The sequence below is a fragment of the Engystomops pustulosus genome, chromosome 6, assembly GCF_040894005.1.
Source record: "Engystomops pustulosus chromosome 6, aEngPut4.maternal, whole genome shotgun sequence".
NCBI lineage: Eukaryota > Metazoa > Chordata > Amphibia > Anura > Leptodactylidae > Engystomops > Engystomops pustulosus.
The window spans coordinates 14,127,079-14,257,027 of record NC_092416.1 but is presented as its reverse complement, the minus strand read 5'-3'; the positions used below and the strand labels follow the sequence as shown (position 1 = coordinate 14,257,027).

General features: G+C 43.0%; 4 protein-coding genes across 4 annotated transcripts; all 4 read right to left on the bottom strand.

Annotated features, from left to right (window-relative positions):
* Positions 1-12,067: 12,067 nt before the first annotated feature.
* Positions 12,068-25,144, bottom strand: LOC140134593 (uncharacterized). The gene is made up of 5 exons (XM_072155026.1): positions 25,038-25,144; positions 24,307-24,423; positions 16,839-16,985; positions 13,344-13,484; positions 12,068-13,138 (listed from the first exon to the last, which is right to left on the bottom strand). Exons 1-5 carry the CDS (start codon positions 25,087-25,089, stop codon positions 12,945-12,947), a joined length of 651 nt encoding a protein of 216 aa, XP_072011127.1. The 5' UTR covers positions 25,090-25,144; the 3' UTR covers positions 12,068-12,944.
* A 16,678-nt stretch (positions 25,145-41,822) lies between these two features.
* On the bottom strand, positions 41,823-59,002 carry LOC140065473 (phospholipase A2 inhibitor and Ly6/PLAUR domain-containing protein-like). Its single transcript, XM_072113071.1, has 5 exons — positions 58,915-59,002; positions 56,231-56,347; positions 47,373-47,525; positions 44,931-45,071; positions 41,823-43,577 (listed from the first exon to the last, which is right to left on the bottom strand). Exons 1-5 carry the CDS (start codon positions 58,979-58,981, stop codon positions 43,390-43,392), a joined length of 666 nt encoding a protein of 221 aa, XP_071969172.1. The 5' UTR covers positions 58,982-59,002; the 3' UTR covers positions 41,823-43,389.
* A 12,992-nt stretch (positions 59,003-71,994) lies between these two features.
* On the bottom strand, positions 71,995-84,191 carry LOC140065857 (uncharacterized). The gene is made up of 9 exons (XM_072113415.1): positions 84,065-84,191; positions 82,503-82,619; positions 82,402-82,454; positions 82,277-82,285; positions 81,856-81,989; positions 81,654-81,703; positions 77,691-77,837; positions 74,043-74,183; positions 71,995-72,403 (listed from the first exon to the last, which is right to left on the bottom strand). Exons 1-9 carry the CDS (start codon positions 84,105-84,107, stop codon positions 72,216-72,218), a joined length of 882 nt encoding a protein of 293 aa, XP_071969516.1. The 5' UTR covers positions 84,108-84,191; the 3' UTR covers positions 71,995-72,215.
* Positions 84,192-114,200: 30,009 nt separating this feature from the next.
* LOC140065472 (phospholipase A2 inhibitor and Ly6/PLAUR domain-containing protein-like) lies at positions 114,201-127,566 on the bottom strand. The gene is made up of 5 exons (XM_072113070.1): positions 127,177-127,566; positions 122,738-122,857; positions 119,255-119,401; positions 116,814-116,951; positions 114,201-114,521 (listed from the first exon to the last, which is right to left on the bottom strand). Exons 1-5 carry the CDS (start codon positions 127,388-127,390, stop codon positions 114,331-114,333), a joined length of 810 nt encoding a protein of 269 aa, XP_071969171.1. The 5' UTR covers positions 127,391-127,566; the 3' UTR covers positions 114,201-114,330.
* Positions 127,567-129,949: the final 2,383 nt, after the last annotated feature.

Here is a 129,949-nt window from a genome sequence, read left to right as displayed (position 1 = left end):
TGATATCACAATTTGAGGGTGGGAAATGCACTGGTCACAGCCTCCCAGTATATAACCTGCTAGCCCCTGTAGTATATAGTTATAGCCAGCCATCCCACAGTAGTATATAGCCAGCCAGCCCACAGAAGTATATAGCCAACCAGCCCCCAGTAGTGTATAGCCAGCCAGCCCACAGTAGTATATAGCCACCCAGCCCACAGTAGTTTATAGCCAGCCAGCCCCCTGTAGTATGTACCCTGCAATCCCCCCTGTAGTATATAGCCACCCAGCACTGTGTAGTATATATCCTTCCAGCCTCTGTAGTAAAAAAAAAACAAAAATTCACCGTACTCACCTTTCTGGGGTCCCCGATACGTCCTCTTCTGCTTCCGATGCTCCGGTGCCTCCTCGGGAACTTCGGATCCTCTTTGTTTTCTACCGCTCCTCTTCTGCTCCTCTTCGAGTTTTCGTACTCGGCCGGCACACAGAATGACGTCAGACGCTTTCTGACGTCATTGTTTGTGAGCCACCGACATCGCGAGGGGACCCGAAGAGGACCCGAACAACTTGAAGAGGATCCGAAGGACCCGAGGTGCCACTGAAGCATCGGAAGCAGAAGAGGACCTACATGGGATGTCGGAAAGGTGAGTACAGTGTTAATTTTTTATATAGACTTATATTTGTCACCAGTAAATAACACAGTTTATGGGTTGAAGGTTAGGTTAAACATGTATTTGCTTTTTACGTAGGCAGGGATCAAGAAAAGAATTTCCTGGTAGGGGTTACATTTCCACATGTACTGTTGTTTCCTGCTTAACGTTGAAGTCTATTGGTATAGAAAGTATGACTTGTTTTTGGAACCAGAACTAGTTGGAAGACTATAATCAGAGAGAATTCATATGAAGATTAGATAAACGACAACCCATGTTATAGACTTACGGGGGATTATCTATCATTGGTTTTCCTGGACTTTTTTTGGTGTAACAAAGTTTCAAAGTAGTCACATTGAGGGTTTCTAAGACTTTTTACTGCTAAAAAGTCTCATAGGACTACATACACATCTTCATTATCCTGGCCTAAACATAGAACTGCTAGTGCATCACCATGCAAAGCCAGATTCATGACTTGAGACTTTTGGAAAAAGTATCATAAAAAGTTTCAGACTCACTCCAGTCCACGCTCGTCTATGTTTCATAGTTTCATAGTTTCATAGTTTATACGGTTGAAAAAAGACACTTGTCCATCAAGTTCAACCAAGGAAGGGAAGGGATTGGATGAGGAAGGGATTTAGGGGAAACAATTCTATATAACATAACCATCAATGTTATTTAGGTGTAAAAAGGCATCTAGACCCTTCTTGGAGCTCTCTGCTGTCCCAGCTGTGACCAGCGCCTGAGGCAGGCTATTCCACAGATTGACAGTTCTCATAGTAAAAAAGCCCTGTCGCCTCCGGTGATTAAACCTTGATTTCTCCAAACGGAGACAGTGCCCCCTCGTCTTTTGACTTGATCTAATCTGAAACAACTTACCACTATATTTTTTGTATGGACCATTCATATATTTAAATAAATTAATCATGTCCCCTCGTAGTCGTCTCTTTTCCAGACTAAAGAAATCTAGTTATTTTAATCTTTCCTCATAACCAAGACCCTCCATACCCCTTATCATTTTTGAACCCTCTCCAGCTCCAGGGCCTCCTTTTTATGGACCGGTGCCCAGAACTGGACGGCATAATCCAGGTGAGGCCGAACCAGTGCCTTGTATAGTGGTAATATTACATCCCTATCCCGGGAGTCCAGATCACTGCTGATACATGACAAGATCCTACTAGCTTTAGAGGCAGCTGATTGACATTGCATGCTGTTATTCAATTTATGATCTACTAGTACCCCCAGGTCCTTCTCAACAAGGGACTCTCCCAGATTTACTCCCCCAAGGACATATTTTGCCTTTGGATTATTGGCCCCCAGGTGCATAACCTTACATTTATCCACATTAAACCTCATTTGCCAAGTGAATGACCAAACATTCAGTTTGTCCAAGTCACCCTGCAGCCTATGAACATCCTCCATAGACTGTATTACACTACACAGATTGGTGTCATCTGCAAAAATAGACACAGTGCTATTAATTCCTACCTCTATATCATTAATAAATATATTAAATAGTAGTGGGCCAAGCACAGAACCCTGAGGTACACCACTCATAACTGGTGACCATTCCGAGTAGGAATCATTGACCACAACTCTCTGGATACGATCCTTCAGCCAGTTTGTGATGAGACTTTTTATGCATTTTGAGTTTTTTTGGGGATTTAAAAAAAAAAAAATCCCAGACATAAAATAGACCATTGGCCTGCCATCCCCCTGTAGTATATAGCCTGCCAGCCCCCCTGTAGTATATAGCCACCCAGCCCCTGTAGTAAAAAAACCCCAAAAAACACTGAACTCATCTTTCTGACGTCCCCCATACGTCCTCTTCTGCTTCCGATGCTCCGGTGCCTCCTCGGGTCCTTCGGATCCTCTATGTGTTCTTATGCTCCTCTTTGGGATTTTCCACTCCTCTTTGGGTCTTCGCGCTCAACCGGCACACAGAATGACGTCAGACACTTGCCGACGTCATTGTTTGTGAGCCACCGAAATCTCGAGGGGACCCAAAGAGGAGTGGAACAACCTGAAGAGGATCCTAAGGGCCCGACGCGGCACTGGAGCATCGGAAGTAGAAGAGGACCTACAATTAATTAATTTTTCCCCTCTCTGGACTATGGGAGCATAGGCTACTCCATGATCCAGCAGCCTCTGCTGACCTCCTTCTGCGGTTCTTTCCCTGTCCATGCACAGTTTCTCCAGCTCAATGCCATTAGAGCGCATGCACATGTCATGGCAATCGTCAACACTGAAGGGGCTTTTGTGCATGTGAAGAACTTGCAGAAGCCGGCTGTGTGAACACAGCTTGTACGCAGGAGCACGCTATGAAGGCACAAGGAGATGGGGCAGCAGAGGCTACAGGTGCTTGAAGTGATCTTTGCTCCTGAAGCCCAGACAATCTACTCCACAATCCAGTAGACTCTGCCAAAAATATGCATGTTAGTAAAATACGGTTTATATCAAGTTAGGCGATATAAAAGGATTAGAGAAAGATAGTCTAGGGCAGGGGTGGCGAACCTATGGCACGGGTGCCAGAGGCGGCACTCTGACCCTTTCTGTGGGCACCCAGGCCATCACCCCAGAATGAAGTTCACCAGACAGAACTCAAAGAATCTGCCTGCAGAATCTTCCTACAATAATAGATGAATTTGCCCTCCTCCTTTCAACTGGGTTGGAGTCCTTGGGAGGCTGAAGGATTGAAAGTTGTCAATGAACAAAGAGAAATACATTACTGCTTAAATTGCTGCGCTGGCACCTTTGCAATAAATAAGTGGCTTTTGGTTGAAGTTTGGGCACTGAGGCTCTAAAAGGTTCGCCATCACTGGTCTAGGGCTTCGGACTAGAGATGAGCGAGTATACTCGTCCGAGCTTGATGCTCGTTCGAGTATTAGTGTACTCGAAACTGCTCGTTGCTCGGACGAGTATTTCCCCTGCTCGAGATCGAGCATTTAATTAAGAAAAGACCAGTGAAGAATAGAATAAAAACTACAATCACAAAAAACGGGAACAACAGAGGACGGCGCCTCGGGTAATATAGCCGGGTACTTGAATCTTATAGATAGTATAGAGGGTGCTCACCTTGTGAGAGTCTTGGTGTTATGCATAGATTCCCACTCCTGGGGAACAGTCCTTGGTATTACCAATCCGGAATTTTGGTTCTGTGTGTAAGGATCAGCAGCTCCCACAACTCAACATACCCGAAACCAAAAGGTTTCGGTAAAGCATATATATGAAAAAACAACAGTGTGAGAGTTTCCGTGAGGCGCTAAAGCAAAAACACTTACACTTGAGCCCTTGCATGTAGTAGACCTCCTGTGGGGTCAAATGAACCACGGTCCAGCCGATATAAATAAGAAATAGTTTATTTCGGATCACACTGAATTTGAATAAAATGGTACAAATGAATGATCCCTTTAACGCGTTTCGGGTCTTGGACCCTTTCTCAAAAAAGGTGTATATGCTTGTCCGTTTTTTTGAGAAAGGGTCCAAGACCCGAAACGCGTTAAAGGGACCATTCATTTGTACCATTTTATTCAAATTGATCAGTGTGATCCGAAATAAACTATTTCTTATTTATATCGGCTGGACCGTGGTTCATTTGACCCCACAGGAGGTCTACTACATCCAAGGGCTCAAGTGTAAGTGTTTTTGCTTTAGCGCCTCACGGAAACTCTCACACTGTTGTTTTTTCATATATAAGAATAGAATAAAAACAGTGAACACAGTGACCACAGGATCATTTAAGTGAAAAACACAGTGAAAGAACACAGTGAAGAACACATTGCAGATTTTCCGAACATCCGCTAACTTAGCCGAAGACACGAGCGCCAAACGTTGGAGGAACGAAGCGGGGGCTGGAGTGAAACGGAGTGGGAATCATGGAGCGGAGGCTGAATCAGGCATGCAGGAGCGGAGGCTGAAGTGGAGCGGAGCAAGGGCTGGAGTGGGCATGGAGGAGCGTAGCTGGAGCGGGCATGGAGGAGCGGAGCGGGGGCTGGAGCGGGCATGGAGGAGCAGAGCGGGGGCTGGATCGGGCATGGAGGAGCGGAGCGGGGGCTGGAGCGAAACGGAGCGGGCATGGAGGAGAGGAGTGGGGGCTGAAGTGGAGGCTGGAGCAAAGCGGGCTGGAGCAGGACCAATAGTCCGACTCTGATCACTTCCCAGCCCAGCCCAAGCACAGAAAGAACACATTGCAGGTGTTCCGAACATCTGCTAACTTATAGGAAGACACGCGCGCCGAACGGTGTTCTTCACAATAGTATGTGCAATGTGTTCTTCACACATATTGTTATTCATACACTATTGTGAAGAACACCGTATATACAGGATAGGAGTAGTAGTAGTCCTGTGCCCATATATACAGGATAGGAGTAGTAGTACTGTGCTGTGCTGTGCCATATATACAGGAAAGGTGTAGTAATACTGTGCTGTGCCTATAAATACAGGATAGGAGTAGTAGTACTGTGCTGTGCTCATATATACAGGATAGGAGTAGTAGTACTGTGCTGTGCCTATAAATACAGGATAGGAGTAGTAGTACTGTGCTGTGCTCATATATACAGGATAGGAGTAGTAGTACTGTGCTGTGCTCATATATACAGGATATGAGTAGTAGTACTGTTCTGTGCCCATATATACAGGATAGGAGTAGTAGTACTGTGCTGTGCCCATATATACAGGATAGGAGTAGTAGTACTGTGATGTGCCCATATATATAGGATAGGAGTAGTAGTACTGTGCACATATATACAGGATAGGAGTAGTAGTACTGTGCTGTGCCCATATATACAGGATAGGAGTAGTAGTAGTGAGCTGTGTCCATTTATACAGGATAGGAGTAGCAGTACTGTGCTGTGCCCATATATACAGGATAGGAGTAGTAGTGCAGTGCTGTGCCCATATATACAGGATAGGAGTAGTAGTACTGTGCTGTGCCCATATATACAGGATAGGAGTAGTAGTACTGTGCCCATATATACAGGATAGGAGTAGTAGTACTGTGCTGTGCCCATATATACAGGACAGGAGTAGTAGTACTGTGCTGTGCCCATATATACAGGATAGGAGTAGTAGTACTGTGCTGTGCCCATATATATAGGATAGGAGTAGTAGTACTGTGCACATATATACAGGATAGGAGTAGTAGTACTGTGCTGTGCCCATATATACAGGATAGGAGTAGTAGTACTGTGCTGTGCCCATATATACAGGATAGGAGTAGTAGTACTGTGCTGTGTCCATATATACAGGATAGGAGTAGTAGTACTGTGCTGTGCCCATATATACAGGATAGGAGTCGTAGTACTGTGCTGTGTCCATATATACAGGATAGGAGGAGTAGTACTGTGCTGTGCCAATATATACAGGATAGGAGTAGTAGTACTAAGCTGTGCCCATATATACAGGATAGGAGTAGCAGTACTGTGCTGTGCCCATATATACAGGATAGGAGTAGTAGTACTGTGCTGTGCCCATATATACAGGATATGAGTAGAAGTACTGTGCTGTGCCCAAATATACAGGATAGGAGTAGTAGTACTGTGCTGTGCCCGTATATACAGGATAGGAGTAGTAGTACTGTGCTGTGTCCATATATACAGGATAGGAGTAGTAGTACTGTGCTGTGTCCATATATACAGGATATGAGTAGTAGTACTGTGCTGTGCCCATATATACAGGATAGGAGTAGTAGTACTGTGCTGTGCCCATATATACAGGATAGGAGTAGTAGTACTGTGCTGTGTCCATATATACAGGATAGGAGTAGTAGTACTGTTCTGTGCCCATATATACAGGATAGGAGTAGTAGTACTGTGCTGTGTCCATATATACAGGATAGGAGTAGTAGTACTGTGCTGTGTCCATATATACAGGATAGAAATAGTAGTACTGTTCTGTGCCCATATATACAGGATAGGAGTAGTAGTACTGTGCTGTGCCCATATATACAGGATAGGAGTAGTAGTACTGTGCTGTGCCCATATATATAGGATAGGAGTAGTAGTACTGTGCACATATATACAGGATAGGAGTAGTAGTACTGTGCTGTGCCCATATATACAGGATAGGAGTAGTAGTAGTGAGCTGTGTCCATTTATACAGGATAGGAGTAGTAGTACTGTGCTGTGCCCATATATACAGGATAGGAGTAGAAGTACTGTGCTGTGTCCTTATATACAGGATAGGAGTAGTAGTACTGTGCTGTGCCTATATATACAGGATAGGAGTAGTAGTACTGTGCTGTGCCCATATATACAGGATAGGAGGAGTAGTACTGTGCTGTGCCAATATATACAGGATAGGAGTAGTAGTACTAAGCTGTGCCCATATATACAGGATAAGAGTAGTAGTACTGTGCTGTGCCCATATATACAGGATAGGAGTAGTAGTACTGTCCTGTGCCCATATATACAGGATAGGAGTAGTAGTACTGTGCTGTGTCCATATATACAGGATATGAGTAGTAGTACTGTTCTGTGCCCATATATACAGGATAGGAGTAGTAGTACTGTGCCCATATATACAGGATAGGAGTAGTAGTACTGTGCTGTGCCCATATATACAGGATATGAGTAGTAGTACTGTTCTGTGCCCATATATACAGGATAGGAGTAGTAGTACTGTGCCCATATAGACAGGATAGGAGTAGTAGTACAGTGCTGTGCCCATATATACAGGATAGGAGTAGTAGTACTGTGCTGTGCCCATATATACAGGATAGGAGTAGTAGTACTGGGCTGTGCCAATAAATACAGGACAGAAGTAGTAGTCTTGTTCTGTGCCCATATATACAGGATAGGAGTAGTAGTACTGTGCTGTGCCCATATATACAGGATAGGAGTAGAAGTACTGTGCTGTGTCCATATATACAGGATATGAGTAGTTGTACTGTGCTGTGCCCATATATACAGGATATGAGTAGTTGTACTGTGCTGTGCCCATATATACAGGATATGAGTAGTAGTACTGTTCTGTGCCCATATATACAGGATAGGAGTAGTAGTACTGTGCCCATATAGACAGGATAGGAGTAGTAGTACAGTGCTGTGCCCATATATACAGGATAGGAGTAGTAGTACTGTGCTGTGCCCATATATACAGGATAGGAGTAGTAGTACTGGGCTGTGCCAATAAATACAGGACAGAAGTAGTAGTCTTGTTCTGTGCCCATATATACAGGATAGGAGTAGTAGTACTGTGCTGTGCCCATATATACAGGATAGGAGTAGAAGTACTGTGCTGTGTCCATATATACAGGATATGAGTAGTTGTACTGTGCTGTGCCCATATATACAGGATATGAGTAGTTGTACTGTGCTGTGCCCATATATACAGGATAGGAGTAGTAGTACTGTGCTGTCCTGTACAGAAAGTCTAGCTGTTGTAGTCTGCATTGTATGGAAGGGAGCAGCACCATCTTCTGGTGGTTTAGTGTATTTCCTAGCCTTTGGTCTCCTGAGGCATTGTGGGTGTTTCTGGTTTCTCTCATCTGTATTAGCAGCAGTCATGTTTCCTCATGTCTGACAGTTGCAGACATTACCCCTGTATATGCTGACACACTCCTTATGCTTCAAGGACACCTGTCATCAGGTCTCTGCCACTAGTCCTGTCACCTCTTCCTGTTGGAGCAGCTCACAAGGATCCCATCCCAGCCTTTATCTAGTTATTTCATACATTATTCATTGTAAAATCATCTATTTTTTATCATGTAAATGAGGCTGGTCACATGGTCAGAGGCAGTGATGTCACCCCTGTTACCCCTCCCCTCTCCTCCCCTGCTCATGTCTGTGTGTAATGTATAGTAAAGCATTGCTGGTGTGTGTGCTGCATCTGCTGACATGCTGCATCCTCCTAATATACAGGTGAGAGACACAGACATCAGCTACACATGAATCTGACATGTTCTGCTGTAACATAGCTGCCTGGAGCTGCTGTATCTCTCCTATACACACACACACATGCACACACAGGCTGCAGGGGGCGTGGCCACCAGCACCAGGAAGCACATCATTATACAGCCATCACATCATTATACAGGCTGTCAGTCATGCACTGGGGGTGTGGCTGTGCCTCCCACTCATGAATAAGATGGACAGCACGAATATGCTAATGCTTCATTGGACATTTCACAGGTCATTTGCATACAGCTTTAGGACCTCATTGCTTAGGTTTACAGGCATGTAGAGGGACAATGAAGGGATAGAGGCAATGCTCTCTAATGGCAGTTTATGAAAATATATTTAGTTTAGGGGGGTTATTTTGCATGACGGGTTCTCTTTCAGTATGAGTGATGTATTACCTCATGTTGTTGTGAATGACAGATTTTGTGTTCCATGTTCCAAATAGATTGTGATCTATTCTGAATACAGCTGTAACTTACAGCTTCACCTTTTCCTGACCTATTCGATAAAACACAGACAACTTTACTAACAACTATTTAGCTCAGGGCACTCCCCATCCGCTCCTCCTGGAGGGCTGACATATGTCACAGACAGGGGTGTAACTTGAGGGGGTGCAGAAGGTGCGGTTGCAACCAGGCCCAAAAGTCTTAGGGGGCCCATTAGGTGTCACTTTTCCATATGAGAAGACTAGTACTAAAATCCATACATTATAGTCGGGGGCCTGGCACAGACTTTGCACTGGGGCCCATCAGATAACTCCAAGCACCTGTATCCACCTCCGGGTGGGCCGGCTACAAAAATAATCATCATCCATTTGCCTTTTAGGTTATGCACTCAGCACCAAACCTTGAAAGAACTTCCCTCCTAGAATCCCCCTCCAAGGCCTTATCCCACGGCTGTGTGACAAAGTTCTTCACCACTGAAGGGTGGGCAAGTGGGCATCTCTCTCTCCATCAGATGTCCAAAGAGGAAGCTGGAAGCGCTGTCTTTTATTTAAGTAAGCCCCACCCACCTTGTGACCTCTTCCTCCCTGCTCCAAACCTCACCACCCCCTCTAGCCACACCTAACTGTAACCCTATTCCGGCTTTTACCTCAGCTCAAGGCAGGTATACGGTTAACGGCTCCACCTGAGCTCCTGCCCTTTCCTGTCTACCATCAATAAAGAGAACATTTACAGTTTTTTCTTATGAGGACATGGAGGCTTAACTACATGTTAGATATCACATCATGAAAAAAGTGTAAGAGGACAGCAAAAGTACTGTGCCCTATAAATATATACAGGATTGCAGTAGTAGTACTGTGCCCTCTACATATTTACATGATAGGAGTATTACATACCTCCCAACCATCCCGTATTCGGCAGGACAGTCCCGGTTTTTGGGCTCTATCCTACCGTCACAGGCGGCTAGGAGAATGTCCCGCGTTCCCTCCATCTTCCCTTGCTTTGTCCTGTCTGCAGAGCATCAAAACAGGAGAAGGCGGGATTAGCCCTTGCTACCTCTTCTGCAAGTGACATGTGAGGTGGTAACTCCGCCCTTGGCTGGTCATGCCCCCTCTGCTAGTCAGTCGGAGCCCGGTAGAAGATGTCACTGCAGCAGGGAAAGAGGTAAGGTAAGATATAGGGTTTTGGAGGAGTAGGCTGATGGACAGGAGAATGAGGCTGGGGGACAGGAGGGGCTAGAGGAGAGGAGGAGGATAAAGGACAGGGGAGGCTGGAGGCTAAGGAGGAAGAGGCTTGAGGACAGGAGAAGGAAAGTGGATATGGGGGCTGGAGGACAGGTGGAGGAGGCCGGGGGACAAGAAGAGAATAGAGGACAGGGGGGCTTGAGGACAGGAGCTGGCTGCTGAAGTACAGGAGGAGGCTGGAGGATAGTAGTAGGATGTAGGACAGGAGGAGGGTAGGGGACAGAAGGAGGAGGCGGGACAGGAGGAATAGGCTGGAGGAGGCTGGGGGAAAGGAGCAGTATGGAGGACAGGAGGATGCTTGGGCAGGTTAGGGGACAGGAGGAGGATGCTGGAGGAGAAGGAGGCTGCAAGAAAGGAGGAGGCTGAGGGACAGGAGCAGGCTGGAGGACAGAAGGAGGCTGGTGGACAGGAGGAAGAGGCTGAAGGACAGGAGAAGGCTGGGGGACAGAACTAGGAGGCTGGAGGATGCTTGAGGTGGCTGGGGGACAGGAGGGTGCTGGAGGTGGATGCTGGGGGACAGGAGGAGAAGGCTGGGGGACAGGAGGAGGCTGGAGGACATGAGGATGCTGGGGGACAGGAAGTTGCTGGAGCAGGCTGGAGGACAGGTGGAGGATGCTGGAGGAGGAGCACAGAAGGAGGTTGGAGGACAGGAGGGGGATAGAGGACAGAGGGGATAGGAGGAGGAGACTGAAGGGCTTGAAGAGGCTGGGGTACAGGGGCCACAGGAGGATGCTGTGGGACAGGAGGCCACCTAATGAGGAGGCTTGAGGACAGGAGGAGGCTGGAGGACAGGGGGCCACAGAAAAAGGCTGGACAACAGGAGGCCACAGGAGGAGGCTTGGGGACAGGAGGGCAAAGGAGGAGGCTGGTGGACAGAAGGCCACAGGAGGAGACTGGTGGACAGGAGGCCACAGGAGGAGCCTGGTGGACAGGAGGCCACAGGAGGAAGCTAAAGGACAGGAGGCCACAAGAGGAGACTGGAGGACAGGAGCAACAGGAGGAGGGTGGAGGACAGGAGGCCACAATATGAGGAGGATAGAGAACAGGGACCACACCATGTGAGGAGAGGTGGGGGTAGGAGTACAGATAGAATTATGTGTAAGTTTGGGGAGATAAATAAAAGTGGAAAACCAAATGTAAAGGGAGGATAAAATTAAAGAAGGGGTCTTATATGTTGCAGAGTTGCATTAGGGGGTATTATACGGGTCCATGGTGGTGGTGGGGAGTTGGGCAAAGTAAGGGGCATTGTACCATGTGGGAACCATCACTGTTGATATTATACTTTGACTGTGGGTGGGACAGTGGGCATGGTTTAGAAAAAAGGAGGTGGGACTTTCATCCCTCTTTCTCTTACCCAAAAGTTGGGTGGTATGGTAGTACTGTGTCCTCTACATATTTACTGGATAGGAGTAGTAGTACTGTGCCCTCTACATATTTACATAATAGGAGTAGTTGTACTGTGCCCCTTACATATTTACAGGATGGGAGTAGTAGTACTGTGCCCTTTACATATTAACAGGATGGAAGTAGAAGTACTGTGCCCTCTACATGTGCAACATCCCCTACTGGTGCCTAGCCTTTTCTTGGGGCCCGGAGGCAGCCGGGGCACAGAAAAACGGAGCGGCTGGCGGTTGCGGCCTAGGCATGGTGGTGCTTGGTATTGGGACCGGAGGGCTGTCCTAAAGTCTGGCAGGTCTCCAGCAGGTGGTGTGTGCAAGAAATATGGAAGGAGAGGCTGATATACTGGTTCTCCCTGGGGCAACCCCTTAGGTGTCTGTAAGATATGTCCCTGGGTAATGGATGGGGAGCCCGCGGTGGTAACAGCCGTAGCCAGGGATCAGGCGGAGGCAACATTGTGCAAATCAACTAACAGTTCTTTATCGAACAGCAGACAATGGCCCAAAAATGGTTAAACAGCAGATTGTGTTTGCCGGAGTGATCCTGGAGAGTGGTCCACATCTGATTGTATGGGATGGTTCAGGTGCAGCTGTGTCCAAGTTGTGGAAGCTGCAGCTCTTGGCTTGAGTCTTCAGACTTACCCTAGGTGTCAGGCAGTAGGCCTTAGGCACTGGGAATCCTGGGATGGATATCTGTGGCAGCACTGGCATGGGCTGCTTACTCTGTCTCCTTGTGATTAGACCAAGCACTATGTGCTCTGAACCAGTAGGGGTTTTTAATACTCAGGCGGTAGCACCTCTCCAATCACACTCCAGCTAACATAACAGCCAAATAATTGGATAATTACTGATACCAATTAACTGTTGCTTTTCTAGGCAGTATCTACAGCTGCAATAACACTAGCATTACCTTCTGGATGAGTTGTGCAGGCTCACCAGATAGATTCTAAAAAGGAAAGGGAACTATTCGCAACTACCCTCCTGCCTATGCTTTGGCAGGGGTGTTGCAGATACCAGCACCGATCATGTTTGTTTCTGGTGGGAAGTCGGGAGCGGGTTTGATACCTAGACCTGCTCATCAGTGAATACATCATCTTGCAGGATTTTTTTCAAGATAAAATCATTATTTAAACTGAAAACCCTTTTTTAATCTCGATTGAATGCAGTAAAGCCTAGTATGTGAAATAAAGTAAAAAAATGCCCAGCTCAGGAGTATCTGCTTGTGCCTCCTTGATATAGTTTAACCAAGTGAACTATAGGACTTGTATATATGTAAGTTTTAGCTAAGAAATATTTCCCTGGCTATAATTATCCAAGATTTCCTGAAAAGATGTTAGAAGAAGACTTTCAGCAGTAGAAGACACACAACGGCCGGAGTCAGGAGGACGTTACGGACGCTTACTCCATCACTGGTGCAGGTGGCTTTGACACTGATTGTTGCGCCTTCAATAGTTTTAGACCGGCTGCCAAAGTCACAGAGAGATTTTGTTGCACATCCACGAACAGCTGATGACGATGACATGGATCCTGAAAAGATTAATATAATGTTATGTCTTATACTGGAAAAAACGTGTTTAGTAGTCACTAAAACTGTGAGCCCTCAATGCCAGGTATCAGTATAAAAAGGGCTCATAAAGTTAGTAATAAATGATTTAACTCCTTGATAAATCTTATGTAGGAGAACAATGGGGCCATTTGTAGTGAAGTCAAAAAGGAACAAAAGTTCTGTTACCTGTTATTTGTGTGGTCTGGAGAAGACACATGTTCTCATCCCCGGTGCATTGTACGGTATCTGATGTGTAACACCAGGTAGAGTCATCAGATGCACAAGATCGACAGGTCACTCCAGTAGGGGTGGAGCCTCGTGTTGGCACTGGGAGGAGTAAATGAGGAAGAAATCTCATGACAGGTACAACATATCGTTTTCAAAAAGTTTATCGATTAACTCTTCTCTTTGTTAAAGTAATGGACCGCCACTCGTATTATCTCCATATTTCCATCAGACCACATGGAAAGTGGAAATGTAACATTTATTACTAGAATAATTTACTAAAAGATCTAATACATATGGTTGTAGGCACCTTTAAAACTCTTTAATTGCAAGAAATGACGCCCAGCATCCCGAAAGTAAAATCTGTGTTGTGTAGGGCAATTTATAACCTTTCCAGCAGTAGGAAAGAAGCGGTTGCAGTTTCAATTGGACCCAAATGTTGGAGATGGGGAGGTCACAATCTGCTGCCTTACACAACCTCAGCCTTATTATGTGCAGTGAGATTTATGACTCAAGCTACCAGATGTGTCCACTTTACTTTTTTAAGATGATCATTGTAGAACAGCGGCTGGAAAGGTAATAGATGGCGTATATATTCCTATATACCTGTGGTAAAGGGTTAATGCACTGACCAGAGACTGCACAGCCCTAATTACCAAGTGCAGCTGGGAGAAGGGGTTTTATCCCAGAGCTGCATCCTGGGCTGGAGCTCTGTGTGAGAGACATTGCTCTGAAAGGCTAGCCAGCCGTGTATCACTAGCCGCTGTGAGTACGCTGCTTTGCTAGAGAGGGACTTACCGATGTACAGGTAGTGCTCAGACGAGCCCGTTTTTGTTTCCCGCTTTGTTTTATTTTTCTTTCCTGTAAAGCTGCATTGTTTTGGCTGCCAATAAAAGCCGCAAGGAAACCGCATTTCTGCCGTCAAGCCTGTCTGTGTCTCTGGACTTTGTCACATTAAAACTGACCCCGCTACATCATTAACTTTTTTTATGAAAAAAAAAAGTATGTCAGTATATGATCAGGTAATTGAGGCTATAGAGAAATATGCGGCTCCAAGGATTACAGAATTCTCCTTTTACTTCAATATCACTACATTCAAAGAAGGCATCACTGGTGTGCGCTTCCTTCTCATTAGGTACAGCTGATGCACATACAGCACTGTAGAGGTTTCCATATACAGAGCTTTGCGAAAGTATTTGCCCCCCTTGAACTTTTCTACCTTCAAACATAAAGATGAAGGATCAACAATAAGTGGGACACAATTATAAAGTGGAGTGAAATTCATTTGTAAAAAAATAAACTGAAAAGTGGGGGATGCAATATTATTTGGCCCCTTTACTTTCGGTGCAGCAAACTCCCTCAAGAAGTTCAGTCTCTGATCTCTGAATGATCCAATGTCGTCCTAAATGACTGATGATGATAAATATAAACCCCCTGTGTGTAATCAGGTCTCTGTATAAATCCCCCTGCTCTGTGATATTCCCGGGTTCTGCATCATGAAGGAATACACCAAAAAATTACAATTTTATGTCTTTATGTTTGAAGCCTAAAATGTGGTAAAAGGTTAAAAAGTTCTAGGGGGCCAAATACTTTCGCAAGTCACTCTATAAAATTAAGCCTCTTTATTGGAGCTTCTTTAAGTTGTTTGACTTAAAGGGGGTTTCCCATGAAAGAAAATTCTCAAATTTCAATTCCCCAGTGATGGTAACACAATAAAGATAGTTTTTAACCCTTTACTTCACAATTTGACCCAGTTTTATTGCTGTTTTAGCTCCTATCACTCCCTGGGCTGCTCAGTGTAAAATCCCATGGTGTGTGTGTGTGTGTGTGGGGGGCTCCCTATAATTCCCTAGGCTGCTCAGTGTAAAATCCCATGGTGTGTGTGTGTGTGTGGGGGGGGCTCCCTATAATTCCCTAGGCTGCTCAGTGTAAAATCCCATGGTGTGTGTGTGTGTGTGGGGGGGGGCTCCCTATAATTCCCTAGGCTGCTCAGTGTAAAATCCCATGGTGTGTGTGTGTGTGTGTGGGGGGGGCTCCCTATAATTCCCTAGGCTGCTCAGTGTAAAATCCCAGTTTGTTGGTGGGGCCTCTCTAAGCAAACACATTGGGGGTCAGTTACTAAGGGCCCGATTCGCGTTTTCCCGACGTGTTACCCGAATATTTCCGATTTGCGCCGATTGTACCTGAATTGCCCCGGGATTGTGGCGCACACGATCGGATTGTGCGGCATGGCCGAACGAAAACCCGGCGTATTCGGAAAAACCGCTGCATTTAAAAACCGAAAAAGTGTTGCTTGCGAAGCGCTTACATTCACCTGGTCCGAGGTGGTGCATTCCGGCGCGATGAGATGACTTTCAGCGCAGCAGCGCCACCTGGTGGACGGCGGAAGAACTACCTTCATAAATCGCGGCCGGACCCGAATCCAGAGCAGAGAACGCGCCGCTGGATCGCGAATGGACCGGGTAAGTAAATCTGCCCCATTATGATCCATCTAGTTCTGTGAGCTGAAAATGTGGTTAGATTATCAGGGTACAAGATTTATATGCACATTAATTTACCTTCTGAACATTGTACTAGTATCTGACACATGGAAAGAGAGATGAGACAGATCAGAGATGATGGGATCCATGAGATGCCTTTTACACACAATGGGGCACATTTACTAAGGGTCTGAATCATGTTTTTCCGACGGGTTTTCCAAATTTTAGCGTAATGGGCTGAATTGTCCCAGGTTTTTGGCGCACGCGATCGGATTGTGTCGCACTGGCGCCGGCTTGCATGCGAGGGAAATCGGGGGGGGGGGGGGTTCGTGGCAGTCGGAAAATCCGACGGATTCGGAAAAATTGTGCTATTTTTTTTAAAAAAGGGTCGCTTGACACACTTACACTAATTCTAACGGACCCCGGCAGACCTCGGCGCAGCAGCGATACCTGGTGTACATCAGGCCCACTACCTTAGTGAATCGCCGGAAGACCCGAATCCTCGTCGGAGAACGCGCCGCTGGATTGCGACAGGACTGGGTAAGTAAATGACCCCCAATGACACAGCTTTCCTACATCTCTGCTATTCCCCAACACACTGGTACATCTGCTGTGCCTTCCTCCCACTTATCTGTCTGTAGCTTTACACTCCTAACTCTGCTGAGGGCAGGATGTCAGTGTGTGTCAGTGTGAGCTCTGTCCTGGAATGGGAGGGACTAGAGTGCAGGAGGCAGGGCTAAAGTGCAGGGGGAGAGAGACAGACAGAAATCCCCGACCCTTAGCCAGAAGTTACGGGGTCATGTCTAGGGGCAACTGAAATTGTGTACAGCAGGAATAGGTTGGAATTATATCTGTGAGATGCTGAATTTTTGTTAATAACAGTGAATTAGATAATGTGTTATTTTATTAGTCTATAAATGATTTTTCCAACTAAACTAAACAGGACCTACCAAAAAAGCAGAAATTGATGACTTACTTGAAGGACGAGTAGGATTACAGTTGTCAGTAGAACAGCAGGACATGGCGCTCCTGGATTTCCCGTACTCATTGGATACGCTGCCTTTGAGGTTACATTCAGATGAAGGCGCGCACGACCTCATCACAGATTGAATCGTTTGCCCAGCTAGAAATAAATATAAAACACTTTTTTTTAGTTTTCTCGTTCCCTGACGAAAAGCCCCCTAAAATCTATATCATACTTTCGTTTTTCAACACAATTAAAATCAAAGATGGTGGCATGAATGGTGGCTGTGAATTAGCAAGAACACATTGGGGCAGATTTACTTACCCGGTCCATTCGCGATCCAGTGTCGCGTTCTCTGCGGTGGATTTGGGTCTTCTGGCGATTCACTAAGGCAGTTCCTCCGACGTCCACCAAGTGTCGCTGCTGCGCTGAATGCACTGGAGTTCACCAAGCCGGGCTGACTGAAGATTAGCGCGTGACGAGCGACACTTTTTTTTTTAAATGTGGCGGTTTCTCCGAATCCGTCGGGTTTTTCGTTCGGCCACGCCCCCCGATTTCCGTTGCGTGCACGCCAGCGCCGATGCGCCACAACCCGATCGCGTGCGCCAAAAACCAGGGGCAGTTCAGGGAAAATCGGCGCAATTCGTAAATATTCGGGTAACACGTCGGGGAAAACGCGAATTGGGCCCTTAGTAAATGACCCCCATTGGCCCACATTTACCAGTTTTCTATCGGGGACTTTGCTCTCCCTTCTTAGTGCAAACTCCTTACACAGGTATATCAGAAGTGTCCGCGCCCCATATGTGTCGAACACAACCCTTTGGTGTTGTGGCTGCACTATCCTTCCAGTGATGTAAATTTCGTGATTGAAACGGGAGTTCCGATGCTCAGTCGGACCGTGCACCAGATTTAACATGCAAAGTCCAACAGTATTGTGTCACACGCCCCTCGTTAAAAGTGCGCCAAATAAAAAAGTAGTTGCACTCTGTCGGGGAAGTGCAGGGGGCGTCAGATTCACGAAGAACATGCGCCACAATGTACAGACTGCACATAGTTTGCCATAGTAAATGTGCCCTATGGTACATGTTTTTCTCAGATTCTTTGCCTTCCTGACTTTCATTGTGCGGTACATTACCCCTAATTCTACGGACATGAGTTTTCTTATGTCTTTGAACCCTGAAAAAAAAAGAGTCTTTGCACTGCCATATTCTAATACCTGTAACCAGGGCCGATTCAAGCCTCTTTGCTGCCTGGGGCAGAGCATGAAAATGCTGCCCCCTCCCCACGCATGCGCGCCCCCGATGACTTACACACTGGTAGTCAGTCATTAGACACTGACATTAGTGACCTCTAGTACAGGTGACTCTCCATCTACCCCATCAGGAAGAGGACTTTTTTTTAACGTTTTCTCCTGGCCATGGTTTTTCTCTGCTGAATTTATAATCAAATGTCTTTAGCTCCATGCAGCACAACTCCACTCTGTGCCTCTGTATACACAGCCTCTCCTCCCCCCTTCCTGTATACACAGCCTCTCCTCCCCCCTTCCTGTATACACAGCCTCTCCTCCCCCCTTCCTGTATACACAGCCTCTCTCCCCCCCCTGTATACACAGCCTCTCTCCCCCCCTGTATACACAGCCTCTCCCCCCCCCCTGTATACACAGCCTCTCTCCCCCCCTGTATACACAGCCTTTCCTCTCCCCTGTATACAAAGCCTCTCCTTCCTCTGTTACACAGCCTCTCCTCCCCCCTTCCTGTATACACAGCCTCTCCTCCCCCCTTCCTGTATACACAGCCTCTCCTCCCCCCTTCCTGTATACACAGCCTCTCCTCCCCCCTTCCTGTATACACAGCCTCTCCTCCCCCCTTCCTGTATACACAGCCTCTCTCCCCCCCCCCTGTATACACAGCCTCTCTCCCCCCCTGTATACACAGCCTCTCCCCCCCCCCCTGTATACACAGCCTCTCTCCCCCCCTGTATACACAGCCTTTCCTCTCCCCTGTATACAGTATACAAAGCCTCTCCTTCCTCTGTTACACAGCCTCTCTCCCCCCTGTATACACAGCCTCTCCTCTCCCCTTGCTGTATACACAGCCTCTCCTCTCCCCTGTATACACAGCCTCTCTTCCCCCCTGCATACACAGCTTCTCCTCTCCCATGTATACACAGCCTGTCCTCTCCCCTGTATACACAGCCTGTCCTCTCCCCTGTATACACAGCCTCTCCTCTCCCATGTATACACAGCCTATCCTCTCCCCTGTATACACAGCCTCTCCTCTCCCATGTATACACAGCCTATCCTCTCCCCTGTATACACAGCCTCTCCTCTCCCCTTGCTGTATACACAGCCTCTCCTCTCCCCTGTATACACAGCCTCTCTTCCCCCCTGCATACACAGCCTCTCCTCTCCCATGTATACACAGCCTGGCCTCTCCCCCTTCCTGTATACACAGCCTCTCCTCTCCCCTGTATACACAGCCTCTCCTCTCCCATGTATACACAGCCTCTCCTCTCCCCCTTCCTGTATACACAGCCTCTGCTCTCCTCCCTCCCGTATACACAGCCTCAGTATACTCGAGTATAAGCCAAGTTTTTCAGCACAAAGAATGGGCTTATACTTGAGTCTACAAAAAAATGTGTACTCACCTTCCAACATCCCCAGGGCAGGTCCTCCTCTATCCATTGATGTTCTGGCTTCGGTTCCGTATCTCCATGCGGTGCCATCACTAGTTTCATGATGTCAGCTGCTTGCTGACATTTTGGTGTGTGCGCTCCCATGACAGGGGGTTGTGGGAAGGTGAGTACACATTGGGGCAGATTTACTTACCCGGCCCATTCGCGATCCAGCGGTGCGTTCTCTGCACAGGATTCGGGGCCGGACGGGATTTATGAAGGTAGTTCCTCCGCCGTCCACCAGGTGGCGCTGCTGCGCTGAAAATCATCTGAACGCGCCGGAATGCACGAGCTGGACCAGGTGAAGGTAAGCGCTACCCAAGCAACACTTTTTCGGTTTTTAAATGCGGCGGTTTTTCCGAATACGTCGGGTTTTCATTCGGCCATGCCCCCCCCCCTGATTTTTGTCGCACGCATGCCGGCGCCGATGCGCCACAATCCGATCGCGTGCGGCAACATCCCGGGGCAATTCAGGTACAATCGGCGCAAATCAAAAATATTCGGGTAACACGTCGGGAAAACGTGAATCGGGCCCTTAGTAAATGACCCCCATTGTGTTTTTTTCTTATAGGCTGGACATTCCTCAGGGGGGGTCTAAAGGCTATATACTGAGGGCAGGGGCTTCTGGCAATATGCTGGGGGGGAATGGTCTACAAGCTATATACTGAGGGCAGGGGCTACAGGCTATTTACTGTGGAGCAGGGACTACTGGCTATATACTGGGGGCAGGGGCTGCAGGTGATATACTGGGGGGCAAGGGGCTGCAGGCTAAATATGAGGAAGCCAGGGCTACAGGCTATATGCTGGGGGCAGGGGCTGTAGGCCATATATATATATATATATCTTATTGAGGAAACGCTTGATCCATCCCTCATTATGTAGCCCCTCATTTCCCCCTCTCTTATTGTGAGCCCCCTGGTATCTCCCACTCTTTTTCTCACCTGCTCTTATTGTTGGACCCCCTCATGTTCTTTGCCACCTCTCATCTCCCATCTCCCCCTCATTTTGTAGTCCCTCGCTCCCATCTTATTGTGGATCCCCCGGTATCCCCCCCTCATCTCTCCCTCTTTTTCCAACCCACTCTAATCTCCCCTTATCTTGTTGCCCACCCCCTCATCTTCTGTTCCCCCTCTCATTTGTGGTTTTATCACCTCCCTCCTCTTAATGTTGTATCTCCTTCTCTTATTATGGGCCCCCTTCCTTCTCCCTCTCATTTTTTAGCCCCCTCATCTGCCCCTCTTATTGTGTGCCCCTTGGTATCTACCCCTCTCATTGTGGGCCCCCCTGATCTTCTGTACCCCCTTTCTCACCCCCCTCATTTATGGCCCTTCTCACCTCCCTCCTCTTAATATTGTCCCCTTGTACCTCCCCTTCTTATTGTGGGTATCTCCTCTCTCACCTCCCCCTCTTTTTCTGACCCACTCACCTCCACCTCTCATTTTGTCCCCCCCCCCATCTTGTTGGCCCCCCATCTTCTGGGCCCCCTTTAATTTTCCCCTTTTTTGTGGCCCCTCTCATCTCCCTTTTATTAATGGGGCCCCCACTTATCTCCCCATATTTTGTGGGCCCCACTTATCTCCTCCTTCATAGTGTGGCCACCTCTCCTCTTTGTAACATAGTAAAAAAAAAAAAAAACACCACTCCCCAGCAGCTCCTCCTCTTTGTGCTGCTGTGTAAAGCAGGCCAGCAGGTGACGACATCATCATATTGCGCCTGTCGACCTGCTTTACACAACAACATAGAGGCAATATGATGATGCGGAGAGCTCACAGCTCATCATTGCTTTCGACTCCATCGGGCACAGTTGAAGTCACGAACCGAAAAAGGGGGCGGAGCCAGCACGGTGAGGGGGCAGAGTCAGTGAGGCAAGGGGGTGGAGCCATCAGGTGTCGGGGCCCACTGGGGCTTTCACTGGCACAACAGTGGGTCAGTCTGACTCTGCTGGTGTATACAATTTTGGTTGCCCTGGGATCCGACCATAAATCTTCTGAATTTTATGGTCGGGCAGGGCAGATGCTTCTCATGAATATCTTCTCCTCTCTGCCTTCTGCCCCTCCCCCAGTGCACAGACTTACTCTACAAGCTGCAGATAAGATAATGGGGCAGATTTATCAAGTGTCTGGAAGTCAGAATATTTCCAGTTGCCCATGGCAACCAATCACAGCTCAGCTTTCATTTAACCAGAGCTCATGAATATTTTAAAGCTGAGCTGTGATTGGTTGCCATGGGCAACTGGAAATATTCTGACTTTCAGACACTTGATAAATCTGCCCCATTGTCTTTATTCGGGTGAGGGGGTGTCTGCTTAGAGTCACCGCCCATACTCTGGAATCTTACACTGACCAATGAGTGATAGGAGCTAAAACCACAATAAAACTGAGTAAAATTGTAAAGTAAAGCATTAAAAATAATCTTTATTGTGTAAACATTAGTAGGGGATTGAAATTTGAGAATGTTCTTTTATGGGCAGACCCCTTTAACCCCAGCTTAGTACTGCCACATGGCAGTGACTGTATGTGGGCAGAGTGACCACAGACTTCTGGGGGTAGGGGTAAGAGCATGCAAGAGAATGACCCCTTAAGGAGCCTTCAAATCAGAGAATATGAAAAACTTCCTCCAGCCAGTGACTACAGGATAAGACAGCATGAGCAGGTAGGATTGGTCACATCCAATGGGGACCAAATTTGCATATAAAGAAATTACTTTATAACTGGGCCACATCTAGAGGGTAAATTACAGGTAGGATCGGAGAAGTAATTGTAAGATGCCTCTGCTGCAGGGCCAAGAGGAGTGCGCTGAAATAATAATAACCGGTTGTCCTCTATACTTAGTCTTTCAAGTATTAGTTCCCAGGGGGGTTGGTTGTTGCTGTGAGGAGGCTCTCGAAAACTGCTCTGAAACATATAATATCAAAGGACAACGCTCAACTCCTAAGAAATAAACAGTAGGTTTAGAGAATAATAATGGTGAGAAGGATTTCCAACTAAACTGCTCTTTATTTCTTAGGAGTTGAGCGTTGTCCTTTGATATTATAGGTTTTAGAGCAGTTTTCGAGAGCCTCCTCACAACAACAACAACCCCCCCCCCCCTCCTTCGGAACTAACACTTGAAAGACTAAGCATAGAGGACAACCAGTTATTATTTCAGCGCACTCATCTGCCCACACACAGTCACTGCCCTGCGGCAATAATAAGCTGGCGTTAAAGGGGTTTGCCCATAAAAGCTCTTACATTCCAATCCCGTAGAGATGTTTACACAAGAAAGATCATTTTTAACCCGTACTTTAAAATTTTACTGTTTTATTGCTGTTTTGGCTCCTATTGCTCGTTGGCCATTTTTAGATTCCAGAGTGTGAGCGGGGATTCTCTAAGCAACCACTTCATGATCACTCTGTGCTATGAGATGCTGTGTGCTGACAATGTGATTAGATTATCAGGGTACAGGTTTATCTACATTTTTATTTAGCTTCTGAACATTCAACTAGTATCTGATACACAGAAAAAGAGAGATGAGAAGGATCAGAGATGATGAGATCCATGAAATGGGTATAAGACACAATGGGGCACATTTACTTACCTGTCCGAGTCGCGATCCCTGAGGTACGTTCCCCAACGTTGATGCACTGTGCCGCAATCCACGTAGATTCTGCGCCCAATATCCTGCATGTGTCGCTCCCCGCTCAGGTCCGCCGGAGTTTACCTTCTTCTTCCCGGTGGATGTAAGTGATTGGCTTTTGACAATCAGTCCGAATCTGTTGGATCAGGCGATGACCCGCCCCCCCCCCCCAATTTGTGTCGCGTGAAAGCTGTCGCGATTGTGACACAATCCGCTCGCGTGCGTCACGATTCCCGGCACGATAAATGTGGTCGCGGAACCCTTAGTAAATAAGCCCCAATGACACACTTTAGCTCTGCTACATCTCTTCTACATCTGAACTATAACACACACAGAGTAACAACCCCCCCTTCCCCCTCACCTTGTAAGTCTATGCACAATGCCGGCAGAAAGTCCCTGTGTGTGAGCTTGTCTTATAATGGAGGTGGGAGGGGTAGGAGGCAGAGAGGGGAAACTGTTCATGCGAAGAATCTGCCCTTCCTGACCATAAAAATCTGAAGATTTATGGTTGGATCCTGGGGCAACCGATTGTATACATGGTTATTGTATAATTGTATACACTAGAATAATAGAGACCGGTTGGAATTATATTGGTGAAATTCTGTATTTTTTTTAATAAGAGTGAATTAGGGAATGTGTTATTTCATTATCCTTATTATATTTAAGAAACTTATCTTTGTGGGAGGAAAACCCCTTTTAGAGGAACAGACTCTCCCATGTGTGATAACGATCACAGTGGGATGAGTTTGTATTGTTGTTTGAGAGAATTATGACCAAAAAAAAAGCTTTCCTGTGCCAAAATTATGTAATAATGTGAACTAATCTGCGGTAGACATCACCTAACCCCCCCCCCCTCCCCCCCCGTCCTCATATCATTGCAGTAGAATATATTAGCCTGAAATCCAGACCGTTCACCACCCACGTGTTTGTCACGGCCACATACAATTATATAAACCCACAACTGTGTCTTTTATGAGGTCTCTTCGCTTTCATTCCAGTAGGGAGCAGCTCCAAAAAGTTGCACAACAACCCAAAAAGTTGAGAGCACGGGTGCACATCCATCATACACAGAATTAGATACAAAACACAATTGTTACATTTCATTTTACAGAAAATATTTACTATAATAAAGTTAATACAACAAGATAATTGCAACACATTATCAAACAATAACCTTTATCCTATAACTCACCAGCCTCAGTCTCCGCGTAATCGGATGCACACAAATATCCTGGAGGACAAGTCACGCTGCTGCCGGAGCAGGAGGAAGACGTTAGAGACATACACTCCGTACACGAGAGAGCGGAACCTAAGGAGATGTCACCCATCAGTCTCATCAGCACCTATCATACTGTTACTTATCATTGTCACTTATCATAATGGAACATATATACATACAGGACCTACCATATATACATACAGGACCTATCATATATACATACAGGACCTATCATATATATATATACAGGACCTATCATATATACATACAGGACCTACCATATATACATACAGGACCTACCATATATACATACAGGACCTATCATATATACATACAGGACCTACCATATATACATACAGGACCTACCATATATACATACAGGACCTATCATATATACATACAGGACCTATCATATATATATATACAGGACCTATCATATATACATACAGGACCTATCATATATATATATACAGGACCTATCATATATACATACAGGACCTATCATATATACATACAGGACCTACCATGGAGAGGAGATGTAAGATCTGCTCTACAGGGACTAATTCTTCAGATTATCATGTTTTTGTATTATATTTTAATATTACATTACTGTTATTATTATTATTATTTTGATCATCCTTGTTGTTAACATTATTTAAAAATCCATAAAAACCTGCAGCTAAAAAGAAAAATAAATCGCTTACCTGTGGCTGTCAGAGCTGAGAGGAGGCTCACGATTGCGAGGAGGGAAGTCATTGTTCTGCTCCGGGAGACTTAATTCTCGTGCAATGTGATCACACATGGGAAGTTCTTCATTTATTTTATTCGGGTGGGGCGTGGGAGGGTCTTCATTTCCAGGAAAGGTAACCCCCGTCACTGAGAAATGAAATCTAAATGACTGAATATTAACCCTACGCATGCTGCAGGGATATTACATTTAAAAAAAATAATGCTGTTGTGTACAAGAAAAAAATCAGCTGTTTCCCCCAAATCAAAAGGGAACCTGTCAGCAGTATGAATACTACTGGGCGTGGAGTAGCTGGACATGAGACTACACGTCACGGCTACTCCACGCCCCAGTAGCCTCTTTACTCCGCCTACCATTGCATCTTCGGAAGAGCTGCGCGCTCTCGTCCAAGTACCCAGCATCTGCGCATGCGCAGTAGCTCCGGCCTCAGAGCTGTGGCCGGGCTTCCACAGGCCTGTGTTCTGCGCATGCACAGAACGCCGGGTATTCGGACGAAGATGCAATGGTAGGCGGAGTAAAGAGGCTACTGGGGTGTGGAGTAGCCGCGACGTGTAGCCTCATGTCCAGCTACTCTACGCCCCAGTAGCCGCTTAAAAAAATTTACATATCCCCTGATTAAAGTTTTCTTAAAGATAGCCGGGGCGTGAGGATTAGCCCAAAAAAGGGCTATCCTCACGTCCCATTCATCCACCTACCACCCGATCTACCTTTAGAGGTAGAATCGTGGTGGTAGGTGCCCTTTAAGTAAACGCAGGACTGTAAGATATAGATTTATATCCCAGGATTGTAGCCTCCTAAAGTGCACTGGGGGCGTGTCCTCACACTGCTGTGCTATTAACTAATTGCACTGAATTGCTCAAAAGTCCCTCCCCTCCGTATGACTGCTGTAGGAATTTGCCACATGTAGTTTAATGCAGAGAACTAATAGCACATCAGTGTTAGGACACACCCTCAATGCACTTGAAAAATCCAGTCATCCATTCTTGCAATCCTGCAGGTCATTCCTGCTGGCAGATTGCTGTCAATAGAATAATATATTGTATGCCATAAATTTGATGGTGAGTAACATGTAATAGACAGTAGTGGAATTGTTATATAGGAGTTTTGGGCTGTAGTCTGGAACCAAAGCCCTCTAGGGAGCCCATTGCCACCCAAACCAAATTTTATACTGAGAAGAATCATCACCCATGAAATCCTCATCTATCTGTTCGTGCTACCAATAAACATGTACACAAGAGCCATTTCAGGAACTTTGAAGGTCCTTCGAGGGTCCTGAAATTGCAGATTGATACCAGGCAGAAGAGATGATCCTTCATTCCCCAAGAAGTTTGATTGTAGTACCATATGTGTAGGGGCTCTAATATTCCTATAGCCCAGGGCCCATGGTGGTCCTAATACACCAATATTATGTCATAATCCATACGAGCTGAGAAAACCTATAACATATACAGTCAAAACTCTTTTAAATAGAACACAAGGTGCAGGATGACAGGACAGGACATTGGGGCACATGTACTTACCCGGTCCCGCAGAGTTCACGAAAGTGCATTGTCCGTGTATAATGCCCTGTGCAGATTGTGCGCCTGATATCCTGCATGTGTCGCTTCCCCGCTCAGGTCCCCGGAGTTCACCTTCTTCTTCCTGGTGCATGTAAGTGCATTGTCCGTGTATAATGCGCTGTGCGGGGAGTCACTAAGCTCGTGCCCCCGATATCCTGCATGTGTCACTTCCCCGCTCAGGTCCCCGGAGTTCACCTTCTTCTTCCTGGTGCATGTAAGTGCATTGTCCGTGTATAATGCGCTGTGCGGGGAGTCACTAAGATCCTGCGCCTGATATCCTGCATGTGTCGCTCCCCTGCTCAGGTCCCCGGAGTTCACCTTCTTCTTCCTGGTGCATGTAAGTGCATTGTCACTGTATAATGTGCTGTGCGGGGAGTCACTAAGATTGTGCGCCCGATATCCTGCATGTGTCGCTTCCCCGCTCAGGTCCCCGGAGTTCACCTTCTTCTTCCTGGTGCATGTAAGTGCATTGTCCGTGTATAATGCGCTGTGCCGGGAGTCACTAAGATCCTGCGCCTGATATCCTGCATGTGACGCTTCCCCGCTCAGGTCCCCGGAGTTCACCTTCTTCTTCCTGGTGCATGTAAGTGCATTGTCCGTGTATAATGCGCTGTGCAGGGAGTCACTAAGATCGTGTGCCCGATATCCTGCATGTGTCGCTCCCCTGCTCAGGTCCCCGGAGTTCACCTTCTTCTTCCTGGTGCATGTAAGTGTATTGTCCGTGTATAATGCGCTGTGCGGGGAGTCACTAAGATCCTGCGCCTGATATCCTGCATGTGTCGCTCCCCTGCTCAGGTCCCCGGAGTTCACCTTCTTCTTCCTGGTGCATGTAAGTGCATTGTCACTGTATAATGTGCTGTGCGGGGAGTCACTAAGATCGTGCGCCCGATATCCTGCATGTGTCGCTTCCCCGCTCAGGTCCCCGGAGTTCACCTTCTTCTTCCTGGTGCATGTAAGTGCATTGTCCGTGTATAATGCGCTGTGCCGGGAGTCACTAAGATCCTGCTCCTGATATCCTGCATGTGTCGCTTCCCCGCTCAGGTCCCCGGAGTTCACCTTCTTCTTCCTGGTGCATGTAAGTGCATTGTCCGTGTATAATGCGCTGTGCGGGGAGTCACTAAGATCGTGTGCCCGATATCCTGCATGTGTCGCTCCCCTGCTCAGGTCCCCGGAGTTCACCTTCTTCTTCCTGGTGCATGTAAGTGCATTGTCCGTGTATAATGCGCTGTGCAGGGAGTCACTAAGATCGTGTGCCCGATATCCTGCATGTGTCGCTCCCCTGCTCAGGTCCCCGGAGTTCACCTTCTTCTTCCTGGTGCATGTAAGTGCATTGTCCGTGTATAATGCGCTGTGCGGGGAGTCACTAAGATCGTGCACCCGATATCCTGCATGTGTCGCTTCCCTGCTCAGGTCCCCGGAGTTCACCTTCTTCTTCCTGGTGCATGTAAGGGCATTGTCACTGTATAATGTGCTGTGCGGGGAGTCACTAAGATTGTGCGCCTGATATCCTGCATGTGTCGCTTCCCCGCTCAGGTCCCTGGAGTTCACCTTCTTCTTCCTGGTGCATGTAAGTGCATTGTCCGTGTATAATGCGCTGTGTGGGGAGTCACTAAGATCCCGCGCCTGATATCCTGCATGTGTCGCTTCCCCGCTCAGGTCCCCGGAGTTCACCTTCTTCTTCCTGGTGCATGAAAGTGCATTGTCCGTGTATAATGTGCTGTGCGGGGAGTCACTAAGATCGTGCAACCGATATCCTGCATGTGTCGCTTTCCCGCTCAGGTCCCCGGAGTTCACCTTCTTTTTCCTGGTGCATGTAAGTGCATTGTCCGTGTATAATGCGCTGTGCGGGGAGTCACTAAGATCGTGCGCCTGATATCCTGCATGTGTCGCTTCCACGCTCAGGTCTCCGGAGTTCCCCTTCTTCTTCCCGTTGCATGTAAGTGCATTGTCTTGCGACACAATTTGAATCTTAAATCCCGTGATCAGTCCGAACCAGTCACATCGTCTGAATTCACGCCCCCCCCCCCATTTCTGTCGCGTAAAAGCCGGCGCACAATCAGACCACATGCGACACAATCCCAGCGCAAACCCCTGTTAAATACCTGTCAAACCTGAGCAAATCCCCAAAACCGTGAACAGTCCGACAAAAATGCTATCCGCGACCTTTAGTAAATAAGCCCCACAGAGTCCTAAGCTGAACCCCCAAGCTGTCAACTACCCACTGAGTGGTCCCACTCTATGCGGTGGGCAGTTACTAGGAGCTGTTCCCTTTCGAGGTCACAGCGCAGACACTCAATAAGACTGACAAACACAGAAAGCGTGGTCACAGCGAGATAGCGGCTACAGTACAGAATAGAAGTCCAAGGGATCGTCCTTAGAACAAAACCCAGTTTAGAAAACCAGAGGAAGCAATAGGAAGCCCTAGCTGGGTATGGAGCTGAGATATGATAATATAATGTCTGATGGGACTGAGACTGAAAGTAGCCATCAGATGTTACAGGGTACATTGTGCTCATAAAGGGATGGACATGGTCAGCAACAATACTCAGGTAGGCTGTGGCGTTGTACCAAGGGGCCCAAAGAGTGCCAAGAAAATATTCCCCACACCATGACACCACCACCACCAGCCTGAACCGTTGATACAAGGCAGGATGGATCCATGCTTTCATGTTGTTGATGCCAAATTCTGACCCTACCATCCGAATGTCGCAGCAGAAATCGAGACTCATCCGACCAGGCAACGTTTTTCCAATCTTCTACTGTCCAATTTCGATGAGCTTGTGCAAATTGTAGCCTCAGTTTCCTGTTCTTACCTGAAAGGAGTGGCACCCGGTGTGGTCTTCTGCTGCTGTAGCCCATCTGCCTCAAAGTTCAACGTACTGTGCATTCAGAGATGCTCTTCTGCCTACCTTGGTTGTAACGGGTGGTGATTTGACTCACTGTTGCCTTTCTATCAGCTCGAACCAGTCTGCCCATTATCCTCTGACCTCTGGCATCAACAAGGCATTTCCGCCCACAGAACTGCCGCTCACTGGATGTTTTTTCTTTTTCGGACCATTCTCTGTAAACCCTAGAGATGGTTGTGCGTGAAAATCCCAGTAGATCAGCAGTTTCTGAAATACTCAGACCAGCCCTTCTGGCACCAACAACCATGCCACGTTCAAAGGCCTCAAATCACCTTTCTTCCCCATACTGATGCTCGGGAGAACTGCAGGAGATTGTCTTGACCATGTCTACATGCCTAAATGCTCTGAGTTACCGCCATGTGATTGGCTGATTAGAAATTAAGTGTTAACGAGCAGTTGGACAGGTGTACCTAATAAAGTGGCCGGTGAGTGTAGATTGGATTGTGATTTCCCCGTGACATAAATGGGAACAGCGATTCAATGCTATAACAGCTGGGAGACTTTTTCATAAACATAGTTTCATAGTTTATACGGTTGAAAAAAGAAACATGTCTATCAAATCCAACCAAGGAAGGGAAGGGATTGCATGAGGAAGGGAATTAGGGGAAACTATTCTATATGACATAACCATCAATGTTATTTAGGTGTAAAAAGGCATCTAGACCCTTCTTGAAGCTCTCTGCTGTCCCTGCTGTGACCAGCGCCTGAGGCAGGCTATTCCACAGATTGACAGCTGAATACATAATATCCTCCATTACTACTGTATGTGATATTGTATGAGCTCAAGTAATCTGAGTAGCTTAAAAAATATAAAGCTAAAAAATAAAGTTCAAATCCCTTCCCTTTCGTACTACAGAAATAAAAATAAATAAAATCATATGTCGGGTATCGCAAAAATTCCCTGTGCATCAAAATAGAAAAACAATTATTCCATGCAGTGATTTCCCTAATGGAAATTTATGCCCAAACCAACAATTTTATGCCAAACTTAAAAATGTCAACAAAAAGTGAAACAAAAAGTCTTACAGTCTCCAAAATGGCAGCAATAAAAAAGTCAGGTCACCGCCCAGAAATGACTACTTACACAGCTCTGTACAGCAAAGTATGAAAAAGTTATTGGAGGGGGATTTATAAACACAATTGCGCCACTTTAGAGCTTTTTTTGCCACTTTCTCAACTTCTCCGATTAAGGGGACGTGACCTTCACGAGATGGTTGTGGCTCCTCAAGAAAGGGGAGTGACCTTTGGGGAAATGGGCGTGGCTTCTCAAGAAAGGTGCATGGCTTGTGGGAAATGGTCCGTGTGCCCAAAATTCTTGTGCACAGTTAAGACCAAATAAAAGTTGGTGTAAAGTAGGAACCGACAGTCTTATCCTGCACCAGAATTCATTATCACAGGGATAAATTTGGTGCAACAAAAGACAAGTGTCTTCCAGCTAGAGACTGGCGGAACCTTAAACACATTGGGGCACATTTACTTACCCGGTCCTGTCGCGATCCCGCGGCGCGTTGTCCAACGAGGATCCGGGTCTGCCGTGATTCACAAAGGTCCATGCGTCTAATTTCCTGCAGGTGTCGCTGCTGCGTCGGAGTTCACTTTCTTCTTCCTGGTGCATGTGAGTGCTAATCTTGCGACACATTTGGTTTTTAAAATTCCACGGTTTTTCCAAATTCGTCAGATTGTCCGATGGCCACACCCCCGATTTCTGTTGCGTGCAAGCTGGCACCGATGCGCCACAATCTGATCGCATGCGCCAAGAACCTGAGGCAATTCGGCGCAAAACGGAAATATTCGGGAAAACCAGACGGAATCGCGGTCTGTGGACCCTTAGTAAATGTGCCCCATATTGTTAATTTACCCCCAATGTGTTATGATCAAGAGAGGGGTGTAAGCTCTAAACTTATCCACAACCCCAATTCCATTCTTAATACCCGAGTGGTAAGGGACTACTGGTCGACAATCCCTACTCTAAGCTCATAACAGAAATAGGATAAACAGAGAGACAAATAAGTATAAAGTGCAGAAGTGTAGATAATCAGCTCACCCAGTTCTGATGAAAGAATATATATACATCCTAAATTTGGAGATCACAGAGGAGAAGAGGAGGAAATTACCACATAGGCTTCGGTGCAAATGTAAACAATGGGAAAGGAAATAATGTCCTCCAGAACTTCAATATGAGATTACAAGCACATTCCTTTTAAACAGCGATGTCGATCTGATACATGTAAAAGGACCGACGCGTTTCCAGACCTTAGCATGTGAATTAAAAGACTCTCACATTTGTATCATTCACCCTCATTATATTACATCACTTCTGATCATTGAGGAGCACCTACAGAGTGACATATGTCATTTCCTCCCATATATTCGTCACTTTTTAACAATCACGTTAGAAACGGCGCATTTTAAGGATAATATAATTATAAACTAAGGTTTGTAAATGTACATTAAATCTGTTCTACTAGTCTCCCCTTTCAGGATATCTAGTATCTAATTCCAGTATCCAGAAATCCTCTCTACTCCTAAGATTTCGGACACAATCGCCACCTCTGACTGGAGGAATCAGCCGTTCCATGATAGTTGTGTCGATACATTACTCCTATGGTAATCATGACAATGTTAAGACAGAGTGGATACATTCCTTTTCACTTCAGTTCTGTTAAATGAATGGCTCAATAAAGTTTTTTTCTTTTTAGTAGCATCTGTAACATGCTCTCCCAAACGGACCTTGAATGGACGCTTGGTCCTACCAACCTACTGCAGACGGCAACTTTCCCGACAAATAAGATGCACCACAAACATATATTTGTATATTTATTTGTATGCTACTCTCTTGTCCATGGGACAAACTTTTCATTTCTTTTCACCCTTTTTATTGTATTTAGTCTTTTTCACTTGAGAAAGGGGTTCTTTTCACCGAAACGCGTTGTAATTTGAAGACCCATGATATTTTAATAATAAAAAAATTTTAGCCACCACTTCTGAGTGCGCCGTTCAATTAGACCACCCCCAAAAATAGCACCACAAACTTAGTATTACAGTTAAAGGGCACCTACCACCACGATTCTACCTATAAAGGTAGATCGGGTGGTAGGTGGATGTAATGGACGTGAGGATAGCTCTTTTTAAAGCTATATGTAAATATAGTTATGCGGCTACTGGGGCGTGGAGTAGCCGGGCACGAGGCTACACAGCGCGGCTACTCCACGCCCCAGTAGCCAGGTTACTCCTCCTTCCCTGTTCTGTGCGGCGCGCAGCTCCTCTGCGGCTGAGAAGCTACAGCTCCGAGGCCGGAGCTACTGCGCATGCGCAGAACTCCGGCTTGTCGGACGCTGCGCGCCACACACAAAAGGATCGGAGGAGTAATGTGGCTATTGGGGCGTGGAGTAGCCGCACCGTGTAGCCTCGTGCCAGGCTACTCCACGCCCCAGTAGTCGCATAACAAAATTTACATATTAGGGGAATAAAGTTTATTAAAAGTTAGTGGGGACGTGAGGATTAGCTCTAAAAAGAGCTATCCTCACGTCCCTTACATCCACCTACCACCCGATCTACCTTTATAGATCCCCCCAGATGGCTGCGTGAACGCACCCTAACATCCTTACTATTTTACCTGTTGCTACATTTCCAATATCAGTAGACCAAGCGACTGCTATGGAGCCCACCAACAGTATGTGGAAAGCCATTGTCACATCTGTACTGGCACAAAATAGAAATCAATGGTATCTGCGTCTTTAAAGGAAATATGTCACTAGATTTTACAGCATTAAACTTCTTGTCAATGAGTGTTGAAGAGTCATATTTTGCCATTATGAGTCATGTTTGGAGGCTGTATTGAGTGGGTAGTGGGTAGCCCCTATCTCCAGTTTTATAGAACCTAGAAATATGCATCTGGCGTAATATCAATTATTAGAATATTTCAGATCCCATTAGACTTGTGATTCTATGAGCTACAGAACCAGAGATACTGACAGTTAAAGGCAGGAATTGCAGTTCCATCTATGTCTTTTACTGCTTTTATCACCACATGACTACAATGGGTCTGAAAGATGAGATTATTGGGGCACATTTACTTATCTGTCCGAGTCGCGACCCCCGAGGTGAATGTAGATCCTGCGCCCAATATCCTGCAGGTGTCGCTTCCCTGCTGAGGTCCGCCGGAGTTCACCTTCTTCTTCCCGGTGCATGTCCGACGGCTCGACCCCCGATTTGTGTTGCATGAAACCCGACGCCGATGCAACAAAATATGATCGCATGCTCCAAAATCCTGGGTCAATTCAGCGCAAAACGGAAATATTTGGGAAACCCGACGGAAGTGTGACATTCGGACCCTTAGTAAATGAGCCCCAATGGGTCTGAAAGATGAGATTAGTATCTTTAATTCTTTATCAAAATCACGTTTCTAGGACGTACACAACTGAAGAGAGTCACTGTAGTGATCCTCCGCTGCAGCTTTTAAACATATCAGGATAATATGACTCTTCTCTGCACTTTATCATGTGATTTTTTTTATAGGTAACTGGGTGAGATTTCACATATAAGAGGATATTGTATAAAGGACGTTCCATACCCGACACCCAACCTGAGGGGACTGGTAGTTTAATAAAATCTGGTGTTGAGTTCTCTTTAAGGAGCGAGATAGATCCTCACTCAGGTGTTAGGAAACATAGAGGAACAATTGAGCAGTGAGTCACATTAGTTTGGCCTCTATACACAGGAGAGATGAGAACTGCTGGAACGTCATAGTTTATACGGTTGAAAACCAAATACTACAAGATACACAATGCCCCGAAACATTCCTCCCATACACGCCCTGGATTACCGACCCATGGAGGTTCATTGAATGACTTTACTAACTCTGCCACCTGCCAAGATGTCTTGACTATTTTCTCTGCCAAAAAAAAAAGCAATCAGTGCCGACTGTGTTTCATCCCGAGCCCAAAAAACTCTATGCCAGTTTGTGTGCAGGCTAGAGATGAGCGGACCCATTAAAATTCAGTTTCGGCTGAACTTGGAGGAGGGACCCCCTGTTACCACAACTCCTCCAGCAGCCAGGGGAGGAAGATGGGAAGATAAGGTGGAGGTGCGAGGGGGTATGATACCATCTCAGACTGGTTTTCATTCCTCGGAAGAGTTTATATATATGTATAACTATAACGGCTTGTTGGGTTGGGAGAAATGTTATGGCCAAGATCCCTATTCCAACTACTTAGGGGCGTAGACATTTGCGGGTGATACTAGGATCCGATCTAACTCAAGATTTCTCCACTCTTGAGTTCCACCAAAAACAAACCTGGTCAATGATACATGCGGAAGGTAATCGTCTACATTCTGTAATCCCCGACCCCCCATCAATGTCTTGTAAGAAATGATAGAGCAGTTTGGGGTTTTCTAGGCTGCCAAATAACATTTCTGTGTTGATTGCTAATTTGTTAGAAGAAGAACTTAGGAAGGGTAACATGAGGGTTCTCAAGAGGCAGAGGTATTTTCAGAGAAACAACATCATATAGGTAGCCATCATGTCACACCAGGACATCATGAATTAAGAGTAATCTTCATAACGAGAGGAGGAAAGGTAAATTTGCATAGGGAAGTGGTGAGTAAACCGAGGCGCACAGCCCGGGAGGATATATGATCTGTTTGCAAAGCTAGTTGATATTTGCTATGCAGAGTAGCAGGTGTTGATGAGGGATGATAGGCGGGAAGAATTTGTGATTAACCTTGTCGAGGTCACCCAAGAGCTTACAGAACTGCTCTGATGATGACAAAGGGTTAGTAATCAGAATGATAATGTCATCAGCACATTTATGGGAGATAGAACCTATTCCAGTTCCTCTTATATCAGAGCCGGCTCCGATGGCCTTGGTAAGGGGTTCAATAGAGAGGTTCCAGAATCTAGGGTATAGGGGGCAGCCCTGTCTCGTTCCATTAGACAGGATCAATGATGAGGAGATGGCACCATTAGTGAATATGTAGACATTATTGCTCAATTAGAGGGCAGGTACAACCAGTTGTCTCAATCAAAGTAGTAGTGGGATCGATAATGCCTCTGGCCTGATCAGGAGCCGGTCTTCCCCTAGTAAATTCCATTAGTTTGTCCTTAATCTAATTTGGTGTCACTTACATAAGTCTTGTAATTAGAGTTTTACATCTCTATTGAGGAGCCAGATTGGGTATAAATTGTAGGTTTCATTCAGGGCCGGAGTTAGGGGGCGGCAAACTGAGCATTTGCCTAGGGTCCCCTGCCCTAAAGGAGTCCGCTGCATGTGGATTTTTGTGGGCAGGTGATGTATTGCTCTTTTAATACCCCTTGGTTGATGCCCGGGTAAGATCTATCTATCTATCTATCTATCTATCTATCTCATATCTATCTATCTCCTATCTATCTATCTATCTATCTATCTCCTATCTATCTATCTATCTATCTATCTATCTATCTATCTATCTATCTATCTCATATCTATTTATCTACCTCATATCTATCTATCTATCTATCTATCTATCTATCTATCTATCTATCTATCTATCTATCTATCTCCTATCTATCTATCTATCTATCTATCTATCTATCTATCTATCTCCTAACTATCTATCTATCTGCAACATCCCCCACCGGGGCCTAGCCTTTTCTTGGGGCCTGGAGTCAGCCGGGGCCCGCAGTACCTGAGTGGCTGGCGGTTGCGGCCTAGGCACGCTAGTGTCACGGTGCTTGGTATGGGGACCGGAGGGCTGTCCTACAGCCTGGCAGGTCTCCAGCAGGGTGGTGTTGGCAAGAAATGATGAGGGAGAGGCTGCTATAGCGGTTCTCCTTGGGGCAACCCTTTGGTGTCTGGAGTATGAATCCCAGCGTAGTGTATAGGGTGCCCGTGATGGTGACAGCCGTAGTAGCAGGGACCAGACGGAGGCAGACGTTGAACAAAAACAACTTACAGTTCTTTATTGGAACCGACAGGAACCGTAGCAACGTGTCTTAACAGAATGGTGGATTGCTGAGATGCAGTTGGAGGGAGCCACAGGATGTAGATCACCAGCCTGGATGCAAGGGGCAGGCTGGGAGGTAGCTGTGTCCTAGAAGGATGCTTCAGCTTGTCCTGGGTGGCTTCAGATATCACCCTTAAAGGTAGGATGATACCCATTTCCTCACTACTAGCTATTAGCTCCACTCTTCAGGCAGGGAGCTGGCTCACCTGCTCTTGGTCTGGTGTGCTAGCTGCACAGACTCCTCTGAGTCCCTACTGGATTAACTCCAGTCTGCTTCTGAGCTACTGCTCAGCTAACTACTCTCTTCTGAGAGAGAACTGACTTCTTCTCCCCCTAGAAGTTTCCTGACCAGCATTTTTGTTACTCCCACTGGTCAGATGGTGGCTACTCCTCCAATTACATCTCAGCTCACAGAGACAGAGTGTAACACATGTGATTGGTTGACACATATGATATCACACAAAACACTTAACTCCTGCCTTACCAGGCAGGTCCTACCACTGCAGTGTTCATCTGTGTGATCTAGTATTATGTAGTGACATGCTGTGGGGCTAGTCAGACCCTACACAGGCTGCAAGCTACATGGTGGGACGTATTCGCAACCACAGCTCTGCCTTGCATCGGCGAGGGTGTTGCATATCTATCTATCTATCTATCTATCTATCTATCTATCTATCTCCTATCTATCTATCTATCTATCTTCTATCTATCTATCTATCTATCTATCTATCTATCTATCTATCTATATATCATCTATCTATATATCTGTTTGTTTGTCTATCTATCTCCTATCTATCTTAATTAATTAATTAATTCCAAGTCACAATAGTTTCGGTAGATATGTATCCACACTATCTGTCAAAATTATAGGTCTGTATCTATGTGACGTAGCTTGAAAAGGGGCAACCATTTTAATCATATTGGTGGGTGAGGTCAATTGGTGCAGGATTGTTATCATGGGTGTGTAGTTACACACCATAAATAAGAGCTAGCTTTGAGCGCGGCACAGCTATAACATAATGGGGCACATTTACTAAGAATGTAGGAAACAGAACTAAAGGGTGCAAAAGATTGATTAGGAACATGCGCCAGAAATCATGAATCTGTTGATTCCCTGCACTGTCCCGACAGAGCTCACCAACTTTTTTGTGGTGCCCCTTAAACAAAGGGTGTGCAACAGACTTTGCATGTTAAATCTGGCGCAGGGTCTGACTGAGTGCCGGAACGCCTCCTAATTTGTGACGCGTAATGACTAGTGCAGCCGCGATACAACACGGTTGCCTGCGACACATTTGTGGTATGGACACTTCTAAAATATCTGCACAAGCAGTTTACACCTAAAAGGACGTGCAAAGCTCATCAGAAAACTGGCGCAAAGCCCTTAGTAAATGTGCACCCTTGTGACATGCGGCCACCAATGTTTTTAATGTTTATTACATATCCTGATGGCTAAAACTTTAACCTCTGATGGCTGCAGCGAAATACGTACAGGATCATATTTAGGGTTATAGGGCTGTGTGAATGATCCTTAATTGGAAAAAACAGGAAACAAGAATGTGGGGAATAAAGACTTTAAGACTAAAGGAATTACCCTCCTAGAGAACCTGTTATGCAGGTTTAGCTCAGGCTTTACTTAAAAAGTCTCGAGATTTTCGAAACTGGAAAATATCTGAAGCAAGACTGTGTACACACCATGAATTTATGAGTGTTTGTTCTGTTGCACATTTATGCGAGTTCTTTTAACGATGATAATAAAACCTATGGTTTAGTTCAGATGATTGTACCTCTTCTTGCCCATAGGGTTGGAGAATTGATCCAGACCCTATGTAAAGGCTTGCAAGGCGATGGCAGGAGAGATGGGTCTGTTAATGCTGTGGTGGTATGGAGCTCTTGCCACATGTGGCCATCTTTCCACGCTGCCCCCAGACCTGAACTTCTAAAGAACCTGATATGCACCTGAACTTTGCTGTTCGGGTCTGTTTATCACGAAATGCATGTTTTTCAGTATTCCATCTGTAACATACAATACTAATGCTTTTAATAATGTCATTTCTTTCAGTTTCTTCTGTAATGGCCCGCTGGACTGGTCATTCCTAAAATTTGACTTTCGTTAGCTTCCAGGTTACCTGGAATCGTGAGGTAACCTGACGAAAATGTGGTCCACGGACCCTTAGTAAATCAGTCCCGATGTGTTGAGTGCACGCTGAAGGATATGGGGGTCGGTAGTGGCATGGTGGATGCCACTGATGACACAGTAGTTGTGGGTAGATCAGGAAGGGTTGTAGATGCAGTCGAGGAATATGTAAATTTTATGTATATGTAATTTTGTTGAGTGGCAAAGGGATTTGGCTCGTTTTAACAAAACAAGGGAAATGGTGGTCAGCAATAGAAATAGGCTCAGGCTATCCCCGATAGAGATCAGAGATTCATGTGTGGCACATGTAGCGCACTACAAATATTTGGGCGTCTATCTTAAAGAGAAACTTCACTGGAAGTTAAACACAGAGAAATTGTATGTTAAATATGAGTGGCGGTTATTTTTTCTGCGTAGACTTTGCTCTTTTAATCTTTTTAAAGTAGAAAACCTCTAAATATGTTTTATGATGCTACAGTGGCCGGGAGTCTGTGTTATGGAATAGCTTGCTTTGGGTCGGACATGTCAAAGAGGGACATTGGATCACGTTAGAAAGAAAGCTAGAGACGACTGAACAGAGAATTCTAGACAAATTCAGGTCATCACATTCGCTCTATGAATTAGTAACTGAAAGAAGAAATGTTTTCACTTGTCGGTTTTGACAGTTTAGAATAAAAAACAAATAAGTTTAGAAATTTGCTTCTCCCAACTGTGATTAATTTATTTAAAGGGGTATTCCAGGAATCAGCATAAATCATATACAAGTGGGCACTCAAAATATAAGCTAATGTGTAATTAGTTGTTATTTAAAATGTTGCTCCCCTTAGCAGAAAATGCTGATGACATTCACTGTAATGAAGAATTAATATGCTACTGACCCTTTAATCAGTCCGTTAATTTCCTCCGCGTGGTCCGTTGCAGGGCAGAAGATGGCCGCTGGTCACATGTCCACATCACATGTCCTGTACCTGCCTGGGCAGGTCATGTGACTACCACTATTTTGGCTGTAGTCGGTTGGTTGCAGTGCATCCAGTATGGTCAGTGTGGTGTGGTGATGGCAGTTACACATCATTACTATGGTAACAGAGCAAGAAAACCTGTTAGATCATCACTGGGAGCAGAGCATAAGAGGGAGGAGGAGTTACTGAGAACTAAAGGATCATGGAACTTGTAGTTTCCAGTGGCGGCCATCTTAGTGATAACTCCACCTACTTTAGAGAGGCCATAAATTTTGTAAATCATAAAATCAAATTATTTTAGCTCCGTTTTGTGACTAATGACATTGAGTATTGTTGTATTCATTTATTTATATCATCATGGGTTTTTGTGTCAGACGTTCATATTCCTGGAATACCCCTTTAATGCAGTCGAGAGTGGTAGGTAGTTCTTCCCTGTCCTCCTCTAAAAACATATTTATTGTTGATGTTTTAAGAGACTGTGATGCTTTTTTTTATCATTTGTTGTAATTTATTATATTATCAGTTCTATGTATGTATGTGGTATTTTTAATTTTTGGGGGGATTTTTAAAATGTTATCATATTGTATCGTAATGTACCGTATATACTGTAGTATAAGCCAAGTTTTACAGCATAAAAATTGTGCTGAAAAAACTCGGCTTACACTCGAGTCAATAAAAAAAATTAACACTGTACTCACCTATCCAACGGCCCCCGCTGGTCTTCTTCTTGCTTCCGATGCACCAATGCCTCTTCGGGTCCTCTACGGTCCTTCTGCTCCTCTTCAGGTCCCCTCACGATGTCGGCAGATCACAAACAATGACGTCACCAAGCAGCTGATGTCATTGTCTGTGCCAGCCAAACGACCGGAAGAGGACCCGAAGGACCCGAAGAGGCACCGGAACATCTGAAGCATGAAGTGGACCTGCACCAGGGCGTCGGAAAGGTGAGTACAGTGTTAATTTTTTTAATTAAAGGCTTGGCATACTTGGGGCAGGGGCTGGCTGGTTATATACTGGGGGGTATGGGCTTGTTATATGCTGGGTGGGGCTGGCAGCTATATACTATGGGGACTGGCAGGCTATATACTGGGGTGCAGGGGCTGGCAGGCTATATACTACAGGGGCTGGCAGGCTATATATATATATATATATATATATATCGGGGAGCAGAGGCTGGCAGGCTATATACTGCGGGGGGCAGGGGCTGGCAGGCTATATACTGGAGGACAGGGGCTGGCAGGCTATAAAATACAGGGGCTGGCAGGCTATATACTGCAGGGGGCAGAGACTGGAAGGCTATATACTAGGGGACAGTGGCTGGCTGGCTATATACTGTAGGGGCTGGCAGGCTATATACTGGCTGGGGAAGGGACTTTCAGGCTATATACTAGGGGGCAGAGGCTGGCAGTGTATATGCTGGGAGGTATGGGCTGGTCAGCTTTATACTGGCTGGAGGCTGTGCCCAATGCATTTCTCCCCCTAGGCTTATACTTGAGTCAGTAGGTTGTCCCAGTTTTTGTGTTAAAATTAGGTACCTTGGCTTATACTCAGGTCGGCTTATACTCGAGTATATGCGGGTATCTGTATCTAACACTGGGTTAAAACTGTTGACAGATTCCCTTTAACTAGATGCCGATCTTCCACTGACAAAAATGAATGCCAGCTGGTGCAGAACTGGAGTTTTTGGATGTTTAAGCAATTTCTCCTGCTGGCATGGTTTATTACCTCTTCTGCCTTTCCCTTTCTTGTAGTAGCGGTAATCAGGATCTATAGACCTGACGGCCATGTGCAGAGGTTAATCAAAGCTGCTGGATGTGATCAGACCCAGTACAGTTCCGATCGACATCAGTCGGTTGTTTCCCCCTGTATTTGGGTCTGTTAGAGATACCCCAGTTAAAGGGAGACTTTTAGGCTGTGTTCTTAAGTTGGAGACGACCTGTACTTTTCTATGAATTTATTATCAGGGTTCTCTGATACCTTTGATGAAACTGCAGTGTCTCCTGCTCCTACACTAATTCTGGGAGCAGGAAGGGGTCTCTAAGTGTCAGTCACAGCCAGAGACCCTAGGGAGAAGGCAGGAGTGGTTTATTACCGCTTTTGCCTTCTCCTTCCGTGAAGTAGCAGTAAGCAGGCTCTACAGACCTGGCAGACATATGCAGCTTCACAAATTATTAATACTCAACACTTTGATTTCTTCAATAATATTTATTTTTCCAGTTGTTCAAGATCATAAATATTGAAGTGCAATTAATCTTAAATGGTCCAAAACATAGATATTAATCATCCACGTATTGGATAAACCAGATGTCCCAGTATAATAATCAAGCAGAATCCAGGTTTTAAGGGATTTTTTTTCCATGTTCACGTGTTGACGCTCCTAGTAGTCTGTTGACGCCCCTGCCTGTGCTCCGAGTATTGACAGTCATGCAGCCAATCCATGTAAAGGTAACATACATGTCAATCCATTTTGGAATTGTTAAAGTGCTCTAGTAGGGTGCCAACCTATCAATATATATGTAAAGAATAACTAATGCAACGTTTCGTTCCTCAGGGGACCTTCATCAGACACTGTGAATTTCTAAATAGAAGAAATAATCCAAATAATGTACTACGAGTGCGAGTACAACTGTAGCACACAAAATAAATCAAGTGTGTCCGTTACTGGACCGTGAGAAGTAAAGTTTAGCAATTCACAGTGTCTGATGAAGGTCCCCTGAGGACCGAACTATTGCATCATTTCTGGATCTCAATTTTTTTATGAAAATAAAAAAGGAAGCTTCTTTGCAATGGTTATTCTTAACATGTCGCCAATCGATGACTCCTCCCAATGTGGAGTGGTGACATCACCAGGGTGCACTGAGCCCATTGAGAGGCTGCAGCATGCCTATGGCTACCAGTACTTCCGCCTGGCTAGGAGTGTCAACTTACCAACCAGAAACCACAATGTGGAGCCAGAATACAGTAAGTAAATGATATTTTTTATCAAGTAAAAAGAGAAAAAATTTTCAGCTCACCGACCGTTGCGTGGCAAATGTGCAGATTGCTGCTCCGGGGCCGTAGAGACTTTGGCTGAGGGAGTATAAAAAAAACTTGCACTCCGCACCAGATGTGGTTTAATACATACTTCATTTTTTTATTGATCATTCATGTTAAAAATTCAATTTCCGGCACATGTCAACCAACAGAGGTAAAAAAATATTGACAGCACTTGGCCAACGCGTTTCAGGCATATAAAGCGCATCCTGGGGTTAGTGGTGAGTCAATGGTATGTCCTTTGACTAATATTTCACTAGTTATGGCAGATTGTGCATCAACCTATAAGCTTTCATGATTACACATTTGTGGTGCTTTCAGCATATTATATAAAGTTTTAGCTTTTGCTTTTTAATAGAGACTGAAAAATTGTGATGTCAACCCCCCCCCCCCCAGTTACAGATAAGTGCGATGCGGGATGAAGTAGCAATATATTCTAATGTCCCAGTGACACATAAACCAGACATGAGTTAAGGGCGTTTTACACGCCTGAAACGCATTGGCCAAATGCGTTTTACCTAAGTTGGTCAACATGTGCCGGAATTAAATTTTTGGTCAATAATGGTCAAAAAAGACGAAGTATGTTTTACACCACATCTGGTGCGGGATGCAAGCTCTTTTTCTATATTTTGTTATCCCTGCACTTACTGACCCGAAAAAAAACCCTTTACATTTCTGTACCGCCAATACATTGTATGTGACCCTTCATGTTCTGCTGGAGAATAATAGAAAATTAATAGAAGAGGCTCAATAAAGCCAAAGCAAAAATTCCTGAAAAATAAGCTTTTTGCTTGGAGGAACCATCTGTACAGATAAACTCCACATTCGCCCGGACGCCTCCCGCTTCTATCCGATGGACGCCGTAGTCACAGAGGCTTCTTGTAGCGCATCCACGTAAAGCGGTTTGCAGAGATATGATACCTGAAGAACAGACACAGATTTCAGTTATATTTTCCAAAAAGGAACAGCTGGGTATACAAAATCCCCCAAAAATGAAGTCCTATTAATGCATCACCGGAAATACCTGGTTTTGGTCAAAAATGGACTAGACCCCGGACTTAATAGATTTGTTCGGAGTTGAAATGGGGGAAAAAAGGTGAGTCCACAGGGGCTTCCCAGAAAACAAATATTGGGGTCATCTATTATAGTGAGGTCACCTTGTTTCAGTTTCTTTTCTTTTGGGTTTTGTGCTGTGCTTATTTTTCATACAGGTTTTTTTTTTTGCTATAATAAATGTGTGCTCTCTCTTTTTTGGTTTTATTTTTCGGGTGTTGAAATTGTAACTTTTACACAAGACATCTGATCAAAAAGTCAGATTTGCATATATTTTGCACTTTTTTCCCCCTCTCATGAAAGAATCGTTCTAAGTACTTTGCTGTCATAGATTTGTGCATGTTTTTGGCACAATTTAACCACGTGCTGCTGCACCCTTCCGTTGTCAAACCACAGCTCATCATCTCTTTATCCCCCCACGGTTCTGTTTCACAAAGGCTGTCTGTGCCGAAACATAACACAAAAAACCTTCTACTTAAAGGAGCGCTTCCAATTTTGCTACTTCTCATATCGGGGTACAGTGTCGGACTGGCCCACCAGAGTACAAGAGGATCCTCCGGTGGGCCCTGGTTCAACACTACTGAATACTGAACCCCAGAGGTCCAACAGAAAGGAACCCAATTTGGAAGCAGCTAGAATCTATTTCCTGGCAGAAAATGAAGAGTGGGCCCCAGATTAATTTACTCTGGTGGGCCTAAGACAACCCAGTCCGACAAGTGTCGGGGTAGGATCCCTAGCGGTGAGCACCCACAACCGTTGTATAGCTTTGTGCCAAAAACAGTCACAAATCAAACAAGCACATCTGCCCTGATGACATAAAAAGAGCAAACATAGCGCAGGAAAAAAACTTCTTCAACTCTGTACAACCATTGGAATAGGCGCAGAAAAGGCAAAATCTCTTAATGGAAGAAAATGGAAAGAATAACAACAGATATGATAAATGAGCCCCAATGTTTGGTGGGTCCCAATGCCAACCATGCAACCCTTCAATTTTCATTAGCTGCTAGATAAAGAATGGAACAGAATGGAATAGCGCCCCTTCAGTGTAGTGGTCAGATAAAGTTACTGCTGATTCCATCATTGAATTGGGAGCTGCTCTAAGCCGATTTGTGGTACTTTGGACTCCCACCAATCTGATGTTGAGGATAGGTCATGAATATTTATAGCCTGGAAAGTTCCTTTAAGTGGAAAGGTAGAAAAGTTGATTGACAACACACTTGCCTGATATTTTAGTGGTTTGCAGCATACACATCGTCTCATTCCCGGAGCATTCGATAGTATCGCTAGTGTAACACCAGTCGGAATTTGCTGTTACACAGGAGCGGCAAACTTTTCCATTTTTTTGGGGATTTTTATCTGGAACTTCAATTGGAAAAAAATCAGTGCAGAGAACCTTGATAAGCTAAATACAATAGTGGATTATAATAAAAGCAGTTTGGGAGGTAGCCCAGGGCCCAAAGCCGCTCAAACCACACACACAAAGGACCTTCACCCAAGAAATCCTGGTACAGATCAGGACCCCAGGGCTGCCTGCCAGCAGTGCCTGTATGTTGGCGTCTGTGACGTCATCTTTAAGGCACAGTGTCAGCCTATGCATCAATATTGTAGAGTATTATCATGAACAAGCAATCAGAGGTCCCATGGTGGAAATGGTAAAAAAAAAAAACTTATTAAAAAAAAAATAAATTAATAAATCAATAAAAATGCCCATAAGCCCCAAAACATATAAAGAGACATATAATGAACAAAAAAGTCTAAATCATAGCAAAAACCCCACATATATAGTATCACCGCGTCCGTAACAACCTGTAGAATTAAATTAATTATTGAACCATCACGATGAACACCTCCAAAATTATGATTTTTTTACCTATTTAATCTGGCAAAAAATGCAATAAAAAGTGATAAAAAAACATATGTACTCCAGAATGGTACTGTTGCAAATTACAACATGTTCCGCAAAAAACAAGCCATCCACCCGCCACCCATCAACCAGCTCCGTAGCCAAAAAAATTTAAAAATGTTATGCCACTTGGAAGAGGCGAAGCAAAAATGATAGATTTTTCCCCTCATTAGGGTTTTATTTGGCAAATTTAGTAGAACATACGAAAAAAATATTCATATATTGTATCCCCATAATCGTATTGATCCATAGAATAAAGATAACATGATTATTCGGCTAAACGGTGAACACCAAAAAAAAAAAAGAAGTAAAAAATCCAGTACAAAATTGATGCTTTTCTACTCCTGACCTAAAAAAAAAGGTTCATAAATTTTTAACAATACTAGATACCAACCCCAAAATGGTAACACTGGAAAAAGCATCTCATCCCGCAAAATAAATGCCATCACATGGCCCCAATAATGAAAAAGCAAAAATTTTATAGCCCACAAAAGGGGCCAATGAGGAAACTAAATTCCTGGCAGCTGCAGGTCCCTCCTTCTCTCCTGCACCTCGCTGTGCGCCCATGAAACAAGTAACGGCCACATGTGGGGGGTCTCTGTACTCGGGAGAAATCTTTTTAGCTTTTGGAAATGTGTAAATTTTAGGGATAAATGAACGTATAACCGACACAATTTGCCCATTCAAAATTTCACCTCCATTTTGATTCAATTACTATGAAGATCTCAAGGGGTTAACAATCTTTCTAAAAGCTGTTTCTGATAGTTTGAGGGGTGCAGATTTAAAAATGGGTTGGTTAAATAGGGGGTTTGATGCTAAATATTTAAAATTTCATTCAAAACAGTATTTATCCCCAAAATAGTCAATTCTGAAAATCCGGAAAATCAATGTTCGATTTGTAAGCCGCGTGACATCAAAATAAATTATCCAGACATTTCCAAAATTATGTAAGTGTAAAGTAGACAAATGGGAAATGTTATTCAGCAACTTCAGCATCTGCCTGAAAACGCGATAATTTTGAATTTCAAAAATGGAAAATTTTTCAAAAAGTTCATCATCTTTTATTTTTTTTTTTGTAAATAAACTCCAAACTTATCCGCCAACATTTACCAGTAAAATGAAGTACAACATGTCTGGAAAAAAAATTCTCATTATCGCTTTGACAAGTAACAGTGTTCAAAAGTTATAAACATATAAAGCAACTAGAGATGAGTGAGCACTAAAATGCTCGGGTGCTCATTACTCGGGTAGAACTTTTCCCGATGCTCGAGTGCTTGTATCGAATAACGAGCCCCATTGAAGTCATTGGGAGACTCGAGCATTTTTCACTGAAAGAACACATTGAAAGAAGAACACTGAAGAACAACAAATTACAGATGTTTTCACTGAAAGAACACAGTGAAGAAGACATTGCAGATTTTTCCATACATCTGTAATTTGATTCTTCACACATATTGTTCTTCACATACTATTGTGAAGAACACCGTTCGGTGCTCGTGTCTTCGGATAAGTTAGCAGATATACGGAACATCTGCAATGTGTTCTTCACTGTGTTCTTCACTTAAATGATCCTGTGTTCACTGTTTTCATTGTATTCTTCACTGTTCTTCACTGTGTTTCGAGCTGTTTCGAATACGCTAATACTCGAACGAGCATCAAGCTCGGACTAGTATACTCGCTCATCTCTAAATCAATGCAAGTCCAAAAAATTTGGCTGAGCCTTAAGCTATAAAATGGCTGGAGTGACGTGAGATACTCACATGTGAGTGCAGGTGGATCACAGTTATCAGTGTTACAGCAGGAGACGGTGGTCTGCACGCTTGCGTCTGCTAGTGTGAGGCTCCCAGTTGTATTACACTGATCCTTCTCTATACACGATCTCCGGAAAACATCTGCTTGTTTGGTTGATAAGGCTGATAGGAGAAGACATTGACGTTAAAATACAGGATAAAAATATATTCTTTGTAAAAGCTGAATATCTTAATAGTAGGAGGAGCATTGTCTGTGAGCAGAGCTCCCTGGGATATGAATGGGAGCTGTGGCTTCAGGTCTGTTGTTCCGTTAGTTACACTATGGGCAAAGATTTCTGCTCCATCCCTAGTGTATTGGCTGGATGACACCACAGAGAGAATGATGTTTGACAGGGGCGCCATTTTTCACACCCCCAACCAATCAGCTACCCAATACTTATCATATGCATAGGTCATTTGTAGTGTTTGGGGGGTATTTATCAGGGTCTCTGCACCATTGCAGTGGCATAGAAGCCCTGAAATAATAATAATTGTAAATTACTTACCCCTTTCCCTGGGGTGGGGGGGATGCTGCACAGGCCCTGCCGGATACATCAAGAGGCCGGAGCCTGTGTAGCATAGGATAAATAACCCTCTTTGGGGCTTATTTACTAAGGGTCCGGGGATCGCACTTTCGTTGTTTTTTCCGACGTTTTCTGGATTTGTGCCACTAGGACAGGTATTTAACTGGTGATTGCGTCGCACGCGATTGGATTTTGTCGCAGCTGTGCTGCTTTCATGCAACAGAAATTGGGGGGCCGGCAGTCGGACGTTCCGCCTAATTCGGACTTACCGAGGGATTTAAGATTCAGACCTGAGCGGGGAAGCGGATATCGGGCACACGATCTTAGTGACTCCCCGCACAGCCCATTATACACGGACAATGCACTTACATGCACCAGGAAGAAGAAGGTGAACTCCGGGGACCTGAGCGGGGAAGCGACACATGCAGGATATCGGCGCACGATCTTAGTGAATCTAGGCACAGTGCATTATACACGGACAATGCACTTTTATGCGCCAGGAAGAAGAAGGTGAACTCCGGGGACCTGAGCGGGGAAGCGACACATGCAGGATATCGGGTGCACGATCTTAGTGACTCCCCGCACAGCGCATTATACACGGACAATGCACTTACATGCACCAGGAAGAAGAAGGTGAACTCCAGGGACCTGAGCGGGGAAGTGACACATGCAGGATATCGGGCGCACGATCTTAGTGACTCCCCGCACAGTGCATTATACACAGACAATGCACTTACATGCACCAGGAAGAAGAAGGTGAACTCCTGGGACCTGAGTGGGGAAGCGACACATGCAGGATATCGGGTGCACGATCTTAGTGACTCCCCGCACAGCGCATTATACATGGACAATGCACTTACATGCACCAGGAAGAACAAGGTGAACTCCGGGACCTGAGCAGGGAAGCGGCACATGCAGGATATCGGGAGCAGGATCTCAGTGACTCCCCGCACAGTGCATTATACACAGACAATGCACTTACATGCACCAGGAAGAACAAGGTGAACTCCGGGGACCTGAGCGGGGAAGCGACACATGCATATCGGGTGCACGATCTTAGTGAATCTAGGCACAGTGCATTATACACGGACATTGCACTTTTATGCGCCAGGAAGAAGAAGGTGAACTCCAGGACCTGAGCGGGGAAGCGACACATGCAGGATATCGGGCGCGTGATCTTAGTGACTCCCCGCACAGCGCATTATACACGGACAATGCACTTTTATGCGCCAGGAAGAAGAAGGTGAACTCCGGGGACCTTTGTGTCCATAAAACCCCTTGAAACACTTGAGTGAGTTGTTTCTCCTACCTTATATCAGTGTATATGATAGAAGTGCTTAGTGAAATACTCAATTCTGATTCCTCAGCAAAGCTTCACATGTGCATCTACACACAGTAGCCTCTTTGCTTGCTGTGAAGACCACATTTAATAAGAGCCGTGCGCCAGTTTTCTGTCGGACTTTGCACATTCTTTTCAGTGCAAACTGCTTGTCCAGATATTTAAAAAGTGTCTGAGACACATTTTTGGTGCACACAATACATTAGTGGCATACCCACTATATACTTTATGTGACACCAGTGACTAACATATGAAGAATATATAATTGAACAATTTTAGCGACAATTATAAAAACTAACAAAATGTAACGTGTTTCATGGTTCGTTGTCCGGATTGGCTGATGAATCAGTGACGCCAGTGTACATATAAATTATCGGGCACGATACAAGTATATAAAACCCCCCTGAGGAAGAGTCCATTACAGACATGAAATGCGTATCGCAGTCATTTGTTTTAAGATCAATATAGCCAGTTTCACAAATAAGAATACATTTGATGCGTCCGGTGCTGTTGTATAAGGATCCACAACCTGACGGGGAGCTCCGGAACACAGACTATTTCGCGGTCAAATTCCAATATTGGACTTAGACTCATCCATCCTAGACAGCAGGGGACCACCAATAAAGGATGCATGTGATTTTGGTGTTGTATCAAAAAACTGATAGCACATTCATGAACATACCAACAACAAAATACCCACAGCGAACACATCCACATTCCTCACCATTTCACCAGCGCCTAATTTGAAAGCCCCTAGGCCAGTGATGGCGAGCCTTTTACAGACTGAGTTCCCTAAATTACAACCCACTCTTTTGCACACATTGCTGACAGAGTAGTAACTACTTTCATTCATGCTGGCAACATGTGGACATCATTACCATTGAAAGAAGGAGGAGAAATTTGCATGATTAGCGTAGCATCTCTCCGGATTTCCCCTGTAAAGGAAGAATGGTAGAGCCCAGAGAAGAAGCTCCAATGAAGATCTGGTGCTCCCTACACTTACTTCTATTCCTGCACATCCTATCAAGCAAACCCTGAGCTGGGGCAATGGCCCTGGTGCCTACAGGTTCACCACCACTGCCCTAGGTGTATAGCCGTTGGGCTAATGAGTGCTCAAAGGTGCCACATCTGGCACCTGTGCCATAGGTTCGCCACCACTGCCCTAGGTGTATAGCCGTTGGGCTAATGAGTGCTCAAAGGTGCCACATCTGTAACCTGTGCCATAGGTTCGCCACCACTGCCCTAGGCGCATAGCCGTTGGGCTAATGAGTGCTCAAAGGTGGCTAGCAGTCAGAATACAGTAAAAGGTATATGGCCCCTTTAATTGGAGGTTGCTCTTCCCTCTCTCATCTTCATGCATGAGAGGGACATGTGCTGGGTGTGTGGCTAGTAACGTGGGCGGTACAGGAGGTGGGCACATGCTTAAATACTCTGAACACCCTCTTCTTCAATGGTTTTCCCTCCCCATTTTTTATATACTTTTTTAGTGTATTTTTGTCACAGCGAGAGGTAAAACTGCCATAAATGCCCTTAGATAAGGCGGTGTTATCTGGTGTTATGTAAGGTGGAATGGTTAAAAGTGTGTATATATTCACATAAAGAAACGGTTAAATTATTAATTGTTTCAATAAAGCTGTGGCCGACCCCGACTAAAACTAAACCCACATACTTCCACCCTAGTCTGCAGCTGCAGAAATAAAGATGTAAAGAACATTGAAGAGGCGACGCACTAAGAATTGTTCTGCGCTTGATGAGAGGAGAATGGCCCCCTCCATCGAGTGTACTGGACAGCACCCTAGAAACTTATAAACTGTTGTGGTTGGATAATATCTGCTGTGCTGTGACGGGGGAAACCATGATAGGCTTATGTTTATTATAAGACGCACTGAATAAAGGAACTATGCACTCTTCTGGTTATTGAGGCTCCAGGTGCACACAGACACGTAACATAATTTGAGCTCCCACACTGAGAGGATAGGTCATACTTCTGACCTGGTCACAGTCATTTTTTTATTCTTCACCCAGAAACAAGTAGTAATTAGAGATGAGCGAGTATACTCGTCCGAGCTCGATGCTCGTTCGAGTATTAGGGTACTCGAAACGGCTCGTTGCTCGGACGAGTATTTCGCCCGCTCGAGAACTGCTTGAGTCAATTTAAATTGTCATCTGATAAGTTAGCAGATGTATGGAAACATCTGCAATGTGTTCTTCACACATATTGTTCTTCACATACTATTGTGAAGAACACCGTTCTGCACTCGTGTTTTCTGATAAGTTAGCAGATATACGGAAACATCTGCAATGTGTTCTTCACACATATTGTTCTTCACATACTATTGTGAAGAGCACCGTTCTGCACTCGTGTTTTCTGATAAGTTAGCAGATGAACCCAAACATCTGCAATATGTTCTTCAGTGAAGAAGAGATTGCAGATGTTTCCATACATCTGCTAACTTATCAGAAGACATTGGGGCAGATTTATTTACCCAGTCCTGACGCAATCCAGCGGCGCCTTCTCTGCGGCGGATGGGTTCTGCCGGGATTCACTAAGACAGTTCGTCCGATGTCCACCAGGTGTCGCTGCTGCGCTGAATGCACTGAAGTTCACCGTCCTATCGTGGGTGCAGGTAAGCGCGTGTCAAGCGACACTTTTTTTTTTTTAAATGCAGCGTTTTTTCTGAATCCATCGGGTTTTCGTGCGGTCACGCCCCCGATTTCCGTTGCGTGCAACCCGGCGCTGATGCAACACAATCCGATCGCGTGCGCTAAAATCCCGGGGCAATTCAGGGAAAATCGGCGCAAATAGGAAATTTTCGGATAACCCGTTGGAAAAATTCGGGCCCTCAGTAAATGACCCCCATTATTTACTAAAAAAAACTATAGGAAAAATAATAAAGTAATCGAGGCATGAGAGGAGGTAAAAAGAGGAAAAATAACTTTCTACAGAAAGTACATAATGAAAAGGACATACTACAAGAGGGAAATAAGATAAATATATTTAACCTACAAACAAAATCCTTATTAATAAGCTTATTAGAAAAAGGCTTAGACTTCTGTCCAGATATCAAATTGGAACCCTTTGACCTATTTTTGGATCTTCATAAATTCACTATAAAAAATACTTGGAGTTAATTAAAACCAACATAGGGAATAAGGAGATTAGAGATAATAAGGGATCCTAGTGATCAGTATAATCATAAGGATGTAAAACCATCTTCTAGTTTCTATCCCACCAATATCCAAGGACACTTCATACAAACTTTCCACAAATTAGTAGCCAAATAAATAACAACTCGAAAAAAGAAAGATAAAAAGAAGAAAAAATATGAGCCACAAATTTATCCAAAAACAAAAGGAAAGCACTAACATCTTTAGCAAAAAACTAAAATATTCTTATAATAGCAGCGGATCAACGGATGCACCGTAATACAGGATGATACAGACTATGAGAAATCAACATATGAAATACAATCTGATATGGATTACTATGAAAGATCCATAAAGATATGAAGCAATAGAAACAGCTAATTCTATATGTAATCTACAAGAAATTTCCGACGAAAATACACATTAAACCCTAAATATACTACCGTATATACTCGAGTATAAGCCGACCCAAGTATAAGCCGAGGCCCCTAATTTTACCACAAAAACCTTGTAAAACCTATATATTTTTTACTCAAGTATAAGCCGAGTTTAGGTTTTCAGCACATTTTTTTGTGCTAAAAAACTAGGCTTATACTCGAGTATATAAGGTACTTACCCAAGATCCACAAACATCCCTTGAAACTCCCATTAATTTCAAAGTCAATTCCCTAACAAGTAATCTGTCACATTATTTAGACACATTCTTACAACTATACGTATTAAAATTACCACGTTACACAAAACATAAAACGGGAGGACACTATCTTATGGCCACCATGGATGTCACATCATAATATAGTAACATGGACCACCCAATAGGATTAGCACGGATAGAAACTGTACTTATTGGAGTAACTTCTTATTGGAGAGCCCCCGTTTCATATGACACAATAATTATTTTATATATGACAAATATACATTTCATCAAAAACGTGGCACAGTGATGGGGACCAAATTGACCCCCGCATACGCCAATCTGTTCATGGGACTTTTAATTATTACATATTACTGTACTGCCATATTCCTCATCATTACTGTGTGACGTGAGCCTGTCCTTATCTCATGACTCGACTGGGGAAAAGATCTCTGATAGAAAGAAGAAGTTTTCAGATAAAAAGAATAGGTAAATAATGTTTCTGTATGTACTCAAATATTACTCAACCCGAGTATAAGCCGGGGCCCCTAATTTTGCCAAAATTAACTGAGAAAACTTATTGACTTAAGTATAAGCCTAAGGTGGAAAATGCATTGGTCACAGCCTCCCCAGTAATGAAATGCCTGGCAACCCCCCCCCCCCCCCAATGATGAAATGCCCTTCAGCCAGTCCCCCCTGCTTATAATTTTCCTGCAGCCCCTCAACATATAAAAAAATAATCTTGCATAATCACCTTTCCGCGTTTCTGTATGCTCTTTGCGGCTCCTCTTCCTTCTTCACTTCACATGTGTCATGCCGGTGCACAGTATGAAGTCATCAGTCGCAGCACTGCCACATTTGAGTGTGAGCCGGTGGACAGAGCGCATGGATGCCTCTCTGCCCACTCTGTTACACACGAAGAGGAGAAGGAAGAGGAGCCCTGGGGAGCATCCAAAGGTAAATACAGGCGGTCCCCTACTTAAGGACACCCGACTTACAGACAACCCACAGTTACAGACAGACCCCTCTGTCCCTGTGACCTCTGGTGAAGCTCTCTGGATGTTACTATAGTCCCAGGCTGCAATGATCAGCTGTAAGGTGTCTGTAATGAAGTTTTATTGATAATCCTTGGTCCAATTTCAGCAACAATTTTGAAACTCCAATTGTCACTGGGACAAAATAAAAAAATTTGTCTAGAACTTGAATTATAAAATATACAGATTCGACTTACATACAAATTCAACTTAAGAAAAAAACCTCCGGACCCTATCTTGTATGTAACCCGGGGCTGCCTGTATTCAAGTTTATTTTTTTATACACTCGTGTATAAGCTGAGTTTGGCAGATTTTTTATGTTTAACAACTCAGCTTATACATGAATATATATATATATATATGGTATACTGATTTATTTGTACATTTTGAGAGCATAAGAACACTTTGATCTTGAGATATGTGCAAAGAAAGTCTACGGGGATAAGCTTATCCAAAATGAGCCAAAAATCATGGTAAAAAGATGTAAAGGACCCGGTCTGCCACACGGTCCCCGGTTCGGTTCTGTCTTGGGTGTCCCCGTGATTCATGTTGCGGATCGCGGGTGCACCCGTGCTCTGCTGCCGCTGCCCCACTCCCCCCGGGTCGGTACTTACCTGTCCCAGCTCCTGATGGCTCCATCGCGGTCCCGTCCAGGCTGCAGGCGCACACGCGCCTACTCTAAGAATTTAAAGGGCCAGCGTCCTCCTTATTGGTGCTGGCATTCCTGGCTCTGCTATATAGCCTGGCTACTCCCAGCATCCCCTGCAGGATCTTCACATCCTGTTACTGAAGAGAAAGCCCTCCGTGTGCCCGAGCGTTTCCAGACGCCTCCGGGGATTCTGTGATTCCCATGTTCTGTGTTGTTCTCGTGTTCTGTGGTATTCCGTGGTGTTCCCGTGTTCCTGTCTCCTGTGGCGGTCCCGGTGTCCTGTGGCATTCCCGGTGTCCTGTGGCGATCCTGTTATCCTGTGGCAGTCCTGGTGTCCTGTGGCGATCCTCTTATCCTGTGGCAGTCCTGGTGTCCTGTGGCGGTTCGGTAATCCAGTAGCCTTCCGAGGTCCTGCAAGCCATCCGAGGTCCTGCCAGCCATCCGAGGTCCTGCGAGCCATCTGTGGTTCTGCCAGCCATCCGTGGTCCTGCCAGCCATCCGTGGTCCTGCCTGCCATTCATGGTCCTGCCTTCCCGTGGTCCCCATGTCCCTACCTTGGCTGCCGCCGCGGGACTAGTCACACCCGCGGAGCGACCTGGTGACTCCCCACCGCAGCAAGACCATTCCGCTTTGCGGCGGGCTCTGGCGAAGACCAGGAGTTCACTTAGACTCCACTCCCATTTTGTATCTTTATCTCCCGCGGTGGTCCAGGGAGTCCACTTATTTAGTCCTAAGGGACTAATCCCCATAGACTGTGACATTGAGATTGGCATACACAACATATGTCCCCAAGAACAATATCATTCTCTGACATATTTGCCAACTTCATCCCTCCCTCAACTAATGCTGGTCTCAAAAATAAAAAAAATTGGATCCATATGAAATTAACAGCTAAAGTGGCTTTCCAGGAATTCTCTGGTTTCCTACCACACTCCAAAACATCCTGGAAGGTTGATTAGATTGTGAGCCCCATTGGGGACATGGACCGATCTGACAAGCTCTGTGCGCTATATAAATAAGGGAATTATTGTTATTATTATTATTTTAATATGTGTGCAATGCTTGGTAAATGTTTGCAGACTTTTAAAATGTCACCAAGTAAACACAAGGACATGGAGCCGGAGCGGGTTGGACCATTGCTGTAGGGACCGGCGCTGTCATCTCACACATGGCTCCTATAGAAGGTGAAGAGAACCCACCATTGCAGTTATGGCTAATCCCTCCCACTATGTGTCTGTGTTTACGTGGCACCGAGCAGATGATCAGTGTGGGATCCAAGTAATCTTCCGCCCCTCCCTGTGATGAACTATTGATTGACTATCCAGAGAAAATACCTTCATGATATCAATAATATTTAAAATATAAACATATGGTCCTAATATGAGCCTCAATTTTGGTAAATGGACTCATTAAGGAAAAAAAAACCTAGAATATATATCCAATATATCCATTCACCTTGAATGATTTCCTTATCATAACTTATCCCGAATCTCATACGTACCTTCAGTCGTCGTAGAGTGCACATAGCCACAAACACTTCCATCAGGACAGGTGACGGAGTGCCCAGAGCAATGTGTACCTACCAGGGCTACACATGTTACACATTGAAGGGAATGACCTGGAAAATAAAATATAACAAACATCAGGCGCACTGGGGCATCTGTACCTAAAATGAGAAAACATGTTCTTACTCTGTTTTGGACGGATCCTGGTTTGGCATCACTGTGGTCTCCTGTTCTTTGACAGGTCATAAGGGGTCAACCAGAGAAGTCACCAGAGAAGAGGAGACTGCCGTGATGCTGGAACCAGGAGCAGGGTAAGTACACTTTAATTTTTTAGTTACTTCTACCCCAGCCCCCAGGGCTGAATTCCTGAGAAACTCTTTCAATCCTTATTGTTACTATTACCATTATAGTTCATTAATCATTTATACTATTATCAATAAATTGTAAAAGATTATCATTTTACATTATAACCACCCAAGAGCTTATACTTCCCTTCGCCATGTCTCAGGGCACGCTGACCCGACCACTACTGCGCGCCGAAAGGAGCATTCGTTTCCAATGCTTTGGCCAGCGACCAAAAGTTGTCACATTGAAGCACTTGCTTCGGTAAACAAACTGAGACATGGCACTGACGGTAGACGGCACAGGACAAGAGGAGCGCCCCGGTGAAGGTAAGTGTAAGCTCTTTTTGTTTTCCTGAACAATTTTTTTTAATAAAGGGTATTTATTATACAAGGCACGAAAAAGTCACTATTCTTGGTGCACAGTCAAGGGAGTGACACTTTTTGAGTGTTCAACATCTCACAAACTTTTGGGTGTTGTGGGACACAGGACCATCCTGGGCACGCAGAATTTTTGTAAATCCAATGGGGAAGACTAAATTAAATTTCCCTCATTCTGCGTAAACTAAATCTTGCCTAAATCAGGGGGGGGGGGTGTTAATGTGTTTCAGGCTTTGACAGTGTAGAGCTCGAAGATGTTGAGTTCTACTTTTAGACCTGATTTTAGCACAATGTGGGGCACCCTCATAATTTTCTTGGTGCACAGACTATTTCCCACTAAGACATGCCCTCTTTTATCAGGGCCACAAACACTTTGTTAATAAGTCAGAAATGTAAAAGTCTAAAAAGAAAAGAAATGTCTAAAAGTCTTCATAAATGTAGCAAAAAGCAGTTTTTGGTGCAAATTACACAAGACGAAAGTTGCTTCATAAATTCTACCCAATATTTCCAATTCAGTTTGTGGTACTAATAGAAATTTTAGGCTGTTATCTTGAGGTTATATAAGACCTTTCCTTCATCTCTAATTGTCCAATCACCTTACCTTTAAAAAAAATTAACAATCCTTGCTGTGATTTGTTCTCTGTTACCTTGATTATTGCCACTATCTAGTATCTGGTGAGATATCACCTGTATAATATATCATGAATACAGCAGCAAGACTCCAGGTCATTCCATTCTACTGCTATGCTAATGGATCTGCTTCAATATATTGTAGGATAAATCTTTAACTTCTCATCCTTAACAACAAATATGTGCCCCCTATTTGTGCCCCATAACATTCTGCCATTGATCTAAGAACAGCATCCACAGTATTCCAAACTTTCCACTTCTCTCTTGAAGACTTTTTTTGAGCTGCACTAATTTGTTGGATTGGGCTACCGTGGATAAACAGCTAAATATCCAAATTCCAAGGTTTCATCACGTCATTACCACTTGTTATGTTATGCCTGATGAAGGCTCCGGTTCGGAGCAGAAACGCGTTGCATTTTTAATAAAGAAACCTTGTTTAAACACATTACGTTGTGTGAACTAAGACGTAGGAAGTGCCGGCTCAACAATCCATCATCCCTCGGGACTCATCTAGCGTTTAAGGTTTGAAATGTGCCATAAAAACACAACTTTTAGGCAACTTGGCCACCTACTTGTCCTTCTCCTTATATTCCTCAGAACTTTATTTCTTTATGCTTCAGTTACTTCTACATTTTGCTTCTTACATTCAGCAAACTGAAGCTTTTATTTTTTTTTTCTCTTTTGGGTGAAATGTATTAACTATTTCTTCCGTACTTTAACCTCTTCTGGTCTGCTGATAATATGAATAAGAGCTCAGTCCTCAGTCTGCATGGATGTACCTGTATAGGTAATGATGAGGCATCTGTTCTACAGACAATGTGGACCACGGAGCTGCCCCCGGAGACCGGGCAATGACATTTATAACATTGTGTATTCTTTTTACAATGTAACGTGCTAAAAGGGAGGGAAAGCAGTCTGATCTAACAATGCCAGCATGCCCCGACAGAATCAGAAATCCAAAGATCCTAGGGATTTAACCTGATACATTGCACAACAGTAGCAAACTCTAATGAAAACAAAATAATCTAAATGTGGTAATGATATCATAGTGTCATCCCAGAGAATAAAGTAATCATCTTAACTAAACTGGAAGATTAGTGTTGCCCATGAACCCTCTCTATACATCCTTAAACAGTTGCGGTTTGGGAAGAAGATAATATCAGAATATTCTAGAACTACAGGGAAGTAAAGACTGGCCAAGATTCCCTTTCTATTCCTAGTGCATAGAGAGGAAACACTCTAACTAAATTTGGAGATTTGGAAGAACACAATGTACACTGGATATAGCAAGTTATAGACTATACATTGGGACTACATGTATCACTTACCTATAGATAGCAAAGAAGAGACGACACTCAGAACTGTCACGAGGTCCATCTTCATCATCCTGTTCATGAAGCCAAGTGGTTGAGAAGCCTCCTAATTACTTCACAGTCTTTATATATATGATGTAACCTCTAAAATTGGGTGGAGATGCTGAAGGTCCAAGGTCCATCATGTAAGGAGTCAATGTATCAGTAACAGGGATACACAATTCTTCACAGTTAGAAACGGTGACTGATAATATTGTTTGGCCTCCATTGATTTTATGGTCAGAAGAATTTGGTACGGAAGCTTTGTGCGGATGCAGGTGGTTGTGTCATCTGATTTTTCCTATTAAATATTAATAAATGTTCTCATAGTAGAATTACCTGGTATTGTATGTATTCTGACCTCGTAGGGGGATGGGGAAGGAATTTTTAAAACACTGACTAATACCATACAGAACTATCTGTAGCTATCTGCAGAGTCTCAATCTCCTGAGCCCAAATTCACATTCAGTACTAGTGATGAATAGACCCATCAAAATTCAGATTTCTTCAATTTGACGTAACCCAGTATTTTAAAAATCAGTTTGAGTCCATGTACAGGAAACATAAGCAATCAGCGTGGTTGTCAATTCTTTAAATAGCACTAGAAAAGTTGGCAGCAGCATTTATAGAGTTAACGCCTGCGATCGGTGGAGTCAAACTGTATACAAACTTTTAATGAAAGTTTGAACCTTGACACTCAATACTAATCAATACCTCTATAAAGGTACCCCCATGGTAGAGGGAAAGGGTTTTAAATGATTTTGTCCTACTGCAGAGAATGGACGATCCTTCTACCTCTACTGTACTATGAGGAGTAGGAGAAATGACTGAGATCCTGAATCCTTTCCTTGCCATGGACACTCATAAGTCTTCACAGGGTGAAATCTCTATGGCCAAAGACATATGAGATACACCAGGATTTTAGGAGTCATAACTTTGAATCACTGACACCTAGGATCTCAGGGTTATACCTTTTTCATATGAATCTAAAATTGTGTCTCTAGGTTCCAGGGATCCGGAGATATCTCCCATGGGAATTTAACATTCCGTTTCCTGCATATTTTGTGTGTGGTATGTATGCATCTTAATTAGAGATGAGCGAGTATACTAGTCCGAGCTTGATGCTCGTTCGAGTATTAGCGTACTCGAAACGGCTCGTTGCTCAGACGAGTATCTCGCCGTGAAGAACACATTGCAGATGTATGGAAACATCTGCAATGTGTTCTTCACACATATTGTTCTTCAAAAACTATCGTGAAAAACACCGTTCGGCACGCGTGTCTTCGGATAAGTTAGCAGATGTACGAAATATCTGGAATGTGTTCTTCACTGTGTTCTTTCAGTGAAAACATCTGCAAACATCTGCAATGTGTTCTTCTTCAGTGTTCTTTCAATGTGTTTCAGTGAAAAATGCTCGAGTCTCCCATTGACTTCAATGGGCTTCGTTATTCGAGACGAGCACTTGAGCATCAGGAAAAGTTTGACCCGAGTAACGAGCACCCGAGCATTTTAGTGCTCGCTCATCTCTAATCTTAATGTTTTTAACTCGTGACCTCAGCAGGTGCAGATACAGGGCCTGTTTTCTTCTGCTCCCATGTTAGACCCCAGGGAGAAGGCAGGAGCGGTTTATTATCACTTCTGTTTTCTCACAGAATTGCACTGAAGTAGAACATAGAGGAACAAAGCCGGCTCTTATAGGTGCCCCAGTTACAGTGGAAAACTTGTAAAAGGAATTTTTTTTTTTTTTTTTAAAGTGAAAATTTCCCCAGGGATTTTTTATGACCTCATGGAGAACAAATAAAGTAAAAACATTAAAATATTAAATATTTATGTTTAAAATAAAATCCCTCACTACACTACAAAAAACTCCGCCATAGTCGGCCTGTTTGCCTGAAACAATACATATTATATATCAAACAATTGAAACAACATAGGAAATTCATTAATAATGTTCATTTTCATTTACTTTGAAAATAAAAAACTATACCATATATACTCGAGTATAAGCCTAGTTTTTCAGCACAAAAAAAATGTGCTGAAAACTGAAACTCAGCTTATACTCGAGTTAAAAAATATATAGCTTTTACCAGGTTTTTGTGGTAAAATTAGGGGCCTCGGCATATACTTGGGTCGGCTTATACTCGAGTATATAAATGACAAAAAAGCCTTTATTTCTACTTTTAACTCCAAATAAAACAAAAAACGAAAAAAAAAAGATCTTTAAACTTTTATTACGTTTTAATTAGCTCTATGTGTCCTGAAAAAAAATGCAGCAAAACATAATTTAACCCCTTATTACCGACACTTGCTCGTAGCTTAATGACCAGACTTGTTTTTTAGAATCTGACATGTGTCACAATAATTGGTTATAACTTCGGTGACTTTGAGACTGTTTTCTCGTGACACTTTGTACTTCATGTTCATTTTAAAATTTTAGTGATAAGTTTTGCTTTTCATTCTGAAAAAAAAAAAATTGAAAATATGGCAAAAGTTCAGAAAAATTCTTCATTTTCAAAGAGGATGAAGGCGGATAGTTAAACTACCCAAAAAGCTTGACAACTAACATTTGCGGAAGGTCTGCTTTATGTTGGGATAATATTTTATGCATCCTCTCATTTTTCTAGGATGTTATGAGGTGCAGAACTTTAGGTGCAAATTTTCTTATTTTCATGGAAATTGCCAAACCTCACGTTTTGAGAGACAACTCAGCTTCCAAGTGACTTTGAGAGGCCTAAATAATAGTAAAACCCCATAAATTACCCCACTATAGAAACTTCACCACTCTACATATGTATAATAACTTCTAAGTCTATTAACCCTTTGAGTGTTTCACATGGGTTAAAACAAAATGGACCTGCGATTTAGAAACTTTTGAAGTTTTTTGGAGTGCATTGTCTTGCGACACAATTTTAAAGTTAAATCCCCCGCTCAGTCCGAATCAGTCAGATGCCCCCGATTTCTGTCACATGTTGAAAGTGCAATCTGCAACCCTGAGTAAATAAGCCCCATAGTTTTTAGGGGTGCTCTTGCTTTTTAATCTGTGCAGTCTTAAAAGCAGGTTTTTGATTATTTCAGTTTCAGGGATTTTGAGGCAGATTTACTTACCCGGTCCATTCGCGATCAAGCGGCGCGTTCTCTGCAGTGGATTCGGGTCCGTCCGGGATTCATTAAGGCAGTTCCTCCGCCGTCCACCAGGTGGCGCTGCTGCGCTGAAGAGCATCGGAACGCACTGTAGTACACCGAGCCGGGCTGAGTAAAGGTAAGTGCAAGCTCCGCAACACTTTTTTTTTTTTAAAATGCAGCGTTTTTTTCAAATCCGTCGGGTTTTCGTTCGGCCACGCCCCCGATTTCCGCCGCGTGCATGCCGGCGCCGATGCGCCACAATCCGATCGCGTGCGCCAAAATCCCAGGACAATTCAGGGGAAATCGTCGCAAATCGGAAATATTCGGGTAACACGTCGGGAAAACGCCCTTTGTGACCCCCTTTGTGTTGATTTATACATGTGCACATAGGACTATGAGGTATCTGTGAACTATACAAATGTTTGTCTATTACATTTAGAGGTGTGAAGCAAATTATTTGCTCTTTGGGGCACAAATTTGCCATCTAAGTCAATTTTTATGTATTTTTATAGAATTTTACACTTTTAACACAAAGGGGAACCTGTCATCACAAAGGGTATTTTTCTGTGATTTCAGGTTTCATACATCGTGCTTAATATAAATCATGTTTTAGTTAGTCATTTAATTGTTTTACTTCTTTTTCGTTAATTGTTTTGCAATCCTTTCGTTTATCTTACCTGGCTCCCTGCCAGAGTCCTGAGTCCCGGGGTCGCGCATTTCAAAATTTTTAAATGGTTATCTGAAGGCGTGGGAGAGAGAGAAGGTGGGAGGGGCAGGTTTAAGAGGAGTAAGGAGAAACGTTGATGGGTGGAAGAATGCGATTGAGTTGATGACCGTTTAGATAGAAAATGCCTAAACCCCCACCCCCACCACCACCCCCGGGACTCAGCACTGGATTCTGTCAAGGAGATAAAATAAGTCAAAGAATCATAATGAAGTAAAACGATTTAAGGACTAACCAAAACATATGGTCTCATGGGGTTTAATATAATTCTTTATGCTGTAATTTCGGTTTTATTTGTATATGTCAAAACTGTAAAAATTGCTCTAGTCAATAAGGCAACAAAATTTCCAGAAACGCCTGATAAGGAAAGGGTTCAGCGCACAGGTGCAAAGGCTGGTAAAGGTAGAAATCAGATTTAATATTTTCCTTCTCACTGAAAAAATATGTAGCATTATGAACAAGAGGTTTAAGAAAATGTGTCTATTATGTATGGGGCTGCTACAGAAAAGGGGGGAAAAATCCGAGGACTACGCCGAGTGAGAATTATAAGTGGGGGCAAGAGAAAAGCTGCGTTTATACCGAACAGAAAAGGGACATTATACATATTGAGGGGATCAAGACTGCCATGGGGACTGGGCTGTAAGAATACAAATTTGGAATCACTTCCTACATGTGGCTCTAGAATCAGCTTCTTGGGGAACGGAGAAGGAAATTTCCTGCACTGTCTCTTGTGTACATGTGTATTAGAGAGCAGGAACAGATGTAGGAGGATGAAGGCCTATTTGAGCATAAAATTTGGTGGGTGGTTTGGTTGGCCACGGGCTCCTAGGATTTTGGGCCTGGGCTACCATCCAAACCACCTACTACCCTTACATTTCCACTATTACTCTTATATTTAAGTTGCATTCACCAAGCTCTACTGAGGGATAAATTCTAATAAAATACCATGATATATAGTTCTTTACTAGAGATGAGCGAGCACTAAAATGCTTGATTGCTCGTTACTCGAGTCAAACTTTTCCCGTTTCGAATAACGAACCCCATTGAAGTTTTTTTGGCACATGGCGCCGGCATGCACGCAACGGAAATTGGGGGGGGTGTGGCTGTCAGAAAACCTGACGGATTCGGAAAACCGCTGTATTTAAAAGGAAAAAAAAATGTGTCGCTCGACACGCACTTACCTGCACCCAGCATAGCTTGGTGAACTTCAGTGAACTCCGCCGCTGGATCGCGAATTAATCGGGTAAGTAAATTTGCCCCATTGGTCTTTACATACTATTGTGAAGAACACCGTTCTGCACTAATGTCTTCTGATAAGTTAGCAGATGTACGGAAACATCTGCAATGTGTTCTTCACTTAGTTTACTGTGTTTTTCACTGTGTTCTTCACTTAAATGATCCTGTGTTCACTGTATCCTTCACTGTATTTCACTGTGTTTCCTTAAGTGAAAGCTCGTTCTCGAGCTAGCGAAATACTCGTCCGAGCAACGAACCATTTCGAGTATGCTAATAATCGAACGAGCATCAAACTCAAACGAGTATACTCGCTCATCTCTATTCTTTACCCATCAGTGTCATCAATATCAGTTCCATTATACTTAACATTAAAGATTATGTATGATCCAGTAATGGAGAAAATAACTTACATCATGTAGCAGCAGAAATCACCATGAAACTTATCATATGTAAGGAATTGCCCCAGAACTACCCAAATGTTTCCATTGTGTGATCTCCAGGTCACATCTTTGATGTTCTCTTATTATCGATTATGATAAGAGAATAAAGAAACCTTCCCTTCTGCCGGACGGGACAAATCCTTGTTGTCTTCTCTTACAATGTTTGAGTTCAAAGGATCAATATAATTGATTCTAATGGCTTCCAGGGCTTCAGACTTCAAGGCCGTCTAATGTACAGGTGAGATGATATTGTATCACAGATTAAGTTTATGATCTCAGACCCTTTTGCATAACAGATTTTTATTTTCCTGGAAAACGTATTTGCATATTTCCCAGAATCCCCCAATGGAGCATCAATGGCTGTAAGCTTCCAACCTCCTGTAGAGGCGCCTTAAATGGCCTTGTGCTGCCCTCTCACTCAGTGTAACCAATTTCCTCCATGGTACTGATGAGATACAAAGACATTGAAACAGTGGCTGTGGTTTCTTTTCAAAATGAAATAAATGTTTCACCTTTTACTAAAGATTTAATAGGAGAGGAAAGAAACTGAATTTATAGTAATTTTGGCATGCTCCAGCTTGCTGGACCTTCCTTGTTTAGGTGGAAAAACAGAACCAACAAGCAAAAAACTGAGGCTGCTCCACCTTTCTCTGATCAAACAGTCTTGTCTACAGTTGGGAGTCTGTTCCTTCTGGAATAGATATACTGGTTTGGCTTTAATCCCACATCATGTCATGAGGCTTCCTAAAAGTCATGCTTGATGTTAAGGGGGCAGAGAGGCAAAGTTTACCTTGTCCCGTCTTGGGAAAACCTATTTGCATATTTCCCAGAATCCCTCAGTGGGGCTCCTGTTATCAGAAATTAGCCTAATAAACTATCACCAGTATGTTGTCAATCAGCTAAGCAGTTTCTAGATGATGTTTCTTTCATGGCCCAGCTTGGCAGTATTATCCAGAAAATCAACTTTGAAATGAGATGTAAAATGGTTGCATAAAGTCAGGGAGGCGGAGAGTTTAACACTGAAGTCAAGCTTTCCTTGCCTCTGAACATCTTCTCCCATGTGATTGACATCATGTGATGCAGGAACATCAATTACAGTGCTGGGGGCATTTTAAGGCAGGGAGATCTTGACTCCAGTGTTAAACTCTCCACCTCCTTGACTTCATTAAACCATTTACAAATTTACATCTCACTTCAAAGTTGATTTTCTGGATGATGCCCCCACTCCAGGTGATGAAAGGAACACAATCTAGAAGCTGCTCAACTGCTTGACAACACACTGGTAGTGGTTTATTAGGCAAATTTCTGATGACAGGTTCCCTTTAATGCTGTAAGCCTCTGCTGTTCCCCCTTCCAATTGCATAACTTCATTTTGGCACTGCTATAATACACACATCATTGAGTTCCCTTTCTGTATTTCATGGTATACTATCCCATAACACAACACTCTGGTTTCTCTTCAAAGCACATTAATTAATCAATATTTCCATGGAGAGGGACGAAACTGAGTTTTATTGCAATTTTTGTATGCTTCAGCTTTCAGCTTCAGAAAACAGAGCAATCCATGGGGTAAGAAGAAAAAGAGGATGCTCTATAGACATGCCTTACAGACACGGCAAGGCTCCTACCATCTACTCCCCATAGGACACGGCCATCAGGTAAGTTTTGGTTTACCACTATCCCTCCAGACTTCTTTAGCATATATTGGGGCTTATTTACTAAGGGTCTGTGGATCGCATTTCCGTTGGACTGTTCATAGTTTTCGGGTGTGCGCCGCTGGGACAGGGGTTTAGAAAGGGGATTGTGTTGCACGTGATCGGATTTTGCCGCAGTGGCAACAGAAATGGGGGGGGGGGGGCGTCGGTCAATCCGACTGATTCGGACTCAGCACAGGATTAAATATTCAAATTGTGTTACATCCAGTGCACTTACATACACCGGGAAGAAGGTGGCGAACTCCGGGGGACCTGAGTGGGGAAACAACAGATGTAGGGAATCGGGCGCACGATCTTTGTAAATGGTGGCAGAGTACATTCTGGTCGGACAATGCACTTCGGGTGAACTCCGTCGGCCGAGTAAGTAAATGTGCGCCATTATCTTTAAAGTTCTTTTATTGTTATTTAGACTTTTATAGACCACCCACTGACTATATGTACTGGTCTAATGGTGGTCTAATCCTACCTTTGCAAGGACATATGGTTGCATCCTGCAGAGTAAGAAGGGTTTGTGTCTTCTTGGAACTTTGTAGGCAAAGTAGTCCAAAGACAATGGGGTCCACAAAACTCGACCCAAGAGCATAGAATTTAGTATATAGGTGACTGGACTTGTATCTCAATAAAGCTTGTCACATTTTCCCTTTAGTCTTACTCCACCAAAGAGGGATGTATCCATTTGCTCTCTGTAGGCCTCTGCCAGAAAGTCAATAATCAGAGGATCCTTATCCCAAAGACTTACCTTGTTAGGTCAGGAGTGAATCAAGGATACAGCACTTCCTCCCCTCTTAGTGGCTACTTCATGACCTCCCTAGATAATGGCCCTCAGGCAGGTCAATGTTGTCTAATCTGAATAATATGAGGAAGAGGGAGAAAGGAAGGCAAAAGTCAAGGTCAGTAAGCCAAGTCAAACAAACCGAGGACATCAGAGGAAACAAAATAGTAGGTAAACTAATCTTTGGCATAGAAATCCAGCCCCAAGGAAACTTTGTGTCTGTGTTAGAACTCGCAAATTGATGGGATCAGGTTTCAGGCTTCTTGCTGGAAAACCACACCCACAGCTGCCTGTGATTGACAGCTCCATTTCTGATCCTTGGAAAGCTGGGTGTGTCTCTGTAATCGTTTTGCCTGCAGCTGCGGGTTGAGTGATGGACGGCTGAGCCAGTCAGTGCTGGGGGCGGTGTCCATTACTGCCTTATATTCTGCCTGGCCCTTCATCTGGTGCTGGTTATTGCAGTCTATATGTGTATCTAGTGCTCTTGTCATTTTGTTTCTTGCTATTCTGTGTACTGACTTCTGCTTTGCCTACTGACCATTCTATTTGCTTTACGAATCTGTACCTTTGCCGCCATCTTGATTTTTACTCGGTTTGTTTGACTCCGCTTGTCTGTCGGTATCTGTTGTTTGTCCCTCATTATCGTTTATCTCCTAGTGTGACCCCACCTTCCTGTCTGTCTTGTGTTGGTTTCTGTTACCAGTGTGAACACTGACCTATATCAGTATCCCGGTTACCTGTCCGCTCCACCATCCAGCAGCTGCCAGACAAAGTAGGTTTTCCTGTCACTTTGTAGGGTCTCTCAGGGACCGTCAGTTAGGCTCCTGATAGCAGGTTTGCCCTTGTCAGGGCAATTTATCTGTTTTAGGCAGGGCCTTAGCCCGCAGGGACATCACAGGGTGCATTCGCACCACCTACCGAGTCTGACAGCTAACGCCAAGCCTGGTTGTGGTTGCGCGGTTGCTGGACAGGTACTGACAGTCTCTTTACCAGTTGAGGCTTCAACCCGCACATAGCTCTCACCCTAGCACTACAAACAAGAATCTTGATTTCAGATACCTGTCCAGTAAGCAGCACAACCACAACTAGACTTGGCACAAGCTGTCAGACTGGGTAAGCAGTGGGGAACTCACCTTGCGATAGCCCTGGGGGCTATAAACCTGCCTGAAGCAGATAACCCACCCTGATAAAGGTGAACTCTCTATCGGGAACCTGGTAACAGACCTTAAGAGATGCTGCAAGTGGATATGAAGAATTTACTTCTTTTGGCAGCTGCTGTATGGTGGAACGGAGAAGGTAACAAGAAGTAAGAGACAGGTCAGTGTTCACACAAGAACACAGAAATGCATCAATAACCAAGCACAGTCTGAGATATGGAAAGCATGGTCACATCGGGAGAGATAAGACAAAGAAGAACAAACTACAGATAATAGTAAGGGAAATGAACAACTATCAGGAGACTAGTGGAACCAGCAAGGTGTAATGGAAGTGGAGTTCCTGGACACACTATTTGTAAGACTTGAGCCTGTATGGTTTCTGTAGACTATTAAAAAGTTATTAGCACCAGAATTGCACATTTTAAATGTTTTAAATGTACTGTATTAATACACAATAAAACCTTTATAAATTTGGTATCACCGTCATCATACTGAACCAATAGACTCAGAAAAATATCTGAAGAACACTTTTTCAAATATGGCAAAAATGTCCAAAAATAGTTTGGATATAGAGGGATAAAATATGCCACTCATGATATAATTAGGCTGTCCCTTCTGTTCTGTGGCACCGCATGGTGATGTGATGTGTGGCTCTGGATGATGATGTGACTTATGGAACTGGAAGGTAATGTGATTTGTGGCATTAGGTGGTGATGTGATTCGTGAAACTGGATGGTCATGTGATTTGTAGTACTAGATGGTGATGGTGGCAATAGGTGGTGATGTGATTTGTGGCACTGCATGATGAATTGATTTGTGGAAATGGATGGTGATGCTATTTGTGGCACTGCGTGATGATGTGATCTGTGGCATTAGGTGGTGATGTGATTCGTGAAAATGGATGGTCATGTGATTTGTAGCACTAGATGGTGATGGTGGCACTAGATGGTGATGGTGGCACTAGAGGGTGATGTGATTTGTGGCACTAGATGGTTATGGTGGCACTAGATGGTGATGGTGGCACTAGGAGGTGATGTGATTTGTGGCACTAGATGGTTATGGTGGCACTAGATGGTGATGGTGGCACTAGGGGGTGATGTGATTTGTGGCACTAGATGGTTATGGTGGCACTAGATGGTGATGGTGGCACTAGGAGGTGATGTGATTTGTGGCACTAGATGGTTATGGTGGCACTAGATGGTGATGGTGGCACTAGGGGGTGATGTGATTTGTGGCACTAGATGGTTATGGTGGCACTAGATGGTGATGGGTGCACTAGGGGGTGATGTGATTTATGGCACTAGATGGTTATGGTGGCACTAGGGGGTGATGTGATTTGTGGCACTGCATGATGAATTTATTTGTGGAATTGGATGGTCATGTTATTTGTGGCATTGTGTGATGATGTGATTTGTGGCACTAGGTGGTGATGGGATCCGTGGCACTCTGAAGGCAGTGGCTTAGTTTGTAGATGTCACAGAAGTCACATGATCAGCCTGAAGCGATAGCATCTGAATGAGCAGGGCTCGACTACTGAGTCTTTTACTCAGCTGTGATGTGCTCCTTAATGTCATTACTTATGGTCAGACTAGAAACCCGAGATCATAACTGCACCAGAGACGTGAGTAGGTGTCTTTTTTTTTTTTATTAAAAAAAAACAAAAGCAGGACCGGCACTGTCGATCTACCCTGGAGTAATTTAGTTGCTTCCATAGAGGGGTTTTATAAATATAAGAAACCCCCTTATAATGCTTAGATGTGGCTCAGCTCTTTAGTTTCTTATAAAACCAATTACAATATCATAACATGCTAACAATAGTATTGGCAGGCTGCAATTCACATCGTGACCACTGGGCGGCTGCACTCACAAAGGACGTCTTGTTTGGAAAAGCGCCAGTTACTCAAGATCTTACAGCAGTAGAAAAGTCCACACCGGTTTAAGGCAAACATGTTCTTGATAACAGGTTGTGCAGGGCAGTCATTTAAAATCAACATTCACAATACAGAACCACCTATAACACAAATAGGAGACACTCGGAGGAGATTTATCACATCTAGGTAGAGTAGAAAGTCTTCTGTGGCACCAGATTTATGACAGTCTGTGGTTTCAGGAATTCTGAAAAAGGTTCTTGTGTAAATGTGTATAGAGCGCAGGAACAGATGGATGTAGATTTCCTCGGTGAAGTTCCGTCTCAGTATTAAATTTGGGGGGTGTTTTGGGTGGCCATAAGACCCCTAGAAGGCTTGGCCACGGGCTACCACCGAAACAACCTACATTTTAATCCACTGCTGAGAGCCAAGTATAAGCTCTGTGGAGGCCACAGATACATTACTGGCCTCCATTGAGCTACGCTTAGGGGAGACCCTAGCAATACAGCCATACAGTCCGTATGGAAAGTATTAAGACTGATTTAAATTTCTCACTCCTTGTTTCGTTGCAGCCAATCGGTAAGCTTAAAAAATTCTTTTTTTGCTCATTAGTGTATACTCAACCCCCATCTTGACAGAAAAATACAGAAATGTTGAATTTTTTCAAATTTATTAACCCCTGTGTCTGTCTCGCCACAATTCTGTCTCTGAGCTCCATGGACAGTTCATTAGACCTCATGATTCTCATGTGCTCTGACATGTACTGTGAGCTGTGAGCTCTTATATAGACAGGTATGTGCCTTTCATAAACAAGTCCATTCAGTTGTACTCCAATGAAGGAGTAGAACCATCTCATGGAGGATCAGAAGGAAATGGACAGTATGTGAGTAAAATATCACAGCAAAGGGTGCTGAATACTTATGACCATGCAATTATTTCAGTTTTTCTTCTTTAATAAATTAGCAAACATCAACATTTCTGCTTTTCTTCTAGTTAGATTGAAGCAGATTGTGCATTAACGAGCAGCAAAAAAACCTTTTTTTAATCTTACCAAATGACTGCAATGAAACAAGGAGTGAAAAATGTAAAGGCTTCTGAATACTTTTCATACACACTGTAACTGTAACTATACGGAGGGCATCAGTGTGATCTTGTCTTTTGGGGCTCTCAAGATCCATTTTTTTTAATGCCTGGAACTGGAAGCTCAAGAAATGTATATTTTATTGTATTCTCTTCTTCAGCACAGACCTCAAGGGAATTAAAGGGATTGGTGTTTTTTGGTGTTTTCAATACATTTTTCATGCGCACAAAAAAATTGATCAAAGAATTGATCAGTTAAAAACACATTGCACTTACATGTGTCTCAAAGTACAATGCCTTTTTGATGTGTCTCCATATACTGAGAGTTTCACACACGTTAGATTATGTTTTATACAAGCCAATCCGGAATGTCCGACAAGGATTCGAAGCTGCCTCGATTCACTTAGATCGTGCGTCCAATTTCCTGCATGTGTCACTTCCCCGCTCGCTCATCTTCTTCCGGGTGCATGTAAGTGTGTGTCTTGCGGCACACTTTTGAAAGTTAAATTCCGTGGTTTGTCCGATTCAGTCAGATTGTCCGACGGCCATGCCCCCAATTTGTGTCGGGGCTGATGCGCCACAATCCGATTGCGTGCACCAAAAACCCCTGTGCAATTCAGGGCAAATAATTGGTAAACCCAACGGAAATGCGTGCACCATAGAGATCACATGACTCTCCGTTTGCGACCATTTTATGGTCAGTAATCTCTGGCTGATTTGGTAATGGACAGGAGGCTTCACCTTACATATCAAGAAAGCGGAGAAGAACTATTAATAGATGTATATCAGTAAATTACAGAATATCCCGCTTCCCACACAAAGCACATGAGGTAAAGTGGTCAACCCCTTTATCCCCTTTTAAGAACGAGCTTCTGTATGTTATTATTAGCTACACCAATAGTCACTGTTGTCTCTTGGAGTGGTCAGCCTGACAAAAATAATGTTGGTTAATAATTTATTAGATCCTTTTATTAACAATTGTGGATGTGGAGGAGGAGACAATTTATAATAAGAATTAGCAATTGAAGTAAATTAGAAATTAGAAAGTAAAATTCTTAATATCAAAAAGTGATAGAACCAAAAAAAAAATGAACATTACAAAAACGATTCCATCCTGTAAACATCTGTTTGGCTTCTCTCATCCAAATATTCTAAAGAACCATTAGAAGAGGAAGTTCAGCAGGAGAAGACACACAATGGCTGGAGCCAGGACAGCTGTATGAACACTTATACCACCATCGGTGCAGACAAACTTGACTTTGGTTGTTACTCCCTCAATAGTTTGGGTCTGGCTGCCGAGGTCACAGAGTGATTTTGTTGCACACCCTCGAAAGGATGTTGATACTGATCCTACAAAAAATACATAAGAATTTTCTGTTAATACAATTCATTATTGCATTATTCATCATGGCTACTGCTGAGCAATGTTCTATTGAAGTTGAGTTCCGGGCCGCAACCCCCCCCCCCCAACCTTCAATATTAGAGCATGCCCTTGTGCTAGTGGGGCCATGCGCTACCATTTTATAGGGGGTCGTCACTCCCCAATGAAATCATCGCTCTGTTTCCATAACTAGACCCAAACAGATTTGGGCTGAACTTGCCCAAAACCTGAATTTTAACCCTTTGCTGCACCAAGACATTGTTCAAGTCATGTTGTGGCAGTGGGTGCACGAAGAGGGCTCATGGGCTTAGCCCTTATCATCCATAATCCAGCAAACACTCACCCCTAACACCATTAACCTTTTGAACGCGACAGCAAAGCTACCGAGAGCTTCATTCAGATTGCCGCCCCTGTGATGTCATTGAGGGGCGTCGTTTATGGAAGTCTATGTGAGATTTCCTGGCATGTCACTGAGCATATTCTCATCTACTCCAATACAGTACTATTGCAGTATATGGCAGGATCCATCAGACACCCTAGGGTTGAATACCTTAAGGGGTCTAAAATAACACAAAAAAAAATTAAAAAGTAAAAAAAAAAAATTTAATGAATAAAAACTTAAAATTTTAAATCACCCCCTTTCTTTAGAACTGATATAAAATTAAATAAAACCAGAAACACGCATTGTCGAGTCTTAAAAATGGTCAATCTGTAAAAATGTAAATACGGTTATTCCCAGAAGTTAACCCTTTCAACAGAAAGAGCACCAAAATGTCTGGATCAAAACTTCTTTACTATTTTGCAACGCGTAAAAATTTTAATTAAAAAGTGATCAAAAGGTCATACAGTCTCCAAAATTCTAGCAATGAAAACATCTCATCCCACAAAAAATGACACCTCACGCAGGTCAGTATGGCAACATATGAAAAAGTTATTGGGCTCACAATTTGGCAAATTGAAGAATTTGTGCTAAAAAAAATTTGGATTTTAATTTGTAACCTCAAGGATCGTACTCACCCAAAGAATAAAGGTAAGTTGTCATTTGGAACACACAATGAAAGCCGTAAAAACAGGACCCAAAAAAAAAAACGGCACAATTTTTTTTTTCTGAATTTCACTGCATTTTGAATTTTTTTCCAAGTACAAGACATGGAATATTAAATACTGTCACTAGAAAGTAAAATGTGTTACCCAATTTGTTCTACAGCTCTATGTGCGGAAAAATTAAAAAGTTATGGAATTTTGAAAGGGTTGAGTGAAAAATGGAAACGCAAAAATGAAAACGGGCTGTGTCGTTAAGGGGTTAATACGCCTGCTCATTAATTGTGGCTGCAGTGTCAATGCAGTAGAATTTTTTTAAAAGGGGTTTTCCCTTTTCATACGGTTAACCCCTGAATAGATTATAAATGTCTGATTGCCGGTGGTCTGACTGCTCATGTGATCTGAGACATGATGGACTCTAAGTTCTGCCCCAAAAAATAGACAATCACCACCAGAACCAAGGATTCTGAATTGTGATTTTTTTCCTTTTATTTCTCCACATATGTAATCCCTTTGGAAATGTGTAAAAATCCCTTTAAAGAGTAATTAACAAATAATTTGGGGTACCTTTTATTTCTGTTGCCTGTAAGAGACACCGATCCTCGTTGCCGGTGCACTGTACAGTGTCTGATGTGTAACACCAATTACTGCTTAGAGACGAGCAGGATCGGCAGACCAGTCCATTCACCTTGGTGCTTACAGCTGGAACTGAAACCAAAACAGGATAAATTAGAGAAAAACTATTTTAGAATAAAAAAGACTTGTTTTCACTTAATTTTCAATGTTTATCGCGTACGAACCTGAAAATGAAGTATTAATCCCTCTTTTTTATTCTTAAAAATAAAAACTCCTTTTCTGCTAAATGACAGATATACACATCATGAGGAGGAATTACTATTTTTTTAAAGATTTTAATTACCGTATATACTCGAGTATAAGCTGACCCAAGTATAAGCCGAGGCCCCGAATTTTACCACAAAAACCTGGTAAAACCTTTTTTTTTTACTCGAGCATAAGCCGAGTTTGGGTTTTCAGCACATTTTTTTTGTGCTGAAAAATTAGGCTTATACTCCAGTATATATGGTACATCATATGGACCTCAAATTGCTTTTAAAAAATTCAACATGCCATATACAACTACAATGCTAAAAAAAAAGTTTTGGCATTCGGAAAATGAGAATAAATAATAAAAAATGCATCGTCCTTAAGATCATTACCCTGACATTTGTATCATCTCATCTCCATCTCATTGTTCTCAATTTATTAGTATTTTTTGGTGTGAATGCAATACGTTTGGCCTGGGCTTACGGGATCATTAGGCAGAAGAAAGGACCCACATCTACCAGGTATTAGTAACTTATCTTGTGGATATGTCATAAATAGTGATGGGAGGACATGAAGTTTGGGTTTGGCATTCGGGCCACACTCGCCGGTAAATCCGTGATTGCTGCCGGCACCAATTCCAGGTGTTAACTTTTCAAAGGCCATCGGCGCAATATAAATGTGATTTCAATATATGATCCACCCCTAAATGCTGTTGAATTTAAATGGTAGCACCCCCGATATGTTCTACTTGAGTGTTACTGTGATGGTGGGCGGTACCTGAATCTGAACCTTGACCAAACCTGAGCTGTAACGGGTCCATAGTTGTTCTGGGAAATTATCATTCTAGATTGTGAAAGTTTCTAAAGCATCTGTAAAAATGTGTTCCCATGTGCCCCTTTTATGTTTCTCCGATTATGTGTCCCCTTCTAAGGCTGCATTCACACTGCCTTATGGGGGGTGTATATACGGACGACATATATATGGCCTATATATGTCCCCCTTAGGCAGCAATGGGCGCACGGCACCCTACTGGAGTGGTGCAGTAGAGCACACGTGATGCACCGTTCTGTACCCCGTGAACAGATAGGACATGTCCTATCCTTTCTCGGCATACAGCGCCATACTGCGCCATACCGCGCCATATTCCTCTAAGGTGAAGGGTGGGGATGAGCAGTGCTCACCCCCTCCTCCTCTCCTCGGCACCGCCATGTGCCCGCCGTGCTACGGTACGGCAGGCAACGGCGGTGTGAATGTAGCCTAAGAGTCTCTAACTACATATTCCCTTCTATGTGTCTCCATCTATGTGCCCCCTTCTATGTGACTCTTATTACATATCCCCTTTCATGTGTCTCCTTCTATGTGCCCCCTTATTTGTGTCTCCTACTATGTTCCCCCTCCTATGTGCCCCCTCCTATCTGCCCCCTATGTGTCTCCTTCTTTGTGTCTCTTACTCCTAGTCACAAGTACTGTAGAATTTCACTCTTCTAATGAGAAATTATCATTCTAGTGTGTGATAGTTGCTGAAGGACCTGTAAAAGCCTGTGTTCCCCCAGCTATATGCTTCCTTTCATGTGCTCCCTTCTATTTGTCTCATATTATGTGCCCCTTTTATGTGTCTCTTACTATGGGCCCCTTCTATATGTCTCATTTTGTGCCCCTTTGTGTCCACTTCTATGTGTCTCTTACTATGGGCCCCTTCTATATGTCTCATTTTGTGCCCCTTTGTGTCCACTTCTATGTGTCTCTTACTATGGGCCCCTTCTATATGTCTCATTTTGTGCCCCTTTGTGTACACTTCTATGTGTCTCTTACTATGGGCCCCTTCTATATGTCTCATTTTGTGCCCCTTTGTGTACACTTCTATGTGTCTCTTACTATGGGCCCCTTCTATATGTCTCATTTTGTGCCCCTTTGTGTACACTTCTATGTGTCTCTTACTATGGGCCCCTTCTATATGTCTCATTTTGTGCCCCTTTGTGTACACTTCTATGTGTCTCTTACTATGGGCCCCTTCTATGAGTCTCATTTTGTGCCCCTTTGTGTACACTTCTTTATGTCCAATTCTATTTGTCTCTTTTGATGTGCCCCTGTCTATGTGCCCACTTCTATTTTCCCTTCTGTTTACTTTTATTTATTTTAATATCTTTTCAAAGCTTTTTTTATGTCATTTTTTATGCAATAAACACGTCTTAAATATGTATCCATACAAGTATTAGTTGTGATACATTCTTAATTGTACGGAAGACAAAGTATGTTAAAAAAGCTGTAGGTATAAAGCAGTAGCAATAATATTACAAACAAACAGTAATTACGGTAGAGATCGTATGAGATCCTGCAAGTAACTGGAGAACATCCTAATGAAGGGGAAAAAAACACGAAAAACACAAAAAAAGAAGCAATAAGGGAATGGGTGTGTATCTTGGTGGAGGTACTTATTGGTACGCAAATGATCAGGTTGGCTGCATTATCCTCACATTTGATTGTGTTGCTATCAAATAATTTTAACTGGGGACTAGAGATGAGCGAGCACTAAAATGCTCGTTACTCGAGTCAAACTTTTCCCGATGCTCGAGTGCTCGTATCGAATAATGAACCCCATTGAAGTCAATGGGAGACTCGAGCATTTTTCAAAGGGACCAATAAAATGTGTCATGTTATTGAGAAATAAGGAAGTCAGTCGTGTTTCTTCGTTTTTTTAATTCAATGGAATATTCGTGGAACTTCAAAAAGGAGAATGACCTGTGTTACACATCTGCAATGTGTTCTTCACATATATTGTTCTTCACATACTATTGTGAGGAACAACTTTCTGTACTCATGTCTTCTGATAAGTTAGCAGATGTACGGAAACATCTGCAATGTGTTCTTCACTGTGTTCTTCACTTAAATGATCCTTAAATGATCCTGTGTTCACTGTGTTCTTCACTGTTCTTCACTGTGTTTCCTTAAGTGAAAGCTCGTTCTCGAGCAGGGGAAATACTCGTCCGAGCAACGAGCCGTTTCGAGTACGCTAATACTCGAACGAGCATCAAGCTCGGAGGAGTATGCTCGCTCATCTCTACTGGGGACCCTTAGATTTTTCTATTATGTGTGGGCTCTTTTCTTAGTAACTCAGTTCCTCTAATTTGGCAATTTGAGCCACTTTCCTAACTCAATGTCCGATGGTGTGAAGAGACGTCTCCAATAAAATGGGATCAGGTTTTCCGCAGCAGCTCTGCTCAGTTAGCCTCAAAAAGGTATTGCCTGATTTCTTTACTCTTCTTCTGTTCTCCATGGTACAAATCTACACTACTAAATTGCGATGAATTTAGGACCCATTAACACGACAAGTCAATGACCAAGCTCTTCGCAGATTCTAGCTGTAGAAGACATCAGAATTGGAGGACTTACATTTAGGCTCATTAGGGATACATCTGTCTTTGTCGCAACATGAAGTCGCGAGCTGGATGTGTCCTTCCTTTAAGCGTAAGGTGCCAGTGAAGTTACATTCAGATGTCAGCACACATGTCCGGATCACGGACTTGATATTTGTTCCACCTATAAATAAACATAAACAATTTTATATATCAAAAATAATATTTAGATGGTTCTCTGCTATGACCTTACGTAAAGGCTACTTCATGTCACGATATAAAGTGACCATCTGGTAGAAGCCTCCTATGGTCCAAGGTAAAATCTGGTGAATGATGTCATATGCACCGATGTGTCCTCCCTTACCGGTCCATGTCTAAATAAACAGAGATCAATTGAAGATCGTCAGACAACCCAAGCACGACCTATACCTGGTACCAGTATCTCCAGTGATGATACCACCAGGAGGACTACTCTTAAAGTTGTTGGGGCAGGTTTACTTACCCGGTCCATTCGCGATCCAGCGGCGCGTTCTCTGCGGTGGATTCGGGTCCGGCCGGGATTCATTAAGGTAGTTCCTCCGACGTCCACCAGGTGGCGCTGTTGCGCTGAAGAGCATCGGAACGCACTGGAGTAAACCGAGCCGGACCAAGTGAAGGTAAGCGCGTGCTGAGCGACAATTCTTTTTAAAAAATGCGGCGGTTTTTCGGAATCCGTCGGGTTTTTGTTCGGCCACGCCACCCGATTTCCGTCGCACGCATGCCGGCGCCGATGCGCCACAATCCGATCGCGTGCGCCAAAATCCCTGGCAATTCAGGGGAAACCGTCGCAAATCGGAAATATTCGGGTAACACGTCGGGAAAACACGAATCGGGCCCTTAGTAAATGACCCCCAATGTGTATGTGTATGTATATGTATGGTGTATATGTACTATAAACTGAATGCACTGTATATTGTTTATTTGTATATGGATGTACTGAGTCTGGATGCATTGTGCATATTCCTAATGTGTATACAGTATGTAGAAATTTGATACGTATCTTGATGACTCTTACAGCTGTACTTTAGGGTTAAAGTACATTAAATGACCAACCAACATTGTCTATGTGTGTATTTTATGTATATATATATACTGTTCATGCATCAACAGTGTATGTATGTAATGTGTATTTGTACTGGATGTATTAATTTGCTATGTATTAACACTATATAATGTTTACCGTATTTTTAGGATTATAAGGCACACCGGATTATAAGGCACACCATCAATAAATGCCTGCTAAAACATCTAGGTTCATATATAAGGCGCACCGGATTATAAGGATGAATGACCAGCAGGTGGCAGACCTGTGCACAGTACAAGGCAGCTGTTGTCTGTAAGTACAGTTCATATATAAGGTGCACTGGACTATAAGGCGCACCTTTGATTTATGAGAAAATCAAAGGATTTTTTGTGTGCCTTATAGTCCAAAAAATACAGTATATGTATGTCATGTGTGTATAATCTGTATGTGTGTATGTAGTAAGTATACATCTATGTAACTATATTTACTGTTCAATGTGTGTATATATATATATGTACTATGAGTGTGTATGTGTATATATATGTACTATGAGTGTGTATGCGTATATATATGTACTATGAGTGTGTATGTGTATATATATACATATATATATATATATATATATATATATATATATATATATATATATGTGTGTGTACTATGAGTGTGTGTATATATATATATATATATATATATATATATATATATATATATGTACTATGAGTGTGTATGCGTATATATATGTACTATGAGTGTGTATGTGTATATATGTACATATATATATATATATGTGTGTGTGTACTATGAGTGTGTGTATATATATATATATATATATATATATATATATATATATATATATATATATATGTACTATGAGTGTGTATGTGTATATATATATGTACCATGAGTGTGTATGTGTATATATATATGTACCATGAGTGTGTATGTGTATATATATATATGTACTATGAGTTTGTATGTGTATATATATATATATATGTACTATGAGTTTGTATGTGTATATATATATGTACTATGAGTTTGTATGTATATATATATATATATATATATATATATATATATGTACTATGAGTTTGTATGTGTATATATATATATATATATATATATATATATATATATATATATATGTACTATGAGTTTGTATGTGTATATATATATGTACTATGAGTGTGTATATGTATATGTACTATGAGTGTGCATGAATGTAATGTGCATATGCACAGTGAATATGCACTGAATAATGTGTATAGGTATGTAGTGTGTATATGTACTGTGTGTAAGAATTATGTATGTATTTAGGTTGTATGTTTTTGTATTGTAGTGTCAGTGTGTTGTCAGCTCATCTGTAGTTCTGATATCTCAAGACGCTGTTCAAGATGGAATATGGTAATTTCTTCCACTTTATTCTAGTGATTTTATAGCCGTTGGTAATAAGTTAGATTACAGCGCTACAATATTTACTTCTGAGGTGTGTGACCTGATAATGTGCCCCACCCCCGGCAGAGATAAGGGACCACATAACATTACGTGTAGTGCATTAATACAGTGGAAAGGCGTCGGAAAACTCGAGATCTGGAGATTTGCCACATAAATAGGTAATCACAAAGGTCAGCGAGGGAACTCAGGAGCTGTTGTATTTAGCAATAAAAACTAACTACATGAGAAAATCCCTAGTGTGTTCCCCACAGGACCTTCAGCTTCACCATCACCATCCGCTCTTCTCACAGCCGCCTGCAGGACTTCTCCCGTGCTTCCCCCAAACTCTAGAACGCTCTACCAAAATGTATGAACCTGGCAACATAGTGGACATCAGAATGGGGTCCCTTTTACCCCATAGCTATCTGTACACTCACGATCATATACATTTATAACCCTATACATACTGTATGTACACACATATAGCAGATATACATATTGGGGCACATTTACTAAGGGATTTGCGCCAGTTTTCTGTTGGAATTTGCTTGCACAGGTATTTAAGAAGTGTACAATCCACTTTTTGTGACTTTTTCGTGGCGCGGCTGCACTAGTCATCGTGCAACACAAATTAGGGGGTGTTCCGGTGCTCAGTCGGACCGCGCACCATATTTATGATGCAAAGTCTGATAGAAGTGTGTTGCACACCCCATGTTAATGATAGACCAGAAAAAAAGTTGGTGCACTCTGTCGGGGCAGTTCAGGGAACACCAGATTCATGAAGAACGGCGCCAGGCATCATGAATCTGGCGCCCCCTGCATTATACACAGGCAAACTGCATTTAGTGCAGTTTGCACCAATTTTATTAAATGAGCCCCATTATATTAAACATATAGGGGGGTCATTAACTAAGGGCCCGATTCGCGTTTTCCCGGTGTGTTACCCGAATATTTCCGATTTGCACCGATTTCCCCAGAATTGCCCCGGGATTTCGGCGCACGCGATCTGATTGTGGCGCATCGGTGCCGGCATGCACGCAACGGAAATCGGGGGGGGGGGGGGTGGCCGAACGAAAACCTGACGGATTCGGAAAAACCGCCGCAGTTAAAAAAAAAAAGTGTCGTGGAGCTTGCACTTACCTTCAATCAGCCTGGCTCGGTGTATTCCAGTGCGTTCCGGGGAACTTCAGCGCAGCAGCGCCACCTGGTGGACGTCGGAGGAACTACCTTAATGAATCCCGGCCAGACCCGAATCCAGCGCAGAGAACGCGCCGCTGGATCGCGAATGGACCGGGTAAGTAAATGTGCCCCATAGTATAAGAATACATTATATACACATCTATACAGTAGTAACATACATACATTCAGCATATACACACATACATACAGTACCATATACACTGTATATAATGCTGCACCTCCTCTATTCTTTAGTGTGGCTGCTCGGGTGGACGGGCCCTCTAACACTGTGGGCCCCATATTAGCTGCAATGGCTGCTACCTCTGAAGTTACACTCCTGGTCCCCACCACCCAAAGACTTGAGACGTAACCTGTAAACCCAAGAGTTTAGCATTGCCTACAACACACAATAACTGCTCTGCTCCCGCACCTCGTCTTTCCGTCTACCCTCCCATATAGATTGTGAGCCCTCATGATCACTGTGGTTTTTGTGTCTCATCCTCATGTGCCGGCCTCATCTTACGTTTCTACTCCCAGTCCTTCTTCTATATCAGGATGTCCCAGCGTGATGACCTCATCATGTTGGTCCAGGCTGATGGGAGGAAGCTTTAAGGTTCTAGCCAGGAGTTTATACATCACAACCATGGAGCGGTTTCCCTTGTTGAGGAACACCTGAGTATTTTACTTTGTTTTTGTGGGGACTGGTGTTTATACAATATAAATATTGGATGACGCCAACCTACAGACAAAGGGTTATCCAGTTGAACTGCACAAATCAATCTGTGCCAAATCATTACTATGGGTGGATACTTTGGTAGAAGAGTTTGCCTATTACAAGCTTCCTCTTGGTTATACTAGTCCCTCCAGGACAGGCTGTAATTCCCGATTGTTGTGTAGATGGAGGGATTTCTCATAAAACGGTTGTCAAAGATCACTATCGTTACCGCTTTTACCTATAAGTAGATACAATCATGTATCAGTCTATGGCTTATACTATCCGCCCCGCTTCCGGTGACGTCCTTGTTGTGTGCAGTCATGTACTTGGTTGTTTTATCATTTATGATTGTACCTTGGGCTTAGTAAAGATACTTTCTTGTTCTTCATGTATTTCGGTTGAACTTGCTTTTTGTAGGGAATATAGAAAGCTCGTAAAAATATGGTATAACTCACCAAAATTGGAATCAGTGAAGGAGGATCCACAAGATTTATCAGAAGGACAAGTCACGTCACTGCCGGTGCAGGATACAGTGTTTGTAGAGGAGCACTGCGTACACGAGAGAGCCCAACCTAAGGGGACGGCACATTCATCACTTACTACTTACAACAATACTAGCAACATGAAAATATATTAAAAATAATAATGACAAATAATAATTCTAATTAATATTATTATTGTTTGTAAGATAAGAGACATTATTATTATATCTCTTTAGCATAGTCACTGCAGGGCAGGTCTCTTGTCGGAATAATGTTAAAATAATAATAATAATAATAATAATAATAATAATACTAATAATACTAATAATACTAATAATAATAATAATTATTATAATACATATAATAATTAATTATTATTATTATTTTATTATTGTATTATTATTATTAGTAGTAGTAGTAGTAGTAGTAGTAGATAATGTTTCTGCCCTATTGTTACTATAAGAAGAGGAGTAACAATATGTTTTAATTCATATAAATTAAAAAGAAGAATACTATTATTATTATTATTATTATTATTATTGTTATTATTAGTATTATTATTATTATTATTATTATTATTATTATTATTATTATTGTTATTATTATTATATACGTATTCTTCTTTTTAATTTATATTATTTAAGAAGTATTGTTATTCCTCCTCTTGTAGTGACTTTAGGAGAGGTCTCTTGGCAGGATGATGATGAAGATGATGATATTATTATTTTGTTATTATTATTATTATTATTATTATTATTATTATTACTATTATTATCTTAATATTCTTCTTTTTAATTTATATAAAACGTATTGTGACTCCTCTGCTTACAGAGACTTTATAGCAGGTTTCCTATCAAACAGATAATAAAAATAACAATAATAATAATTTAATCATTATGGCAAGGGAATCTGCCATCAAGTGACTATGCAAGCGAAATAACAATTAAAATGTAATTTGGTGATCAAAATAATCATTATTAAGTACAGGCGGTCCCCTACTCAAGAACACCTGACTTACATACGGCCCCTAGTTACAAACGGACCTCTGGATGTTGGTCATTTCCTGTACTTTAGCCTTAGGCTACAATAATCAGTTGTAACAGTTATCACAGGTGTCTGTAATGAAGCTTTAGTGTTACTCCTGGTTCTTATGACAATTCAACATTTTTAAAATCCAATTGTCACAAAGAACAAAAAAATTTGGCTGGGATTACAATGTGTGATAAATGTATTACTATCACTGTTATTATTATTACCTGTTTGATAAGAAACCTGCCCTAAAGTCACTATAAGAAGGGGAATAACAATAGTTTTTAAATCATATAAATTATAAATTAATAAATTATAATAATAATAAATTATATAAATTAAAAAGTATATGAATATGACTACTACTACTACTAATAATAATAATAATAATAATAATCTTTGTGATTATTCCTGTTCCCATCTTCTGTAATAAATCCATTAAAAATACATCAACACAAGAGAAAAAGAAAAATCAGTAATATGTGACGAATTTTAGGAAATCTTACTTCTTGCTACAAGAGCAGAGATGAGGCTTAGAATCAGGATCATTGTTCTGGTCTTCCAGACGGGTCGGGATGTGAGAAAGAAATCTCTGAGCCTGAGGTTCTTTATTTATACGTTTTTACATTGGGACAAGAGAGGGCGTCGTAAGAGGGCGTAATAATTTCAGGGAAATGAAATTCAGCCCCTGTTATCTCACAGCGATTCTATATCTACTCTGATAACGCCTCAATTTATGGAAGGGTGACAAAGCTGTTGAATTTTAACTCTGCATATGCTGTGGGCATTAGCCCTTACAGGAAAGATTAATACTAGGTGAGAAAAGGTGAGTAAATTTTTTCCCCATTGGGACATATTTGGGGGAGTACCTGCTGACTATCGGGGCACTCTGGCTACTGTGTGGGGTAATCTTGCTATTGAGGGAGCATGCCACTCCAAGCACTTCCATCTAATCTGAATTTTTGGCCAGGAAGGAGCAGCTGGAAAATAAAAATAAAGCTATGGATGACTTGTGTGGTGATATGTGTGTAGCATAGCATAGAGTACCCACCTCTGCACCACATCGCCAACACATGTTTGAAACTTCAGGGTAAATTCTGTGGATTTGAGAGGGGCAATTGTCCTACTTGGACAATATTCTATAGTTCTTTTCCTGGGCGTTACAAGGAAGTGGCATCTTGTGTGAAAATAGAAAGGCCTTATCTAGTTATGCATCAGTTAATTTGACGTAAATAGCTTCCCCCCATGCCCCAATAAAAGCAGGCCTACCTGGGGTGAAGGATCAGTTGGATGGGGGCCAAGAGGGCTCGGTGAGCACTGTTCAGCTCTATTGGAGATTCTGCAGGGGCCCGAGAATATTATTAAATATGGTTCTGAAAGTACCATCAATATGTTGGTTATCGATAGATTCCGGCAGCCCCTGGACTCTAATATTATTCCTAGGGCCCCTGTTCTCAGCATAGTCCATCTGTTCTGTAAAGGCCAATATTTGCTGTGAATAAAGCAAAATCTGGGCATCATAGACTGCAAGCCTTTCTGTAACCGTGCGATGGGAAGACTCAGTAGTAGAGACTCTTTGTTGAAGCTGATGTACAACTTCACGCAAAGTTGACAATTCCGCTCTGTATGATTGTTTGAGACGGGCCACATAGCTCTCCATGTCCTTTCTGCTTGGAATATCTCTGATATGACTACGAAGGGCACGTAGGTCTACCAGGACACCTTCTTCAATTGGGTTTCTTTGGAAATTCAGCCCCTGTTATCTCACAGCGATTCTATATCTACTCTGATAACGCCTCAATTTATGAAAGGGTGACAAAGCTGTTGAATTTTAACTCTGCACATGCTGTGGGCATTAGCCCTTACAGGAAAGATTAATACTATATATTTTACCATCTACCATTACATCAAAGATTTCATAAACAGAGTCCACAGGTGCCGGGGCTTCGTATTATCCAGCCCGCCCCCCTTCCCCTACGCTGCACTTGTCAGGAGAATAGGTCCAGGGTAGTCCCATACCCAAATTTCCCCACTCCCGTGAAGATACTGCAATCTTCTTTAGTTCTGTGTGCGGCAGCTGTGCGTGCCAGCGCTGATGCCGGAAGATGTGATGTAATCACATATTGTCTGCAGGATTCAGATCCGGCACAGCTTTTGGGAAGCAGAAAAGGTGAGTAAATTTTTTCCCCATTGGGACATATTTGGGGGAGTACCTGCTGACTATCGGGGCACTCTGGCTACTGTGTGGGGTAATCTTGCTATTGAGGGAGCATGCCACTCCAAGCACTTCCATCTAATCTGAATTTTTGGCCAGGAAGGAGCAGCTGGAAAATAAAAATAAAGCTATGGGTGACTTGTGTGGTGATATGTGTGTAGCATAGCAGTTAGTTTGTATATATAACGGATGCATATTAAATGTACACCAAATAAGTTGCCAATGACTTACACTGCACTTTCTCAGCAGCAATAAAGTGGGCAGAGTCAATTTTAGGCTGCAGTTCCCATCATGTCTTGTGTTTTCTCATCGAGTAAGTTACCAGTAAATCCAGTGAGATCTGGTATATCCAATAAACATTGCATAGTATACTTATAAATGTAATAAGTAGTAGATACCAGCAGTGGAACAGTTACATGTGTATAGTTTGTGCTTTGTGAGAACTAAGGTTTAATAGGTTCTATGGTTTTTAGAAACTTCTGGGTGAACAAAAACTTGGGGAAGGGGCTGCAGAGGAGCGTATAACACAGCTTGAGGTGCAGAGAGAGACAGAAAGTTTTGTGGAATCACAGACTGAGATGGTGGGACTGATACTAGGGAAGATGGCATTTCAATATTGACTTTGCAATTAATTGCTATTAAGCTGATCACTCTTTATAACATTCTGGAGTATATGCAAATTACAATAATAAAACCTGATGCAGTAGACTTTGTAAAAATTAACATTTGTATCATTCTCAAAACTTTGGGGCATGACTGTAATTAAGTAAATCTCTCCTCAACTGTTGCAATGTGTTAAACACCACATGCGACTGTACCCTGAGGGTTCCGTTTTTCAGATGCAGTTATTGTTGCCCGAACCTGGAATGGAGTAAAAGAAGGAGGAGGAGCAGCATCTTTCAATTATTTGTCTCATTATGATCCACATCTGCTTTTGGCTTCAAAAACTGCATCTGAAAAACTGAACGTGTGACAGCACCCTATGGGTAAAGCTAGAGAAATGAGGAATCTCCAGCTACAGGAAGATGATTGGGGAGGAGTTCAAGGTAGGTCACAGATACTAGGGATGAAGTAGCTTTATGGGAGGAAGACGTACATGGGAGATAATGGCCCATATAGTTTTGACCCCAACCAGCATGGCCAATCTAGCAAAGGAACATAACTACAGTTGTGTCAACAGAGCTTTCTGTTCAAGATTCACTCCGAGGCTAATAAGAATTCAACAGTGGCCACATAAATGCAATTGGCGCATTTAAACTGGTAAGTCACAGGGAGGACTCATGGGGAATTACTGCCCGGTAATACCGGGGATTGCTGAGGTCCCATAAGTTGGACCTGAATTCTATAGATGCTAGCACAATGGGGCACATTTACTAAGGGTCCGAATTGCTCTTTTTCGTCGGGATTACCGAAAATAGCCCCGGGTTTTTGGCGCACGCGATCGGATTGTGGCGCATCGGCGCCGGCATAAATGCAACGGAAAAAGGGGGGCGTGGCCGTCGGAAAACCCAATGGATTTGGAAAAAATGCGGTATTTAAAGGAAAAAATGTGTCACTTGACACGCGCTTACATGCACCAGGAATAGGCTGGTGAACTCCCGTGAACCTCGGCGGACCTCGGCGCAGCAGCGACACCTGGTGGACATTAGGTGCATGACCTTAGTGAATCCCCGGAAGACCCCAATCCTCGACGGAGAACGCGGCGCTGGATCGCGACAGGACCGGGTAAGTAAATGTGCCCCATTATGTTGGATGATGCACCTTTGTTGTGGATTGCGCTAACCCTCCTGTTACGACAGTATTGTTGAGCACTACATACGCCTCGGATGTGATTAATGACTCATTAGTAACGTTTTCTATTAATAATTGAGCAGTAACACTCCCTGAATCATTTTAATGATGGTTACCTAGAAGTAAAGTGAACAAAGTAAGTGCAAAGTCAATTTACCTATGACTCCAGATAGAGTCTGTGTGCAAGAAGGCAACCCAGCCCAGAAGTCACCCTGATTAACCCCCTTTTTTTTTTTACTCCCCTCCTTCCAAATGCCATAACTTTTTTATTTTTCAATTATTGTCTCTGACTTGTTATCTGCAAGGCAAATTGTTCTTCTATAGTAAGTATTATATTTTCAACATAAATCCACATTTATTGGGGTAAACACTAGGAGGAGAAGTACAAGTAGGTGATGTCAGTATGTGACTGATCACGCAGGATTAGGTACATCATAGATCACATGTTCAACGAATATTGAGGAGAGCATAAAACATTGATTAAGAAACCCCAAGATACCATCTCAAAAAGGGTCACTGTTGCAGCGTATGGGTAATTAACAAAGAAATAATCAAAACTACAAGAAAACGGAGAGGGGGGATAGGGAGGGAGACACATGAGGGGGATGGGGAGCACTTATGACTAAGGTATTTTAGACTGGAAGAGCAATGGGGACTTAGATATATGTCCCATGGGGCCCACATGGTGCTCATCTTACCCGGGTCTGCAGAAACATTGGCCACTAACTCCTCTATTCTGCACATAAAGCTGAGTTCCTGAAGCCACTCGACCACCGTAGGAGGTTGAGGACTCTTCCAATGTCTTGGGATTACCGTACAAGCTGCGGCCAAAAAGTGACAAAGAAGGCGTTTCTTAATAGAAGAGATAGAACCGGGTATGATTGACCACAGAGCTATGTGCAGAGATGCAGTGACCCTCTTGCCAGTAACCTGATGGTATGTATCAAAAACCTTAATCCTGAAGGGGTGGAGAAGCAAACAGCTCCACCAAATATGAAGTAGAGTACCCACCTCCGCACCACATCGCCAACACATATGTTTGAAACTTCCGGGGAAATTCTGTGGATTTGAGAGGGGCAATTGTCCTACTTGGACAATATTCTATAGTTCTTTTCCTGGGCATTACAAGGAAGCGGCATCTTATAGAAAGGCCTTATCTAGTTCTGCATCAGTTAATTTGACATAAATAGCTTCCCCCCATGCCCCAATAAAAGCATGCCTAACTGGGGTAGTATCTTCTAGCAATATACCATATATGATGGAGAGCGCGTGGGCTGGTGAGAAGGGCAGTCTAAACAAGGCCTCCATGGCCATCCTCGGATGTCAGCATGGGAGGCCTTCTAAGAGTCCAGCATGGGAATGGACTCGCCATCTACAATCTTGCCTAAGCGGATGTCAAAAGAGACCTCCCAACAAAAAAAATATCTGTCTACCCACACCAGGATTATGGAATAGTAGAGTCATAGGGCCCCAGGTGAGGTGTTCATTTCAGGTGGGGGAACCCTGTTAGGTGAGTTTCTTTTGGTTCTTCATCAAGGAAACCTCTGCAGTCTCGGTGGTTGATAAGGAACGTCGGTCAGCAGGAAAAAGGGCCAATCTGGGATGGTCACATCTGGCAGGATCACGCAGGATTAGGTACATCATAGATCACATGTTCAACGAATATTGAGGAGAGCATAAAACATTGATTAAGAAACCCCAAGATACCATCTCAAAAAGGGTCACTGTTGCAGCGTATGGGTAATTAACAAAGAAATAATCAAAACTACAAGAAAACGGAGAGGGGGGATAGGGAGGGAGACACATGAGGGGGATGGGGAGCACTTATGACTAAGGTATTTTAGACTGGAAGAGCAATGGGGACTTAGATATATGTCCCATGGGGCCCACATGGTGCTCATCTTACCCGGGTCTGCAGAAACATTGGCCACTAACTCCTCTATTCTGCACATAAAGCTGAGTTCCTGAAGCCACTCGACCACCGTAGGAGGTTGAGGACTCTTCCAATGTCTTGGGATTACCGTACAAGCTGCGGCCAAAAAGTGACAAAGAAGGCGTTTCTTAATAGAAGAGATAGAACCGGGTATGATTGACCACAGAGCTATGTGCAGAGATGCAGTGACCCTCTTGCCAGTAACCTGATGGTATGTATCAAAAACCTTAATCCTGAAGGGGTGGAGAAGCAAACAGCTCCACCAAATATGAAGTAGAGTACCCACCTCCGCACCACATCGCCAACACATATGTTTGAAACTTCCGGGGAAATTCTGTGGATTTGAGAGGGGCAATTGTCCTACTTGGACAATATTCTATAGTTCTTTTCCTGGGCATTACAAGGAAGCGGCATCTTATAGAAAGGCCTTATCTAGTTCTGCATCAGTTAATTTGACATAAATAGCTTCCCCCCATGCCCCAATAAAAGCATGCCTAACTGGGGTAGTATCTTCTAGCAATATACCATATATGATGGAGAGCGCGTGGGCTGGTGAGAAGGGCAGTCTAAACAAGGCCTCCATGGCCATCCTCGGATGTCAGCATGGGAGGCCTTCTAAGAGTCCAGCATGGGAATGGACTCGCCATCTACAATCTTGCCTAAGCGGATGTCAAAAGAGACCTCCCAACAAAAAAAATATCTGTCTACCCACACCAGGATTATGGAATAGTAGAGTCATAGGGCCCCAGGTGAGGTGTTCATTTCAGGTGGGGGAACCCTGTTAGGTGAGTTTCTTTTGGTTCTTCATCAAGGAAACCTCTGCAGTCTCGGTGGTTGATAAGGAACGTCGGTCAGCAGGAAAAAGGGCCAATCTGGGATGGTCACATCTGGCAGGATCACGCAGGATTAGGTACATCATAGATCACATGTTCAACGAATATTGAGGAGAGCATAAAACATTGATTAAGAAACCCCAAGATACCATCTCAAAAAGGGTCACTGTTGCAGCGTATGGGTAATTAACAAAGAAATAATCAAAACTACAAGAAAACGGAGAGGGGGGATAGGGAGGGAGACACATGAGGGGGATGGGGAGCACTTATGACTAAGGTATTTTAGACTGGAAGAGCAATGGGGACTTAGATATATGTCCCATGGGGCCCACATGGTGCTCATCTTACCCGGGTCTGCAGAAACATTGGCCACTAACTCCTCTATTCTGCACATAAAGCTGAGTTCCTGAAGCCACTCGACCACCGTAGGAGGTTGAGGACTCTTCCAATGTCTTGGGATTACCGTACAAGCTGCGGCCAAAAAGTGACAAAGAAGGCGTTTCTTAATAGAAGAGATAGAACCGGGTATGATTGACCACAGAGCTATGTGCAGAGATGCAGTGACCCTCTTGCCAGTAACCTGATGGTATGTATCAAAAACCTTAATCCTGAAGGGGTGGAGAAGCAAACAGCTCCACCAAATATGAAGTAGAGTACCCACCTCCGCACCACATCGCCAACACATATGTTTGAAACTTCCGGGGAAATTCTGTGGATTTGAGAGGGGCAATTGTCCTACTTGGACAATATTCTATAGTTCTTTTCCTGGGCATTACAAGGAAGCGGCATCTTATAGAAAGGCCTTATCTAGTTCTGCATCAGTTAATTTGACATAAATAGCTTCCCCCCATGCCCCAATAAAAGCATGCCTAACTGGGGTAGTATCTTCTAGCAATATACCATATATGATGGAGAGCGCGTGGGCTGGTGAGAAGGGCAGTCTAAACAAGGCCTCCATGGCCATCCTCGGATGTCAGCATGGGAGGCCTTCTAAGAGTCCAGCATGGGAATGGACTCGCCATCTACAATCTTGCCTAAGCGGATGTCAAAAGAGACCTCCCAACAAAAAAAATATCTGTCTACCCACACCAGGATTATGGAATAGTAGAGTCATAGGGCCCCAGGTGAGGTGTTCATTTCAGGTGGGGGAACCCTGTTAGGTGAGTTTCTTTTGGTTCTTCATCAAGGAAACCTCTGCAGTCTCGGTGGTTGATAAGGAACGTCGGTCAGGAGGAAAAAGGGCCAATCTGGGATGGTCACATCTGGCAGGTTGAGAGCAGCAAGGAACTCTGGGAGGTCCCCCGGATGACGGAGCAATGTCAAATGACCATCACTTGAAGGCAAAACGGAAAGCCCCAGGAGTAAAGTATATGTCTGTTCTGTGAAATACCCAAGAGGGGCTTGAGGGCCCTGTGTTTCTGTAGTGTCAAGCATCTGGACATCTGAATCTTGCAAGTGCCTTCTGCCAACGTCCCGTGCTTTGGTCATAATTTTCTCCTTGAGCTGGTATCTATGGACTCTGCAGATGATGTCTCTACGTCGTGAAGGATCAGTTGAATGGGGGCCGAGAGGGCTCAGTGAGCTCTGTCCAGCTCTATTGGAGATTCTGCAGGGACCCGAGAATATTATTAAATATGGTTCTGAAAGTACCATCAACATGTTGGTTATCGATAGATTCCGGCAGCCCCTGGACACTTATATTATTCCTGCGGCCATCGTCCATCTGTTCTGTAAGGGCCAATATTTGCTGTGAATGAAGCAAAATCTGGGCATCATAGACTGCAAGCCTTTCTGTAACCTGTGCGATGCGAAGACTCAGTAATAGAGACTCTTTGTTGAAGAAAAGTGGACAATTCCGTTCTGTACGATTGTTTGAGACGGGCCACATAGCTCTCCATGTCCTTTCTGGTTGGAATAGCTCTGATATGACTACGGAGGGCACGTAGGTTTACCAGGACACCTTCTTCAATTGGGTTTCTTTGGTAACTTGGAATATGCTGCAGAGAAACTTGAGTTTCCATCTCGGGTGACTAACCAAGGGACTGGCCAGTAGTACTACTCTGAGTGTCAAGATAGTATAAGTATAGGCTTTGCGACAGAGAGAGCTGAGATGGAGCAGGAGACTGCCATGCTGGTGTATCATGAGGCCAGGCATCAGGGGAATCATGAGGGGCTCCAAGGGAGCACTCGGCAGGGCCAGCATGCCGATGTTAGGGTGGGGAGGCCCATGGATTAAGCAACTGAGGCAGAGGGGCCTTCTGCCTGGCCACCACCGGGTATAGTACGGCTCGCTGGTAAGGGGCCGGTGAAGTTGCAATTCCTACCTCTTACACCCAGTTGGTGGGGAACGGCTAAAGCGGCACTTTTTCTACCTGCACCAGGATCCAGACACAAGTTATAGCAGAATTTTATCCCAGACAAAATCTGCCATACAAATGAGTCGAGCTGGAGCCTCTTAGTATCCCCTACTCTTAGTGTCCCCTACTTAAGGACACCTTAAGGACATTTACAGACGATCCCTAGTTAAAGACAGACCCCTCTGCCCCCTGTGACCTTTGGTGAAGCTCTCTGGTTGTTACTATAGTCCCAGACTGCAATGACCAGCTGTAAGGTGTCTGTAATGAAGCTTTATGATAATCCTTGGTCCCATTACAGCCAAAAATTTTGAAACTCCAATTGACACTGGGGCAAAAAACATTTTGTTTGGATCTACAATTATACAATATACAGTCATGAATTACATACAAATTCAACTTAAGAACAAACCTATGGAACCTATGTTAAATGTAACTCAGGTACTGTCTGTATACCGGGATACTGTGCTCCGGAGGAATATCGTGGCTGTTACATAATGTGCTCAATCATGACAAATCCCCCCCCCCCCAATTTATGTTTGGAGTTATAACACTAGCTGTATGTAATTTAGTCAGACACTAGTCTGCTTAAGAGTAGGACCCTAACATTCAGCTTGTCCAAATGGGGATTGTGTTACCAGAGGTCATGAGTGCAGCACACTAAGGGCAGAGATGGACTTTGCAAACAGGTCACTAATCTCAACTCATGCACACAACCGTTTTGGTGGCGGCAGTGAACTGACCACACCATTGGATAGCATCAGTGGCAGCGGCAGCACTGGGCATGACCAGGCATGTACCGGGGCCCAGGGCTGCTGGGGGGCCACATAATCTATGGGAGTGAGGGGGGGGGGTGTATCTAATGAATCCATAGGGGGTCAGGGGGGGCTTTATATAAACTCCACCACATCACCTGGGGTAAAGTAAAAAGACTTTCTCTTATATTACTTGTGATGTGTATGGTTTTAACGTTTAATATTTATATTTAAAATTTCATTCAAAACTGTAATTATCCCCAAAATAGTCAATTCCGAAAATACACCAAATCGATATTCGATTTGTAAGCCAGGAGACATCAAAATAAATTACCGTATCGGGCCATTAGGCGCACCGGAATATAAGGCGCAACAGTCCGATGCGCCTTATATATGTAATAATTCCATATATAAGGCGCATCGGACTATAAGGCGCAGGGTCCGGGAGCATGGCGGAGGTCCGGGGGCGGAGCGGAGACCCGACGGGACGCGACGCGACGCCGAGAAGAGACGCGGAACGCGGGGAAGGTGAGCGGGGAAGGTGAGGGGGAGGTAGAGAATAGAATACTTACATAGATCCCCGCAACCGAGACAGCAGATCTCCAGCGGGAACTGCAGACCACGCGGCAGAAGTTGTTCGTGCCGCGTGGTCTGCAGTTCCCGCTGGAGATCTGCTGTCTCCGGTAGCGGGGACCTATGTAAGTAGGGTCCGCCGCCTCATATAGGGCGCACCGGACTATAAGGCGCACTTTGGATTTCCAAGGAAATCCAAGGCTTTTAAGTGCGCCTTATAGTCCGGAAAATACGGTATCCAGAAATCTCAAAAATGATGAAAATGTAAAGTAGACAAATGGGAAATGTTATTCAGCAATGTATTTAGGTGGTAAAGCTATCTGACTGAAAATGCAATGATTTTGAATTTTGAAAATGGCAAATTTTGCCAAAAATTAATCAGTTTTTATTTTTAATAATAATAATTTTTTTTATTTCTATAGCCAATATTTACCACGAAAATCTCAGAATCACTTTGATAAGTAAAATTGTTCAAAAGTTATAACCATATAAAGTGCCACAAGTCAGAAACCAAAAAATGGGGCTGAGCCTTAAGCTACAAAATGGCGGCGTCCTGAAGGGGTTAAACAGTTTTTACGTAAACACAATGGGGCTCATTTACTAAGGGTCACGGATCGCACTTTGGCCGGACTTTCCGACGTTTTCGGGGCTGGCACGGCTGTGACAGGTATTTAACAGGTCTGCGCTGGCCTGCGGTTGAGAAAATTTCCCACCACAGAGTATAGCCCCGAATTCACACTACAATGGAATGCAGCACTATCTAGTTGTTCTACAAAACTTATGCAACTTATTATCAGAGAAGAGGAACAAGCTCTTGTTCAGACTCGTAATCAAATAAAAGAAACACAAGATGCAATACAACCTTTTGCTAATACGGAAGAATTTAAAACAATGGACTCTAAACTTAGAAGTAACATTACCAAAGTAGAGGATGGCATTACTAATACAAAACAAAAGAAATTCCAGCGTGATGCACAAGATTATGCCACTGACCAGGTGTATGTTCGAAAACGATATAATTATGGGAACATGTTTAAAACCAGGTCTATCTTAAAGAAAAGAAAATCGCACAAAAAACGCAGGAACGACAGCAAAGTCAGCTTTACTGATACTGACACTTCAATTGCAACTACTTCTGATGACCTGTCTGACTCCTCTGCGTCTTCCACAGCTGCCACAAGAGGTGCTTCGGCTGAAGTTTCCTCCAAACAACAAAAAGGCAACCAGGACAAAAATAAAAACAAAACATCAAAAAACGCCGAAGAGGAGGCAGGAAGCATCGATCCAGCCTCCAAAAAATACATACTGAGGAAACAAAAATGATACATAGTCCTGTTTACAATATGTCAAGCTATATCATTAGCCCTCAACAAATGTCTCTCTTATCCAAGGGTATGGGCTTTTCTCCTACAAATAATTTTGATATTTTTCGAACCATCTTGGATGTAAACAAATTTGTGCGGTGTGTTTTTAACTTACACCTGTTTTTCTACATTTGTCTTCAGCACATCAAGAGTTAAGTGTAAAATCATGTGATGTAGCAATGACGTATATAAGGCAACCATGCAGTAAATTGGGCATAAGCCATGAATAAGGTCATGTACCGAAACGCGTAGGCTTGTAGCCTTTATGTTTTCATCTTTCCATGTACTGTGCTGTACAATCTATTTTTTAACAAGGATCAAATAAATTTTGCTATTTTTTACCTATTCATCGACTCCTCGTGCTCAGCTGGATGTTTCCCAATTACTGCGCTGGAATTGTGTTGCACGCAATCGGATTTTGGCATAGCTGCACCAGCTTTTATGCGACAGAAATCGGGGGTGTGGACAATCCGACTGATTTGGACTGAGTGCGAGATGTAACTTTCAAATTGTGTCGCAAGAAAATGCACTTACATGCACCAGGATGAAAAAGGTGAACCCTGGCGGACCTGAGCAGGGAAGCGACACATGCAGGATATCGGGTATCGGGCGTACGATCTTAGTGACTCCCCGCACAGCGCATTATACACGGACAATGCACTTTCATGCACCAGGAAGAAGAAGGTGAACTCCGGGGACCTGAGCAGGGAAGCGACACATGCAGGATATCAGGTGCAGGATCTTAGTGACTCCCCGCACAGCGCATTATACACGGACAATGCACTTACATGCACCAGGAAGAAGAAGGTGAACTCCGGGGACCTGAGCGGGGAAGAGACACCTGCAGGAAATCGGGCGCACGATCTTAGTGAATTGTGGCACAGCACATTATACACGGACAATGCACTTACATGCACCAGGAAGAAGAAGGTGAACTCCGGGGACCTGAGCGGGGAAGAGACACCTGCAGGAAATCATGTGCACGATCTTAGTGACTCCCCGCACAGCGCATTATAGACGGACAATGCACTTACATGCACCAGGAAGAAGAAGGTGAACTCCGGGGACCTGAGCGGGGAAGAGACACCTGCAGGAAATCGGGCGCACGATCTTAGTGAATTGCGGCACAGCACATTATACACGGACAATGCATTATCGTGGAACTTCGTTGGACAGGTAAGTAAATGTGCCCCAATGTGAACACCAAGTTTATTCCACATGTCCGTAAACATCTGTATCCAAGGACACAATGGTGACATTTCTGAGAAATTATCTTCACACAGGGACATTTTTTAAATAAAATTTCATCAAAGAAATGTCTATATGTGGTCATGTGACTGAGGAGATAATGGGGGGGCGGTTGGATGAAAGAATTTTTTGATGTCCAAACCACGAGTAGAGTAAATCTAAGAGGAGGAGCAGCATCTCCATGACATGTTCTCACCCATTAGGATCCGCAGCGGATAAGAGGTCGGATCCTCGTATCCCCTGCGCTGGAAGTTCATGAGGCAATCGGCATTGCATCGCATGTATTGCGTAATCGTTGCCAACTCTCAACACTGACAGTGGCTGCTGCGTCCTTATTCACAGCGCCGGCTGTGCCGTACTGACATCGGCAGTGGTCGCGGTGTCCTTATTGACAGTGCTGGCTGAATATATATAACATTCGGCCGGCGCTGTCAATAAGCACGCCGCAGCCGCTATCAGTGAGGCACGGGCAGTTGGCGCTGTGAATAAGGACGCTGTCACAGTCCTTGCGGCGCAGCCGCAATCGAGGAGAGCTGGCAGCGATTACGCAATATATGTGATGCTGCCGGCTGCTTCTACAGGTTCCCGCTGACAGGGGCGTGGTGGGGGAGTGCCGGCCAGCCGCCTCATGAATAAAGACAACTTCCATCGCAGAGTATACAAGGATCCGACCTCTTATTTAATAAGAGGTCGGATCTGTTACAACCAACTTTCCCAACATAACTTTATTTTTTTTTTTAAATTGGCAGATATAGAAAGGGGCTGGGGAGAGGATTATGGGGGAATATTTGGTAGGGGTCTTTTTGGGGTGACAGGTCCTCTATAACTCCCTGTTTATTCTGGAGGTGTACTTTTAAAAAAGACTATGGCTTGTTTAGTTTATGATTTGAATAATCGGTTTTAGGCTACATTCACACTAACGTATGGAGGACGTATATACGGCCGACGTATATACGGCCGATATACGTCCTCCATAGACGGCAATGGGCGCACGGTACCCTACGGGAGCGGTACGGTGCCGCACACGTGTGACACCGTACCGCTCCGTACCCGGAAAAAGATAGGACCTGTCCTATCTTTACCCGTAGTACGGCGCCGTGCGCCATTAATTCCTATGGAGAGGGGCGGGGGTGAGCTGCGCTCACCTCCTCCTCCTCTCCCCGTACACTGCCGTTGCCCGCTACGGTACGGTACGGGCGGGCAACGGCAGTGTGAATGTAGCCTTATAGAAAGATAGACATTTTTTTATTTTTTACATTTTTTGTTTTGAATAACATGACATAGATGAGGAAGATTATTTTTTCTTTTTATAGGTTCTCAGTTTTCAGTTCTGTCCTATGAAGTCTATGGACATTTTTGTGTGTGTGATTTATTGTATTGATTATTTTTTTTCAGTCCAAAATTGTCTCATTAATTTCATTGAGTCCATTCCTTTTCAAAGACTGTGACCTGCATCCAATAGAGCTCTTTAAGGGCTTCAGACCTATTGCCTACAGGCAGTCCCCTACTTAAGGACACCCGACTTACTGACGACCCCTAGTTACAGACGGACCCCTCTTCCCAAGCTTTATTGATAATCCTTGGTCCCATTACAGCAAAAAATTTGGAAACTACAATTGTCACTGGGGCAAAAAAATTTTCTTGTCTCACTCTACAATTATAAAGTATACAGTTTCGACTTACATACAAATTCAACTTAAGAACAAGCCTTTGGAACCTATCTTGTATGTATCCCAGGGACTTACTATATATATTGTGTAATCTGTTGAAATGGTTTTTAACAAAGGCCGTAAAAGGGAGTTCAAGGTGCAATAAGCTGAGATACCTTGGCTGAGACAAACGTATCTTTTCAACCCAACGTCACCGGAGAAACGTTCCAAATCAAACACGACTTGACATAATATATTTGATAACATGTAGGTGTGGACTACACACGGTCCAAGCCCTTCATTGTAGATTAAACAGCCAAAGCTACAACATCCTACATAAAAATCTCACACAAGTTCTGTCCACACATGGCACACGGAAACACAGGGGCAACGTATATGTAACAATCACTCTAATCAATCACATTCCTCAAAATATATACAAAAGATTTAAAACCCTCAAGAGACAAGAGGTCTAATGTACAGGTAGTCCCCGGGGTAAATACAAGATAGATTCCATGGGTTTGCTCTTAAGTTGAATTTGTATGTAAGTCGAAACTGTATATTTTATAATGGTAGATCCAGTGACGATTGTAGTTTCAAAATATTTGCTGTAAATGGACTAAGGATTATCAATAAAGCTTCATTACAGACACCGTACAGCTGATCATTGCAATCTAAGACTATAGTAACATCCAGAGAGCTTCAATGAATGGCCTCAATTAAATTATTTTTTAGTACTCTACAAGCAGTTCTCTCCACTTTATGTACGTGACCTCTACAATCAGCTCTCTACTTCCAATGTCTCTAAGGTTCCACAGTCAGTTCTCTCCTCCTTATGTCTCTGAACTCCACAGTCAGTTCTCTCCTCCTTATGTCTCTGAACTCCACAGTCAGTTCTCTCCTCCTTATGTCTCTGAACTCCACAGTCAGTTCTCTCCTCCTTATGTCTCTGAACTCCACAGTCAGTTCTCTCCTCCTCATGTCTCTGAACTCCACAGTCAGTTCTCTCCTCCTTATGTCTCTGAACTCCACAGTCAGTTGTCTCCTCCTCATGTCTCTAAACTCCACATTTAGTTCTCTCCTCCTTATGTCTCTGAACTCCACAGTCAGTTCTCTCCTCCTTATGTCTCTGAACTCCACAGTCAGTTCTCTCCTCCTTAGGTCTCTGAACTCCACAGTCAGTTCTCTCCTCCTTAGGTCTCTGAACTCCACAGTCAATTCTCTCCTCCTTATGTCTCTGAACTCCACAGTCAGTTCTCTCCTCCTTATGTCTCTGAGCTCCACATTCAGTTCTCTCCTCCTTATGTCTCTGAACTCCACAGTCAGTTCTCTCCTCCTTATGTCTCTGAACTCCACAGTCAGTTCTCTCCTCCATATGTCTCTGAACTCCACATTCAGTTCTCTCCTCCTCATGTCTCTGAACTCCACAGTCAGTTCTCTCCTCCTTATGTCTCTGAACTCCACAGTCAGTTCTCTCCTCCATATGTCTCTGAACTCCACATTCAGTTCTCTCCTCCTTATGTCTCTAAACTCCACAGTCAGTTCTCTCCTCCTTATGTCTCTGAACTCCACATTCAGTTCTCTCCACCTTATGTCTCTGAACTCCACAGTCAGTTCTCTCCTCCATATGTCTCTGAACTCCACATTCAGTTCTCTCCTCCTCATGTCTCTGAACTCCACATTCAGTTCTCTCCTCCTTATGTCTCTAAACTCCACAGTCAGTTCTCTCCTCCTTATGTCTCTGAACTCCACATTCAGTTCTCTCCTCCTTATGTCTCTGAACTCCACAGTCAGTTCTCTCCTCCATATGTCTCTGAACTCCACATTCAGTTCTCTCCTCCTCATGTCTCTGAACTCCACAGTCAGTTCTCTCCTCCTTATGTCTCTGAACTCCACAGTCAGTTGTCTCCTCCTTATGTCTCTGAACTCCACAGTCAGTTGTCTCCTCCTTATGTCTCTGAACTCCACAGTCAGTTCTCTCCTCCTTATGTCTCTGAACTCCACAGTCAGTTCTCTCCTCCTCATGTCTCTGAACTCCACAGTCAGTTCTCTCCTCCTTATGTCTCTGAACTCCACAGTCAGTTGTCTCCTCCTTATGTCTCTGAACTCCACAGTCAGTTCTCTCCTCCTTATGTCTCTGAACTCCACAGTCAGTTCTCTCCTCCTCATGTCTCTGAACTCCACAGTCAGTTCTCTCCTCCTTATGTCTCTGAACTCCACAGTCAGTTCTCTCCTCCTTATGTCTCTGAACTCCACAGTCAGTTCTCTCCTCCTCATGTCTCTGAACTCCACAGTCAGTTCTCTCCTCCTTATGTCTCTGAACTCCACATTCAGTTCTCTCCTCCTTATGTCTCTGAACTCCACAGTCAGTTTTCTCCTCCTCATGTCTGTGAGCTTTACATTCAGTTGTTTCCTTGTTACCATAGACCAGTGATGGCTAACCTATGGCACTGGTGCCAGAGGTGGCACTCGGAGCCCTTTCTGTGGGCACTCAGGCCATCACCAGAGATGACTCCAGGTATCTTCCTGCAGTCCCAGACGGCCCAGGACTTGCTGTGCACGGAGCTATATTAAAGTGACAGCTCAACCTGGGACTATTTTCTGCTTTATTGGAGTCCTCAGGGGCTGGTATCAATGAAAACTGTGACAGAGAAGCGAGTATAAATCACAAATTAAATTTCTGTGTTGGCACTTTGCGATAAATAAGCGGGTCTTTGTTGTAGTTTGGGCACTCGGCCTCTAAAAGGTTCGCCATCACTGCCATAGACCCTTCATGCTGTAGCTTCACAGGCTGTTAGACTGTTACACCCTTCCCCTGATCCCCTTCTTATACATGATGTGAACTCTTACAGCGGGAGGGGTGTGTTCTTGAGCCATCCAGACTGTTTAGCACAATTTTAAAAGTTGATTTTAGAAGGAAGGAGGCCATGGATTAAAAAATCTAAGATTATTACCACCAGGGCCAGATCACCCCGGGCCCCCACAACTTTGTCCTTAAAGGGGCCGCCACCAAATGTGGACAATTCGTGCGGTCGCATGAAATACACAAAATTGCAATTGGCTCCAGGCTCCCCGGGCTGAATCGTGCTGATTTGCCTATCGTCTATGGCAGAGCAAGGGAACAATAAGTTCCCTGCTCTGCCATAGATTATTGCATGAACGCAAAGATGGCGGCACCCTGCCGCTGCAGCCCAGAGTGTGACATCGCATTGTGTGACGTCACGCCGCCCACCAACGGCGCCGCCTGTAGCAGGGCGCCGAAATCTTTGTTTGGCGCACATGGGGGCAACGACGGACGGTGAGTATAATTTTAGTATTTTATCTAGTACTGTATATAGTTGTTATAGGGGGTTTGTATATATTTATAATTGGGGGGTGTTTATAGTTATGATAGGGAGGCGTTATGTAGTTATTAAAGGGGGCTGTATATAGTCATCAAAGGAGGCTGTATATAGTTATTATAGGGGGGCTGTATATAATTATTATAGGGTGTATGTAGTTATTATAGGGGCTGTATATAGTTATTACAGGGGCACTGTATATAGTTATTATAGGAGGTTGTATGTATTTATTATAGGGGGACTACATATAGTTATTATAGGGGGTGCATATAGTTATTATAGGGGGACTGTATATAGTTATTATAGGAGGCTGTATGTAGTTATTTTAGGGGGCTGTATATAGTTATTAAAGGGGGACTGTGTAAAGTTATTATAGGGGGACTGTGTATAGTTATTATAGGAGTGGATATCATTTTTATAGGGAATGTATATAGCTTTTATAGGGGTTCTGTATATAGTTATTATACGGGGTGAATATAGTTATTATAGGGGACTGTATAATGTTATTATAGGGGGTGTAGATATTTATTATAGGGGGTGTAGATCGTTATTATAGGGGAGTGTATATAGTTATTATAGAAGGACTGTATTTAGTTATAATAATGGGACTATATATAGTTATTATATGGGGACTGTATATAGTTATTATAGGGGGACTGTATATAGATTTTATAGGGGGACTGGATATAGTTATTATAGGGGGACTGTATTTAGTTATAATAGGGGGCTGTATATAGTTATTTTATGGGGACTATATATAGTAATTATAGGGAGGCTGTATATAGTTATGATAGGGGGATGTATATAGTTATTATTGGGATCTGAATATAGTTATTATAGGAGGCTGTATATAGTTATTATAGGGGCTGTATGTAGTTATTATAGGGGGCTGTATGTAGTTATTATAGGGGGCTGTATATAGTTATTATAGGGGCTGTATGTAGTTATTATAGGGGGCTGTATATAGTTATTAAAGGGGAACTGTATATAGTTATTATAGAGGGACTGTATATAGTTATTATAGGGGGACTGTATGTAGTTATTATAGGGGGTGCATTTAGTTATTTTAGGAGGACTGTATATAATTTTTATAGGGAATGCATATAGCTATTATAGGGGTTCTGTATATATTTATTATTATAGGGGACTGTATGTAGTTATTATAGGGGGACTGTATAATGTTATTATAGGGGGTGTAGATAGTTATTATAGGGGGTGTAGATCTTTTTTATAGGGGGACTGTATATAGTTATTATAGGGGGCTATATTTAGTTCTAATATTGGGACTTTATATAGTTATTATATGGGGACTCTGTATAGTAATTATAGGGAGGCTGTTTAAAGTTATAATAGGGGGATGTATATAGTTATTATAGGATGCTGTATATACCGTATATACTCGAGTATAAGCCGACCTAAGTATAAGCCAAGGCCCCTAATTTTACCACAAAAACCTGGTAAAACCTATATTTTGTTTACTCGAGTATAAGCCGAGTTTGGGTTTTCAGCACATATTTTTGTGTTGAAAAACTAGGCTTATACTCGAGTATATAAGGTAGTTATTATAGGGGACTGTATATAGTTATCATAGGAGGCTGCATATAGTTATTATAGGGGATGTATATAGTTATTATAGGAGGCTGTATATAGTTATTATAGGGGGCTGTATATATGTATTATAGGTTGATGTATATAGTTATTATAGGGGGTGTATATCATTATTATAGGGGGCACTATATAGGCAATGCTGTGGGACTGTATATAGGTATTGTTGTGGGCTGTATGGGAGTTGTATGCAGTGATTGCTGGGGGAGCTTTATACAGTGATTACTGGGGGCTGTATATAGTGATTGCTGGGGGAGCTGTATATAGTGATTGCTGGGGGAGCTGTATATAGTGATTGCTGCGTGAGCTGTATAAAGTGATTTCTGAAGAGGCTTTATATAGTGATCACTAGGGGCTGTATATAGTGATTATTGGCGGAGCTGTATATAGTTATTGATTATTATAGGCAGCTGTATATATTTATTATAGGTTGATGTATATAGTTATGCTAGGGGGCTATATATCGTTAATGCTGTGGGACTGTATATAGGTAATGTTGTGGGCTGTATGGGAGTTGTATGCAGTGATTGCTGGGGGAGCTTTATACAGTGATTACTGGGGGGCTGTATATAGTGATTACTGGGGGGCTGTATATATTGATTACTTGGGGGCTGTATATAGTAATAACTGGGGGGGTTGTATATAATGATTACGGGGGGCTTTATATAGTGATTGCTGGGGAAGCTGTATATAGTGATTACTGGGAGCCGTATATAGTGAATACTGGGCTCTGTATATAGTGATTACTGGGGCTGTATATAGTTATTGCTGGGGAGGCTGTATATAGTTATTGCTGGGGAGTGGTATATAGTCATTGCTGTTCTCTGTCTGGACTACATTCAGTGGGGACCTCCAGCATATTTTGCACCAAGAAGCCCCCACAAACCTTAACCCCTTCCCGACGCGCGCCGTACTAGTACGGCGCGCGCCGGGTCCCGGTGCATGGGGAGGGCTCGCGGGCCGAGCCCTCTCCATAGCCGGTAAGTCTTTGCTGCATATTGCAGCAAAGGCTTACCGGTAACACCCGTGATCGGTGCTAGCACCGATCGCGGGTGTTTTATCCGCGATCACCGCCGGCAATGCCGCATGGGCGCCGCCATCTTGTCGTGGATCGCTGCTCCCCGATGACGTCACGGGGAGCGGCGATCCGTCGCCATGGTAACCTTGGGTGTTACGAACACCCGAGGCTACTTCGTTTTAACCCATGCATTACAATGTGCTAATTGCACATTGTAATGCATGGGGAGTAAAATCCACATATACTGCCATACTGTAGTATGGCAGTATATGATAGGATCGATCAGACTACCTAGGGTTAGAGTACCTTAGGGAGTCTGAAAAATAGTAAAAGTAAAAATAAAAAAAAGTTAAAAAAAAAAAATTATAATAAAAAAACCTAAAAATTCAAATCACCCCCCTTTCCCTAGAACTGATATAAAAATAAATAAACAGTAAAAATCAAAAACACATTAGGTATCGCCGCGTCTGAAAATGCCCGATCTATCAAAATATGATAATGTTTTTTCACTATGTTTAACCACGTAACGGAAAATAGCGTCCAAAGTCGAAAATGGCATTTTTTTGCTATTTTGAAAAATATAAAAAAAATAATAAAAAGTGATCAAAACGTCGCACAGTCCAAAAAATTATAGTAATGAAAACGGCATCAAAATTCGCAAAAAATGACACTATCCACAGCTCCGTACACCAAAGTATGAAAAAGTTATTGGCCCCAGAAGATGGCAAAATAAAAAAAAAATATTTTGTACAGGAGGTTTTAATTTTTTTAAATGTATGAAAACATTATAAAACCTATACAAATTTGGTATCCACGTGATCGTACCGACCCAAAGAATAAAGTAGACATGTCATTTGGGACGCAGAGTGAAAGCTGTAAAATCCAAGCCCACAAGAAAACGTCACAAATGTGGTTTTTCACCATTTTCACTGCATTTGGAATTTTTTTCCCGCTTCCCAGTACACACCATAGAATATTAAATACCGTCACTATGAAGTGCAATTTGTTATGCAGAAAATAAGCCATAACAGAGCTCTTTATGTGGAAAAATAAAAAAGTTATAGATTTTTGAAGTTGGTGAGTGAAAAATGGAAGTGAAAAAACTAAAAAAGGCCAAGTCGTGAAGGGGTTAATCCGGCACTGATTACGACAGTCACACTGTCTGGATCTACAATTAATTGCCCCTTTATCGTGATGGATTGTGATGATAGATTTCCTTTGACCATGCTCCTACCTGTTCGGCTCATTAGGAAGTGAGAAAAATCTTATCTTATATCAGGAGATTTTGAGAAAAGTAAATCTAAGTTTATCTGGTTTTTATGTAAAAAGATTCCTGGTTAAAATACAATTAATCAAAAGATCAATGAGAACCACAGAAGATAAATTCTATTGTTCACAGAGATCTTCAAAGACAAACACCGAGGGGAGCCGCCGCCTTCTCCTGCACTTTCACTTTTATCTCAGACGGTTTCATTGTTTGAGAAATAGAAACTTCTCTCGATCCGATTCCCCGCCTCCTCTCCCTTCCCTGTTACCCATGGCCTTTCTCCCAAAAGTTTTTGGGAAAACTCTTCAAATTACTTATCCCAGTGAGTAAGTTCATTGGGCTTGATAGATGTAGGGAGTCTAGGTTCTTCCTTGCATCTTCCATTTGAGAATTGTGGACGTCACTGTTTGGAACCTTAACTACAGCAGAAATTATTTGTGTACCTGTCTCCTGTTCTGTACCTCCACACAATCCTGTCTCCACATAATAAGATCTACATGCAGTTCTCTCCTCTTCATGTACCTGAGCTCTACAGTCAGTTCTTTCTTCCTCGTATCTCTATACTCTACATGCAGTTCTCTCCTCTTCATATACCTGAGCTCTACAGTCAGTTCTCTCCTCTTTATGTACCTGAGCTCTACAGTCAGTTCTTTCTTCCTTGTGTCTCTATACTCTACATGCAGTTCTCTCCTCTTCATATACCTGAGCTCTACAGTCAGTTCTCTCCTCTTTATGTACCTGAGCTCTACAGTCAGTTCTTTCTTCCTCATGTCTCTATACTCTACATGCAGTTCTCTCCTCTTCATACACCTGAACTGTACAGTCAATTCTCTCGTCTTTATGTACCTGAGCTCTACAGTCAGTGCTTTCTTCCTCATATCTCTGTACTCTACATGCAGTTCTCTCCCCTTCATATAACTGACCTCTGCAATCAGCTCTCTACTTCCAATGTCTCTAAGGTTCCACAGTCAGTTCTCTCCTCCTCATGTCTCTGAGCTTTACAGTCAGTTGTCTCCTTGTTACCAAAGACCCTCCATGCTGTAGCTTCATAGCCTGTTACCCTGAGTCAGTACATGGGAAATATACTATCAATACACATCCAGAGAAATGGAGATGACAGAAGTGGAGAGTACACTAATGTCTTCTCCCCAAGATTCCTATCTTAAAGGAAATCTAGCACGAGGATGAAAGATTGTAAACCAAGCACACGGACATACTGGTGTGCGCCCCCTCTGGCAGGATCTGCTCTACTTTTAGTGTCTTGTGCCCTTTTAGGCTTTTCAAATTATGCAAATGAGCCTATGGGGCTCTGGGCTCCATAGATGTTAATAGAACTCGGAGCCCCTCAGGATTATTTGCATAATTTTTAAAGCATTTTTTTGTAGAAACATTTACATTTGTTTCTGGAGAGTGTCTTGCTCACTGGGGCTATCATATGTTATCCAATGGGTCCAGCAGATATAGAAAAGAAGCGAGAACAAGAGAAACAGGAGGCCCTGACCTCGTGAAATATGTTCGGCACATGTAGAGAGTAAAAGTCGGCAGTATAGCCGCTCACCTTATTACATGGTGATAACGCATGTATGTATAGTCGCTGCAGCCGGTGGTCTCCTGGAGTCAACAAATCCCATCCAGAGTGTGGGATTGTAGAGATTCAAGCAGGAACAAGACCCAGAGGTAGGGAGCGGAGATCAACCAGGCGCTTGGCGTGTCTTCAAGGAACCAACGGGTAAAGTTCCACAGATAATACTTGAGACTGTTGTAGCTACACTGATGCAGGATCATATCTTGGTTAATCCCGGTGCTGAGTGGTTTTTCTGATAAAACAGATATAACATTATGATAATGAAGCTCTGTCGCTTCTATATCTTCTCTGCCGCTTGCTTTCCCGCTTCTCATAGCAGGAGAGTTTCTCCTTTCTCCAGGTTTATCCTGCTTTTGTAGAAACATGGCATTAGAAACTAAAAGAAGATCAGATCCTGACAGAGGGGACACACACCAGTATGCCAGTCTACTTGGTTTACAATCCTTCATCCTGGTGCTAGATGTCCTTTAAGCTTGTAGCAGTGGATCCAACATTCGGCTGCGTGAGTTGCCTGCTGTAGCACAGGTTTCAGCAATGCAGATCTCCAGCAGTAAATATTCAGCTTATTGTTAAGATCTAAAGAAAGTGAGACATCAAAGTTAACAGAAGGGGTTAGACCTCCTCCAGCTCTTAGTATTCCTTCTGGAAAAGGTTGAAAGGACATCTATCACAGGTTACTTTCGGTAGAGTGTACTCAATCTAACACGTTTTCTTGCATCTTAATGAAATAATAACTTTGTAAAACAGCTGGAGGCGCTCAGACAGACAGCGCCCCGGGGGCCTCTTGGCTTCCCCAGCTTTAAATTTATGCACGCCCCCTTTCCCCTCCCGCTGCAAGCCTCCTCCGGCTCCCGGGTGGGGAACCAGGAGAAAGCACACTCTCTGCTCTCTCCAAGCCCCCAGCTCTAACATCACCAACCGGATCGTAATTCCCTGGCCGGGAGTGAAAGGGGGTTTCAGAGTGGGGCGCTGCATAAATTAAAGGCCGGACAAGCCGAGAAGCGCTCAGAGACACGGTCCGCCTTAGCGCCTCTGACTGTGGTCACAAAGTTATTATTTCATTAATAAAGATGCAAGAAAACATGTTTAGAACAGCTCTCCCATCCCCCAGACGGAACGAGCAGCCTAATTAGGACACTCTACCACCAGTAAACTGGGAAGCAAAAGGGTGTCCAGTGTTTTAGGACGTAAAAGTTGTTGAACTTGGTCTGGAACATGTGGATAACAAAAGGCCAATGAAATTTTGGTTTAAAACTTTTTCAATTTTTCATTTGAATTGGATAAAGCATCAGAATAAAAGTGAAGGGTTTGGATAGACCAACGCTGACCCCTCTCTGAGGTTGAGTAGATATTACGCCTCTGGTTGTAAGATTTGGTCAGTTATATTTTTGGAGCAAGGGTAATAATAATAGTTCCTTTATTTATTTGGTGCACACAGATCTTGCCAGTCCCTGTCCCAATGGGGCTCACAATCTATTAAAACAACCAGCAGTGTGGGAGGAAACTGGAGGACCCGGAGGAAACTCACGCAGATAGAGAGAACATACAAACTCTGTTTGTTGACCTGGATGGGACCTGAACTCAGGAACCCAGCGCTGCAAGGCTAAAGTACCAACCACCAAGTCACCGTCGTGAAAACAGTGAAATCATTAAGTTTTTCGAGGAGATTAAAGGATTAAAGTTTTCTGGATTGGAACAGAATAACGGACGTGTCTACAAAATGTACAGAACACGTTAAGGTGTTAGAGAAAAGAGAACGTGGAGATGTGTGGAGATGGGTCTACATTGATCAGTGATTAGTCGCTCCTCAAGACCAGCACAGGAAGTGGTGGAAGTAGTTAACAGGAAGTGACTTCATTAAATTATATCCATCCACCTAATTTTTATTACAACAAATATTACAATGTATAATCACATGTAAGTTGTTATAAGGAGAGAACATTTCTTGATTGTAATGTCCCTATAAATAGAAAAAAAGCTTTATGAGGTCATGAATTCCTCAAATATTAACTAATCAACCGATCATTGAGAGTTTTTCTACAATTAAACAAAGGTTTTTCTAGGATAAACATCTGATAATTGTTTGCATTTGGAATTAAGTTCTTCCCGCCCTACAAACTAACATGGGATGTTATGCAAGAAGTCGAAGGGCATGGGACGTCATCGAAAAATCCTGCCGCTCCTATACAAGAGCATAGGAGGATTGGTAAATTATTTCACAATTTTTGATGAAATCATTGATGTAGATATCAATTGGGTCAATTTAACCACTTAGATGCTGCTATCAGTATGTTAAGTGCCATTCCCTCTGCATCTGAACCCCTCGTGCCATGAACAGAGAGTGATAATGCATTACCATGACAGCTGGGGGCCTGGCAAAGCCCCACAGGCCTGGGGTACGTTTACTTACCCGGACGACGGAGTTCCCCCTCGAAGTGCATTGTCCGACATCAACGCCCTGTGCCACGATTAACTAAGATTGTGCGCCCGATATCCTGCATGTGACGCTTCCCCGCTCAGGTCCCCGGAGTTCACCTTCTTCTTCCTGGTGCATGTAAGTGCATTGTCCGTGTATAATGCGCTGTGCGGGGAGTCACTAAGATCGTGCGCCCGATATCCTGCATGTGTCACTTCCCCGCTCAGGTCCCGGAGTTCACCTTCTTCTTCCTGGTACATGTAAGTGCATTGTCCGTGTATAATGTGCTGTGCGGGGAGTCACTAAGATCCTGCACCCGATATCCTGCATGTGTCGCTTCCCCGCTCAGGTCCCCGGAGTTTACCTTCTTCTTCCTGGTGCATGTAAGTGCATTGTCCGTGTATAATGCGCTGTGCAGGGAGTCACTAAGATCCTGCACCCGATATCCTGCATGTGTCGCTTCCCCACTCAGGTCCCCGGAGTTCACCTTCTTCTTCCTGGTGCATGTAAGTGCATTGTCCGTGTATAATGTGCTGTGCGGGGAGTCACTAAGATCCTGCACCTGATATCCTGCATGTGTCACTTCCCCGCTCAGGTCCCCGGAGTTCACCTTCTTCTTCCTGGTGCATGTAAGTGCATTGTCCGTGTATAATGCGCTGTGCAGGGAGTCACTAAGATCCTGCACCCGATATCCTGCATGTGTCGCTTCCCCACTCAGGTCCCCGGAGTTCACCTTCTTCTTCCTGGTGCATGTAAGTGCATTGGATGCAATTTGAATATGAAATCCTGCACTCAGTGCGAATCAGTTGGATCGTACGATGGCCCGCCCCCCAATTTCTGTTGCATTCTGCGCCAAAATCCAATTGCGTGCGACACAATCCCCAGTTAAATACCTGTCACAGTGGCACAAATCCCGAAAATTTCGTAAATCCGAAGAAAGTGCGACCCGCGGATCCTAAGAAAATAAGCCCTAGTGTATCCAAGATGGAGCCTATATTAGGTAATCTAGAGGTAGAATGTAATATACTGGCTGACAACTATAATGCACCCCAATACCACATTCCAGTGCACAATGTATCCCACCTTCCAAACCCCTGCTGGCCAAACAAAAAAAAAATTAAAAACCTTGTATATTTGTTATATATACTATAAACACAATTTATTATTTAGCCCAAATTCCCTTGGGGGGGATTTATCACCACATTGTCTAGTTTCTTCTACTACTTCACCGTTATCAAAAATTAGCAATTGCTTCTAAATGATACTAATGAAACTTACAGCTGATCACTGATGTTGACCGGATCCGCTCTGCAAAGTTTGTGCGTTCATAGGGTAACGTAATGATTAGAGATGAGCGAGTATACTCGTCCGAGCTTGATGCTCGTTGGAGTATTAGCGTACTTAAAACGGCTCATTGATCGGACGAGTATCTCGCCGGCTCGAGATTGAGCATTTACTTGAGAAAACACAGTGAAGAACAATGAAGAATACAATGAAAACAGTGAACACAGGATCATTTAAGTGAAGAACACAGTGAAGAACACATTGCAGATGTTTCCGTACATCTGCTAACTTATCCAAATACACACGTGGAAACATCTGCAATGTGTTCTTCACACATATTGTTCTTCACATACTATTGTGAAGTACACAGTTCGGCGCGCGTGTCTTTGGATAAGTTAGCAGATGTACGCTGCAATGTGTTCTTCACTGTGTTCTTTCAATGTGTTCTTTCAGTGAAAAATGCTCGAGTCTCCCATTGACTTCAATGGGGTTCGTTACTCGATACGGGAAAAGTTCGACTCGAGTAACGAGCACTTGAGCATTTTAGTGCTCGCTCATCTCTAGTAATGATTATATCCAAGACATAGATGATAGAAGATAGATAGAAGTGAGGGATAGATATAGATATACTAGAGATAGGTAGATAAAAGATATATAGATTAAAAGCTGGATAGATAACTGGTTAGATAGACAGATATATACCGTATATACTCGTGTATAAGCCGAGTTTTTCAGCACAAAAAATGTGCTGAAAAATGTCCCCTCGGCTTATACACGAGTCATACATTAGTCATACAGTCATAAAAAATATTATATACATATATATATACATATAATATAAATATAGTATACAGCGTTGCCTCCCAGTAGTATACAGCACTGCCCCCAGTAGTATACAGCACTGCCCCCAGTAGTATACAGCACTGCCCCCAGTAGTATACAGCACTGCCTCCCAGTAGTATACAGCACTGCCTCCCAGTAGTATACAGCACTGCCCCCAGTAGTATACAGCACTGCCTCCAGTAGTATACAGCACAGCCCCCAGTAGTATACAGCACTGCCCCCAGTAGTATACAGCACTGCCCCCAGTAGTATACAGCACAGCCCCCAGTAGTATACAGCACAGCCCCCAGTAGTATACAGCACTGCCCCCAGTAGTATACAGCACTGCCCCCAGTACAGCTTGCCTACAGTAATATACAGCCCAGCCCAGCATTAAAAGAAAATAATAAACTTATATACTCACCCTCCGGTGGCCCCGACCTGCAGCGCTGCTCCCCCGATCTCCGTGCGGGTCCTCTTCTGGCTTCCACGCCCGTCTTCTGTCTTCATCCAGGCGGCGCCTAGTATGACGTCAGCAGCGGCGCGTCATACTAGGCGCCATCCGGGGGAGAACAATGGTGGCGCCCAGCACGAAGTTAGAGAAGAAAGAAGACGGGCGTGGAAGCCAGAAGAGGACCCGCACGGACATCGGGGGAGCAGCGCTGCGCATCGGGGCCACCGGAGGGTGAGTATATAAGTTTATTATTTTCTTTTAATGCTGGGCTGGTTGTATATTACTGTAGGCAAGCTGTACTGGGGGCAGTGCTGTATACTACTGGGGGCAGTGCTGTATACTACTGGGAGGCAACGCTGTATACTACTGGGAGGCAGTGCTGTATACTACTGGGAGGCAGTGCTGTATACTACTGGGAGGCAGTGCTGTATACTACTGGGACTGGCTGTATACTACTGGGGGCAGGCTGTATACTACTGGGGACTGGCTCTATACTACTGGGGACTGGCTGTATACTGCTGGGGGCAAGCTGTATACTACTGGGGGCAGGCTGTATACATACTGGGGGGGTCTGTGACCAATGCATTTCCCACCCTCGGCTTATACTTGAGTCAATAGGTTTTCCCAGTTTTGATGGTAAAATTAGGGGTCTCGGCTTATACTCGGGTCGGCTTATACTCGAGTATATACGGTAGATAGGAAATAGAGAAATTATAGGCGATAGATAACTAGACAGATAGATGATAGATATATAGACAGGAGATAGATGATAAGCATCTTCACCCGGGCATCAACCAAGGGGTATTAAAAGAGTAATACATCCTCTGCCCACAAAAAACCACATGCAGGCGGCCCCTTTAGGACAGGGGGCCCTGGGCAAGGCCCAGTTTGCCCCCTAACGCAAGCCCTGGTCTCTGTGATGGTACCCCCATGGATCATGTGAACAAGGTACACCCATTGCACCCCAAAACAATAAATTGGCCAGTCTGACATGCACACCGCTGCTCCATCCAATGGAAGTACGTTGAGTATGGTGCTTGGCTATCTATATCAGTGAATAAAGCTGCATGCATGTGTGGTACAACGGACCCCTGTTCTCGTGACCCGTACAGGTTACATCACTGATATGCCAGTTGATCAGCAAGTTATCCTCTATCCTAAAGATTAGGGGCTATCTTATTGTTGCTGGACAACCTCTTTACTTGACTTATTATTACTTGGTTATGCTTTAGGATCATAGGTTGGACTTCATGGATCTGGGTGTGTTTTGAAACAAAAAGTATAGGATTGTGGATTCGATTTGATGTCTGTTTTTAAGACTGCAGGATAATAGTTTGGTATGATTGTAGATGAAACCTATAATTGATTTTAGAAAATCCTAGCCATCCTTTATGTGAGAGATATCATATTTCTCTCCAAGTCGCCATCTTGTTCACAGTCAGTTATCTTGACTCCTGTCATTCTATATTCTTGCTTCAGCATCTACTTTTATCTTATTTCGGCTTATGCAGAGCATTTTCACATGACATTTAGTGAAAACATTCTGTTTCTCTGACGGCAAGGTCTCTGGAAGAAACGGGGCATAGTTTGTCAACATTTTTGAAAAATAGCTTAAAGGGGAGGTTCTGGTATGTTCAAACTAACCTATAGAATTTCAGTATTTTATCACCTCTTCACCTTTTCTGCAAAACATTTGTTTTCTGTATACATCACATGGCTTGAAATAAAGAGTGTTTTTTGAGTGCAGCTAATGACCGTGTATGGGTCATTCTCTGTTCTACGTATCTCAGCACTGGGAACAAAGATCTATAAATTTGGCAATCACCTTACAATTGTAAAGGATCTGCTGGAGCCCTAGATAAATATCACTAACACTCCATAAACCTCCATCAAAGTAGTTTTCTGGACTGCAGACAAATTACTTTTGAAACAAAAGATGTTGAATAGGCAATGAATAGGCAAGAAGAATTAGGGATCCTAAATAGACCCTGTATTATCTTTATCTAAAGGATTCAGGAATCTCAGAAACCCCTTTTATGCTTCTACAGAAGGGTCAAATATTAAATAAAGCCCAAATCGTAAAAATGTAACAAAATTTATTACATATTGTAAGTTACATACAAAAACTCTACAAGATCATCAAGAAAATTTGACCTCAAAGTACTTTAAAAGGGTACAAAAAGTTGGACTTCCTGTTTCTGGTGATAACCAACATGGCTGCCATTGTGAGCTTCTCTCATAGATGTTGTTTTGTTAGAAATATCTTTAGCTCAGGAGAACCAACAGAACAAGTGCTGTAATGATAGAGAAACCCAATACTCGGGACGTGGTTATGGCTCCATTGCTACAGAAGTAGTCGGCTTCAATGTTCACGACTCCAGAGCTCTGATTGAGGAACCTTATGTCACAGATGCTCTTTGTGCTACATCCACGATAGGATTCTACATTCTGAGGACCTGAAAAGAAGCAAATATGTTATTAGCAAAAAAGCTTTGAGGTGAAATCCGGTCTTTGGCCCAATGTAGAGCCTCCTCCGGTGCAATGCAGAGCCCACACCGACCATGTGCATATATGCATGGAAATTGTTGTTTAAAAGAAACCTACCACTTCAAAATGGTCATTTTGACCTAAACATACCTTTACCTTGGGGTATGTAAGCTTATGCTGGAGGTGGTCTTGTGAAGGCAGATAAATGCACATTTTCACCAAAAAAGGACGCTCGGCGCTTGGTCACGATCATGATAATGCATGCGTCTTGCGTGTGTGAAACTGCTCCGCCCACCCTTCCTCCCAAGAGCCGGTGAGCTCACCGAGCTCTCGGAAAGCACTTGCGCATGCACACTGTATCTTAATTTCGCACGGACGTCCACTTTGTATTGCGGCCATGCGAAACAAAGATACAGGGGCACATTTACTTACCCGGTCCATTCGCGATCCAGCGGCGCCTTCTCTGCGGTGGATTCGGGTCCGGCCGGGATTCACTAAGGCAGTTCCTCCGCCGTCCACCAGATGGCGCTGCTGCGCTGAAGAGCATCGGAACGCACTGGAATACACCGAGGCCGGCTGAGTGAAGGTAAGTGCAAGCTCCGCGACAGATTTTTCGTTTTTAAATGCGGTGGTTTTTCCGAATCCGTCGGGTTTTCGCTCGGCCACGGCCCTCGATTTCCGTCACGTGCATGCCAGCGCCGATGCACCAAAATCCGATCGCGTGCGCCAAAAACCCGGGGCAATACAGGGAAAATCGGCGCAAATCGGAAATATTCGGGTGACACGTCGGGAAAACGCGAATCGGGCCCTTAGTAAATGACCCCCACAGTGTACATGCGCCTATACTTTCCGAGCGCTCGGTGACGTCACCAGCTCTCGAGAGGGAGGGTGGGTCGAGCAGTTTCACACAGGCGCATTATCATTATCACGATCGTGACCAAGCGCCGAGCGTCCTGATGCGCCAAATGGGGTCATTTGATTAGTGAAAAAACAGATTTTTTGGGCGAAAATGTGCATTTATCTGCCTTCACAAGACCACGTCCAGCATCAGCTTACATACCCCAAGGTAAAGGTATGTTTGGATCAAAATGACCATTTTGAAGTGGTAGGATTCCTTTAAGTATTTGCTGATTTTGGGGCTTTCATATCACTTTGTACATGGAGAAATAATTTGTAATATTTAGCAATGTTTTCCACTAGAGGGAACTTCAGCTGTGAGAACACCACACATAAGGAGCAAGAACCTCAGCCGATCTTATACTGTATACTTAAAGGGGTCGTCCACTTGCAGCAGATAATTGATATGGTGTGTGTAAGGAAAAGTTATACAATTTTCCAATATACTTTCTGTATCAATTCCTCACGGTTTTGTAGATCTCTGCTTGCTGTCATTCTATAGGAAGCTTTTATGCTTACTTCCAGTGGATAGAAATCTGACCATGGTCACACAGGTGCATCGGTGTAACCATGGGCAGATTTCTATCCACTGGAAGTAAACATAAAAGCTTCCTATAGAATGACAGCAAGCAGAGAACTGATACAGAAAGTATATTGGAAAACTGCATAACTTCTCCTTACATAAACCATATCAATTATTTGCTAAAAATGGACAACCCCTTTAAGCAGTGCGTATGACTCTTGAGGGATGAGCGGCTCTTGGGCTCCTCCCATCTGGAACATGCTCATACCGATGATGTGATAGGCGCACTGTGCTGCCAGAGTTTAGTGTTAACACCCTCAATCAGTACCAACGCCAGGGATCGGGTGTGTCAGCACCAATCACTTTTGTTTGAGGTTCCACTGAAATCGGTGAACTTAAACCTGAACAGGTCTGCTCATCATTTGTAATGTCATCATAAGAGGAGGCAAAGTCCTGTCCTGGCAGATGCAATGTCCCATACACAGCTCTGTCTGCGCAGTTTCAGGTATCTGTACAGAACCAAGTACAGTCTCCTCTGTTTTCAAAATTTGTTCTCTTGCCTTCAGGAGAACATAAGCAGGACATGTTGTCAATGTATTTTTCATTTAAATATTCAGAAATTTGGAAACAGTATATTATGGACATTTGCACATCAGGTGACTATATTGTACAGTTTGCCACTGTAATACACTGCCACCTTGTGGTTGGATGACCATGTGGCACACAAGCCCAAAAGAGGAGGTGTAAACATAATAATGCACCGGTGTATGGAAGAGCAGCACATGCTACACTAGGTTTCTAGGAACCTATGTACAACTAAAAGTTTTACGTTGTGACTTACCGTTCAGTCTTGTCACATGAAGAAGGCATTTGTCTTCATTTCCGACACAGTTTATGGTAGTGGTGGGAGTACAGTCTTCTTTGGGAGCACCGCACAATCCACAAACTAGGCCATTTTTTCGGGTGCTGGTAGGTGGCACTGCAGACAAGAGGGGTACATTGTAAAAGAGGGTTTTAAAATAATACATAATCACAAGTTATGTCCCAATGTCCTGACTCTGTGGCAACATCTACCGGGATCGCTGCAGCTTCTCCTGCTCCTGCACAGACTGAAGGAGAAAGTCAGGTCTCCAAAAATTGCGGTTTGGGTCTGGTGTTCGGGCTCACCCAGGAGAGCTTGTTGATGGGTTCTTAACACCCAACACCCACCAGAAGTGCTGGTTAGAGTGCACTGCTGGCATCTTTAATTCAAATTATCAGCATTTAAATTCACTAATCACCACTGATCATGGATGTTAGCATTGGGTTTGGGTTCGGAGACCGGCATTGAACTTTTGTTTAAGGTGTGGCCAAAAAATTCACTGAGGACTCATTACTAGTCTCCAGCTGTCTCTGACAGGGTAACAAGAAGGTAAAAGCAATATATTATGGTTATAAATATTTATATTATGATTAGACGTCACATGATCGGGGGGGGGGGGTATTAAAATGTTGAGCAAAGCTCCTGAGTCTTATCAGAGCCAGTACAACTCCGCTGTTGACTTCTGCCCCAAAGAGGAGTTACACTAGAAAACAACATGAAATATATTTTTAATGTTATTTTTGTGTCCATTTAAAATAAAAAAACAGGATTATTAGTGGAAAAGTAATAATAATGTTACTATAATATTAACACCTAAAAAAAAAACTGCGGAAAAACTATGCAATAAAAACCAAAAAGTGGTAAACCCCCACGTCCAAAAAATTGCTAAGAATTAGAGACGAGTGGACCTGTTCAGGTCCTGGTTCAAGCAATATATTTTCATTAGGATCATTGCCCCCGCCACGATCCTGGAGTAGGGCCCAGGCACTCTGGGGCACATTTATTAATGGTCCGCAGCCGCGAATCCGTCGGGTTTCTCCCGAATATTTCCTCTTTGCGCTGTATTTCACGGGATTGTGGCGCACGCGATCGATTTTTGGCACAATCGCGCCGACTTTCACGTGACAGAAATCGGGGGGCGTGGCCACCGGCCAACCCGAAGGATTTGGAAAAACCGCGGAATTTAAAAAGCCATTTGTGTCGCAAGATCAAGCACTCACATACACCAGAAAAAAGCAGGTGAACTTCGGCAGACCTCGGCGCAGCAGGGACACCTGGTGAATATCGGCGCACGGACCTTAGTGAATCCCGGCAGAACCCGAATCAGCGCCGGAGAACCCGCCGCTGGATTGCGACTGGCAGATTGTGAGCGCAAAGACCTGAACTGAACTTCTGGCTGAAGGAATGGTTCAGAGATCCATATGTTTCACTGGCCAAACATTGCGGTTTAGTTCCAACTACAGTATTTTTCGGACTATAAGACGCACCAGAGTATAAGGCGCACTATCAATAAATGCCTGCTAAAACGTCTAGATATATATAGGGCGCAGTGCACTATAAGGCGCAGCGGCTTATAAGGATGAATGACCAGCAGGTGGCAGACCTGTGCACAGTTCAAGGCAGCTGTTGTCTGTAAGTACGGTTCATATACAGGCAGTCCCCTGGTTACATACAAGATAGGGTCTGCAGATTTGTTCTTAAGTTGAATTTGTATGTAAGTCGGAACTGTATACTTTATAATTATAACCCCAGGCAAAATTTTTTTTGGTCTCTATGACAATTGGGTTTTGAAAATGTTGGATTGTCATAAGAACCAGGATTAACAATAAATCTTAATTACAGATACATTTGATAACTGTTACAGCTGTTTATTTTAACCTAGGACTAAAGTACAATAAATTACCAATATCCAGAGGTCCGTTTGTAACTAGGGGTCGTCTGTAAGTCAGGTGTTCTTAAGTAGGGGACCGCCTGTATAAGGTGCACCGGATTATAAGGCGCACCTGATTATAAGGATGAATGACCAGCAGGTGGCAGACCTGTGCACATTTCAAGGCAGCTGTTCATATATGAAGTACGGTTCATATATATGGCACACCGGACTATAAGGCGCACCTTTAATTTCTGAGAAAATCAAAGGATTTTTTGTGTGCCTTATATTCCGAAAAATACGACAAATGACTTTTTTATACCAGAAACCTTGGAGCGCAGAACCAGAATCCAGTGCTGGATTGTGGGTTGCGAGTGAATTTACTTAATTTTTTAGTTTTTTTTTTAATCTGTTGGTATGATCCATGTTGTTAGAATATTGCCACTAGGCGATGCTGGTCCCTAACCTGAATACACTGCAGATTTTCTACTAAATGATAAAATGTGTCCACAATATTTCCATCAGCAGATACCAGCAGGAAGATACTTACACTCAGGCACGGGGGAGAGGCAGTTGTCTGTAGAGCAGCAGCTGATGCCAATTTTCATGGTTCTTTGCACAACGGTGAAACTTCCCGTCTTATTGCAGTGAGTTGGCGGGCCGCATGACCGGTACATCGTCGCACTGGTCGCACCACCTACAAGTCAGAAACAAGAGCATAAATACAAGTATCTAGATACTGCTATATTCTATCCCTGTTAGACTGGCACAATAAAGCACGAGAGAATCCACTGGGGGCTTGGAATGTAACCCATCACTGCACCCCTGAGCTGCCATTTGGAGGCTACTGAAGTTTAGATCCCCAGAATAATTTTGCCAGTTGTCTATCCTATGAGCAGGTAACCAGTATAGAGCTATATACTACTGGGAACAATGGGTGACAATTAGAGATGAGCGAGTATACTCGTCCGAGCTTGATGCTCGTTCGAGTATTAAGGTACTCGAAACGGCTCGTTGCTCGGACGAGTATTTCCCCTGCTCGAGCTCGAGCATTTAATTAAAAAAACACAGTGAAGAACAATGAAGAATAGAATAAAAACAGTGAACACAGTGAACACAGGATCATTTAAGTGAAAAAGACAGTGAAGAACACAGTGAAGAATAGATTACAGATGTTCGGCACATCTGCTTACTTGTCGGAAGATACGCGCGGAACGGCAGCAGGGAGACATCGCGCACCAGGGAGACATCAAGCAGCACGGTGAGACATCGGGCAGCGGGGAGACATCGGGCAGCACGGGGAGACATCAGGCAGCACGGGGGAGACATCAGGCAGCACGGGGGAGACATCAAGCAGCAGGGAGACATCAAGCAGCACGGGGAGACATCGGGCAGCGGGGAGACATCAGGCAGCACGGGGGAGACATCGGGCAGCACGGGGAGACATCGGGCAGCACGGGGGAGACATCGGGCAGCACGGGGAGACATCGGGCAGCACGGGGGAGACATCGGGCAGCACGGGGAGACATCGGGCAGCACGGGGGAGACATCGGGCAGCACGGGGGAGACATCGGGCAGCACGGGGAGACATCGGGCAGCACGGGGGAGACATCGGGCAGCACGGGGAGACATCGGGCAGCACGGGGGAGACATCGGGCAGCACGGGGGAGACATCGGGCAGCACGGGGGAGACATCGGGCAGCACGGGGGAGACATCAAGCAGCACGGGGAGACTTCAGTGGAAGAAGAGGAGCGGATCCCGGGACAGCGTATCACCCCGACAAGTAAGCAGATGTCCCGAACATCTGCAATCTATTCTTCACTGTGTTTTTCACTGCGTTTTTCACTTAAGTGATCCTGTGTTCACTGTTTTTAATCTATTCTTCACTGTTCTTCACATCTGCTAACTTGTCGGGAGATAATATACGCGCGGAACAGTGAAGAATAGATTGCAGATGTTTGCATACATCTGATCACTTATCAGAAGACATTCTTTTTCAATTAAATAACACATTTTATTCCTGAACCATGGTCCCTTTGAAAAATGCTCGAGTCTCCCATTGACTTCAATGGGGCTCGTTATTCGAGACGAGCACTCGAGCATCTGGAAAAGTTCGTCTCGAATAACGAGCACCCGAGCATTTTAGTGCTCGCTCATCTCTAGTGACAATCAGTCTGATGACAACCATAGAGCCTGACAGCTATTTATACAATATGGGGTGAATGTACCATGCGCTGGCTCATCATGCGTCAACATATAAATCAAACACTGCCCCCCAGCACCCACTGGATCCAGACAGGAGGCTTCAGACCTGGATCTCTGGGGGCATGGACACAAGTGATCGATGCATCATGGACCCAGCTCAGTTCAACACTAATTACGGTCTTGTATAGAAATGCGCTATAGCCTGTGATGGAATCTGGTGAGGGCTGTAGCTACTGTGCCGGCACATAGCGCAGCCCAGAGTGCTGTCTATCTAGAAAAGTAAAAATGTAGGGGAAAACCCATTCAAGGGCCACAAAGTTTTCTGCATCGGACCTTATACATATCCACGGGCAGAACTCCAAATTAAGTGGAAAGAGTGTGATGTTTTCTCAATCACGGGGGGGGGGGGGGGGGAGTAGCAGTTTTTCATGGAATAAAATTCGCCTTTTTTCACTTTTTAATTTACGTCCAGAAAATATATGGACAAAGACAACATTTATTCTGATTTTTGTTCTTTACCATAATGAAGTTTGAACAAAACCATTCAGATGCAGGTAAAGTTGAGGTTCAGACTCTTAGCTTTAATTCAAAGATGATGGGATACAAATATAAGGAACTAAAGCGTTTTATATGCACAATCATTTTAGGGGCTCAAAGTAATTGGACAAATTAAATAACTGTAAAAAAAATTAGAATTTGTAAAAATTTTTTGTAAACCCTTTGTTGGCAATGACTGCCTGAAGTCTTGAACTCGTGGACATCACCAGACATCGCTGTGTCTCCTTCTTTAGCCTTTATTGCAGCAGTTTTTTTTGTGGTCTTTCTTTCTGAAGTTAAGTCTTTAACTAGTGAAATTTAACTCAATTGGGTCGAGATCGGGGACTAACTTGGCCATTCAAGGATATTCCACTTCTTTGCTTTAATAAGTTCCTGTTTGCTTTTGCTTATTGCTCGGCTCATTGTCTATCTGTCCAATCAGTTTGGCTGCATTTGGTGGATTTGAGGACACAGTGGGGCTCATTTACTAAGGGTACGCGGACCGCACTACTTTGGCACATTGGTGCTGGCTTTCATGTGACAGAAATCGGGGGGCGGCCCTCGGACGATCCAACAGATTCAGACTGAGCGCGGGATTTAACATTCAAATTTGTGTCGCAAGCCAAGCACTTACATACACCGGGAAGAAGAAGGTGAACTCCGGCGGACCTGAGCGGGGAGCGACACCTGCGGGATATTGGGAGCACAATCTACGTGGATCGAGGCACAGTGCAGGATCATTGGGGAACACACCTCAGGGATCACCTCAGGTAAGTAAATGTGCCCCATTGTATCTCTGATACCTCACAATTCAACTGGCTGCTTCTGTCCTGTGTCACATCATCAATAAACACTAGTGAGCCAGTGCCCTGGCAGCCATGCCTCAGCCATCATACCCGTGCCTTTGGCAGCCGTACATGCCCCTGCCATTACACTAGTGCCCCTTGCAGCCATGAAAGTCTTTGTAATACACTACCACTATGCGTGCCAAGAAAAAAACTGCTTAAAAAATTATACAAATGAGCCTATGGGGCTCCAGGCTCCATTAACACCTTTGGAGGCTGCTGTCCTTCAAGCTCGTTTGCATAATTTTAAAATCCTTTTGTTAAATCATGGCATAAGAAGAGCAGCAGCTGCCAGAGGGGGCGATCACCAGTATGTCAGTGTGCTTGGTGTACAGTCCTTCATCCTGGTGGTAGATTTCCTAAAATAACTCATTTGAATATTAATTATACTTTCTCCTGGAATATACCACTTCAAGAAAAAAAAAAGGCAATAAGAAGAAATTACCTATTATAGCGTGCTGATTCTTGGTGGTGCACACTTCGCCTTTTGCACATGTTACGCTTGGCCCTGTAGTGCAGGATTCACCCTCAAAGGCCGTACACTGTATACACTGGAGGGACCAGCCTATAAACAGACAAAATACCAAAATATATGTTATTACATGTATTATTTATTTATTACTTCACTTGTGCCAAAATTTGGGGAACAATTTTTTGGCGCAAATTAATCCAGCAAGAGCTGATATAAAGCAGATTTGTCATCCAGCAGCTGTAAGTGTGAATTTTTTTAAAATAATTATTTTGTCTTTATGGTTTAATTTTAAGAAAATATTGACACCTAAGCAATTTTATATCACTTTAAACCATAAGTAATATATCTATATAGTCTATTTTTTTTTTTTTTTTTTATTTATTTTTTTACTATCACTGTTTATTTAATTTTTCTTGCCTATACTTGCCTATTATTGATATAGGACAATACAATGTCACATATTTTCAGTACATTGCTTATATTTTTTATTTTATGCTGCATTTTTATCACTTAATAGTAAATAACAATAAACGAATTAACAAAGGCAATATGCAAAAAACACATAAATAAGGAAATAAAAAGGCAAAGAATATAAAACTTAAATATCAAATAATTAATACATATATTTTTATGATTTCTAATTATTTTTTTTTATTTTATGATTTAATAAAAGGAAATTTATAAATGCACAGATAAAAATAAAAAGTGGAAAATATCTACATAATTTAGAGTATATTCAGGGCCCACCTGTAACTTATAATGTTAATTATTTTTTCCAATTAAAAAAAAAAACTATTTTTATTTTAAAAGTATTTTAATTTAACAAAAAGATAAACATATAAAACATTAATTATTTGACAAATAACTTTTCAAATAAAAATAAACCTAATAAATTTGCAGTTGCATCTGATCTCATTAGTTACATCTTCTTTGTTTTCCCCTCCTTTTCAATTAACTTTTATATGATTCCAGAATTTTATAGCAATTAATCATAATACAATCATAGTTCAATCAGTTTTGTGGATTTTTCAGGTTTACAATCATTAAGTCATATTTTAATAATGTTATTGCTTTCAGAGTAACAACCTCTCACATTCTACAGAATGTTAATCTAGATTGTGAACTCTTCTTCCATCTGTGTCACTTAAAGGGAACCTGTCACCAGGAGAGCCATTTTTAGCACTCCCCCAGTCCCCACAGAGCATAGTACATACACTGCCAAAGTGTTTTTGTATGAAAAATAGGTTTTAGAGAAAAAAATATATGATATATTGTACCTTTCAATACCATGTGCTGTGTGACTAGGCAGTTGCCCAATGGGAGGGGCTGGAAAGGAGGAGCCCCCCCCCACCCTTGGGACACATGGGACCTTTTCAAATATATGAATAACTCCCCACACTCTGGATTGGCTGTAGAGGAGCAGGGGGCGTCGCTAAGCCAAGTGATGGGTGTTTTCATATATTTGAAAAGGTCACATGTTTCCCAAGGGTGGGGGGAACTGCTCCTTTCCAGCCCCTCCCATTTGGCAACTGCCTAGTCACACAGCATATGCTAATGAAAGGTACAATATAACAGATCTTTTTTTCTGTAAAACCTATTTTTAATACAAAAACACTTTGGCAGTGTGTGTACTATGCTCTGTGGGGACTGGGGGAGTGCTAAAAATGGGTTTCCTGGTGACAGGTTCCCTTTTAAGTCTAGTTTTTTGGTCTTCTGAACTCTCCCGCTTCCTGTACAAGCCTTGACTTGTCTGTTGCTCCTCTCCTACAGCCACACCCCTCCCCTCTGTGTGTAACACTAACTCACTGCTCAGCCTCTCCTCTCCTGTGGGGGGCAGTGTCAGAGAATAAATATAGAAGATATCTCTGAATGAAAATTAATAGTTATAAATTAACAATAAATAAACAAATACAAATGGAAACAACTGATTCAATAAATAAATACAATAAATGATAAATTATGAAATATGTAAACAACTGACTGGCTGAGTAAATGATTATAAATAAAAATAAATAAATATGTAAACAACTGACTGAATAAATAAATACATTAAAAAAATCATAAATTAATAAATCCAAATAAAAAAATATATAAAAAAACATCTGATCTAAAAAAAATAACAAAGATAAAACATATAAAGCTAAATAAACATATAAAAACTAAATTATTTCATGGATAAGTTTTAAAATAAAAATAACCCTAATAAAATAGTAATTGCATCTGATCTGACCTCATTAGTTACACCTTCTTTGTTTTCCCCTCCTTTTCAATTTACTTTTATATGTTTCTAGAATTTTCTAGCTAAAAAAATCATAATACAATCATAGCTCAATACTTTAAGTCATATTCTAATAATGTTATTGCTTTCAGAGTAACTGCCTCTCGCTTGTTTTTTTTTTTTTTTATTATTCTACAGAATGTTTATCTAGATTGTGAGCCCTTCTTCCATCTGTGTCAATTCACTCTGGTTTTTTTTGGGGGGGGTGTTTTGAATCTCCCTCTTCATGCACAAGCCTTGACTTGTCTGTTGCTCCTCTCCTACAGCCACACCCCTCCCCTCTGTGTGTAACACTAACTCACTGCTCAGCCTCTCCTCTCCTGTGTGGGGCAGTGTCAGAGAACAAATATAAAAGATATCTCTGAATGAAAATTAATAGTTGCAAATTAACAATAAATAAACAAATAAAAATGTAAATAACTGATTCAATAAATAAATACAATAAATTATAAATTATGAAATATGTAAACAACTGACTGGCTGAATAAGTGATTATAAATAAAAAAAAATAAATATGTAAACAACTGACTAAATAAATAAATAAATAAAAAAAATCATAAACTAATAAATCGAAATTCAAAAAAATATAAAAAAATTTTGACCAAAAAAAACAAACAAAGATAAAACATATAAAACAAAATAAACATATTAAACCTAAATTATTTCATAGATAACTTTTAAAATAAAAATAACCCTAATAAATTAGTAATTGCATCTGAGCTGACCTCATTAGTTACATCTTCTTTGTTTTCCCCTCCATTTCAATTTACTTTTACATGTTTCTAGAATTTTCTAGTTGAAAAATCATTATACAATCATAGTTCAAAACTTTAAGTCATATTCTAATAATGTTATTGCTTTCAGAGTAACTGCTTCTAGCTTGTTTTAAAAAAAAAATTCTACAGAATGTTTATCTAGATTGTGAGACCTTCTTCCATCTGTGTCAATTCCCTCTGGGTTTTTTTTTTCTTTTGGGGGGGGGGTCTTTTGAACTCTCCCTCTTCCTGTACAAGCCTTGACTTGTCTGCTGCTCCTCTGCTACAGCCACACCCCTCCCCTCTGTGTGTAACACTAACTCACTGCTCAGCCTCTCCTCTCCTGTGTGGGGCAGTGTCAGAGAACAAATATAAAAGATATCTCTGAATGAAAATTAATAGTTATAAATGAACAATAACTAAACAAATAAAAAATTAAACAACTGATTCAATAAATAAATACAATTAATTCAAAATTATTAAATATGTAAACAACTGACTGGCTGAATAAATGATTATAAATAAACCAAATAAATATGTAAACAACTGACTGATTAAATATATAAAAATAATCATAAATTAATAAATCGAAATTAAAAAAATATAAACATCTGACCTATAAAAATAAAATATGAAAAATGAATAAATAACTTAATAAAACTAAATATGTAAACAACTGACTGGCTGAATAAATGATTAAAAATAAGCAAAATAAATATGTAAACAACTGACTGAATAAATATATAAAAAATAATCATAAATTAATAAATCAAAATAAAAAATATACAAACATCAGACCTATAAAAAATAAAATATGAAAAATGAATACATAATGTAGTAAAACTAAATATCTAAACCACTGACTGGCTGAATAAATGATTATAAATAAACCAAATAAATATGTAAACAACTGACTGAATAAATAAAGGCATAAAAATAATCATAAATGAATCAAAATAAAAAAAATATATATAAAAACATCTGACCTATAAAAATAACAAACTATGGTCTGGATAAATAACTTAATAAGACTAAATATGTAAACAGCTGACCAAATAAATAAATGCAATGATATGTCTAAAAATAATTTGAAATAAACAAATTAAAAATGTTTGCCGCCGACTGAATAAAACTTAAATAAGTAACAAAAAAGTTAACATATCCAAAAATGTAATTAATACAATTAATAATAAATCAATGTCTAAATCTAAATTGATTTTAATAGGTAAACAACTGACCAAATAAATAGTAAATAAGTAACTTCATTATCTAAAATAAATGCACAAGTCAATAAACAAAAAAAATAATGTAATGTTAGAATTAATCCAAAACTAAATTAAGTAAATAAATGCATATCTGAATGAATAAATAAATAATACCTGTTCTAGCAAGAGCCAAGATAAAGCTCAGCAGCACCCACAATGTTTCCATTACAGCTGTGATCCGGAGGGTTCCAGTGTGTGCAGACTCCTGTGTAGATTCTAACACCTGAGGGAAGATGCTGTCTCTCCCATTTATGGAGCAGACAAAAGATAAGCCCACCCTGTACAGGGTGGGGTGGGGGGAGGCACAGAATGACCAAATAGTGACCATATACAGGTAACCTTCCAAAGATTGGTTTAACAAAAGGCAACTTTTAGCTTTATAGCTTGTTTTTAAAGTTAATTTGTAGTTGATATTGTTTTCTGCAACTTTTGCAACACATGCAATGCCCCCGACCTATGGCATCAATAAAATGGTGTGTTTTTGCATGAAAATTGTTACAAAAATGCAAGTCCCAGTTGAAAAAAAATCATCTTGGAGATAAATGGTGCTTTCGTAAGGAAAATTAGTAAAATACAAGTTCAGGAGTTAAATAGAAGCGCAACAACACAAAAAATTGTGAAATAGTACATAAAAAGGAGAAAAAAAATCTCCAAAATTGTGTTAGAACCGATTCACCCCCAAAAATCTAATAAATTCTTGACTTTTTACTTTGTAAATACATTTAATTTTATTTTTTAACTTTTGTAAATTGTTATTGCTTATTGTTTTTCTAAGTGTGGCCATAAGGTTTTTGTGTTCTATAGAAATTCACAATTTTTTGGGTTGTGCAATAACTGAAAGAAAACCCTCTTGTGTAATGTTTAGGTTACACATGGATTAGGTTTGTACTTTACTTTCTGGTTTACCTCATGTCTTTTGTAATGTGAGTGTAAGGGGGGGGGGGAGGGGCAGGATATTAGGTCATTTACCAATACACGTCTTTCTTGATGTGCAAAGTGAAGTTCTTGTCTTTTACATTCTTGACCATAAAAGGGCTGCAGATGGAGGGTCATGTGATCCCTACCTGTCCAGGAGCAATCATCCTTCCAGGACCTTATGATAGTATTCATGACTATAAAATCAAGCTTCTAGCAGGACAATTGTTTATGGGTAGATAGAGATCACATGACCCTCCATCTGCAGCCATTTTTTTGGCAATTGTTGTTGTGTTTTTGTTGTTATCATATATAAGTGCATTTATGTCTCAGGGAAATGGGGGGATTGCGACAATGTTCATGTTAAATTAAGCAGGGGAGATTATGGGAGGGATTTATCACAGGTTGGACTGTAAAATACCGGCATACAAGCCCCAACATAGGTGTTTAGGTCACCACCAAAGCTCAGCGACAGGAATTGCTAATATGGAGTTGGTGTAAAGCCATTGAGGTGGGAATTATGGGGGGGGGGGGACTTAACCTATATGGGAGGTAGCAGTAACCTCATGGTTAAACACACTTGGAAATAGGAGGGAAGGGTCTCCACAGCCTAAAGAGAACTGATGTAGCCAACACAAACTTTGTATAGTCTACAACAGGAGATGTGTGTACAGGCAAGAAATATAACAAGCTTTATTAGATACAAACACAACGGACAACGGTTAAAAAATTATTCGACTTTCGACTTTACAGTTTACTTTTATAATTTGTATAGTTTTTATCGAAAATAGTCTCATTTATGGAGGAAACAAACCCCATTGAGAACAGCAGTGACCTGCAGGGAAGTTCGGTTCCTGATAAAACTCAACAACTCTGCTTAACCCTATGATAACCGGCGATCACAAAATTTTGTGGTCCAAAATGGACAGTGGCCTACTCATGCTAAACACAGATGAAGAAAGCGACAAAAATAAAGTGCTTATGTCTTATCCATGAGGTGTCTCTGATCCGTGGGAGACCAGAAGAGAAGGGATATCCTTTGGTGGTGGGTGGTCGTTATTAGGTTAATATTATTTTTATTAGTATAACTATTATTACCCTAAGATCCAAAAACCCTCTCGATTTAAGAGTAATAGATTCCATTATGACCCAAAAGTTTAAATTCCAATGTATCTTCCAATTTGTGTCCCTTCCTTCCAATGTCCTTAGGGATACAATTTAAAGAATGTTCTTGTAGATAAATTCTAGGATCCTCCCTGTGCCTCGGGCATAAGGTCCTATGTGCAGTGGGATCTGTGTACAGAGCTGTAACTTTTAAACAAAGATGAGAGTAATAAAGTTTTATATCTGGACATTTTGTAGCAGCCTGTGCCTTGTTTTTGTGTCCTCCAGCCTAGGATTCCCCCATAGGATCATTAGCCACCCAGAAGCACCGATGGGGTCCTATACTTTATCTACAGAGGTGACTCAAATGTCTTGGAATGTCCTAGACATTAGGAGGAAGGCGTATTTACTAATTGCTACCCTGAAGGTAAAGGTGTCCTCCCCAGATTCCCTTGAAACTTCTACTTTGTTTGGACTCGGTGGATCCGGTTTCTTCCAGTTGAGACTCCATAGAACATTAGGTACAAGTGGTGTTTGCTGAACTTGCAAGGAATTTTTCCCAATTTGTTGCTTATCTACGTCCCCTAATAGATTTTCTCACTTTTCACATTAGAACTGACAGAACCTTTGCGTTGAAGGAATGTTCACAATTTTTCAGGCTCACAGATTTTCCAATACAAAATCCACCTCCCGTTAATGTCAATAAAAATGCCACAAAAATTGTTGGAAAAAATATACTGCACAATTCGGATAAAGATATTGGCCATGCCAATAGCGTTAAGCCCAAACGTGGATTTTGACACCAATTTTAATGCAATTTTCAGCTGGAAAATTCAGTGGGGCATTATGTTATGTACACGAGTACTCA

What these genes read in the sequence shown, in the direction of transcription:
- LOC140065473 (XM_072113071.1), bottom strand. Translation starts at nt 58,981, where the DNA reads ATGAACAGGATGATGAAGATGGACCTCGTGACAGTTCTGAGTGTCGTC. An exon ending in CTCTTCTTTGCTATCTATAG is followed by an intron (nt 56,348 to 58,914) that starts GTAAGTGATACA and finishes TTTATTTTCCAG; the next exon opens with GTCATTCCCTTCAATGTGTA. An exon ending in GCACTCTACGACGACTGAAG is followed by an intron (nt 47,526 to 56,230) that starts GTACGTATGAGA and finishes TTCTCCTATCAG; the next exon opens with CCTTATCAACCAAACAAGCA.
- LOC140065857 (XM_072113415.1), bottom strand. Translation starts at nt 84,107, where the DNA reads ATGATCCTGATTCTAAGCCTCATCTCTGCTCTTGTAGCAAGAA. An exon ending in CTCTGCTCTTGTAGCAAGAA is followed by an intron (nt 82,620 to 84,064) that starts GTAAGATTTCCT and finishes CCGTCCCCTTAG; the next exon opens with GTTGGGCTCTCTCGTGTACG. An exon ending in TATCCCTAATGAGCCTAAAT is followed by an intron (nt 74,184 to 77,690) that starts GTAAGTCCTCCA and finishes TTTTGGTTTCAG; the next exon opens with TTCCAGCTGTAAGCACCAAG.
- LOC140065472 (XM_072113070.1), bottom strand. Translation starts at nt 127,390, where the DNA reads ATGGTCACTATTTGGTCATTCTGTGCCTCCCCCCACCCCACCCTGTAC. An exon ending in GAATCAGCACGCTATAATAG is followed by an intron (nt 119,402 to 122,737) that starts GTAATTTCTTCT and finishes TCTGACTTGTAG; the next exon opens with GTGGTGCGACCAGTGCGACG. An exon ending in CCTCTCCCCCGTGCCTGAGT is followed by an intron (nt 116,952 to 119,254) that starts GTAAGTATCTTC and finishes TCTTGTCTGCAG; the next exon opens with TGCCACCTACCAGCACCCGA.
- LOC140134593 (XM_072155026.1), bottom strand. Translation starts at nt 25,089, where the DNA reads ATGACTTCCCTCCTCGCAATCGTGAGCCTCCTCTCAGCTCTGACAGCC. An exon ending in CTCAGCTCTGACAGCCACAG is followed by an intron (nt 24,424 to 25,037) that starts GTAAGCGATTTA and finishes ACATCTCCTTAG; the next exon opens with GTTCCGCTCTCTCGTGTACG. An exon ending in TTACGCGGAGACTGAGGCTG is followed by an intron (nt 16,986 to 24,306) that starts GTGAGTTATAGG and finishes ATTTATTTCTAG; the next exon opens with CTGGGCAAACGATTCAATCT.